The sequence below is a fragment of the Ictalurus furcatus genome, chromosome 1 (genome assembly GCF_023375685.1).
Source record: "Ictalurus furcatus strain D&B chromosome 1, Billie_1.0, whole genome shotgun sequence".
Classification (NCBI taxonomy): Eukaryota; Metazoa; Chordata; class Actinopteri; order Siluriformes; family Ictaluridae; genus Ictalurus; species Ictalurus furcatus.
In genome coordinates, this window is record NC_071255.1 from 19,002,690 (window position 1) to 19,142,689 (window position 140,000).

Below are 140,000 nucleotides of genomic sequence, written 5' to 3' on the forward strand. Positions count from 1 at the left end.
ATTTGTAAACCTTAAACTCTCATACCTGTGGAAGTATTGAATGTGCAGTTGTACAATGACGCAATGTTTTAGATGGATACCGCCCCCCTCTCTCTCTCTCTCTCTCTCTCTCTCTGTGTCTTTGTCTCTTTCTTTCTCTCTCTCTGTCTCTTTCTCTCTCGCGCTCTCTCTCTCTCTCTCTCTCTCTGTCTTTGCCTTTCTCTCTCTCTCTCTCTGTATGCACATGTGTGTTTTTGGTGAATCTTTTTTCAGAGTCTCTGAAGGAGATTGACCTATTGAAATCACTGCACAGCCATGTTGCCAGGGCAACGAAGGCTCACTTCTGCTTTTGATGAGACCATGTGACTGCAGTTTGCGTCACAAGGGGTGGAACTCGGTCCGAGTTTGCGTTTTCATTCGGCTACTTGCTGCTTCGAAGAGTCTTGGAGTTGAGTTTGACGAGGCTGATCTCTGAACTGCTCGCTGCCTACTCAGTCTTGCTGGGTTTGTATAGCTGCCTGTTGCTGTCTGCATTTGTGACTCAGGGAAACTACTACGAGGTTATGGACTTCTAAGTACTCGTTTTGACTAAAAAGAAGAGGTATGTCTCTTCTGTGTTAATATTGCCAAGTATTGCCTGAGCATCTCTCTTGTATGGTTTAGAAATCTTCATTGCAGGAAAAATAGATTTTATTTAATAACGCTTTCTGTATTTTTTTAGACCCACACTCGAACTCGGTTTTCAGTTTTTCTCTTCCCATCTCCACCCACCCTGCTTCTCTCTCTTTTCCTGTATTTACGACAGACTTATTCCATTTCCCTCTTATTTTCTCATTCCTTCATATACTCAGCCCCCTACATTTTTTTTCCTTGTTTCTTTCTCTGTGTATCTCTCTCTCTCTCTCTCTCTCTCTCTCTCTCTCTCTCTCTCTCTCTCTCTCTCTCTATCTCTCTTCCGGATATGAGGTCAGTATATTCCCAACAGGCTTGACCTGGTATTTATGTTTATGTTGATGCTGAGATTTGGGGGAACTTGATGAGTGTAGGGGAGAGGGAAGGAGGGGTAAAGAAAAGATGGAGGGATGGGTTATGCTTATGATTTACAACGATTGTGTGTTGTTGTTTTTTTTAATATATATCTTTGTTTATGCTCGTCATACTAAAGGATCAGGAATCATCTGAAGAAAGTAAGTCATGAGAGAGCGAGAGACATGGAGATAAAGCAACGCTAGCTTGAGCTCTGAATTCCTACAGCTCTTCTATTTTCCCTTATCACTTCCAATTTCCTCAATATTTCCCCTCCTACTTCTTCGACCCTCCCACTCCTCATTTGCGTAAGCGCTGTTCTTATGTGCGGATTCTCAGCATTTAGCTGAGCAGCTACGCCTGTTCCGGTGGCCAGAATAGCTTTGCATTTACCTTGTCTATTAGATATAGCTGAAATATTTTCCAGCCATATTTTCTGCGTGGCTCTGTTGTATTATAGTCTACCGAGGCATGGCATGTGCTATATTAGTCTATATCTTAGGAAATCATATTGTAAAAGCATTATACTATGATCATGTGTCTTCAGATGGTTGTATGGTATAAATCAGTGGTGGAAATAAGGAAGTCTCTCTGCTATGGCTGTAGTGTGCATTCACACACACACTTTCTCTCCTTCTCTTTCTGAAGGCCTGTTGACAGGCACACATGCGCGCACACACACACACGCACACACACACACACGTTAGAAGCTTGTTGGAAATAAGGATAAGATACAGTGCTGGCAGCTACATCAACACAACCCACACGTGTGGGAGGAGATTAGGCTCACAGCAACCGCTGCTATTGTGTGTTATCAGCCTTGTCTGTTATTACAGACCCAGATTGTGTGTGTGTGTGTGTGTGTGTGTGTGTCTGTGCGCACTAGCACATGGGCGTCAGTCCTCAGATGTCGAATTATTCAAATAAGAGTGATAGTCACCCTCAAATTCTGAACAACAATGAAAACGATTATACACCCACCAAAACATAGTAGTTAGTAAGGGTTCTGCCTTGAGTGTGAATTCAATTCAAATATTTGTACCCCCCACTTGGTACATCTATGTCCTGCATGCTAATGTGAAAGTTTGTGTAGTACACTCAGTACATAGTAAGTGAAGAGTGAAACATGTAATATACAAAATTAAATGCATTGAGAGTATCCCTAATGTAATATAACTGGGATTTTGAAATATTAAGATCGACTTCTTTAAAGACACAGACACTTTGATGTGATGTTGTATCATAACTGTTATATTTAGTGTTCGAGGAAGTTATGGTGGTTTGGTGCCAGCCCAGGGTTCTGCCTGCTACGAGCCCCTTATAAAGTTGAAACTTAGTTTCTATAATAACATTTATGACCTGGCTCAGGGGGCAGCCATGGCCAGCATCCATTCTCCAGACCATAATCCAAGGATTAATATTGAGAGAGAGAGAGCGGCCGGAGTTGATGCTTTGTAGATTTTCTTTATTCTTCTCCATCTTGGTGTAATTGGCTGAATAAGTACTGTCATTACTCCTCACTAGAAATCATCTGTGGCAGAGAGAAGCGGCTTGTAAGTAAAGTTAATTCTTGATGTTATTACTAGACGTTTGTTAGTTCTGTGCTGTAAGTTACAGTGTGGTTATTACAGACATGGCTCAAGAAATAGAAACAAGGTCTTAAAATTTAGAGTTTAAATGGGAAGGTAGATGAATGTTGGGACATCAGATAATCCTGATGTGAGGCTTAGCATTGGGGGAAAGTTCAGTGTACATGTGTTGAAGGCCTGTGTGTTGTTGCGGTTTGTGGTACATTTTTCTTTTTAAGAAAAATTCTGCTGAATAACTATAAATAAAAGGTTCTTAATATCAAACCTAATAGGCTTTTATCATTTCTCAAATGCCCAAACCATTTGCGCTAGGCTTTTTTGTGGAGCTGCGAGGCAGTGCTGAGCGGACACTGAGCTGTCAGGGACAGCTGTGTGGGCGTCCCCATTGTAGTGTTCTCAATGGCCCAATTGGAGAAGGTCAGAGGTCACTGAGGCTTGTGTCATTATGGTGTTGGCTTTGAGAAAAGAGTTCTTAAGATGCTGCTTCACTATGAATGCCAGAGGATGTTGTGGAGTTTGCCAGCTTGCTGAGAAATATGTTCAGTTTATTTGATTAATTCTGGCTCTTCTGTGCTTTAACATGTTAACACAGAAACAGGATTTTATACTTTCCTTGGAATACGGATTAGTGAAAGTATGTAAAAACTATTAATACATTATGAATAGACATTTGAAAGCATTCAGTGTACAGTAACATCTTAATATCCTGTACTTTGAATAAGACTAAAGAGATGTGAGAAGTGTTCAAAAGTCTGTTTTTGTTCACTATGTCTCCTCAGCTATAGGACTGCGTGTCAGAATATCCATCAGCACACAGCAAGCCGGACGCAGCTGCTCGTCTTTTCTAATTCTTTAGTGGCACAGAGTCAGTGGGAGGGTGGAAAGGAAAAGCTCATTGCATGTATAGTTTTTCATTGCATATGTATTTTCTGTTTCTATTTCAAAGAATTTGGCAACTGTTATAGCCTCTGCATTTCTTACTTTTTTTTCCCCCCTGACTCGCCGTGTTGGTGCTGATGACTATCTGTGGTTTCATGTGTCCATGTAAGGAATGTTTTATGTGTTACTCCAGTAAGTCCAGCACTCCTCACAGCTCAGTCACTATTAATGAGAAGTAGCTGAAATACTGAAGATCTGCAGATTGCTTGGGATTATCCTGCACAAACAGTTTTAGCCACACTTGTCTTTCAGTTTTCTTTAAAAAATACCTGTAGCACAACAACATGGACATTTTTGTCTGCTGTCTTATCATGTTTATATTGAAAAACATGGACTAATTATTAGAGATGCACCAATACTAAATTTCTCAGCCAATACAGATTATTCGGAGTGATATCGGCTGATACTGATAGTTCTGCCTTTTATGCCTTATTTTAAATGAATAATTATTAATTCCACAATTCTGAAAGAAATGCAAATAAAAATTGTATTCTCTCCATTTCAACAAGTTGTTTCACAGTAACTGGTCTCATAAACAGAAAACACATTTTCAACTCATCTTTATTTAAATCTTTCAACGGTGTACTAGCGCTTTAATTCAGCATGAGCAGCGCGGCAAAAAAATTTACTCTACGCCGAAATTCCCGCTTCACTGCTGCTCACTTCCGGTATAAAATTTTAGTGGTGCAGAGATTACAAACTGCAGTTTTGTCGTCATTCCACACAAGAGACCTCAACTTGACACACAGCACGAAATCGATGTTTTCCCACCCTCTTTTGATTGACAGGATATAATCGACCCCGATCATCAGATGTTTTAAACTATCGGCCGATAGCCCATAGCGTGAAAAATAACCTTTATCGGCCAATAATCGGTATCGGCCGATACCTTGATGAATCTCTACTAATTAGTAATTTACACATGCTGCCAGTATAATTGGGCTTCATTAATTGTGAAGATTTCCATAGTCATAAGTTGCTTCCACCTCCAAACTTCACTGTTGGTATAGTGTTTTTAGGGTAATGTGCAGTGTTATTTCTTCTCCAAACATGGTGTGTGGTATGACAGCCAAAAAGTTAAATTTTGCTCTCGTCTGACCAGACTACACTCTCCCAGTATTTCATAGACTTCTCCAGATGAGTTGTAGCAAACTTTAAACGAGCTTCAACATGCCTTTTCTTTAGTAATGGAGTCTTGGGGGTGAGTGTGAGCAGTGGAGTGCATTGCTATTGTTTTCTCTGTGACGATGTTATCTGCTGCCTCCAAGTGTTTCTGGAGCTCTTTCCGAGTGGTACATGGCTCTTGGGCTACTCTTCTGACTATTCTTCTGACTCCCTGGTCAGAAATCTTGCAAGGAGCTCCTGTACGTGGCTGGTTGATGGAGTGATGTTGCTTCCACTTGCGTATAATGGCCACAGTGTTGCTTACTGGAGGGTTCAGAAGTTTTGAAATACGTCTGTATCCGATTCCATCAATATGTTTTGCAACAATAAGTTTGTGAAGATCTTGGGAGAGCTCTTTGCTTTTACCCATCATGAGATGTTTCCTGTATGCCACCTTGGTAATGAAAAGACTTTTTATAGACCATCAATTTACTAACCCAGCTGATATTAATTTGCACAAATAGAAGGTATAATTACTTACAGATTTTAGCAGGTTCTTTGCCTTGGAGAACTGCTTTTCTTAGCGTGTTCAATACTTTTTTCCTGTGTCATTCCACTTTATTACACATAACTTCTTTTATGGACTTTAATGTTGTGAATTCTTTATATTGCCGGATTTCTTGAGTTAATACTGATGTCGTCTGAAAAGTTCATGTGAAATCACTCAAATGTTGACTCATCCAACACTTCTTTCCCCCACTGTATTAGGGGTGACAGTGCACATGCTTGCACACAATAGTAGAGATCTAAGCAGGGATTCCACTGTGCAAGTGATTTGACTACTTCTCACACTACAGTCTCTCAAATCGACGGCAGAAATCGCTTGATGTCATTGCTCACACTGTACATCCAAATTTTAATTACCCTCACGAATCTTCTCAAGTCCAGAATAATTGTGTGCACTGTACAAACGTCTATTCAAATAAAATTGTGGTGTGTGTGTGTGTGTGTGTGTGTGTGTGTGTGTGTGTGTGTGTGTGTGTGTGTGGAAAAGACCAAAAAACAGACCTGTGGAAAAACAATGGACACTGACATGGTTGGTGAAACTTGGCCAGTACAGCTTGTCCATTTTCAGAAAGCGTTTCCATTAGATTCAAACTTTTATGCGAAACAATGGAGCCAAGCACTTAGACAGCCTGCACCATGTGAGTATGGTTGCGGAGCAACACCACCATGCTGATGATTGAAAAGTCACAGATTGGCTTTAAATCTGTAGATGGAGCTGCTCCAATCTGTCCTCCATGTAAAAACAGGCACCAGGCTGCTAGTCATAGTGAACCACTACACTGCTTTCACTGCTTTACATCTGATCAAATAAAAAAAATTGCTCATGATTTAAAACACCACCTGATTCACACCCAGTTTAGCCATGGTGCAAAAAATTTGCCGGTCATAGAACATTGTGTGTAATGCCCAAATCATATGGTATAAGCCTGGCTTTGGTTAGTGCTGGCTATGTCTGAAAAAATGTTTTGTAGATATGAGGTACTTCTAAATAGGGATGGACACATCAATACTGAAATATAAATACTTTAAATCCTGGCAATAGCTTTTAAAAATCAATTCTAATATAAAAATATTGAACTGTCTGCTTGTTATGGGGTGTTTTTTTAATTTATTTATTTATTTATTTATTTATTTATTTATTAAAAGCCAGAACTACCTGCCACCATTATCTTCCACCCATCAGTCTGCTTCATACACTCAGAGGCTGCTGTCTATTCTGTAGAAATCATGACTGTACCCTACTCCCTGCAAAGGCTCCATCCTTCACAGTGAGACCTCTGTAAGAGTTGAGAGGAATAGCCATTTAGAACACACTGAGTATCATTTTATAAAGCCGACTGCAAATATTTCTATTGTCGCACAATCACTGACACTTGTGTATGTAAAGAAGCACAAACAAATTAATAATGAACACGATGTTGTGGTAGGGCTGTTTTTTAATTTAATTTTTATACCCGTGTGCGTGTTTAATTTTAATTTTTTTTTAGGCTTAAATTAAATAAAAACCTGAATATAAAAAAAACAATTAAATGAGGCTTTATTTTAGTACTTCCATCACTGAAACAGCTCAATACAGCCTTTTTGTGTCGTGTTGATGCAGTGGGGAAAAAGCCTGAGGGCGCTGTGGGATACGGTTTTGTGATTGACCCACACAGGAGAGAAGTGAAACAGGTGTGTTTCTCTGAGGAATACTTTATTTCTTTTACAAGTGTAGTGTACCGCAAGCCTATAAAACTTTGAAAGAAATACCAGTAGGATGATAACCTAAATAATATGTTAAAAAGCTAAATGTTAATAAAATAAAAAACACGGTTGGGTGTCATGCCTGGAGATGGCTCCTAAGATTTGTAGGTTAGTGTTTGCCCATTTAACACTTATTTTTTCCTCCCACAAAACCGACATATGACTTCATCCAAATTTATTGGTTCAGCTCAAATCCAATATGTTCCCAGATCGCCGATGGTAACATTTGGTTTCCTAACAAGATCCATCACAGCATCAGAACCTGAAGTGAAATGGCAGAATTCGCATCACTGGATTTTGCCGCGCTCAAACAAACCCACACCAAACTAACAGACAACACAATATAAGGCGTTTGATTATGATTACATAATTTGTGTATAAATATAAAATCTCCCACTATATGTTAGGCTATAAATACAAATTAATATAGCAACCCGTTGTTGTTGTTGTTGTTGTTGTTATTATTATTATTATTATTGCTACACTTGTATACAAAACGTTGTACTTGTCATAGTGCCCACTCAAGCAGAAACATTAACATGGCATGTGATGTGACACCACCGCAGGTGGCAAACTACGACTGTTGTAGTGCAGTTGTCATGGCCACCATCACAGCCCTATGTTGTGGTCAAATAATAGATCTGATTATGCTGTAACAAATGTTTCAACAATGTTCAGTTATTGTCATATTAAATTAAGTGCAAGCAATAAAAAAATTAAAACAAATTTCCTACATGAAGACAATTATTTTGAATTCAGCTCTCAGCAACACTCCATCTTGGTGCAGCCCACCAAAACTTTGCATCTTACTGACTCAATCACAACAAGAGCACTGTAGTGTAAATTTACCAGCATCTTCATCTGGCATGTTAAAGTTTCCAAAAAAATGACAGCTGCACCAGTGGCAGTGTTGCACTAATTTCTGGAATAATAATAATAGTGGAAATAAGATGTAGATTTAATGTATTACTAGCTTTGTTGTGCGTCTTCTTTTTTTTTTTTAAAACTTGATCAAGCACCTTTCATTTTTGTGTAGGAGCAGTAAGAGCATGCTGTATGGGGTTGAAATGAAAAGAAGGCCTGAATGGTCTGAAAGGCTGGATATGTAATGCTGTGCAGGACAGGTGAGGTTGTGACGTGTCATCTGGGTCAGGTCACCCTCACTGTTTTGAGGAAGCTGTAATGTTGGAAAGTAGGGCTGCACGATTATGGCCAAAATGATAATCACGATTATTTTGATCAATATTGGGATCACAATTATTTACCACGATTATTCATTGATTTTAGGGACATCATATTTTTATTGCACTTTCACATTTAAATAAACAGACCGCTGCTTTCAGCTCCATGTCGTGCTACATTCCTGCTAATGTACAAATCTTTGCATCAAATTAGACTTATCCTTAAAGTGAATCATCTCGTAGAAGCAAAATATAAATAAAATTGTACCCAAAATATAGGATAAATAAAAATGCCATCAACCAAATGAAAATATGCAACCAAATGAAAACAATTCAGGCCTCTGCAGAAACTGCAATAACAGTGTTTACAGGAGGAGAGATGCAGCCAAAACACCCAATAGAGTGACACAGAGAGTTAGCATCACACCAGTTCCCTCGAAAAAACCAATAGGATTTTCACATAGGCTTTTGGACTATTGCAAAAAAAAAAAAGCACTGTGATTAACAAAAGTTTACAATACTAACATGTTTTGTCCATCAAGATAATTTTCACAAATGAACACAACTTTTGTGAAATTTGAAGCCTAAATACAATTCACCAGAAATAAACAGCTAACCGTACGCTATAAACGAACTACACCTCGGTCGCTCGACCTCAACGCCACCATCACCGAGCATACCTGAACCAGTTTCAGGGCTCTACGGTAACAATTTCTAATTACAAAAATTTAGGAGTACAATCAAAAATTTTGGAGCACAGTTGAAGTTTATTTATATATTTTTTTTTAGAGATGGTAACATCTTGAGCTTGTCAATTATGACAGAATTTAGGAACATGGTGTGAGCCATGACACATTAATTTACCTTCTGATGAACTAAATTTTATATTTTCAGTAAATTTTACAGACTGTATGCAAAAAACAACCGTTAACCTGTTCCACCTTGTAAACAAATACAATAAACCTCAATGTTCAGTCTTTGAAGTCTGCTCCTCTTAAATATATTTAAAGCTACACTGAGGCATTTTCCACTGTCATGGTTCTGGGCTGGAGTCAGTTCTCAAACCGCTCTGTGTATACTGTGTATATATCTGAATAATCTCACATAGCATGTGATTGGGTGAGTTCATTTACCCGTCAGATGCAAAGCACTTTAGTTTAATGGTGTTCATAACTGATGCTCCGATCAGGATTTTTACAGCCGATACCGATCTAGATACCAATCTTTTTTTTTTGTTTAAGCCTTAATCAGGAGGTCTGTCATAAACGTGGGCAGTCAAAATCGTAAGTGAGATCGATATTCAATTAATTTTGCAGCCCTATTGTAAAGACAGAATATCTCTAAGCTCTAGTATAATGCAATATGCCAGTTCAGGTCAGGATGTGCCAAGAAGAAGCTATGTTGTTGTCTGTTTGTCTGAACGACTGTGCAAAACATGCGAGTTATAAATATAACATAAATGTAACCTGCACCTCTTATATAATGTTGCCCAGAAAAATCAGGTAGTCATTGAAAATATAGACGTTTGTATAAAACCTGCTGTCAGAATAGATTGTAGTGCAAACTGAAAACTTTTCCTAATTATTACCATTTACCTAATTATTACTCTTAAGAGAACATATTTTTGAGCCTCTAATATGACATAATCATTCGGCAGTGTCCCAAACTCTCATACTTCACATTTTCACAGCAATCGTGAGCAATGTAATGTTTTTTGAAAAATAACACCAAAAAAAAAGTAATTTCCCAGAAGTCCATTCACACTGTATTGTAGTCTTCTTCATGAAAAGATGATGATGATAATATGGGAGTTAAATTAAGAAGCCTATTTTATCAGTAAATTTGCTTTTAGGTTACGTAAGACTTTTAACATTGCCCTCGGGAATAGCATGGTCACACATCCGCAGAATTCATACAGATGTCCATCAATAGTCATCCTTCACTGTGATGTCTGACTTTCTCTGCTGCTGTTTTCTACCCTAGTCTATCTGCCCAGTCTGAGTCATCAGCCCTAAAGTTAGCAAGAAAGATTCCAAGAAGCCGCCTTCTGCATTCTCGTATAAAATAAAACCCTGCTGAGACTTAGAACTGCTGCTTCATGAAGCGCTGCTGTGGATGAAGCAAATCTTTTAGTCTGTGATTTGATGAATGAGCCATATGAAGCCTTAGACCAAGCTCAGTGTGTTTGGGGAAAAAATGTTAGTTGCTAACCTTAGCTCTGTAAGGTCACAAGGGTGTAAGGTGGAAGAGAAGAAAAAGGACACTGCCCTGTACCCTGTCCTCTCTGAGTATTTACCACATTTACACGCATCTTCATATTCCAGTTGCAGTTAACTCGAAACACGCCTACGCACATTTAAAAGCAGTGGTGCAGAACCTCTAGATGGTGATCTTGAGTACTTGGGGGGCGGGGGCGGGGGCGGGGGGGGGGGATTGTAAACATTTTTGGAGAAATTAATTGTGGCTAATTAAAGAACTATAGCTTCTTAGGGAAGCCGTTTGTGACTGAGTTGATTTATTTATTTATTTATTTTTGTTTGTTTTTGGGTAGATGCCTCACCAGCTAATGGAGGGCAAAGATGTATGGTCCAGAAATCTACGTAAGATCAGCATTATGGTGGAGAGCATGACCTTCTACAGGAACAGAAACATGACTTAATGAGAGTTTGTGTAGCCATTTGCAGTTATTCACGTGCACGAAGAACTGCAACGTTGTAAAGAGCTGGGTCAAACCTCAGTAGACAAAGCATGCAATAATAAACTAAACTGCTTTAATTGGGACAATGACCTAAAGTACATGGTTCATGTTGATCATCAATAAAAAAGGAAATGCTAAAACATCTAAAATAAATAAAAAGTTATCACGTAAGCTTTACTCATTTGTAACTGATTCCCACATAGAGTAAGGTTGTGGGTTCATCTATTGTAATTGCTAAATGATTTCTTGTTTTCCTAGTGTTAAGACTTTTTGCTTCCATAGCAACATGACAAAAGTTCAACTTTGGCTAATTAAGCACTAGAATCTCCTGGCTCTGGGTTACTGATTGGAAGGTCGGGGGTTCAAGCCCCAGCACTGCCAAGCTGCCACTGTTGGGCCCTTGAGCAAGGCCCTTAACTCTCTCTGCTCCAGGGGCGCTGTATCATGGCTGACCCTGCGCTCTGACCCCAACTTCCTGACATGCTGGGATATGCGAAAAAAGAATTTCACTGTGCTGTAATGTACATGTGGCCAATAAAGACTCATTATCATAACATTAAACAACACAATAAGCTACACTAATAATAATAATAATAATAATAATAATAATAATTTAATTATGTAGTACATGTGGTACTTTGGGACAGATACTCTGGAGCTGAAGGGAACCTGTTTTATCTTCCAGAACTAATCTTGTTCTTTAAAGGTGCAGTAGGTAAGATTTAAGATTACAGTTGCAATCAAAATTATTCAACCACCATTGCAAATCGGGTTTATTGTCAAAATGTACAGACTTTCAGCAGTTTGCAATGAACAAATGAAACAAAAGCAATTTAAATGGTTCAACACAATGACTGCTTCAAGTGGTTTCCCCAAATTCAACTGAAAATGCAACTTATAATGACCTCTCCAGTTTAAAATTATTCAACTCCTTCATGGCAAGCATCTTTAGTACTCAGTAGAGCACCCTTTTGCTGTTATGACCTGCTGCAAATTTGATGTTTAGCTTCTGGCAGCGTTCCTATTACTCCTTACGTTGATGTACCCAAAGCTCCACCACCAGAACCTACTGAGGCTGAACTAGAGTTAACATTAGCAAGGACCGTCATGACATCACTGCCATGTGCACTTGGCCATTCAACTACTTGAAAGCCAAGTTATAAGACAGTAACCACATAGAATTCGCTAATTCTGCTTCCAGCTTCATCCCTTTCACTGATTAATAATTTAATCAATCATGGAAAAGCACTGCCTGGTTTTACTGTTTTTCTTGACATTAACTTTTTTTTTTCTCAGCGGAGAATGATCTGGCTGCACTGAGAGCTTAATGATTTGAGCTCTATTTTTTCTTACTGAACAGACTGAGGTGGGTGGAGTGAAAGGCCATTGGGGATTGTCTATAAGCCGACTGAAAAGAGCCCCATCCAAACACAAACGAGCAGTCCAGACCGTAATACAGTTTTCCAAGTGGGTTTTCTCAGCCATATAATACACTTGCACTAAGGCCTTGACTTAAATAAAAAAATTAAGTTCTTCATATTTTCCAGGTCATTTGTACATTTAAAAATTACCCTTTTAATTTGTTGAAAACAGTCATTGAACAGCATATGGATTCAAAGGTTATAATTAAGCAATATCGCATGAGTACGAGTGAGGTTATACTGAATATCGGCACTGCTGTGATTCACCACAGGCACGAGCCGGCAGGTAGCCGTGCTGATCTTCAGTATAAGTTCACAATTGCGAGTATGATGTTGTTTATATACAACAGGTCCATAAACAAGAAATGAATATATAGTAAGTGACCTTTCTGACACAATATGGCCAAATGTTCTGTTGAGTGAGAAGCCACACTCACCTCCTTTCTGTTAGTGAGTCACACATTGAGGTGAACTCCGCTTCACTCAGTCTCAATTAAGTAATGAAATGTTCAGAACAGATCACCATGGCAACTGCCTGATGAATCTGACTGGATATATTACCTGTTCTTATGAAGAGACTCCTAGAGCCTGGAGAAGGAGCAGGACACAGAGTTAGCCGTATTCCTGAAGCTTCCAGCTGTATTCATTCATATTTCTGTGCTGAATTGTTGAGCTGAATAATCTATTAGCATCACTGTTGTCCTAAGACAAGTGGATTGTGAGGGAGGGGGATTCAGAAATAATCCACTTGAGGGGAAAATGGGCCAGGTGTGTATGTTAATATTCAACTTGGTATTTTTATTTATAGTTGCATTAAATTTTTTTGAGATTTTTTTTCCTCACACCTTTTAAATGTGGTGTTTATAGTGTGAAGCACTGGATCCACAGAGAGGTATCTTAATAATTTATATTCACCAGTATATGTGGAGAAAGCAGATGTATTATATTATTATATACATATACTCATGAATATATTCGAGTGTATGTGGAGATATGAAAATGCAGCTTATAGTTTGTGCATATATGTGAGCTGTTCAGTGATTTTCAGATTTCAAAAGCAACACATTTTAATGGCTGTGTTCAGATTTTCTTCAGCACAGCATTGTGCACAGTAATTTAATACTTGCTCCTTATACATGTATGCCGTTGTGCAGTGCGTGATTCCCATTCCTCCCGGGAAACATGTATAATAAACAAAAAAAAAAGAGTGGTGCAATTAGGGCTGTGCCTAATTATGTTGTTACCATGGTAACATGCACCCACAGTGGTAAATTTGATATGTTAATTTTTTAAGAAATACCATTCACACACCATATGCATAATTAATAATAATTAATTAGATGACTACCTACCATTTATTGGAAAGTAATTAGCTGATATATAAATGTATCAATATGGGGAAAATAAAAAAACCTTCCCAGTGTGATGCATAGACATAATATTTTACTATTTAGATTGTTGGACTAGAGCAAAAAGTAATAATTTAGTCATCCTAAACCACTCCCTAATTTGCTCAAACAGTAAAGGGCAAGCTTAAGGCAGACATTGTATTGCAACAGTCTGGAGACTAGAATAATACAGGAAGTAACATTCAGAATGACTGATTTTAATCAAAGCTGACTGACATTGTGTCCTGTTGTGTGAATTATTTTTTATTGTGTAAGAATCCTCTTGTAAATAAAATGTGTCTCAAAATGACCTCAGAATTTCAAATGATATAAAACATGTAAGGAATAACACACCGGATGGTGCTGTTGTAGGAGAAAATGATACATGAGATGTGGACCAAAGTGCATGGTCTGGATTGTGTTATTCTGCTTATCACAGCAATTTGCCAACGATTACAATTTTAATTTATTAATGAATGAAATGTCACATTTTAATGGTTTATAGCTATAATTAATGTAATTGAACGTCCGCTAGACAAGTTAGTTCTTGTTGCTTATGTTGTAGCCATGGTCAACAGTCAATATCTCACCAGTATCTCACTTCTTTTTCTTTCTTGAGAAAAATAATTTCTTAATTAGACAAAAAACACCGCTTGCCTGCTTTGGAAAGCGTAAATTTCTCTGTGATTAAGTCTTCAGCCAAGAAACTTTACAAAGCACTGGCACTCAAGACTCCTTTCATAAATGTTACATAAACATCTTTTAAACTTCACTAGATCAACGTTTGTTTTTTGTTTTTGTTTTTCCACAATGTGATGTAAAGACCATGTCGTTTGCTGCTGTAAAATTCATTTGGCATAGTTTATCGGTATGCTTGTTTAAAAAAAAAATAAAGGAAATTAAAAATAAAAAAGAGATGACACAATTGCTTACAGTGAACTTAACATTACTATTATAGTTCTAAATAATTTTTGAATAAGCTGCTTATTGTTCATTCTCATTGTACCCTTAGTTAAACAGTCATGCAGAAGTCATTCATAATGACACATGGTGTCAATGGAGTATATTCCTATGACTCTATCTATAACAAAGTTCATGTGTGTAAGTGTGTGTGCATTGACTAAGAGTGGGTGATAATTTATGGTATGAGATGATATGAGCAAGACTTCATGCCTCTGTCCGTGTAAGTGTGAGCAGTAATTATGTAATGTCTTCTCTTTTAAAGCATGACTGTGTAGCTGTACTCTAGGGAATTGTGTGCTTTTATATTAAGTTTTGGTTTTTTTTTTTTTTTTTTTTTTTTTTTTTTAATAAGTTGTTGTTTGTATTGCCTTCAAAGAGGGTTTGAGGACGGACACTGTAGATCACTTGGAAAGGTAGATGCTTCCTTGGGCTAAGCCAGACACGTTATCTTGGAAGGCGCATTTTTCCAGGTTGAGCTAACTGACGTGAATTGAATTTAGAGTGAGGTGATGTAGTGGTGCAGCGTGTAGCATCACCGCCTCACAGCTCCAGGGTTCCTGGTTCGATCCTGAACTCGGGTTGCTGTCTGTGTGGAGTTTTGCATGTTTCTCTGCGCCTGTGAAGGTTTTCTTCCAGATCCTTGTTGTGGATAAAAAATGTCATAAAATAAACATAAGGGAGACCTAGCATCCAGCAAAGGGGAGAGGATGGACTGACGACGGGCACCTAGACACATAGAAGCGGGATTAGGCGGACATTGACAAATTGGAATTACACTTTAAAGATCTTTAAGAGCAGTAGTAGTCAAAAAAGTCAAAAAGAGATATACGAGCTGAGCTGAGGAGTGCTAATACACACACACGCTCGTACAGTCAAGGGCGGGCAAGTAGACATAACACACACACACACTCTCCCTCTCACACACTTACTACAATAACTTTATAAGAATAATAAAAAGGAATATTAAGATATTTTAAGGGTAATATCTTATAATAATAATAATAATAATATATATACTCTTTATAAAAACCAGAATAATAGGATATGTGGGACAGTAGAAGGGTAATATAATGATATTATGAAGTAGGTAAACCGTGTTTTCAAGCAGTATAACTATATATAAAATAGAGATATAGAGCTAATATGAAAATAAATTATAAACTAGAAATGCAGGCTCGCAAGGAAGGCCTTAAATTTAAGAAAGAACCATGAGGAGCCATTTATAAGGGTGGCTGAGTCAAGCTGCCCCCCCACGAGATAACAATAAGACCAAGGTCACTCTAGATTGTTTAGTCTTGTCCACTTTCTATTTTACGGGTTATTCAAATTCTCTGGTTTCGATTCTCTGGGTAATTCAAAACTCTGGTTTCTGATTCTCTGTGTAATTCAAAACTCTGGTTTCTGATTCTCTGTGTAATTCAAAACTCTGGGTTTTTATTTTCTGGGTTATTAGAAATGCCTGGGTTCTGATTTTATGTGTAAATTAAAACCCCTGGTTTCAATTCTATGTGTAAGTGAAATAGCCCTTTTCTGGAACATAAGAGTAAGGTAAATGAGCTCTTTTTTAACCCTATTGGTAGTGAGATCATAGTCTTCTTGAAACATATGGGTTATTTAGTGTGTAAATACAGTATAAATACTGGAGCTTAAGCTCAGGGTATTGGGATCACTTCTGAGAATTCTCATTGGTGTGGATCTCGTGTGGTGGAATGGAACAATAAAGCTGGACCCTTGCTTCTTCTCACTCACGGCTGGTGTATTTTTTTCTATCTCCAACTGGGCTCAGAGGTAGATGTGAGTATTGGCTTCTAAGTTGAATTTTAAATGTTTTTGGGTAATAGGCTAAATTTGAGCCAACATCCTCCAGCTTTCTAACACACACATGCCAGTGTATGGACTGGTGATACCAAATTGCTTTGTGATGTATTTCCACTTCATTCCCAGTGTTTCAGATCCATTGTGACCTGATCATGATTAAATGGTTAGTGAAGATGAATGAATGAGCTAACATTATCTCCATTTTCTATAAAAAAAAATTTCTGGCAGCATCATATCCAACAAGGAATCACAATCAGTTCTGAAGATGTGTGTTTTCATTTTATGAGACACCTGCAGGAGTTTAGGTCGGTTTACAGCTACTGGTTAGGGTTATTATTCTGAAAAGGACACATTTCCACCCCTTACTTTTTTTTGCTGCAGTTTGATCAATTTATTTAGAAAAGGATCAAATAATTATTACTACGAAAATGTTCAATAGAATTGCCTCGAGGCCCGAGAGAGTGTGTCCCATCATTCAGCAAAATGCGTGAAACCCAAAATAATGAATTTACTTGCTTAGAACAACTGTAGACCAAATCCTCAGACATTTGAATACGGTTCAGTGTTTATCTCACACAGTAGTTTAACTGTAGTACTTTTTTTTTTTAGTAGTTTTTAGAGGCTAACACTGCAACTGCTGTTTTCTTACATCTATGCAGTATCTAGCCAGAGGCAGCACACAGGCAGAGTCTTCAGAGCATCTAATTTATGACGGTAATGACCCACGTAAAAAGCGTAGGCCACTTTCTGATCGTAGATGTTTTTCATGTCACCGAACTAGCCGATTCACTATAGACTGTACCCTCTCGCGCTCTCTCTCTCTCTCTCTCGCTCTCTCTTTCTCTCTTGCTCTCTTTCTCTCTCTGTCACTTTCTCTCACTCTCTATCGTTCTCTCTCGCGCGTTCTGCTTCCACCATGCTATCACTTCAGTAAATCTTGTCATTTTTATTGAACAAATGCAACAGTTTTTCCACCGCAGCATTACATCCAAAGCAAACAAGGTCCAACATGCTGCCCCTCACAAAGCTGCTTACAGTGAGGCAAGAAATACTTTTTGCTGCTATGTTTTATAGAGCAGTAATGTCTAAATAAGGCATCTGTGTTCAGCAGTGTGTGCTCAGCCATGCTGAAGTTTCCTTAAAGTAGGGATGTTGTCTGTCATGGTGAAACCTTGTAGTTCAGAACACATCAGTGCACAGAGTTACATGCTGCCTCTGAGGCAGCATGTTTATTTTTGAGCAACAGTGGTACCGATGTACCCTCCCCCCCCCCCCTTCTTCTTTCATTAAAAAAAATTTTTATTCATTTGATATGCACTGATGTAATGAAATGTGGAAAAAGGCAGATGTGTAAAATATCTCTACATGTAAACAACTTTCCTTTCTGAAATGGTTATTTTCACATTATAAAACAGTGCTTTCGGTGGTCTAAATCTAAAGATTTACATGAAATATTATTGGCCTAAATGTTCAGGTAGTATTAAATAGAATGCAAAATTAGTTAATTCCCCATTATGAGTGAACAAGTTTACAAAAAAAAAAAAAAACTATACCAAAAGAAACTGTTTACCCAAATTGCATGTGTTTTACTATGTGATTCTCTCTGGTCTTCCCAAAGCTATAAAGTGAAACTCAAGCATGGGGAAGCAGAACAGCAAGCTGCGGCCGGAGGTGATGCAGGACCTACTGGAGAGCACAGATTTCACCGAGCACGAGATCCAGGAGTGGTACAAGGGCTTCTTGCGGGACTGCCCCAGTGGCCACCTATCTATGGACGAGTTCAAGAAGATCTATGGCAACTTCTTTCCCTACGGAGATGCCTCCAAATTTGCTGAGCACGTGTTCCGCACCTTCGACGCCAATGGCGACGGCACTATAGACTTTAGGGAGTTTATCATTGCGCTCAGCGTCACGTCACGAGGAAAGCTGGAGCAGAAGTTGAAATGGGCTTTCAGCATGTATGATCTGGATGGGAATGGATACATCAGTAAGGCAGAGATGCTGGAAATCGTGCAGGTGTGTGCTATATATTTTCTTTTTTTATTCTTTTCTTTTTTTTTTTTTTTTTTTTTTTTTTTTTACAAATAACGAAGAGTAGCATATTCTTAAACACAATGTGGTGTTGTCTTACTACTGTTAGAAATATTTGGGGAGGGGAAAGATAGCAAAACATGCTATCATCACCAGTGCTAGATTGTTAGCATACTTTTCCTTCAGATCATGCTCTTTAACCAGTCTGTTGTTGTCTGCTTTTGGACTTGGACCAGCCTGTGGTTCTTCTGATTCTTTAGAAGTAATTTAGCAGCAAGTGGCTGCTCAGATTTTGAGACTCTGCCCAAAATGGGGCCTGTTTGGGGATTTGCACGTACTGACACTTGAGCATGTTGGTGTGAACAGAGAATTGAATGAGGACTTGTTTAACCGCTTAGAGTAATGCAGCATTATAAATATCTAAATGAGTACTAATCAGTTTTCACTCTAGAATAAGCTAAATTTTTGCATATATTTGGTGGTGGATAGTTTTTATTGCGTTTGTGACGATTGCGATTAATGCTAGTTAGTGCATTTCAGTGAAATCATTCTGGATGTAAATTTCCCAGCATGACCTGTACACTAATTGCACACAATTGAACATTTTAAGTACATTTATTTGTAATACATTATGACCGGTAATAAAAATCATGGCTATAATTATTTAGGGAAAGTCATTTGATTTTTTTTTCTTCTTCTTCAGCTCAGGAACACAATGTTTAGTTCTGTACTGCATCATTTTCTACTACAGTATGTCTGCATTTCCATGGAGATGAAACGGTGGTTATTCTAAATCCCACACCAGCAGCAGTGCATAGCCATAAAGCAGTTTAATTAGTGTGTGTGTGTGTGTGTGAGAGAGAGAGAGAGAAACTGAGAGACATGTGCCTTAAAAAGCAGAAGAGATGCTTTTGCGATAGAAAGAGAGGAGAGCCACAGTCACTGCTTCTCTGAAATATCTGTTTGTTTTTTTTTTAGGAGTATTGTGTGTCTATAGTGTTGTAGCCCGTGGTGTGTAATCACTTGAGTGTATAAGGGTGTTGGTGTTTATTCTTGTCATCTTATATTTGTGCTTGTTGTGACTGTGCTTTCTGTCCTCTTCTTAGCCATGTTGCAGCCAAGATAGTCACATATGGTTACTTCCAATGCCGTATTCACAGCTTCACTGTTATTTAGCTCTAAGGGTGTATTTTAATATAAAATCTGAAAGTAATTACAAGCGTGTTAGGCAGTTTTCTGGATGAAAGTAGTCTTGGTGGATTATTACAGTACGCTACCATTTGGGCCAAGGAGATGGTGTTTCCAATGCAAGTATTTTATTCCCTAGCCGGTTACATAACTCCAGAAATGAGATGTGAGGCGTAGTTTTTGCTTTTCTTGCATATGTACAGGCAGTCCAATTACTGTCTTGATATCATCACAGAAGTCACGTAATGCTAAAAATATGTTTGGGCATCCTCTAATATATATATATATATATATATATATATATATATATATATATATATATATATATATATTGTGTGTGTGTGTGTCAGTCCCTATTTTGTTTTGATTTTATGTTGGATAAAATCTTTTGGATCTGAATTCCTCCACACAGCTTTCTACGGCATCATGTTGTCTAACATCAGGCTTTTTATCTCTGTAATAAACTGAAACATGATTAAAGTCCAGAGTTAATGTTGATATTCTACATAATGTGTTTACTCTGTTGTTTTTGACATTGACATCCTTATGTCCCTTTTTTTTTCTCCCTTCTAGGCTATTTATAAAATGGTTTCGTCAGTAATGAAGATGCCAGAGGATGAGTCTACACCAGAGAAAAGAACAGAAAAGATCTTTAGACAGATGGACACCAACCGAGATGGTAATAGTTATGTTTTTGCCTCAGGATACTATCCTAGTGTCTTGTGTTTTGTCTGTTTTAACATAGTTTGACTCAGTGCTTTTGATATCTTTTTGTTTTTTAATTATTTTTTTAATTTTTTATTATTTTTTACAATCAGTGCTGTATAGCTGCAGTGGGGGGTGTGTGTGTGTGTGTGTGTGTGTGTGTGTGTGTGTGTGTGTGTTCTAATTATTTTCTTCTGCATTTATGTGTATCTTCTCTCTTTAACATGCATAGTTTTCATGACTGCAGTACAAAACAAAAAACTGAAATAAACGAGTTAGCGTTATAAATAAATGAGTAGGCTGTAATTTCAGTTCGCGTGAGGAAAAAAAAAGAGGGCAAGAAAACCACTGGAGAAACTAGGGGAAGACAGAGTGGACTGATTCCTTGGTCAGTGAACTGTTGCCTTTCCTGCACACATGATTACAGCCTCAAAAGAGAAAGGGTCTGTATCAGGACCATATTGTGTGTGTCAGTGCTTGAGTAAGCAGAAGCTGTTTATATACTGATCAGCTTTTTCCTGTGCACAAACTACTCTCATTTAGCAGAATGTCTAACGTGTATATATTCTCTGAGCACTTGTGTTGTGGCCATGAAGGGACGTACATGGTCAGCAACAATGCTCTAATGAGCGGTCATTTGTGCGGTTATTAATTGGTTCTAACAGGCCCAAAGTGTGCCTGTAGAAAACATTCCCCTCACCATTATGCCACCTCTACCAGCCTGGACTGTTGACACAAGGCATGTTGGGTCCATCGATTCATGCTGTTGGTGCCAAATTCTGACCCTACCATCTGTGTGCCTCATCAGAAATCGAGGCTACTTTTTTCCAGTCTTCAACTGTCCAGTTTTGATGGGTCTGTGCCCACTGCAGACTCAGTGTTCTGTTCTTGGCTGACAGAAGTGGAACCCAATGTGGTCTTCTGGTGTTGTAATTCAACTTCCTCAAGGTTCGACGTGTTGTGCATTCTGAGATGATTATCTCTTCACCACAAAAAGTACAGCATGGTTGTCTGAGTTACTGCAGCCTTTCTGTCATCTCAGACCAGTCTGACCATTCTCTGTTGACCTCTCGCATCAACAAGGCATTTCTGTGCACAGAACTGCTGCTCATTGGATGTTTTTTTTATTGCACTATTCTGAGTAAACTCTAGAAACTGGGTTGTGTGTGTGAATCCCAATTGTGTGTGAGATCGACAGTTATAGAAATACTCAATCCAGCCTGTCTGGCACCAACAATCATGCCACAGTCAAAATCCCTGAGATCACATTTTCCCCCCATTCTGATGGTTGATGTGAACATTATGGTAAATGGTGCACTTATATAGCGCTTTTATACAAAGCGCTTTACACTGTGTCTCATTCACCCATTCACACACACACTCATACACCAATGGTAGCAGAGCTGCCATGCAAGGTGCTAACTTGCCATCGGGAGCAACTTGGGGTTTAGTGTCTTGACAAAGGACACTTCGGTATGTGGAGTCATGTGGGCCGGAATCGAACCGCCAACCCTGTGATTAGTGGACAACCCGCTCTACCACCTGAGCCACAGCCGCCCCTTAACCAAAGCTGCTGTCCCGTATCTGCATGATTTTATGCACTCTATTGCTGTTACTCGATTGGCTGATGATTGCATGAATCAGGAGGTGTACAGGTATTCCTAATGAAGTGCTCAGTGGGTGTGTAATTAGACTTGCAGGAAGTGTTACTTGATGCCACCTGCTGGCTGTTACATCACACTGCAAGGTATTGGTGATTTATAAGGATTGTAATCGTTAAAAAGAACTTTAGTTATTTCTTCTTGCCTTTCTAGTTTATAGAAATGAAACCAGCCTAGAATGTATTGTTGACAGTTTATTTGTGCTCTTGTTTAGGTAAACTGTCTCTGGAGGAGTTCATTAAGGGAGCGAAGAGTGATCCGTCCATCGTGCGTCTGTTGCAGTGTGACCCCAGCAGTGCAGGACAGTTCTAAAAGCAGCATCCACCACTTTCTCCTCCTCCATTTTATTTATTTATGGTTTTTATTTTCAGTCTTTGATACCATAATACCAGGACATGACAGGGCCTATTTAAACGGGTCTGTATTGCATCAAACTGAGCTTCACCAGATATAGGCAAGAGACACACACGAGAAACCCTCTCTCTCTCTCTCTCTCTCTCTCTCTCTCTCTCTCTTTCTCTCTCTCTCTCTCTCTGTCACACACATCACACACCCTTACGTACTGTGCTCTCTCTGTGAGGCTTTCTGATCTGAATTAGGGGATATATCTGGACTCAGGCATGTAACTTGGACTGCCTGATAGAAGCTCATGTTTTATTCATGCATCAGGAGGAGTTTAGATATTTTGCTCAAATAAAATTTGTACAGGAGATGGCTAGCTTGATGTTGCATAATGGAGAAGTGAAGCACTGGAAGAAGAGGTTTGGGGCCCTACTTGTGTTCTTTATTTTAAAAGGACAGCTTGACTGCACTGTCAAGTGTCCAACAGTATTGCTACGAGAAGACACAGCTATACATTTCTCACCCTTAGTTTTTGACCAGTAGTGATTAACAACACATCCTCACAAGATGCCTTGTTACGTGATTCAGTACTAGCACCAAACAAACCCATGCAGTTATATAGATTGGTAGTGTAGTTAGTTTTTTGCCTTTTTTTTTTGTTTGTTTGTTTTTTAATAGGTCAACTTGTTTGTAACATCATGCAGTACCACACTGCTTTTACTGTCCTGACCTACAACATGGTGTGGGACTTGGAGGTTTTTTGTTTTGTTCCCCCCCGATTTAGTATTGGCTTGCCTGAGATGTTCTGGATCATCACTCTGGATATGCACATATTCTTGGCAGAGCCGTACAATTTGGTTTAGCTTTTTAATATTTCAGAGGAAGTTCATTCCCAGTAGTGACTGTTCCAGTATCTACCCATTTTATTATTAGCGTATCAGTGTTATTAATCCTGACAACCAGTATGTCAACATTATTGTGCAGTATGTACAACACTACACTTTCCCCCAAATCCCAATAAACATATAACGTTTAGAAGTGCACACATTATTCTCCCTTGTGCTGTACTGCCTGAAGGAAATGAAATGAAGAATTGTGGGACTTTTCTCTACTTTAATAGGTCTGTATAGCCTGTGTATTCTTTTTTTTTTTCCAAATAACAAAACAGGCATGCATGCAGAACTGTCACATGACTATTTTAAGACGCAACATCCTCTTGTTTTTAGTGTTTTCAGTGGAGCATGTTAAATAAATTTTTAACTGTATATGGAAGAGAAACTTTGTGTTACGTGTATGCATGCTGGTTTGTGTGTGTATGTGTGTGGCTATAGTGTGTCCTGGTATTGTTTGCTCACACTGTTCTCGGTGGTGTATCGCTTTGTCCCAGAGAGCCTGTGAGCAGCCACAACTCTGATATTTACAATAGAAGACCTGAAGATTTATTGATTTAAAGTTAGTATATGTACATTGTAAATCTAGTATGAACTGTAGGTTGTAGATATGTAGACATTGTCAGGTTACTGCCACACACATACATGTGCAAATAGTTATTTGTTTCAGTGGATAACTGCTTTACCGTTGCCATGTTGCTTTTTTTTCTTTTCTTTTCTTTTTTTTACACTAATGTGAATGCCTGTAATGTTAAAACCTAATTTAGAATTAGCCTCCTACTACTGGAAGAGTGCAGAACAAATTATCAGGGTCCAATTTCCCAAAAGCATAATGGTGTTCAAATCAGTTCATTCATGATGGAAAAGATGTTTTTTGTTTTGTTTTGTTTTTTATTGAACTTGGTACATTAAAATGAATGTGATGTATTAGACAGTGGTTAGACAGCTGCTCTGGAAAAATTTAGTGGCATAACCTGCCTGTATTCCTTAAGGTTTAACAACATAGGATCTGATCTCAATGACTCCATTACTTCACCATTAGACAAATGAGTTGTTATCGTACAGTTTGAAAACGAGATATCCATTTCACTTGTATAGTTCCTGTCGTGCTTTCAGTGTGCATGATAAACACATTGGAGCTCCAGATGCATTCTGTTGCTGCTGCTGTTTATTGTAAGTTTTGAATGTTATCGGATACCACTGCAAATTGTTAAATGCCTTACTGCAGTGATTCTCAATTACAGTCTTGGGAACACCACGTTCTTCACATTTGAGTTTTCCTGCTTTAACACACCTGAATCAGCTTATAAAGGACTTTGATTTGGTTCAGTTGTATTTGAGCTGGTGCTTCACAAATATGTGCAGAATGTGAGGTTGTCCAGAACTGCAGCTGAGATCTACTGCCTTGACTTTAGTACTGCTATATTTTTCATTTGATAAATTTGCTTCCCCCCCCCCCCCCCTTTATAAAACTGCTGTTTTGTAAAGTTGGAAAATGTTCAAACATCACAACTACTGCATCAATTTACTCAATGGTGTATGCTTATGTTTCATTTTGTATTTCTTCTTTTTAAGAATCACGCATTTCTATATCACCGTTTATATCATGTGTTTAGGTGCCAAATATACAGAACCAGTATTGTATAAATTTATACTGTACAATGATTTGTCGAACAGAATGTTTGTATTTGTTGCAGTTTGTTTTTTGTTTGTTAGATTTTGTATGGTAATCTGTATTTGTGGCAACGTCAACTTGAGGTATAGAAATCTGTTTTAGTTATACTATAAAGCAAAAATTAAATTTAGGAAATTAACTCTTGTTGTCTCTGTCTGATTATATTTCTTTTAAATTGTTCCAGTGACATCAACTGACAAATCATCAGTTATTTAGGAAATGTACAAATATGGAATATAGGTAAAGCATCAGTAAATGAATGTATTTGAACGGGGCGGAGGAGGAACAAATCATTCATTAAGCATACATTAACTGATAAAGGCAAACATTAATCCATGCAATTTTACATGGCAAATTTCAGTTAGATTCTTTGTTATTTACTGTGTGATATGCAAGCGGTTGAATCTGCTCTCGGTCAGTCTGCAGATTGTTACAGTAACAGTTCGAGGTCAAGGCTGGCTAAAGTGATTGATCTTAATCTCTAAATTCTCACACTGAATAGTAGTCACTGAGTAAGAGACTGGTGAGAAGTAAACAAACTAATTCCGGTGGTTCTAATGAAGAATACAGTATCTCTACAGCTGAATTTTTTTTTTTTTTTTTTTTTTTTTTTTTTGTGAGGTGCTCACAAATCCACTGCATAACACCTGATCCTGTACTGTTCATATTTTCCTTTTGTTTCTGTGTGTTGGTTTTTCGTTGGAATTCATGTGTGCTTAATAATGTGAGAGAAGTTCAGATGTTTTTGGAATGCTTCTTATACAAATTTATAAAATTATAAAAAATTTAAAATATTTCCTCCATTTATACAGTGCCCTCCACCCTTGGTAAATATGAGCAAAGAAGGCTGTGAAAAATTGTCTATTGTTTAACCTTTAGATCTTTTGTTTAAAAAATTCACAAATATACTCTGCTCTCGTGGATATCAAACAATTGCAAACACAACACAGGTTTGTAAAAAAAATCTTTGTTAAATATAGGTATGCAACAATTATTGTGCTACAATAATTGTACAATAAATTCCCTTAGAGTTCAGTTTTTCCTCAAAACTCTATGCACACTATTTTTACTTCTCGCTGAGCAAATTTGCTAAAATTGTCCAAAGTTAGGGCAACACAGTGGCTAGCGTTACCACCTCATAGCTTTCAGGGTCCAGTCTTGAGTTCAGGTTAATGTCTGTGTGGAGTTTCTGAGAATGTGTTTTTGTGGGTTTCCTCCCAACTCCCAAAAACATGCTTGTAGGTGGATTGGCTAAGCTAAATTGCCACTAGAGTGTGTGTGTGTGTGTGTGTGTGTGTGGGGTGGGGGGGTGGGGGTGTGCCGCCCTTTGATAGGCTGAAGTCCCATCCAGGGTGTATTCCTGCCTTAGCTCTGTGTTCCCGGGATAGACTTGCGTCCACTAATGCTTCATTTTGTCAAGTACTCTGTCAAGTCAAGCTACGGCTTCTCTGAGCAGCTGACACACAGTTGTTGTTTTTATCAGGGCTACTATTTATTGATAAACCTGTGATTGAGAATCTGCAACTTTAGCCAACCATAACCAATAACTGATTACATTTTATTTATTACATTTATATACATTTATTTATCAGTTAATTACTTGTCATAATGAATGGTTTAAATATAAGTAAGTGGCACATGAGCCTCATAGTAAACAAGTCCAAAGCCTTATCATTAAAATAGGGTTTTACACAGAGTACACAGAAAAACCAGTACTAGCTCTATGGCTTTCTACATTAACACTCCCCAGCATGACTGTATTCTCCAAACAGTTGTGTAATTCTGATATATGTGCTAATCTGTTTTTTTGCACAGTGAATCCTACGAGCTTAAGGCTTGAGTGGCTCTCACTGCTTCAGGAAAAACAGGTCTATGCTCAGGTCTAAGATGAATATAAATCAAGTTTCATCTTATGTATGCTTTATCATATCAAAGACAGGTGTGACAGATAAAGATTTATCTATTTATTTGAAAGTTGATTTGGGACTGTGGGTTGTTTTTACTATAAGTGGGATCTTGCAATCTCACTGGTATCCTTTGTAAATAGTATAATGCGACAGTTTGTTAAACATCTTGTGTAATGTAATATCTTTTAACATATGACACTCACTCAAAAGGTGCTTCAATAAGTGTGTGTATATATATTAAATATAGGTGTGCAACAATTATTGGCATCCCTGTGAATTCATATGAGAAAAATATATTTGAAATATATTCCCATTGATATTTTACATTCTTTTAGTACAACTGGATGACTAGGAACAAGAAATTGTTCAACCATGACTTCCTGTTTCACAGGGGTATAAATATGAGGTAACACATAGGCCATATTCCCTTAATCATTCATCACAACGGATAAGACCAAGGAATATAGCTGTGATGTGCAGCAAAAGGTTGTTGAGCTTCACAAAATGGGAAGTGGCTATAAGAAAATAGCACAAGCATTGAAAATGCCCATTTCCACCATCAGGGCAATAATTAAGTTCCAGTCAACTGGAAATGTTATGAATCAATCTGGAATTGGACGTGTGTCTATATTGTCTCAACGCACTGTGAAGAGGATGGTCCGAGTAGCCAAAAAATCTCCAAGGATCACAGCTGGAAAATTGCAGAAGTTAGTTGCGTCTTGGGGTCAGAAAGTCTCAAAAACTACAATCTTAAGTCACCTAAATCACCACAAGCTGTTTGAAGGGTTTCAAGAAAAAAAGGCTCTACTCTCATCCAAAAACAAACTCAAGCGTCTTCAGTTTGCCAGACACTACTGGAACTGCAAATGGGATTTGAAGGATCTGGAGAGATTCTGTATGTAGGAATGGTCTTAGTTCCCTTGCCATGTATTCTCCAACTTCATCAGGCATTATAGGAGAAGAATCAGAGCTGCTATCTTGGCAAAGGGAGGTGGCACAAAGTATTGACTAAAAGGGTGCCAATCAGGGACATCACTAGAGATTTATGTGGTGGGGGTGTCCAAGCTCTGGGCATACTCCCCCCCATTTTTTTTAAAGAGACCAAAACATCTTTCTAGTCATGCATATTTTAGAGCAACAATGGGTGTAAAATCTATGGAAATAAGGTTATTTTGGGTCAGGCTATACTTGTCTAATATGTCTAATCTAATATGACTTACTTAAATTATATATATATATATATATATATATATATATATATATATATATATATATAAAGTTAAAGATCACTTTGTCCCCATCCATCCAGCACCAACAAGAGGCAAAAATGGCTGTACTATGTAGCCAGAATACTTTATGGATTTTGTTTTGAGTGGGTGGGTGAGTGGGTGAGTGAGAGAGTAAGAGTGTGAGTGAGAGTGAATGAGTGAGAGAGTAAGAGTGTGAGTGGGCGAGTGTGTGAATGAGTGCAGTGGGTGAGAGAGTGAGAGAGAGTGTGAGTGGGTGAGAGAGTGAGTGAGTGAGACTGCAATCAACACTAAATTACTGCACATTGTCTTTGTTAATTACATTAACTACGTTTACGTGGGTCGTTATAAACGAGCTACTGTGTAGTCGAGCTACAGTCTTATTTGTCTATCCGAGTATACTGTACATGACGCGTGTGTAATTGGATGATGTGTAATTGGATGATTGATATGGTGTGTGAGTGAACAGCCGAACTGTAACTGTAATGATGCTCAGCATAATTAATAAACCCAACGTAAAATGTTTAAACAGTAAACTATGTCGTGTGTGGATTACTCCTCCCGGTCCTAGTGCCCACACAAGAACAGGTTTAAGATGCGATGGAATCAAAACGATATATATATATATATATATATATATATATATATATATATATATATATATATATATATATATATATACATATAAATCATCATGTATAAATCAATATATCAGCCAATATATATATATATATATATATATATATATATATATATATATATATATATATTTTCCCTTCTTCTTCTTGCGGGGGTGGTTGTTAGGCTGGCAAGACCGCCCCCCCCCCTTTTTTGAAATAAATAAATAAATAAAAATTAGGCCTAGCAACGTCCCTGGTGCCAATAATTGTTACACACCTATATTTAACAAAAAAATTTTTTTTGGATAAACCTGTGTTGTATTTGCAATTGTTACATATCCATGAGAGCAGAGTATATTTGTGAATTTTTTTAACAAACGATCAAAAATTTAAACAAATAAAGACAATTTTCACAACCTTCTTTGTTCATGTTTACCAAGGGTGCCAATATTAGTGGAGGACACTGTAGACAGGAAAGTCGATGACAGAATGGGTGGTTTTGTTGTATCTCTATACTACTAGTATTTACAAAAATATAATTAATTGTCTATAAGATAACATTAGCCTACATGATTATTGGTTTTCTTTATCATAAAATACAGTAGTGAATTGGAGAAATTAGTGATATTAATCCCATTTTAATAAATCATGCCAAATGTGTCACAACACCAGTTTGATTACTCCTGAATTGCCAGTTCATCATCATCATCTAAGAGACCAAAGTGTGAGTTCATTTTAATTATAGACTTAGAAGGTGCTCAGTTTCAGAGATGACAAACAAACTAGACTAAACTGCACTTGATATCATGTGACTCATCACAGTTCTGTGGGATTAGTCTATGATGATGTCGTTTTCCCCCCATTAATGCAATTAAATCAAGGTTTTTACAGAATTATAAGCAGCCAAGATTTCTGGAAGAAATTTAAATTCCCCTGAGGTGGTATGGGTAAGACAAACATGTGCCATTACAACATCACATATCTTAAGTGTTACTGCAAGTTTGAGTCTTCAGCTGATAGGTAAGATAAGAAGAAGTGCCTTTTGTAATCTGTGTGAGAACACGCGTCTGTGCGTACACACACACACCTCTCTCATGCCCGCCCTACACTGCAGCCGTTACCTGTCAGACAGGTAGAAGCACAAGCAGGTTTTTCTTTGCAGACTCTGAAGTGCCGCACCTCTTTTTAACTGTCCCATGAAGAATAATAAAGATCTGGCATAACACTTGGCTGGTGAAGAGCTTTGAACTCAAATCACCGAATCAGTACATCTTAAGATATTTTGAGATTTGAATGTCCTGGCTTTTCTGCTGTAAACTGCATGTAGACAACATTGTACTTAAATAAGGTTTTGGTCAAATACACTAGTAATGGAGCAATACTTTTGTTTAAGGTCATTTTTTTCCCGTTTTTTTTTCATGCTCTCTAGGACATGCTCTCTAAGACAAAGAGCATGCATTAATACTTCTTGAAAGGGAAATATTTTATATCCATCACTCCGTATTCTCACAGTACACTTAATAGATCATGTCGATCCGTGCATTTGTATGGATCCTTACTAAACAGCACTTTCTTCAGTGTCAAAATTTACTATTAAAACCACTAAAAGCAAATGACAAGCTCATTAAATCTCCAATTATTATGCACCTGTGGCTCACACACCCAATCTTACCTAAGGTTATGTGACATCAGGTACTGCATCAAAGAAATACTAGTCTGGCAGTCAACAATAAATCTGCTTATACATACAGAACTGGGTGACAAAACAAACAAACAAACCAAAAAGAACACCCTTATACTTTGTCTTATACATGTCTCTCCAAGTGTGTCCCCCCCCCCCCCAATTCATTACTATTACAAAAGTAATATTCTTAAGTATTTTCAAAATTGCTGATATTGATTTTCAAACCAATTTTTTTTAAAAATATTTATTCAAATAAAAGCCAAATGATATTATATAAGCTATTAAATAATATTAGTCATTAAAATTGGAATAATGTTAAAATAATATTAGTCTCTGTGTCAGTGTCATAATTTTGGAACGCAGTAAGACACCCGATTCCTTTTAGTGCCGTTTTGAGCCATTTACTTGAGCTGCATCCCAAATGGATACTGATTTTATACACAACGCACTACTTAGGGTGTAACTGCTGTTCTTCCATAGCCTCTCTGGTTGACTTTGTAGGAAGTAGAGAGCGGTTTGGGATCGACCCTGAGAGCGCGTCGCGTGCTGTTTGAGCGCGCGCAGGAATCGACTCTGATCCAAACCGACACTAGTGAATCAGACTGAGGTGAACACTTGCCCCGCCCTCTAATTGACCAATTCACAGCCACCTGCACTAAAGTCACCTGGTGGCGTATCGGAGGACGCTGAGTTGGGTTTTTTGTTTGTTTTTTGAGGCAAGTGTTTTCCCGCCCACATACAGTCAATTAGCTTTGTTTATATAAGTGGAACAAGGTTAATGTTAATGTCAGACGGATGTTAGGAGTCAGGAAACGTTTAACGTTTGCGCTGTCGTTCTCCTGAAGGCTTTTTACTGACTGAAAATTTACCGCTTCCTGGACAGAAACAGTGGATTAAGCCGTTATTACTATGGCTCAGGAGGAAAGGTAAGTTCACCTGTTCAAGCTAGAATTCATTTATCTGTAGCAAACTGCAGTGAACACCCTCAGACCTGTCACTGGATTACGTTGTTAGATTTAACAGCCTTAATTTAACGAAGAAAAATGTTTTTAAATCGTGTTTTGTTTATTTTTATTTTTCATAGTGTCTAATATAATGCCCTAGTATGTCTTCTAATGTCCTTTAGCTTTACTGACAGAAATTGAACGGCTGTAGGTAAGATGTTTATTTTCACAGGTCAAAATAGTCTTGATCACTCATGTAAACATTTAACTTAGATTTCTTGATATGCTTTTGTGCACTTCCACTGAGCAGTATCCGTATCCACTGGGATAGTGTATTGTGTGTGGGAATGTAAAGGGAGAGGTCTGGGAATAGCAGGATTTTGGTGAAGCTCATTGTTGACTCCAGAAACGCCTCAGGCAAGAAGAGGTGTTGGTTTTATTTAGCATAAGAGTCCTCTTCGGAGAAAAGATTAACTCCTGTAGAAACATTATGTCTCTTTATTACATCTGACCAAAACTTCAAGCTACAGGGTTAATGCTGAAGTGCCATTGTGTTCCATGATTACACTTAAAATACACACGCGTGTGTATACACACACACACACCAAAACGTTGCTTTTGTAATGTTTCATTCAGTTCAGTGCTGACCAGGTTTAACCTATGAATTATTGAGTACTCCTAATACCTACTCACTCCTGTGCACTTGGAGTTACTGTATAAATTGTACACCTGCCACTGAGAAACATCATGTCTGAGGCTAAATTGAAAATCATCTGCTTCTCCTCAAAATCTATGTTGCTGTGTGGCACAGTAAGCGGCTGGTAGTAGTGGTTCCCAACGAGACATCCTTCCTGTCCCGCCGTGTGTTTACAAATGAGGATGAAGCCTGGAGGGCCTACCTGGAGAACCCTCTCACTGCAGCCACCAAGGCCATGATGAGCATCAACGGAGACGAGGACAGTGTGGCGGCTCTCGGACTCCTGTATGAATACTACAAGGTGAGAATGCTTTGTTGTGTTGAAAAGTCATCCAGGGCTATCCAAACCAGCATTCATGCCTTGTTTTATGGTTAAAGTCCTGTTTTTTCCTGAAAGAAACATTTTCTGTGCTTATGTTTCTCCACAAGAAAGACGAGGTGTTCCGAGGAGTCTGTCTTATGAGATCGATTTAATATCTGTTTGGTAGTGGTTATGAGCTCTTTATTAAAGTGACATCCTGTAACCATATTCTCCTGTGCCTTTCAGGTTCCAAAAGAGAAAAGGCTCCTGTCTGTAGCTAAATTACCAGAGGAAGAAAAAAGGTTTGTTGTGCATTACTTGCATTCAGCTGGACACATGCATATGAAATGTGGTGATGATAGGATTATTCTGACACAGTTATAATTATTCTGTGACCTCTCATGGAATAAATTTCATGATGTATAGTGAAATGTTAATTTTTTGCTTATATGTTTTTATTTTTCATAGAATATGCCATGGTGGTGTGGAATCCATGAATGAGCGTGTTCAGGACACCAGATCTCCCCCAGTCAATCTCTCAGTCCACACAGACTCTCGTAGCACAGAGGTGAAGCGAGACTCATACAGTGCATTACTAGCAGAGGGGGGAGTGGTGGCAACCGTAAAGTCAGAGTCAGTGTATTCTAACCAGCAGCAAGAGAGGCAGCCATACCACCATGTGCCTTACCAGCAGTCCACTCAGGAGGCACATAGGAGTTATAGTAAGGAAGAGCAGAGGAGCATGCCAGATAGCACCTTTGAAGACTCTTACAATGGCGAGACTGTGGTAAGAGATTGTGTTCGCACACCTTTACCTTCGTAATGGATAAAACATACAGCATCTGCTAAAAGCTGTGAATGTACAGGTTGTCTAGGAGACACTGTAATCAAATGAGTCAGTGGTTGTAAACAATTTAAGGTTTTTAATCATTATTAACATGCTAATATCGGATATTCTGTGCTTTTAGCAGAAATTCAGAGTGCCCACCACTCTAGGGGCCCAAGACGCTCTCTTTCAGCAGCCTGGAATGTAAGTTTTATGCTCTAGTATTGATGTCTTGAGTTTAAAACATAGACAGTCATGGAAAATGGAAATGGAGATTTATATCTTCCCTGTCAGGGGGGATGACTAGTAGCACTACTCATCTCCTGTGTTGCAGGAACACGCTCCAGTACAATATAGAAGCAAGCCGCTCAGTTCGGCAGAAGCCTGGCGAGGGTCCAATGATCTATCTGAACAGAGGTCAGTTCTACGGTGTCACGCTGTGTGAGGCGGGCATCAGTAAAGGCTTGCGCCATCCTATCAGCAAAGTGAGGGTGAGTTCTAATACCATTCACATGGTAAGCTTCTGCACTCTGCCTTTGTGTACAGTGAAGCAAAAATGGTGTTGTGGTTTGATGTAGCCATTATTGAATGTTACGAGTGACAATCTAGACTGTATTTCAGATGCATGGTTGTGTTGTGGTGTTTTCTGTGCTTTATGCAGCCTTTGTCTTGTCTTTGTGTTATAGAGTGTGGTGATGGTGGTGTTTGGAGAGGACAAATGTCGCGATGAGCAGTTGAAGCACTGGAACTACTGGCACACCCGACAGCACACCGCCAAGCAGAGAGTCCTGGACATTGGTAAGAATTTGTGTGCATGCTTTTCTTACTACTTGGGAATTCACCTCAATCAACATCCCTCTGTGTCTGTTACATTGCCCTAACCCCCCCTCATTAACTAGCTGTCTGCTTTTCCTTCGTATTGTATCCTGGTAAATGCAACATTAGTAGAAGGCTTGGGGCAATGTAATCCATCACATTTACACACAGATGGAAAATAGGGGTAGACAATAGCTATATGGTCAGACCAGAGACAGGGGTGTGGACGGTTGAGTCTTCAAGACCACTTTGGTGGTCTGATGAACAGCATGTGGACGAAGTCATGTTTTGGAAAGCTTGGAACCTGATATGTCATAATGCATGTTTTGAATAACAGTATCCCAGGATTTTTCATATTGCCCAAAGCTAGAGATCAAGATTTGAATAGATACGTTAATAGCTGTTAGGAGAAATGCACATAAATGAACATAGACTCGAGATACAGGGAAAAAGTTCTGTTGAATATGATTCATATTATAATGCTACTTTATAATTCAGCTTGTAATCTTAGACTGTACTAACAGTTGCTTTTGTTGCCCTTTTTCTTTGTGCTGTCATTCTGCATTGATCATGTCATGTTCTCCTTAGTGTGCATTATATATGCACAGTCTATGTGAATTGTAGATCAATTAAAATACCTTTACTTTTGGAAGGGATTCATTCCTTATCATTAAAACTATAATATTTCCCTTTCAAGACCGAACGAGAATGAATCTAATGCAGAGGGTTTCATTTATTTAATTTTCTTTCTGGTCTACTTATCTCTATAAAGCTGATTACAAAGAGAGCTTCAACACTATTGGGAACCTGGAGGAAATCGCCTACAATGCTGTCTCTTTCACTTGGGACATTAATGAGGAGGCTAAGGTGAGCATGCAGACGTATTTAGAGCTCATTTTATTCAATAGTGTTTTGGACTTGCTGGGAATGCTTTGGATTAACTGATGACATTGTGAATTGAGTATATCTTATAGTATCACTTATAGTATAAGTGATATGCCTACTGTTTTTTTTTTTTTTTTTTTCTTTTCTTTTTAACTGTCTTTCACTATATATGCTAGGTCCATAAATTCAGCCTGCTTTAAGAAAGACCTCTGAATTATGATCCACATGTCAATTATGGATTGATTTTAGAATGATTTTAAACTGAACATTTTATCTCTTAAGTTACACTGTTGTTTAAGGTTGGTTAATTTGATTTGCACAGCAAAAATCACTGCACTAGCACAAGGTTTAAGTGATCTCATTTGCTGCAAAACACAACTGTGTCGAGCAGGGCTAGGTACTAAACCATCACATTTTGAGTACACTGAATCCATTGTTCAAGATATTTTGGCACAAGATCAATAACAGCACGATCATGTATCAAAGAAAGTGTTTTTAAGAAATGATCAATCAAGAAGAGAAAACTTTAGTGGTCATGAGCCTATTTTCTGAATAATAAATAATTCCTTTTAGCATAAACTTACTATACAGGCAGTTTAATATCACAAGATTATACTTTTAATTAGCATTTAACATGTACAGCATCTGTGTGAATAACATATTTATGAATAAAAAAAAAAATCTGGATGATAATTTCTCACAATCCCCATAACTATAATACAACATATGAATGTTGTACGGTCTATTGAATTTCAGGCTTATTTTGAAAGAAAAATACTGTTAATTGTTGGTGTGAGCATGTTTGTAGTTTTTTAACGATGTCTGTTGAAAGTGATCACATGACCATGAGAAAAGAAGTGGTTCTCACAACATTGCACTTCTTATTAAACAAAAGTTACAGGTACAGACATGTAGGGAAACGAGTCCATCAGTGGGAAAGTATTTTCACTCTAGGCAAAAACATTTCCCACATTTCATCTTTCAAAAGTAGTTTTTCCAGTGTATCTTGAAATATTGGCACATGGTGTTTTTGCAGTGGAGCATTTCAAGCAAACGTCTTTCAGTTTATTTGAATAAATGAACTGCTGCAGTAGATGTGAAGATCATCCAACATGAGGCATTGTGCTCTTAATTCATCATTTCATTTATGATTTAGTTTACATTTCATTTCAAAACTTTTTTTTAAACAAAAGTTGGTGTTGAAACAGACATCGGTGCTGAAGTAGCCATTTTGATACATGCACTTTGTGGCTGTTTGTTCTTTTGAATGCCTTTTGTTTATTTACTGGATAGACTTATACAGTTGCAATCAATATTACTCAACCCCCATTGCAAATCAGGTTTGCTGTCAAATTTGACAGACTTTCAGCGGTTTGCAATGAACAAATCAAACAAAAGCAACTGATATAGTTCAACACAACGAATGCTTCAAGTGGTTTCCCCAAATTCAACTGAAAATTCAACTTGATTACCAAGAGCTTACTGAGGTACTAAAGAACCCCCCCAAACATAAACTAACAATATCACAATAAAATAATAAAGGAACGCTCAGATCAGTTTAGTAAGTTTCGCCACCCCCCTGCAGGAAGTACTTTTGTCACACAAGTCTATTGGTCATATAGATCCCATTTGTTCTGTAAATTTGAAAAAACGTAAATAAACTAATAAAGCAACATTGGTTTGTTTGATCCACAAAAATAACATTTGGGGGGTCCTACGTAGGTTATTAATATAACAAACGTCAATATTGAACACTAATCCTAACTAGATTTTACAGTTCAGGGAAATTCTCAAGGCATCTTTTTTGCTCATGATGTGCCATAATGTCCTATTCAGCAATATTCTGCTAATTAACTATACCTACAAAATGTTAGAAATGTACTTCATCATGTTTTCATCTTTTTTCTAGGTGTTTATCACAGTGAACTGTTTGAGCACAGATTTCTCCTCACAGAAAGGCGTGAAAGGGCTTCCGCTTATGATTCAGATTGATACGTACAGCTACAACAACAGGAGCAACAAACCAATTCACAGAGCTTACTGTCAAATCAAGGTCTTCTGTGACAAGGTTAGTAAAAGTTTCTTTAACAGTGCATTTGGTGACTAATATTATTTTATTTACCAAGTAATATTTAATCTGGGCTTGGAAAGTTTCTTAACCAGTACCTTGTACCATTCATGTGTCCAGCTATTTAATTACTGAAACAACTGCATTGAACATTCTACCAATTATTACCTAAATTTGTGATTTAAGTAGTTGCTTCTGCATGTGCCGTTTCTCCACAGGGAGCTGAGAGGAAGATTCGTGATGAGGAGAGAAAGCAGATGCGGAAAAAGACAAAGGGTCATGTGGCTGGAGGGCAAGGTCACAATGGTGAGTTAAAGCAGACACGTGAATAAACTATAGATTATTAGAGGTGTAACAATACACTACAGTTACAATTCGATTCATGATACTGGCTTCACGATTCCATTCTATATGTTTCTTCGAATATTTTGAACAAAATTTGAATGAAAGAAAAATGAAGACTGAAAAAAAATCTTGTTTTATTTCGGAATCATAAACAGTGCAGAACAGTGTGCATTTTTGTCTGTATACAACTAAAATAATAAACCTCTATTCATATCGATTTTTAATATTAACATAAACAAAATGTATTAGTTTCACCATACCAAATAAATAAGTGAATGTATGAATTCTCCCCAAAACCTGCTTTTTCATGTTATAATAATAGCTTACAGTCTTAATTTTGACTGTAAAAATATAATTTCTTAACACAATTTAGCACAAATTTTGTCTCTGCAAAGTTGCCTATTTAAGGAGCACAAAATGATTACTGTAACTGATGAGTTGGGTTTTTTAAATCAGTGTAATCGATTGCAATGGAGAATTGCATGTCTCTGATGAACATTCTATAAGTGTTCACATGTTTGCAAGGACTAGTGATCTGTGCATGGTGTGAAATAAAACAAGTTTAGAAACATGTCTATATTGTGAAATACTGCATTGTTCTTCACTGTATCATTCCTGGCTGTTCATTTTCTTTTAGATCTGGCAGGTAAAAGAGTAGGTCCTGGAGCATTAATGCAGAAGAGGTCAGACATCACATTTTTCAAATCCATAACAGACCTGGAATCTCAGCCAGTGCTATTCATCCCTGATGTCCATTTCAGTAACATGCAGAGAGCTGCACAGGTGAGGGAGTTTGGTTTGTAATCATTAATCCATTTTTATGTGTTAATGCAACAGAGTGCAACCAAGTAAATGCAAAGCTCAAAAGAAGAAATAAAACAGAACAGTCATAATACAAAAAAAAAAGTTATTCATCCCTCCTCTCATACCCCTGCCCTTAATATTACTCCTTAATTGTATTCCTATTCTTATGGAATTAGCTTTATATTTCTTATCAAATGTTCACCTTAACCCTTTTGCCTGTCTGTTTACAGATGTTTGGATGTAGTTCTGAAGAAATGGAGAGTGATTGGTAAGTGCAGTGCAGTTACACCCAGATTAGTGAGTAACAGTGAGTAGATTCACAAACTGTTATTAAACAAACTGGCTGAATATTTTGTTTCTGAATGCATATACTGGTTTGTAGTGCTTCTTGGTCTTTGTAGCAGTATACAGTATGGTTGAAGGTGTTTAAATTTGCTGGATTTCTAAGCCTGTTTTAAGGTTACATTCTATCTAATATGAAATAAATGAGTAATGTTTCTTTTATAATTGACTAAATAACATTCAGTAGAAAACAAAAACATTTCACAGCTTCATGATCGTGCCAGGTGTGCTAATTACTCAGATTTTGACTCGTATGCGCTTGCATATATTTACAGAAGAATTTCTAACTGAGTAAACAAATGAAACTCTGCTATAAAGTCAGTAAAATGCTTTTAATGATCATTTTATTGATGATTATTGAAGAGGTTTTGAGTTCAATTATGTTTGTCATTACAGTGTGGTGATGAAGAGGGTGGTCAAACAGTCTGAGGATGATCCCTGTCTTCCACCAACCAAACAGAGCAAAAGTGATGCACCAAGGAGAGGTGTGTACATGTGCGTGGGAGAGAAAGAGGGAAACAAAGAGCACTGGATGTGTATGATTATTAATGTACATTCAAGCTGATTTCTTACTTGATAATGAGTCAATGAAGTGTAAACGATCCTTGCTGTAATTACAGTTCCTTCTCTGAAAGAATTCACAGCTTATAACCTATGACTCTTTCTTGACAGTTCTACTGTATGTAAGGAAAGAGTCTGATGAGGTCTTTGATGCATTAATGCTCAAGTCGCCAACAGTGAAGAGTTTGATTGAGGCTGTAAGTATAAACTTGCACTTCTTACAGCATATACACATTTCTAAGTATACAGAATTACAGGTTCATTCTTTTTCAGATATCAGGCAAATACTCCCTTCCTCTTGAGAAGATGAGTAAAATCTACAAGAAGAATAAGAAAGGGTAAGTAAAAGCTGAACAATAGAAATGTGGGGTGATCATTTATATTTCTGAATCATTACATCTGTATCTCATCCTTAAGTAATTCTTTGGGGGGTGGAGGTGGAAGCTAGACGCAGTGAGACTAACCACAAGGGACAGACTGTAACAGTAATTAAAGGGTGTGGTCAAAGTGGGGTGTGGACAACCTGACAAATACTTATTTGCAGGCAAATAATCAGAATTGATATCAGTATCATCAATAGCTATAAGTAAGTGTAGTATAGGTTTAGTGCCAACATGTAATTTGGGTTAGTTCATGTGAATCAGAATTCCTTTCTTCGAAACTGAAGTCATCTTCTGTATTTAGCAGCACAGAATCAGGTCCTACATTTAATCAGTGTCTGTATCTTGTTAATATCTTGTTAGTATCAGGTTCAGCAAACAAAAAAAAAAAAGTATGAAACCCTGAAAATGTCCTAAAATCTCATCTCATGTAATGCTTTTGGCTATTTATTTTATTAATTTTTTTTACTTTGATGTCTCAGGGCACATCTTATAGCTAAATGTGACCGTGAACTTCAGTCCTCATATCTCAACCCTGTCCAATATTTTTGTAATGAGGTGGAAAGGGTAGTTTTATAGCAAAACTGCATACTAATCCATGCCTAGGCTAACATGTTTCTTGGATCCCTGCTTACTAAACTTTGTAGTTATATTTTGTGTTTATAGGTAGTCAAGGTGTCTTTTTTTTAAATAGATAGTTGCTCAAGGCTTTTTTTTCCTCTTCCTTGTCATGCTTTATTTTATGTTTTGTCTTCTTTGGTGACTTTCAGGATTCTGGTCAACATGGATGACAACATCATTGAGCACTACTCCAATGAGGATGCATTTGTACTAAACATTGAGCCTCAGGCAGAGTGCTTTCAGGTTACACTCACAGAAATCTAATGGCTGCATTAAGACTAGTAGGTGGACTTATAATGGCCTTCTCGTCAACCAGTTAGAGAAGAACAAATCAAATATGTATAAAGCAGGATAAAACAGAGTACCTAACTAGAGAATACTGTAGATTCTCTACAAATGGGTGACAGACTGTGACAAACACCTGTATACTTTCTTCTTTTTGTTCTCCGTGTTTAAGCTTGCACAAAAACATAGAATTTTCCCTGCGGTTCATGCGTAGTATTGTGTGTTCTGGAAATAACTAGCCCAACAGGTTCTTTTAAGTAGCTTTCAGTATTCTGCTTTTTAATCCACCCTCATGAAATGAGGAGAATAGGAAACATCATCACACAGTTGTACATTCTTAAAGGTTTGCCTACTAGGAACTCTGATGTCATACATTTTAACCTCTCTAAAAGGTGTCCTATTGTCTCTTCTTTAATATATGTTAGGGTATAGTCATGTGAAAAAAATAAGTACATGCCATGGAATTTTTAAAATTTTATTTGGATAAGCAAACATTTATTCCTCTTTGAAACAGTGCCTATTAATGAAGGTGATACACCTATAAAATGCCAATTGTTTGTCATTTTATAGTAATTTTCACTATTTAAATCAACAAAAACAGTTGCATGGAAAAAAGTAAGTACAACTGAACAGTTATCACACCTTCAACTCCAAACAGTTAGAATCAGGTGTTGAAGACTGGGTGCCAGTGATTAGAAGCTGCTTAGGCAGTGCAGGTGGAACCTGCCTTATTTAAACCCCTCTCCTAGCTAAAGTCTCGTGTTCCCTTTGTTATTGAGGTGTGTGGTGTCATCATGCCAAGATCTAAAGAGATCTATAAAGCCTTCAGAAAAAAAGTTGTGGATGCTTGAGTCTGGTAAGGGATTTAAAAAGAGCTCCAAATTATTTGAAATACATCATTCCACTGTAAGGAACATCATCTATAAATGCCGTAGATTTCAAATGACAGCCAATGTGTCGAGGACTGGCTGTCCCAACAAATTCAGCCCAAGAGCAGACTGTCTGATGCAAAAAGAAGTCTCCAAGAACCCCAAAATTTCCTCACAGGATCTGCTAGTAAGTCTTTCACCTGTTGGTGTCTACAATCAGAAAGAGATTGCAGAAATTGGACCTGCATGTGAGGCATGTCAGGAAAAAGCCTTTGCTGTCTAAAAAGAACATTAACACAAGACTGCAGTTTGCCAATGAGCATATAGGCAAAGAACAGGCTTTTTGGAATAATGTGCTCTGCACAGACGAATCAAAGATAGTTGTTTAGCCACAGTAACAGCAGACATGTTTGGCGCAGACCAAAGACAGCTTTTCCGGAGAAGCACTTCATACCAACTGTGATGCACGGTGGTGGAAATGTTAGGGTTTGGGGTTAATTTGCTGCCTCAGGGACTGGACAACTTGCATTCATTGATTCAACTATGAATCCTGCATCATATCAAAGAGTGCTTGAAGATAATGTGAGGCCATCTGTCTGAAAGATGAAGTTGAACCGAAAGTGGACCTTTTAACAGGATAATGATCCTGAACACACTAACAAATCCACCAAGGAATGGCTCAGAAAAAAGAAATGGAAGGTCCGTTTGAATGCTTGTCCAAATATGTCAAGAAAGCCACCAATTTCCATGGGGTGTATGTATTCTTTCACATGACTGTATGTGTAGATTTAGTGCATGTCTTTGCAACCTGTATATATTTAATGTCTTCAGCTTGTGTGTATATTTCTTTGTTAATTAATGTAATAAACAGTATAATTTTTTTTTTCTGCCTTGTTTAAGTGGAGAACTTGTATGAATTGGTGTATACAAAACTGAGTACATGTATGTCATCATTATAAAGGAGAAGAAAATATATAACATTTCAAATCATAAGAGAAGCATACAAGTCATGGGTAGTTTAAGCACAGGCCAGAATCTGAAATGAAATAAGGATAATCAATTTAAAAAGAGGCTTCAAAATTGTATTTTGAAATGGACTTGAACGCTTGCATATTGACAGTTAGTTACATAGATTGGTGTTACTTCACATAACTGTCAGACTCTGAGAGAAGTTGTGGCACAGAGTTTGAAGGCAGAATTGTACATTTCAGTAATTCAGATGACCGTTTCAGTTTGTTTTGAATATTTAATTAAAACACCTTCCTCACTACACAACATTTTAAACCTATTACCTTTCTGGAATTAAGGCTTTCCCATGACCATGAATATAAGTGTTTACAGTTATATAACTGTGTGTGTGTGTGTGTGTGTGTGTGTGTGTATATATATATATATATATATATCATATATCATATCATATCATACCAGGATACCGCTATCTAACACGATGCTACAATATCCAAAATGTTCAGGTGGGTTGAGGTCTGGTGACTGTGAAGGGCATAGCGTATGATTTACATTACTTTTATACTCATTACTTATACTCGCTGTTCAGTGAGCCCTTGTACCCTGAGGATGGGGAAATGTTTTGAAGCTGATCAGTCAGAATGGCTATGTATCAATTTGTAGTGGACTTTTCCTCTAAGAGAATGAGTGGACACAAACCACACCATTAAAATCCCTCCACAACACAGCAGAGCCACCAGAATTTCCTTTAACTGTCACTCACCTGTATAAGTATTCTTTTACCTTGTGGTTACTTCTATTTGTATTAATGTCAAACAGCAGCACTGTGTGGTGTAAATAAGGAATAGACTCTGGCTGTGTCCAAAAGCTGCCCCTTGTTATATGTGTACTGTACATTCTAAATCTGGTGTTTTTGTTGTTGTTTTTTTGTTAATAAATATTTTTGTTTTGTTAAAATAAAGTCCATTTTCTTCTTCTTAACCATGCGTTTGGGTGTGTATTTAGGGTCATTGTCCTGCTGTAGGACCCGTAATCTCTAACTCAGATCTAGTTTTCTAACACTGTGTAGCACATTGTGTACTAAAATGCCCTGGTAATCCTCTGATTTAATGATTCCTTCAATACATTCAAGACCAATCAAAGCAGCACCAGAGTTATGGAACCTCCACCATATTTAACTGTAGGTGTAGTGCTCTTTTCCTTATAAGCTTCATTTGATTGTCTATAAACAAATTGTTGATTTGCATTTCCAAAGATCTCTATTTTTAATTTCATCAGCTCATAGAACATTGTCCCAGAAGGATTATGTTTTTTTTTTTTTTTAAGTATGTTTGAGCAAAGATCAGTCGTGCCTTTTTTTGTTTATCTTTCAACAGCAGGGTCCTCCTTGGTTTTTGCCCATGAAGTCCTCCTCAGTTTAGTGTGCAGCATGCGGTATGAGTTGAAACAATCACTCCAGATCTCTCCAGGTTAGCTTTAAACTCTTTGGATGTTATACGTTTTTTTTTTTTAACAGTTCACTCCAGCCTTCGCAGACTTCTTTGGTCATTTTTTCACTTACTGTCATGCCCTGGAAGGTTCTTGAAGGTTCTATGAGCTGCAAACTTCTGTTTGGCGATGACCTTGTACCCTTTTTGTCTCTTGTCTTCACCAGAGAGAATGACCATTGTATGCAGTAAAGTGGTCATATTGGTTAATTTGTGTCCTGTGCATACTGACTTTCAGTGGCAATTAGAGTCTAGTTTCTCTAATCCAACTGATATGAATTGGTCAGTGGGTGCCAATAATTGTCATGGTCACTTTTTAGTTTTTATACTACTACAAAACATTTACTTTATAAATTGTTATTGTTTGATCATGTGCTGCTCGGCATCAAACAAATTAGTGTATGTAGACTGAAGCAGCTTCACTGCTGACTTCTCTTAAGAAGATATTTATATTGAATTTCAAATCATTCTGACCAGAACTGTATAGTGGGAACCTCTCCTTCAGTGATTCACCTCAAGGAGCACTATTCCAAGGGAAACCTACAAAGAAATGATTGCGAGTGAAACACAAGCCGGCTGCTGCTTTTGGATAGTGGAGAATGTGGAAACTGAATGAATCCCTGAATGCAAAACAAAAATTAAACAAAAAAAAAATGACTCCGCAATGATCCGGTCAATGTAGTGTGTTAGATACAAGTGGTTTGGCTATGGCCCACTAATAAAGAGGTATGCATCCTGCAGGGCTAAACTGATAACAAGAAAAATGGAAGGCAACCTGCTCCTTCTATATGCTTGTTAATGGAACCCACTAAATTCACAAATTTAGCAGGCTGAGTGGGGGATAACCAGGGAAACCCCCTTGACCCCCTTGAGGATATCATATTCCTGCTGTTTCAGATGGCAGATGATGTAAATAAAGATGCTTAGCATGCCAAGGGACCCTCAACAATAATCTGAGAGGTGAGAGCTTTGAGGTCAGGGCTCGGTGGAGGCCACTCGAGTTCTTCCACTCTAACTTTGGTGCACCATGGCTTTATGAACAGGGGCATTATCATGCTGGAACATGTTTGGGCCCCTTAGTTCCAATAAAGGGAAATCTTAATGCTACACCATACAGAGACATCTAATTGTAATAATTGTGTGTTTCCAACTTTGTGGCAGTTTGGGGAAGACTCTCATATGGGTGTGATGGTCAGGTGTCCACATACTTTTGGCAACATAGTGTACTTGAAATACACTGCTGTTATTTACTATTTTGTGTGTGATTTTAGGCCGTATGAATGAGTTGATTCAAGCTCAGACTCTGATCTATTTCAGAACTTCCCCAACACAAGGGATTAATGCTCAACGGCCTGGAATTCAGTGGCTATCCAGTAGCAGCTAATAACTGATGGAAATGCCCAAATCACTGTGAGTACTTTTTTAAATGCTTGTTGTAATGTCCAAGTAAAAAGGAGAAAAAGAGGAGAAGATGCCGTTCTGCTCAACTTGTCTCCTGGTCAGGTTTCAGTCTCCCCAGCTGCTTTTCCTTCCTCTCTCAGTTCCTCCTGTACTTCTTCAATCACTGACCTCTCCACCACCACCCCATCCTGACTTCCCTCTCCTCTGTAACCTCCTCCACTGCATGTCCCCCGCCTCTAACACCTGCTAAACAGCTGCTAAAATGTGATGCAGCTACATGACCAATCCACTCCTTAGAAGTAAGTACAGATGATTGCAGTTCTTAAATTTTCATAACAGCGCCCTTACGCCATCTAGTGACCTAGAAAAGTACCGTCTAATGCTTTCACACTTGGGTTGTTATACTGGTAAAATGTGCTTTAATTAGAGTAAATCCTAGTCCACTAGCAAGACTTGGCTTTTATCATATATCCAAAATAATGGATGCCAAAATGTGTTTTCGAGGAAGATTACACCATTCTCTAATCAGATTTAAAAATCTGATTTACTTAAATAAACAATGACAATGCATTGTACTACCACTTGAATCCATATCACGCTAAACATAGCAAATTACAGTAATATTGCGATATGGACAAACGGTTAATAATGTAATGTTTATATTTTAAACCCTTTTGTGTCCATACCATAGCCTACATTCATTTACATTCGTTCTCATAGTCTTCAGTTTGCACATTTTTCGAACAATGGGCAGGATGTAGGCTAAAGTCCCCCCCACCCCCCCATTATATAGGCTACAGAAAATAACGTGTATTAGTTTGGTAATCCAACTAAGGTAATAGCTGCAGCTATCAAACAGTTGTGTCATTTAGCTTCATTAACCAAAATTAGCAGTCTAGTCTAGGAACCTTCAATAGAATGAAACAATAACAACAGTCTAACAATTTGAAGAATCAGTCAAATTGAGGTTATTTAAATACAAATGATACAATTAAAAATAACAGTAAACATTTTGAGGTAGTTGGTGAATGTGCCAGATTCGAGATGCTAGATGGTCTGTTTTTTTTTTTCCCTTTGACTGTTGAAGTGGTCCACCACCTTGAAAATTTGAGAACCGCTGATTTACATTATTCACATAATGTAATTCCTAATTGTGAATGTGACGAGCGAAGACAGTTTTCAGTGAATTGGGCATAAGCAGTGAACGTGTGCATATTGTGAATTAATTGAATCAATGTGGGTTACCTGGCTCTCCTGCTAGTCTTTCAGTAAATATAAAATGTTCTGCACTTATATAGTGCTTTTATCCAAAGCGCTTTACACTGTGTCTCATTCACACACACACCAATGGTAGCAGAGCTGCCATGCAAGGTGCTAAGTTGCCAACTTGGGGTTCAGTGTCTTGCCCAAGGACACTTCAGTATGTGGAGTCATGTGGGCCGGGAATCAAACCGCCAACCTACGATTAGTGGACAACCTGCTTTACCACCTGAGCCACAGCTGCCCAAAAATGCCTTAGAAAATGATTCATCCTTGTTAGAATCCTCAGACTTGAACTAATACAGGGTTGGGCATCCTTTTGCTCTCAAAACATCCTCTATTCTTCGTGGCATGGATTCCACAATATGATGGAAACATTCCTTTGAGATTCTGGTCCATGTTGACATGATTACATCATGCAATTCCTGCAGATTTTTCAGGTGCACTTTCCTGCTGTGAATCTCCTGTTCTCCCACATCCCAAATTTGTTCTATTAGTGTATAATGCCTTGTTATTATGCGTTGATTCGATGCACTATATGAGCAAAGCTTGCATGTCCACTTTATTGAAACTGTCACAATCCAGGGAAGGGAGGGTCTGGTGGCTGCAATAGATGTAAACAACATTAATTAATATTAATGTCCACGTCATAAAGGACTCATTGGCATATTGTTTCTGTTCTGCAAGCGTTCCCAATATTGGCAATATTTTGTATATGAACCCAGTATCTGCTGAGTCTCACTGTCTCACTCACTCACATGCTAATTCATACCTCTTTCATACATATGTGGCAGAACATGAATTGAGCACTCGGCAACAAATAAATATTACTCTCCTGGTATAGTAAATATATTTTCATTACACCAGCACGGTTAACAGAAATATAAGTACTACATGGTACCAGTGGTTGCCATGTAGCTCCAATGCAAAAGATGATAAATAATAGAACATTTGTGCAAATCTGAATTTTCCATGAATTATTGCTTTAATGGAGCTAACGTATTTGATACAAAGTACAATTAGTGAAGGTGCTGCTGACACTGATCATCATGATAATCATGGGAGGCTAAATTACACAAATTCCAAATGAACATATTGCTTTATTGAGCAAATGGGGTCATTAGGTCAGAGAAAAAAAAAAAGAAGATAGATGACAATATATAAAAATCAATGACATGTAAGCAACATTCTTGGTCCTGCTTCATACAACCCAATCACCCAGAGGCATCCGGACATATCAGCACACAGTGAGGCTGTTTGCTCTGTGTAGCTTGATGCAAAAGCAATATAGACAAACATAAGGGTTTTTGAATCAAATTACTTACATTAACCTAAAGATCCAAATGAGTTTACACTAAGGTATATTCTTTCTAATGAATATGAAATTAACATTACCAGCGTGGGGTAAAGACATTCACTGAGTTTACAGCCATCACTGTGAGGTTTAGTTCTCACACTGAAGGTTTATAGAAATGCATTTATGCATTACATTAATGTATTACATAAATGGAATGTATTTACATCTAGTATGAAAACATTTTGCATTTATATTTTATTTGGTACAAGTGAAATGTTAGAAGGAATCTGTAACATGGTATTTGGGCAAAGTTTTATAACCATATTAAGACATATCTTATGCTGGTGTAACTGAATCCACACTAAACAGCAGAAATAAAATAATAACAAACTTTCAATTCATCTTTCATAAATGAGACCTAAGGCAAGAATATGACCAAAAGAGAAGTAAAGACATGCAAGCTCAATCCAATCCAAAACATAGAATGGCATCAGAAAGTACTGAATATGGCCAAGAAACATTTCTTATAAATAAAAAAGGCATCCAGAACAAAATGTCTGCAAAACAAGCAAATGCAAAAGATTATGACTGGCCTCGTCTTGTAAGTACAGTAATGAAAAGAATCTGAACTGACTACTATACATCATAAGGTAGAGCAAGGATTCAAGTAATTTATTTGATAAAAATAGAACTTTTAATTTTAAAGAGCAAATAATTCCTCTATATCTCATGTCATCTAACGCACATACTTACATAAATACTTTTAAAATTTATAATATTAAAATAATGTGTGGCATCCAGTAATATTATCATTGTAAGTACATGTTCAATCAGATTCAAGACTGTGTATGAATATCCTACATTACAATTCCACATAAAGTGACGATGCATCTCAAGCTGATTTTAATAAGTCTGTGTTGCCGTTGTTATTCTGTATATATCTTTTAAGAGACATCACAAACACCCTTTTTCCATACATAATACAATTCATTTAAAAGAATAAATATACATGTACATGCTGATTCAGTTCTGGTTCAAATAAATAAGGCATTATGGAGAAAAAAAGATGGTGAACATCCAACTACCACTGCTTTAGTGAGTGCACATAAGGAACATAAGCCATAAGGTAATGTTCATGACCAAAGCCTTTTACAAAATATTAGACTGTTTATATTCCATTGTCACTGTACATGAAACTAAAATGAGTACTTGTGCATGTCCATTAATATTCCAATCAACAATGCAAAACAGAGAACCATGCTGTAGCATGCGCTTATCCCTTGTACATATGAAGTCGTGTTGTGGAGAATTTCAAGTGATTGTGTAAACCGTTTCCCAGTAAATCCCAGTTTCAAAATCAAAACTGTCTTGCAGTAATGGCAGAGCAGAGAAACTGTTCAATTATGTTCATTATCTCTAAACCAAATCTAGGTGAAGATGTCCATTCCAGCATAATTATCCAAAAAGCAAAGGACAGAAGTGTGTCCCTCATCACACAAAGACAGTGCACTACTCTTCTCAATCCCAGCAATATCCGTAGAAAATCTTTATGTAAATTTAAAAATTCCGTGCACCTTCCCAGCATCCTTGGCGTAAAGATGTCGTCTTGTTCAGATGTGGTCTGTGATCGTGGGATGAGTCCTGGTGTAAGGTAGTGAAGGTGAGAGCGTAAGATCCTTCACAGTTAGTGCATGAAGTGTAACTTCAGAGTAAACATGGTGGCCGTTCGAGTTTATAGATGGCAGTGACTTTGATGAATAAATTAGAAGGATGTGACACATTCTGTCCTAATAAGTCTTTGTTCAGTTTATCATTTTAAAATAAAAGCCTCACTTTCAGGCAATAAAAATATAAACAGCTCAAACATAATGAAAATAAAAATTCCAGTGCTTTTTGAGCTGACCATTTTTCGTACGTTGGGCCTAAACCACTGAAGTAGATGGAATGAGGGGACATCAGCTGCCATCTTAACCCATCACGAGTGGTCTGCTTGCAGCACAAGCATCACGGAAAACGCTGATCACGTACTGTATTGCTCTGGGGTGGTTTCTCCCATGACCAGCTTCGAACCAAGTAAATCAGTCTAACAGCACAGCTGCTGCTGGCTGTCTCACAATCTGTCACTTCTAAAACACCAGAGTGCACTGGGTGTCTTCCTCAAATTCCCCCACTACAGAATGAACATTCTTCCATGATTAGTTCATTTTTCCATTTTCTTGGGTTTGGAACTTTACATGTTGGCTGGAGCGCAGAACCTTATAGCAGCCACAAGCAATCTTATGCATCCACATGATGTTCATGATGTCCAAACAGAAACTGGAAAAGATCCAGGCACAGCGGCCACCAAACGACACCCAATAGAAGGCCTCCGTGCCATATACAGAGTACATACGGCCGTAGTAAACAGGCATGACTGCGATGCGCACCATGAAAAACACAGCCGCCATGAGCACACCGTTGGCAATGTTGAGTCTGGAGGATTTAGGGTAACCTAACACTTCAAAGAACCAGCTGCAAAACACAGGCAAGCACACCCATATAACATGAACTTATAATTGGTTGTACTTTTACTCATTGTATGATTCATATGAACTGGTTTAATACATAATGAAGTTGTGGCTCGCAAGTTATTCACAGAACATGGACAGAAAGCATTAGAGCACCTACCGCTGGTTCACACACGGGGTGGAAAACTCCGCAAGCAGACGGAAGTTAGCAAAATAAGGCAACATTCCTTGACCCTGGAACAATACAGTGAAGAAGAAACAGACAATGACAGACAAAATAATATAATAAACAGGCAACCGGATTGGCTTGATAACACCATCATGTATAAAAACCGCCTCTAGCTTTGTGGAAAACCCAGAGCGTAACCTTGGTTGGATCAAGCATAGAAGAGCAAACCCAATGACCTTAATTACTGACCCTTCATCGAGCTCCTTTAGCAACACTGGTCACTGTATACTAGGGCTGGGTAAAAAATATCGATTCTCCGATTTTAATCGATCTACAATTTAATGAAACAATATGGATTCTGGAAATCCCCAAATCTATTCTTAATGCGCATGCTTTACTTGAGAGGATGTGAATATTATCTGTAGTTTGCATACACATATTTCACATAGTTCACATATTTATGAGTTCTTCTTACAATGTTTGTTGCTCAAAGTAATTAAACATAATTGTGTGCACCCTATTGTTAATGTAAACGTGTACTTCAGTAATATAGTGAAGTAGGAGGGTTTCAGTTACCAGCATTTATATTAAAATATGGATTCCATGTCTGCAAAACTAACATTTTAAATGTAATGTGATAACTAATCGATATTGAATCGAAACGACTTGAAACCATATAAAAAAGAATCGAATCGAATCACCAAATTGGTCGCAATACCCAGCTCTACTGTATACTGTATGTACCGCCCCAGGGTGGGTCAAACATGGATAAATCCTAACCAAGACAAGTAGTTACAACCAACCGTGCCTGTGAGGGTTTTACAAATTAAACTCACTCTCACTCGCTTGCTGTAACCGCTAATGGATCTAATGCAGGGATACACCTTGGATAAACTTGGAGGCACATTTAATCTCATCTCATTCATACACTAGGAGCTAATTTATCTTAGCCAATCCATCTACTGGCATGTTTTTGGGAGGTGGAAAGAAACCCAGAGGAAACCCACACAGACAGTGAGAGAACATAAACTCCATACAGACAGTAACTCAAGCTCAGGATTGAACCTGGGACCCTGGAGTTGTACAATAGCTAATCTATTAAAGAAAGAAAAATAACTAGCAACATTCAGGTCAAAACTCTGGGTCTACATGAGTTACTCAATAATCAGGTTTGCAGCAGTAAAACTGTTAGTTTAATTATATTTTCCAGTAATGAAGTTTTTTTTCCCCGCTTTGTTTTATACTAGCAAGTTCAAAACACAGACAAAACATGTTATTTATTAAATACACCATGGGGAAAAAAGTGTATATAATTCAAATGTACTAAATTAATATCAAATCAAAATCTGTCTGGTTGGTTGGAAGAAGAACTAACACATTGACAGGATAATGATGTGAATATTTTATGTAATTACATATGTGTCTGTTTTTCTGGGGTTTTTTGGTGCACATAATACTGTCCTTCTTCGAGTGGTCTTTATTTTGTATATAAAAATGAAGAGTTTTTATCCATTTCATTGCGCACACATGGACATGTTGATTTGTTTTTACATGTTGATGTCACAGCCCGGGACTTGAATCTAATTTCAACACAAAACCTTTTTTGGGAGAAATGCTCAAAAAAACACTTCTGCCTAGATTCATCAAAATTAGAGATAAAGTTACAGGTCATGTTTATTTGACATTTTTAACAAATGGTACTGTCCTTAAAAACCTGCAGACATACTTACAAAAAAATCGTAAGGCTACTAGTAGCCCTTAACTGGCTGTTTTATGAAAAGCTCTTTGAAAATTGGTGTGCTAGTGTTAATTGATAGAATTCTAATCGAGAAAGCATTTCATTGCCAAAAGGGGCAGACCTGTGTCCAGACTCCTGTATCACTGAAAATCAAAAAAGGCAGACAGTAATGGCAATCCATGTCGCAATCATGTTCATATGTTTGAAATATTTTAATATAGTGAGCTTTGGTAAAGGCATAGTCTTGATTTTGAGGGTATTGCAGTGACTTGGTCAGGTATGTAGTCACCTGAGCAATATACGTGCCCAATTGGCTTGACTATTGCCTCAAATATCATTGGCTAACTCGTTTTTCCGGAAATCAGTTCTGATTGGCTGCCTGCCACTGTGGCGAACCATTAGCAAAGTTACCTGTTCCTTCATGAGACATGACTTCATTCACAGACTCTCTTCATACGAGTCATTTATTTTTTCATCTGTTGATAGTTTTCGATTGATACCCTTGCACCATACTACATTATGTAATATATTATATGTAAATACAGGGTATATTTACCAGTTATTTATAGACAGAAAAAGTGTTGTACCAGTTTGCATTTTTGGGGACGTTAATAGATAGCAATCCAGCCAGCTTATATCATCATATTAATAATCATTCATGCAGTAAGACTCTTCATAATTAATTGTGAGCCCCCAGATAATAAATTATTTCTGTCTATAAACATACATGTACATGTACAGTTGCAATCAAAATGATTCAACCCCCATTGCAAATCGGGTTTATTGTCAAAATGTACAGACTTTCAGCAGTTTGTAATGAACAAATCAAACAAAAGCAATTGAAATTGTTCAACACAACGAATGCTTCAAGTGGTTTCCCCAAATTCAACTGAAAATGCAACTTATAATGACTTCTCCAGGCTCAAAATTGTTTAACACCTTCATGGCAAGCATCTTTAGTACTCAGTAGAGCACTTTTTTGCTGTTATGACCTGCTGCAAATGAAATGTAAAGCTTCTGGCAGCGTTCCTGAGGAATCTTAGCCCATTCCTCATGAACAATGGCCTCCAGTTCAGTAATATTCTTGGGTTTGTGTGCTGCAAACGCTTTCTTCAAATCCCACCAGATTTTCTATGGGGTTCAAGTCAGGTGACTGTGATGACCCTGTAGAATCTTCCAGGACTTCTTCTGCAACCAAGCCTTGGTGGAATTTGAGGTATGCTTGGGATCATTGTCCTGATGGAAGGTCCGATGATGCCCAAGCTTCAGCTTCCTCACAGATGGCATGAGGTTTTCTCCTAGGATTTCTAGATCCTTCAGTGAATCAATCTTGCCTTCCACACGCTGCAAGTTTCCAGTGCCAGAGGATGCAAAACAGCCCCAGAGACAGCACCATGCTTGACTGTGGACAGAGTGTTCTTTCTTTGTTCTTCTTCCTCCAGACATACCGCTGATCTATTGTGCAGAAAAGTTCCAGTTTTGTTTCATCGCTGCACAGAACAGAATCCCAAAACTTCTGTGGCTTATTTATATGATTTTGAGCTGACTTTTCTTGTGCTTTTGGGTCAGTAGTGAAGTATGTCTTGGAGTTCTGGCATGGAAACCTTCTGAGTTTAGTACGCGCCTTACTGTGCTCACTGAAACCTCAGTGTCTGTTGCCACCAAGTCTTGCTGCAGGTCTTTTGCAGTCACTCGAGGGTTTTTCACAACCTGCCTTCTCAGAAATCTGGTTGCAGCCGTTGAGCGCTTCCTTTTTCTGCCCTGTCCAGGTATTTCATAATTTTCTGCCCCTAGCCAGTTCAGGTATTTCCTGTGTTCCAGCTCAAGCACACCTGGTGTAACTAATGAAGGCCTTGATTAGTTGCACCAGGTATGCTTGAGACAACATCTGTTTTGCATATTTGTGCTGTTGTGAGGGATTCTATTCAGGGGGTTGAATAATTTTGAAACTGGAGAAGTCATTATAAGTTGCATTTTCAGTTGAATTTGGGGAAACCACTTGAAGCATTCATTGTGTTGAACTATTTCAATTGATTATATTTGACTTGTTCATTGCAAACAGCTGAAAGTCCGTCAATAAAATATGATCATTTATGCAACAGTTAGTTCTGGTCTACTAATTTGATTGGTCAATATATTTCTTATAACCACACTGGGAATTTTGCTGTGTGTATCACTCCACTCGTCTGTGTTCTCCACATAAAACTCTACTTCCTAGTTTGAAACAGTTACTACAATAGTATTAGAGACATCATCAGCGGCCATGACAAACAATAATTTCAGGAATATAACTTTTGACTTAAAAGCTTGTCAGATGAAGATGAAAAGGAAGAAGGGACACCAGTTTTACCAGAAGAACCTTCAACAGGAATTTACAAATCATTGTGAACTAACTATCCAGCTAGAAGATGTGTTATAAAGTGAGTGTGGCTTCTTTGGACTCCATTTCCATTAGCAGAGCAAAAACGAATAGAACATTTGGCCATATTGTATCCAAAATGTCACTTACTCTATATTAATTTCTTGTTTATATAACTCTTGTATAAAAGCAATATCGCACTCGCAATCATGCAGTTATACTGAATACTGGCTCAGCTGTGATTAGCTACAGCTATTCATATAACTGCATTCTTAAATATCACTAGACCTCAGGTAGATCCTCTTTGATACTGTACTAATTAAAGACACAATATTTATATTATATTAGGTCTTTGAAGTCCTTCAAACCTGAGACTGCAATGCTCAAATAAAATCATTACATATTTCTTCATCAAAGGGTTTTAAGTAACATTGCATTTACAGTTGTTCTTCTATATATTTGGCCAGTAAGTGATGGCCGTTGGCGTAGCTGTATGCATGTTCACCCTTTTATTCTTAGTCTAACACTACTAAACATGAACAGCACACTTACCTTGGGGGCGGAAATGAATTTCAGTGTTTAAAAATACTTACTCAACAGTGGGCATGGACCACAAAAAAGGAAAAGAGAAAAACACCAGCATTTGCATGCTAGTACCCCTAGGCACTGGTAAGTCCATACTGTAACTGGGCTTCATATCTGCGCAATGTTCCACAACAGCACAACAGCAGACAAGACAGGAAGGAGTCTAGATCTAGATCGGCCAAGCCCTGTCCCTTTTGTTAAGAAAGCATTAACTTTGTTCTGGTAGTTTTTGCATGTTTGTTGGTCAGTAAAAGTGGGACTACATTATTCAAGATGTCATGTTGGGTGTAGACAGAGACAGACAGGACAGGTTCTTTGGAACAAAAGGTGCAGATTGAAAGCAAAAACAACAGAAAAGCTGCAACGCCAACAATAAAGTTTTGTACAACATGCACTATAGATTTAGAAAAAAAAAACCAACAACAAATACGCTAAACATTTTTGTACGTCAGCATTTTATAGACCATATGCACAAGTCCTTCAGTTTTAATCTGGTCTGTATTGAGACATGAATGTCGAATACAAAGTGTGTACTACATCCTCACAAAGTAAACGGACTATTAAAAGCAAATGATCGGTTACCGTCTAACATTATTTATATCCAGCAAATGATTTATGAGAATTATTTGTAAAACTGAAAACCATCAAATAACAGGAAACAGCAGCAACAAATAATGCTTATGACTTTTCAAACAACAACAAACAGGAATAGAACAATGCCGAGAGACTCCAAGCTTCACGATGAATATATTCTGATTTTATATGCATGTATATCATTTAGATTATTTCTGTTAGTTCTACTCGGCTTAATTTAGCAGTTATGAAAGTGTCCAGTAACAGTATGGCCTACAACAACATTCAGTTAATGTTTCTGGAGGAGTTTTAGATTTCATTTTGAGCTTGGTACAGGTCACAACCTGTTTACCTACTAATGTTTACACTGTGCTATTTTTACAAATCGGCCAAAAAAACCTAATGAAAAGCAAAACCACTGTGCCACAGAGCTGAGCAGTCTCACATCCGAATTTGTAGTTGGACGCGTTTTTACTGAACTAATCAGTTCTTGTCATGCGATTTATTGTGGATCAAAACAGAATTGAATAGGTACTCAATATTTTTGGTTGGGTGGCCTGACAATTCTGTAATGTCAAGTCAGCTCTCAGCCATAGTCATATGGGTTTCTCTTAGAAGTGAATTCTGTGGCAAAATGCAAAAAAAATATCAAAGTGAACAAGCAGTGCTTGTAGTGCTTGATGGTCCATTCTCTCCAAAGCCGCACAAGAAAGAACAGATTTCTCCTTGAATCGCATACATTAAAAAAACAAAAAAACAACAACACTAAATCAGTGGCAGCTCATATTAGTTCTGCACCATCATCAGCCCTGATTGGCACTTTATGGCTAGTAGGTTTTGGAAGAGAAATTGTGTGCATGAGAGAGAGAGAGCTCAAAAGAGGGCTAGAGAAATACAGCACAGGGAGAAAGTTCTCTCATTTAAAGGAAAGGAAGATAAGCATGCATTCAGCAGACCCTCCACCAGATGCAGCAGCAGCAATGTGTGAGCTGGTTACTGCATGCACCCAGCCATTGCAAGAGAAAAGCATGGTGGAGGGAGGGCAAGGACATGTGGGACGGCTTCCGCCATTAACGTCACTGAGCATTCCATGCAAAAAGTACCATCATCATCATCATAGCCAGAGTCAACTACAGAACCTGGCAACCTAGAGGGTCACATAACAGAGCCAAAGGTGAACAGCAGTAGCCGCCAATTTGTGTGGTTTGTGTGGTCTAACATAACTAAAGGTAAATAAAAAACTTTGGCTTTGTGCTCACATGAAGAGCCAACAGGTCTGTGACGAGTGAGACTATTTTATCTTAGAACTGTGTGTTCCTTTCAGAATCACACTCTTAATGTGATTTCAACAGTAAACACGGTTTACAGCACTTACTAAAAATAGCTTGTGAATATAATAGTCTAACATTTCTGAAGGATTCCAGTGCAAGCTGCTTTTTCTAATCTGTTCATCGTTAAGAGTAGCAGATCACTGATAGTCCTTTTTCCAGTGAAATGGTGGTTTGGAGCAGGTACACTATCTTAAACCATAACATGCATTTACAAAGCAAAAGAACCAGTTATTGGAAAAATCAGTTCCATTCCAACAACAACAACGGTGGCAACGGTGTCACCTCATCGCTATGACAACAACTTAAGCAATTTACATGTCCAACTATAAGGCATAAACAATGCCGGGGAACTGCATTTATTAACACTTCATTTGAGCAGCTATATTGTAAGAATGAATAAATAATAAAAACAACAATATGCCTCTCCCATCTTGTGCATAATTGTTGACTATGACGTTATCTTTGTGCTGTGAATAATGTTAGTATTACACACTGCATCTGATCAAGCCTGGATGTGTTAGTAGAGAACAGTGAGGTTTTAACAGCCACTTCACACCCCTCAGGCGTCACAACTGTTCACCCTTGGCTGTCTCTTTCCCATCTTGCCTGCACATTCTGCTCTTGGACAATAGGGAACTCACCAGTACAAAGTAGTAAGCATACAATGCGGCCAGGTGGTGAACTACAAAAAACTTGTCCCCTATCGCCCTCCAATAGTAAAATATGAGCAGCAGATCTGAAAAAGACACAAGAATAGGGGAAATATGTCAACTGCAAACAACTCGTCAGACTTCTAAGTCTAGACTTGAAATTTTTGTACTTGAACTTTCTTGAACTTTTGTACTTGAACTTTACTTGAACTTTCATATATTCTAGATTCATTACACATAAAGTGAAATAATTCAAGCCTTTTTTGTTTAATCTTGATGATTACGGCTTACGGCTCATGGACATTAAAAATAAAGTATTTCAAAATATTAGGATAAAGAATTTATAATACAGAAATGTAGACCTGAGAAGAGCTCTAATCAGCGAATTAACTCAAAACACCTCTCAGTCTGGTTGTCACGAATCGTGACAGAGCAGAGACAGGACGGATGCAAGTGCAGTATGAACAGTTGTTTATTTGAAAGAGAGACAGGCAGACAAATCCAAAACGTGATCCAAAATGTAATCCACAAACACGCAAGAGGTCAGGCGATTGGCAAACAGGCATACTCGGGGCAAGGCTGGAATCTAGGTCGTGGTCACGGAAAACAGGGTCGATAAACAAAACGAGAAACGAACTATGACGAGGAACTGGAAGCGGATAATCCAGCGCGAACTAACTCTAAACATGGAACGTGACTATGACTTCTATACGAACTAAACTAATTCTAAACATGGACCGTGACTATGACTGCTATACGAACTAAACTAACTCTATGATAATCTTCCGCGTTGTGTGCTGGGAGGCGCGCGGTATATATGCGGACATGATCAGCGTCTAAACTGCTAGCAGCTGAGGGCAATACAGACACACGTGAAATCCCAGCCAATGACAGAACAGGGAGGAGACATGACAGAAACATAAACAAAACACACGTGTCCAGATGTCACTACGGTCAACAACGGAAAAGTAGGTGCTTGCGCATTCGCGCTTAGAGCACGCTGCTTCAAGGGGGAATCATGACAGAACCCCCCCCGCCAAAGGCACTCCTCCCGGAGTGCCATGAGTCATCCCATTTCATTGGCGGCCCCAGCCCCCTCGGCTGAATATCCCAAGCTGAGCCAGGAAACTGCACGGTGTTCTTGGCGGCGCAGGGAAGCAGAGCGACATTCACAGCAGGGCAGGCAGACTGAGCGAAGTCCTCGGCGGAGCATGAAGGCAGAGAGACATCCACAGCCGGGCAGGCAGGCTGAGCGAAGTCCTCGGCGGAGCATGAAGGTAGAGCAACGACCACAGCAGGGCAGGCGGGCTGAGCGAAGTCCTCGGCGGAGCATGAAGGCAGAGCGACAACCCCTGCTGAACTGGAAGGCAGAGCGAAGTCCCCTGTAAGGCCAGGGAGAGGAGCGTGGGTCTCTGTGCGGCCAGGGAGAGGAGCGTGGGCCTCCTCGAAGCAAAAGGGGGGAATGATGTTTGCCATGGAGCAGGAAGGCTGAGCGACGTCCACAGCTGACCAGGAAGACTGAGCGACGACCTCAGCTGAACAGGGAGGCTGAGCGACGTCCACAGCTGACCAGGGAGGCTGAGCGACGACCACAGCTGACCAGGGAGGCTCAGCGACGACCACAGCTGACCAGGGAGGCTGAGCGACGACCTCAGCTGACCAGGGAGGCTGAGCGACGTCCACAGCTGACCAGGGAGGCTGAGCGACGACCACAGCTGACCAGGGAGGCTGAGCGACGACCTCAGCTGACCAGGGAGGCTGAGCGACGACCTCAGCTGACCAGGGAGGCTGAGGCTCTGAGGTCACCAGGTGAACCTTGGGCATGGGCAGAGCTTGGGTGGCCGTGTCAGTAGACTCGGGCGTGAGCAGAACTTGGCTGTGCGTGTCAGCAGACTGTGGCGTGAACAGAACTTGGCTGTGCGTGTCAGCAGACTGTGGCGTGAACAGAACTTGGCTGTGCATGTCAGCAGACTCGGGCGTGAGCAGAACTTGGCTGTGCGTGTCAGCAGACTCGGGCGTGAGCAGAACTTGGCTGTGCGTGTCAGCAGACTGGGACGTGAGCATAACTTGGTGGGTCAGGTCATCAGATGGGAACATGAGCAGAGCTTGGTTGTTTGTTTCAGCAAACTCTGGCTTTGGCAGAACTTGGGTGGTCGTGTTGGTAGACTTGGGCGTGGACTGAACTTGGGCGACCGGGTCGGTAAACTTGGGCGTGGACAGAATTTGGTCGTTAGGCTTAGATATTAGTGGAGCTTGGTCAACTGGATCAGCAGGCTTGGACGTGACCTCAGGAACTTGAGACTTGACTTGGACCTCAGAGACTGGAGACTTGACTTGGACCTCAGGGACTGGAGACTTGACTTGGACCTCAGGGACTGGAGACTTGACTTGGACCTCAGGGACTGGAGACTTCACTTGGACCTCAGGGACATGAGACTTGACTTGGACTTGGATTTCAGGGACTTGAGACTTGACTTGAATTTCAGAGACTAGAGACTTGACTTGGACTTGGACCTTAGGGACTTGAGACTTGACTTGAATTTCAGGGACTTGAGACTTGACTTGAATTTCAGGGACTTGAGACTTGACTTGGATTTCAGGGACTTGAGACTTGACTTGGATTTCAGGGACTTGAGACTTGACTTGGATTTCAGGGACTTGAGACTTGACTTGGATTTCAGGGACTTGAGACTTGACTTGGATTTCAGGGTTGAGCTCTGGTGCTGGAGCCTCCCTGTTGACCTCTAGCTGGAGCTCTGCATGAGTTTGCCTGTAGTAGTGGGTAAACGGCAGGGCAGGTTTGCCTGCCAGACTTACCCCCCCGAGAAGTTGTTCTAGCTCGGCCCTCGCCTCCGGACTCCCGAACCGCATCATGAATTCCCCCACAAACTGTTCTACACTGTCCAGGTTCCTACAGTGCTTATCCAGTTGGAGCTGCACCCACTGACGGGCCGGTCCAAAGAACCGGGACCACATGAATCGGAGCCATTGCTTCTCCTCTGGCTTAGGGTCTAACAGGCTGGTGAAATAGAATTGACAGTCTACCAGAAAATATTCAGGGGCACCGAAAAATCCGTCAAATGGATCAGGAAGCTCCATAAATGTCCATTGTGGGAAGTGGACTGAGTCCATAGCGGGGACGGTTGGCGTCGATTTCCGGGTTATGCGTTTTCTCCGTTCTCCTGCTGCATCCATGTTTCGGCGGAAGATTCTGTCACGAATCGTGACGGAGCAGAGATAGGACGGATGCAAGTGCAGTATGAACAGTTGTTTATTTGAAAGAGAGACAGGCAGACAAATCCAAAACGTGATCCAAAACGTAATCCACAAACACGCAAGAGGTCAGGCGATTGGCAAACAGGCATACACGGGGCAAGGCTGGAATCTAGGTCGTGGTCACGGAAAACAGGGTCAATAAACAAAACGAGAAACGAACTATGACGAGGAACTGGAAGCGGATAATCCAGCGCGCACTAACTCTAAACATGGACCATGACTATGACTGCTATACGAACTAAACTAACTCTATGATAATCTTCCGTGTTGTGTGCTGGGAAGCGCGCGGTATATATGCGGACATGATCAGCGTCTAAACTGCTAGCAGCTGAGGGCAATACAGACACATGTGGAATCCCAGCCAATGACAGAACAGGGAGGAGTCATGACAGAAACATAAACAAAACACACGTGTCCAGATGTGACTATGGTCAACAACGGAAAAGCAGGTGCTCGCGCGTTCGCGCTTAGAGCACGCTGCTTCAAGGGGGAATCATGACACTGGTTCAGTACACACAACCACAATCATAGGGAAGATGAAAGTAAATTTTGCTTTTGTTTTGGAAATCAAGGTCCCAGAGTCTGGAGGAAGAGTGGAGAGGAACAGAATTCAATTCAATTCAATTTTATTTGTATAGCGCTTTTTACAATAGACATTGTCTCAAAGCAGCTTTACAGAAATATCAACATGGTATACAGATATTAAAGGTGTGAATTAATCCCAACTGAGCAAGCCACTGAGTGGCGATGGTGGCAAGGAAAAACTCCCTAAGATGTTTTAAGAGGAAGAAACCTTGAGAGGAACCCGACTCAGAAGGGAACCCATCCTCATCTGGGTAACAACAGATAGTGTGAAAAAGTTCATTATGGATTTATATGAAGTCTGTATGGCCTTAGGAGCAGCCGTAGTCCCAGCAGTCTGGAATTAGAGAAGATTTGAGCTCCATCCAGAGGCAAAAGGATCTGGATCTCTAGTATCTCCATCTAGAATCCAAGTTGCTTGAAGTCCAGTGTGAAGTTTCCACAGTCAGTGATGATTTGGGGTGCCATGTCATCTGCTGGTGTTGGTTCACTGTGTTTTCTCAAGTCGAGAGTCAATGCAGCGTCTACCAGGAGATTTTAGAGCACTTCATGTTTCCATCTACTGACAAGCTTTATGGAGAGGCTGATTTCCTTTTCCAGCAGGACTTGGCACCTGCCCACAGTGCCAAAACTACCAGTAACTGGTTTGCTGACCATGGTATTACTGTGCATGATTAGCCAGCCAACTCACCTGACCTGAACCCCATAGAGAATCTATGAGAGACATCAGACCCAACAATACAGACGAGCTGAAGGCCGCTATCAAAGCAACCCGGGTTTCCAGAACACCTCAGCAGTGCCACAGGCTGATTGCCTCCATGCCATGCCGCATTGATGCAGTAATTCATGCAAAAGAAGCCCAAGCGCAAAATTAACATACTTTTCAGAAGGCCATCATTTCTGCATTATAAATTCTTTATTCTAATAATTTGAGATACTGGATTTTTGATTTCCATGAGCTGTAAGCCATAATCCTCAAGATTAAAACAAAAAAAAAGGCTTGAAATAATTCACTTTATGTGTAATGAACCTAGAATATATGAAGGTTCCACTTTTCAAATTAAATTACAGAAAACAATGAACTTTTCCACGATATTAAAATTTTTTGACATGCACCTGTACATCTATGATGTACATCTGTGATCTAGAAATAAACTACTTCACATTTTTGCAGAGACAAAGTGAGATTATTTGATGACACCTCGTTGACACCTCGTGTGAACAACTCTTAGCAGTCAGTCAAATCAAAAGTCAAAACACTAACCATGATACAATCCAATTTAAAAATACTCAGCTGAACTAGCAATTATATTTAACATGGAATTCATTCTAAATGAAGGTGTGGAGAAAGAAAGGATCTGCTCATGATCCAAAACATACAAGCTCATCTGTGAAACATGGTGGAGGTAGTGTCATGGCTGCTTCTGGAACGAACTCACTAATCTTTATTGATGATGTAACTCACAATGGTAGCAGCAGAATGAATTCAGAAGTTTACAGAAACAATCTGTTTTCCAATTTACAGAGAAATGCATCCAATCTAATTAGAATGAACTTCATCATGCAACAAGACAATGACCCAAAAAGCACTGCCAACACAACAAAGCACTTCATCAGGGGGGAAAAAGCCTGGGATATGCAGCCAAATATTAAGTGTTGTTTACTTTAATTTGCTTTAGGACTATCTGTTCCTATACTTTTCCTCACCTAAATATTGAATAGTCTGCCACCAAAAGGTGCCATGTTCCAAGTTGTTTAACACATCTACATGCAAATTCTGATCCATCATTTCATATTCATCTTTTGATCTCAAACCCAAATGTCTTCAGTGTATTGCAAAAACAAAATAATTGGACTCCCCATTACTCCCCAATATTTTCGGAGGGGACTTGATCTTCACAAGCAAAGTTGGGTTTTTTTTTTTTATCCCTCATGAACATGTACATTTCCAAAGCTGGCCAACACATTGTAAAATACAACTTGGGCAACTCTGAATCTGCCTAAACATGATTTTGAAGTAACTAATATTGGTTCATAAATAGCAAGCCAACATATCATACAGTGTTGTGACATGTCTCACAGCAGTGTGAGGCAGTTTCACAAGATTTCAGACTTTATATTTAATATCCCAGAAAGCCTTCTGCATGTAATGAGACTGCAGAATTGAACTCTCACCAGATATGAGGTAGCCTGTTGTTATTCCCACGTTTATCTTCACCAATGTTGGATCTCCCCTATAGGGTTAAAGACAGAATAAATAAGTCACTGCTGTTCCCCTGCAGTGAGGAGAACGACTGAGAGTTGGCTCCAGCTGTGTTCATTCCAACAGTGCAACAGTGCCCCATAATTCTCTGCATGCAGTATGATAGTTCTCTTACCACACAGGGTCCTGATTGATGGCTTCATCGAAGAAAAGGATGTAGAGGCAAAAGAGCCCGACTAATATGGCATGGAATGTGGACACTGTCCTAGAAAAACAAAAAGACGTACAGCATAGAAGCAATAACACATCTGAATGGCACAAGTAGTATAAATACCTAGAGTCACATCAATATACAGTGCTACATCAGTATAAAAAGGCGATACTACCACGCATCAGTGGTTCTCTTTTGGAGCATATTTTGCAAACACTCTTCCTCATTGTAGGTTCTTACATACATGTTCACCATTCTATTATGATCTTGCAACAATGAATCACATGATTAAAGGGGTAGTTCACCCAAAAATGAAAATTCTGTCATCAATTACTCACCCTCATGTCGTTCAAAACCCATAAGACCTTCGTTCATCTTCGGAACACAAAAATTTTAATGAAACCTTGGAGATTTCTGTCCCTCCCTTTACAGTCCAAGTAACCAAAACATTCAAGCTGCAAAAAATATCATAAAGGCATCGTAAAAGTAATCCATGTGACTCCAGTGGTTTAATCCCAATTTTGTGAAGCGATACGAATGCTTTTTGTGTGTGCAAAAAAAGAAAAATATAATCTTTATTCGCAAAATATCTTCACTTCTGCATAGATCTCCGACACGCATTCACAACAGAACCACGATGCATGCATGTTGTGTTGACGCATGTTGTGTTGACTTCCTCACGGACTCATATTTTTGTCCGCTCTCGCGTCAACACAACACGCATACGTCGAGGCACTTTCTTGAACGCGCTTCCGCGGTCCATGCGGAAGTGATATTAAAAAAGATATTTTGTGAATAAAGACTTAAATTTCGCTTTTTTGCGCACATAAAGCATTCTTATCGTTTCATAAAATTGGGAACTTTTTTTTAACTTTTTTGGAGCTTGAAAGTTTTGGTTACTTAGACTGTAAACAGAGGGACAGAAATCTCACAGGTTTCATTCAAATGACTTCATCTGAGTTCAGAAGATGAATGAAGGTCTCCTGGATTTGGAATGAGGGTTGAGTAATTGATGACAGAATTTAAATTTTTGGGTGAACTACCCCTTTAATCATGTGATTCATTGTTGAAAGATCATCAGAGAATGGTGAACATGTATGTAAGAACATACAATGAGGAAGAGTGTTGAAAACAGAATTTTCATTTTTAAATGAATTATCACTTTAAGTAAAGGTATAATTGTGTAAAAAAAAACAAAAAAAAACATATTTGGCTAGTCATACATAATCCCTGCCTGTTTCTTAGTGCCTTTCAGGTCCTATGAAGGAAGCATGTCCTCCTACTCCCCAAAGCAAACGAAACTATTTGCACGACATAAACATACTTTATTGCACCACATTATATCACAGCAAAACAACCATAAATCTCATCATTTAATCAATTCAACTTTATCTTTAATCAGAAAATTACATACTTGTAGTGTCAACAGATGATTAGTTCATTAAATCACCCTTTACACTTTTACTGCAACTGAAACACATTAAGAGCTAAGTTGGGCTTGCAAACAATCACAGAAGGTATGGCTTAAAAACAAATTAGAGAATGCCCTCTATTCTTTCAGATTTATCCTGTCATGTATTTTAACCCCAGTAATTATCCTATCCTAGATAACCAATAGAGCAGACAGCAGCAAGCCATTATCAAGTTTACATGGTGGACACACTGAAAGGTGAGAGATATGTGCGTTACCTTGAGTTCCACTCAATTTGCTGCTTGTGGCTGAGTTTCAGGAAGCCTGGGCTGATCCTGCATGACAACCAGGGACTCAAGCTGTGGAAGAGCCACTGGAAGGTGAAAAAACTGAGTGTGGCGATGAGCAAGATCAGCTGGCTGAAGGCATCCATGGCCACCTAAGAGAGGAGTGCAGAGACAGATTGTTTAAAATAAATAAATAACTCAATGAGCAATAGCACCTCTGCCTCAGTTATACCCACACTGATGACTCTTTGTACATACACCTGATGAAGAAGAAGAAGAAAGTAAACAACCTTTGGATTGTACAACCTTTGTGCAGTTGAGACTGAGGTTTCAGAGCAACGGGTCCAAATACAGTACACACGGACACCAGTGGAGTTCAGTGTACTGTAGGCTACAAATACTCTGACAAACTATGGAGTCTTACTTTATTTAAAGCACCATTCAGATGCCTGCTATAGATTAATGTCAAGCATGTCATAGGATATACTGTGGAGCCTTGGGACAGCTCCAACACTTCAACCCTGGAATCTATAAGTAGTCTAGGAGCACAGCAAAACAAGTCTCTATTTAATCTGACATACTGTAGAAGCATAAGGTGGCTGTGTCAGTGAATGGATGATTTTTCAGATATCAACTACTTTACTGCTCTGTTTGTGCCCTTCACTTGTGGGCATCTAGTTCATCCACTCTGATGCAGAGCATAATGGTCCTTACAAAAATCTGCCAAAAATGAAAGAACTAAAAGACTTTGCAAGCTTGACTGCAGTTTTCCGTTCAGACGTTCAAGAAGCTGTCCACTGTTCACTAGTGATGCAGTGATATTTTAAAAAATACGGATGGATACTAATAAACAGATGGTTCCAAAACCATATTTTTTTATTGACACATGCACACATTCATTGCATATGCAACACACAATTATTTTATATCCTACAGGGTACTGAAAATCAACTTTTTACGTATGCTTACATTTTACAACATTCAGCAGAAATCCTAATCCAGAGCGATTTACAGAACTGTTTTATAGTATCTATCAAAAAAAGTATATATATATTCACATGATAGTAAAAATAGCCCATGGTATTAGAATACCATCAAGCAAAAAAAAAAAACGTGCAAGAAACCCGCATGAACAATACTCATCAGCTTAACATTCTTTCTTTTTCTTAGATGTAGAATAACTTTTCTCAGATTCGGATTGAGCCTAAAACAGAAAGCATCCATTTTTAAACTGTACTCTTTATCTAAGCTGACTCCTGTAAGTACTCCTGTACACACATAGCTATAAAAAATTTTTGACTATAATTTTATGCTACATGAGACAGAGTAGATGTTTTTATAAATGTTTGCTTTAGATTGTTACAATACAATAATGACCTCAAGCATACATCTAATTCAACAAAAAATAGCTGCAGGACTAGGGCTGGGCAATAAAACGGTATCGGTATTTATCGACGGTACACCTTTATCGGTAACAATAGAAAAAATCTTCGGTATAACGCTCGATAAAAATGTAAACAGACATGAAGTTTGGTTGCATAAACAGCCCTTAAGCGTGTGCGTTCCCTGGATCATAAACAGCCTATCATATGCCTTGATAAAGGAGTGTGCTACGAGTGACAAGCAAACAGCCAATAACAAGTGTTGTATCTGTGGGGTTAGGTTGCGTCAAAACCATGTGACATCAGAACACAGGAACACATGTGAAAAGGAGTTCAGAGCCTGCTGAGGAGATTGTGAATAAAAAAAGGACATCAGCTCACCAGTGTGACAGTTTTTTTGGTTTCTTTTCATCTGACCAACATCAGAACACTGTAGTGTGCAAGCTTTGCAAAAAAACCTGTCCTACTAAGTACGGAGAAACAAGCTGCGAGAGACTTGTAGTGTGCATGTGCTGTGCTCCGCACATGTACAGTGTATGATAACAGAAATATGACATTTTGCCGCTATCTGTGTTATCTGTTAAAATGTCTGCTCTGGAGAGGACAGCGAGTTTCCTCAGAGCAGGAGTTCGACTCATCAGACACGGACCTCAGCACAGTGTTCTCCGGAAGTAAGTGTTAAAGTGGAAGTTTTATACGAGGCTAAGCTAACTATGCTAAAAGGCTGAGCACAAACCAGAGCACCAGGAGTCCCATTCTGTGCTATAACGTGATGCTGTTCTCCCTTAAGGTTTGCCTTTTACATGGCACACATTTTGTAACATCTTATTTATTAATTTCAGGAGTTTCTTTAACACTTCTATTTAATCTTCATATAAGATATAAGAGAAGATATTTGTTTAAATTCTAGTTTGTTTTTGCCGGTTAAACTAAAATTATTTGTTGTTTGCCTTAATAAAGTGGGTAAATTAAAAATACGGTGGTTAAATTAAAATCTTTTTTCTACTGGTTTTTGTTTAAAAAAAGATTACAATTTAGCAATAATTATCGATACCGAATGATATGAAACATTATATTGTGATACATTTTTTATAGGGCTGCACGATTATGTCCAAAATGATAATCCCGATTATTTTTATCAATATTGAGATCTTGATTATTTATCATGATTATTAATTGATTTTAGTGACAACATATTTTTATTGCACGTTCACATTTATTAAGTTTTCTCATGCCACAATATAACACACAAGTTCCTGTTCCACCTTGTAAACAAAACAATAAACCTCAATGTTCAGTGTTTGAAGTCTGCTCCTCTTAAATATATTTAAAGCTACACTATTAGACATTTTCCACTGTCATGGTTCTGGGCTGGAGTCAGTTCTCGAACCGCTCTGTGTATATTGTGTATATATCTGAATTATCTCATATAGGATGTGATTGGGTGAGTTCATTTACCCGTCAGATGCAAAGCACTTTAGTTTAATGGTGTTCATTACTGATTCTCCGATCAGGATTTTTACAGCCGATACTGATCCAGATACCAATCTTTTTTTTGTTTAAGCTTTAATCAGGAGGTCTGTCATAAACAGTTAAATGTAAGCTCTCTGATCATGGTCATTGTTAATTGAGTTAAAATAATAGCAATGAGAAATACTGTTGGTTATTTGATAAATAAACAAGCATAAAATATTTATTTTTAAATATCTTAAAAACAATAGAGAGTTCTAATTAAAAGTCGACTAACACAAAAATGATCCATATTAGGAAAAAAGGCTAATAGCCTTCTAAGGAAATAGCTTACTAAGCTTAATGTCAAATTGATATTAAATGCAACCCATAGTAATTAAACATTATTTCATTTCTCATTTTATTTATATTTAATGGTTATTATGATATCTATTTTTTATATTAAATTATTTATTTATAACTAAGCACATTTTCTGTCTTTACATTTTAGTAATTTTATTTTTGTTTGTTTATCAGTTTTAGATCGGTTCTCCTAGTACAGTGTCCATGTCTGCTGATATTGTGTTTTGGGGGATTAAATCAAAACATGGAAACTGGAGTTGACTTTTCTAGTGATATCTGGCAACCGTGAGTTTAAATGAAGTGAATTAGAATTAGTGAAGCAGAGAGACAGTGTACTGTATGTTTACAGACGGAACAGTTGCTGCTCTTGCTTATGATTGGTGAGGAATTTTTGAATTAAGCCCACCTTGTAGCGTTAGCATTATTATTAATTTACTACGCGCGAAGCCGCTGTGTCTACACGAGCAGGTGCAAGTTCAGGTCATTTTGTGGGATCAATAAAAGATGGCAGTTTGTGAGATCGGGAAGTTGAGGTAGATGATGTAGAGGGTTACTTGTCATCATAATGGCTTCTTTGCAGTATTTTCACACTTGTTCGGTTGACTGAGGTGATGAAAAGTAGTGTGAAAGTAACTGTTGCACGGTGTAGATGCATTTTGGACTTCCCGTAGTTTTTATTCCGATTGTATTATACAACTCCAAACAAGTCACTCGCATCGGTGAGAATAAATATTTATTCACAGTTGCACAAAATACTTTTCAGTCACAAATCCGACCCTACATCACCAAACAGGCTACACAGGCTACACAGATTCTAGTCCAGGCTCTTGTTATCTCTAAACTGGACTACTGCAACTCACTGCTTTCAGGCCTCCCAGCCAGCTCCATCAAACCCCTTGAGATGATTCAGACACATCGCGCCTCGTCTTCAACCAGTCCAAGAGAACCCATGTCACACCCCTCTTCATCTCCCTCCACTGACTTCCTGTAGCTGCCCGCATCAAGTTCAAGGCCTTGATGCTCACCTACAAGACCTTGTCAGGAACAGCACCCTCCTACCTCAACTCTCTCCTGAAGGCTTACATTCCCTCTCGCAATCTGCGATCGATTAGCGACCGACGTTTAGCAGTTCCAACTCAGCGTGGAGCAAGGTCCCTTTCCAGAACCTTCACACTAACTGTTCCTCAGTGGTGGAATGCACTTCCAATCTCAATCCGGACCGCAGAATCTCTCACCATCTTCAAAAAACAGCTAAAAACCCACCTCTTCTATGAACACTTAACCAACTCATAATAAAAAAAATAAATAAAAAAATAAAAAAATGCACTTACACCTCTACTCTGCACTTTGCTTCTTCTGGAATTCAATTACTAGATCTTGTATGGTAGCACTTCTTGTATTGTTCTCTGCTTGATATCGCTTTGCTTGTATCTTTCTCATTTGTAAGACGCTTTGGATAAAAGTGTCTGCTAAGTGAATAAATGTAAATGTAAGTGTAAATGCGAGTGAAATGGTCGCACTGTAGACCCCTGAGTTTATCTGCAAAGTTTTTTCCCGGTCGGCGTTTAATGTCCCCGACATCCTCTGTTATGCCATTTAGCATCATGTTAATGTCATGATTTCTCCCCGCGCAAAGCGCTGGAGCTTGAAGCGAAGCTGGCAGCTCGAGCGCTAAAATGCTAACTCCATTTCGGGGTTTGGGCACTACAAAATGACGTCATTCCTGCGCCACTTTATGGTGATTGGCTGTAAGTGTAGGAAGCGCTTGATTTGATCTGCAGCGGAGTTTTCTATTAGTGGAGGATGAACTTTAAATGTTAATATCGCAGTCAACCATGTTCATTTAATCGTGGGCAGTCAAAATTGTAATCGCGATCGATATTCGTTTAATTGTGCAGCCCTAATTTTTTAGCTGCACAATTGCTGTTTTGCAATGATCTCAATCTCTGGATTTGGAATTTAAAAAAACAAACAAAAAACCCCCCTGTAGTCTGAGTTGACGGGGAAGTCTATATGCACAAACCAAAAAAATATAAACAAACTTGAAATGTTCTGCATGGAGGAGTGGACCAAGCTCCTTCTATAAGTATCTACAACCTTGTTGACATTACAGGAAGAGATACAGTGCTGTTATTCTCTATAAGACTTTACTAAATATTAATTGGTACCAATAATTTTGAAACCACTGCTGTACCTAAGAAATGTGTTTGTTTGTTTTTTGTTAAAATAAATCTATAGAGTTTCAGCAAGTGATATTTTGGAAAATAATGCTTTTGCCCAGTCTCATGCCCTAGTAATCGCTGTTGATGATAACATCTTTGCTTGGGTGGGTAAGGATAGAAAATTCTATTCTAAAGAACGACGGCTCGGGTTTGTTGTCAACACTGTGAAGAAGGCAACGTTTAAACAAATTCTGTAAGCAGGAAAATGGCAAGGGCGGAGCAGCAAATGTATATATATATTGTGTGTGTGTGTGTGTGTGTGTGTGTCTGTGTGCACGTCACTGCATGCAAACAAGCTGAGTCAGGAACCTGCTTTGCACTTTTTGGGTGATCAACATACATACACACGCAAGTACGAAGAAAATCAGCATTTCCAAAAACTTTCATAAATCACACGGAAAATTCATTCAGTTTTGTTTACGCAAACGTTTACACGACGTTACTATAAGCTTGATAAATGAGGCCCATTGTCTTCATCAACAGATTCACCAATTAACTAAATCTGTTTTCTGTTCAGGCACCATCTAACCTTAAAAATAATGACATCATATCAAAAAGAGAAAAGAAAAATGGTCACAAATTTATTTTTCACCTCAAGGTCTGTTTAAGGGCAAAAAGACAGCTAGGAACCAGGAATTAGATTTAGCATGTCACTATTAGAAAATCAGCAGTTTTGTGTCTGTCAAAATGCCAGATCACAAAGTAACAAATCTGTGCCACCTTTGAAAAATGGATCAATCAATTATCACTGGAGGTGATGTTTATGTCTTTAATGTTATATCCTTCCTGGTCTTTCATTCATATTCAACACAACTTTATCCTGATCATCACTGGGAATTAGGCAGGAATACACCCTGGATGGAATTTAAATTCACTGAGGCATTCGATGTGCGAAGTGGGGAAACAAACATGGACACCTCTATGAAAGTGTATCTTTTGTTTGCTCTATTACAGCATGTAAAGCTAAAAAGCTACTTTAACTGCACTTTTACGGCTACAGGTCCGAGTGGCAAGAACAGCGGGCATTAACGAGTAGCTTAGCAAAAAGCTAACTGCTAATGTCAGTTATATGAGTGATAACTTGAACATTTATGATTTCTCAAACACTGATTAGTATGGTCATTGTTATAGATTTAACCAAGTACTGTGGTTGAATATTAATCGAGTTAAAGCCAATACTGCTATAAGGTCATTTATAAGTAGAGTACTGTTGTTTAAATTAGGAGTACTTTACACTGTTTACAGTGTGAGCGGCCATGTTGATTTGACAGGTAAGGAACTGGTAGTTGAGAAGACTACCCCAAGTTGACGAGTTGAAATTTCAAGTTGAGGAGATATTTTCTGTAGCTTTTATTTTTGCACTGTCAAATTGTTATTGTTATTTACTTGTAATTCATTTTGTGGCTGCTGTGTTTGATTTGGCACTTTAAACTCTTTATTTTTTAATTTTCCGAGCTCCACATGTCAAACTTTGACAACATACTTTTAGAAATCCAACATAAGGACTTTCAAGCCTCTGTACTATAGGTAAAGCACTGTAGGCATAGTGAAACTGTGAAATAGGCTTGCTTATCTAATGCTAGAATAGATAAGCAAGTCAGTTTTACAATTAGGCTAATATACTAACATTTACCATAACTGTCATTTTGCATTATACATCAGTTAGTTCTGATTCACTAATTCATCTAATCCACTCATTCTGATTGGACAAGCAGCATTCCAAGAGTGCTGATATTTACTACAACAGAAACGGTACATTTAACTGTTTGCCTCAATCTACTTTTCTATGTTTGATACATAAATGTCCTATTCTAGCAATAGTCTGTTACACTGAAACTTTTACTACACTTACTATGGGTCATCAGTCAAGCAGAAAGTAGGCTTCACTTTTTTTGCGTATGCTAAGAACAGTGTACAGTACGTGTGACACAAATTTCGTCATCAGCAGAGTACGCGCGTACTGTACGCGTCCCAGCAGATTTTTCTTACCGTGCATAGGTCGCACATGCGCGTTGAACTCTTTTGCACTATTTAGTTGTTCCACAAGGTGGCAACAGTGACCTAGAGCTGTTGATTGTTAAGGTAGTTGAAGAATAAACGGAGTGCAGGTTAGAAAGTGCACGCATTTGTATAATTCTAGCCTTAAAGAGTATAAGGATTTGTATATGGTGCTAATCGTGGTGAGAGACTGCCCAAGCATTGTTCTTCGTGTTGTGATTCTTTTTCGTTGTCGTCCTTCACAGAAGAAGACCTGCTTTACTGCTCTGTACTGACTCTTGTAGGCCAGGAGGGGTAGTGCAAGTTGTCGTAATGCACATGCGTCGACCACCTCTGTACGCGTACATGTCGAATGGAGTATACTTTGAAAGGCTATGCGTATGACTGTGTGCATACGCTAGCCTACGCGTAAAAAAAAAAGTCTACCAGAGGCTCCAGTCTGTGGCTTCTTGGGGAAATATTTTCATTGATGGAGCAAAAATAAACAAAATATGTGGACATACTGTGTCTGAAATGTCAGTTACACAATATTAATTGCGTGTTTATAGAACTGATGTATAAAACACTCGCAGTCATGCTGTTGTAGTAAATATTCAAGGAACAAAAGTAGTGAACGTCTGGAAAACCCCAGTACTGGATTAATCATCTAACATCATGCTAAATAGAAGCTTCTGTCAAGTCTTTATCACAGTCAAAACTGGGATTATGCCTAATCAATAATTAATGGAGCTCCCCATGTATGGAGGAGGCATCTTTTCCGTTAAACAGTTATCTTCAGGCCTTAGATGAACTTCTGACTGATGTGGTTTCCAAACCTGTTTATCACAACCACTTACAGTTAATGCAATGTCCTCAAAAATGTTTTCACCTCAGGCTATAACTGCTTAAATATGTGTGTGTGTGTAGTACACAAGCCTGCACTTGACATTAGAAAAGTAGCAGTACTGATGTAATCACAATAACTAACATATCATTATAAATATTAGCTGGTTACAAAGTAACTTTTTAAAGGCATTTGATTTGATTCATAAGCACATTAAAACATACTCAGTTACACTGTACACCACAGTACATGAAAACATGTAACAGGCCTAACAGTTATAGTAATAAAACAAAAATAAAATAAAACTATAGTAATAAATAAAAGAAAAAAAGGATGTGTGTATACATTAAACTGTAATTACAAAGCTAATATACAGGTGTTATTGCTAAACAGAGTGATGCAAATCACAGACATACAGTGGAGGCAAGTTGTGTCTTTTACCATGCAGGTAAACACAACATGTGCCAGTGCTGCAGTGTGTACAATCAGCACCTGGTCAATCTGTCACACTAGGACATTTCCATGCAGTCAGAGCCCTAGCCTGGGTCAAACCAGTCTTACTGCATGCTTTCTCCATCAATTTTGAACACATAGATACACAGTCTTATCTATATACCTACATGATGCTTGTGACACAGGAACTTGGTGACCACCACATGGTGACCCACGCTCTGTACGTCACAGCTTGCTCAGTGTTCCCAAGTACCCAGGGTTCCCTCACATACACACACACACACACACACACACACACAACTCCCAAGCTATAAGGGCTGCATTTTGCAATTGAAGTACAAAGCTTTAAGTAAGATTTTTATTTTATTTTAGATAGTCACATGTGCACCGCAATTTGCATCGCTGTTGCAAGCATTTAATAAAAATCAGTATAACTGTCTGTCTAACACTGATACTTCAGTGTCATAGAAATGTATTCAAAGTTCTTCCTCATATTGTGACACACGTGCCAGTTGTCAAGGGCAAATGCCTTTACAGGTCACAAAGCAACATATGTAAAGCACAAACAGCAACCTTGTTAGACAGCAAATGTTTCTTTAAACCAGTCATGCAATATGTTCTCATTCATTTTAAACCAAGTGTGTAGATTGAATCCCAGAGCACTGCATTTCCTTATAAAGGCTACAAAGCAATGCCAGACTCATGTTTGTTTAAGATACCACTGCTGCCATGCCTGCAATTCTTCAAGGTCTTGGGCGGGTTAAATGATTACCATTCTCAGATTCAGCTCACTGATAGCTAAGCTTGAATGTGTCTAAAATGCCAAAGATCAAAACGCTTGAATAAAAGGTGTGTGATCGTGTTATTAAAATAAAGAGTAAATGCGGATGGTGTAAAGAGAACTGAGACCATCAGGAGCATTAATGTCCTCTCCATCATGTGCATATCTGCGTTGAGAAAAGTATCGTACACAGATTATTCACTCACTTATCACATTCAACTGCACAGAAATATGAAACACCAGGAAATTGTTGAAAGGTTAACGCTTAACCGAAAACGCTGCTGCTCAGACTTACAAATACTCAACAGCTGTAGCTACAGTCGCTGGTGAACGCTGCATTGCCCACTAACATATTTCCTGTTAAAACTATACGTTTAACCCTATTTCCTGCCTACATTACCAGTATGTAACTAGCTACTAAACCTGACAATCAAAGTAGCAAGCACTGAGCTCGAATGAGCTTCAACAAATCCCAGCTTGTTGTTTCGTTTAGCTGTGTTTCAGTGTGCAAGTTACTTAGCAGAGCTATAGCTATATGTGCATTTTTACGTATTCATACATAAAGTGGACAAATTAAAGATGACGACTAAGCCTGCTACTGTGCTAAACAGTATATAAGAACAGTACGCTAACACAGCTCCATATCCATACCAGAATAGTTTTATATACAGGCTATGTTTTGACTGTAGTGTATAAGGGTGCATATAGTATTTATAAGGAGGGCAAAAACACTCGATTCGGGAAAACATGGTCGTTGGTTGTTGTACTAACATTTTTGTAACCCTAGGCCAGGTCTCGTTACAACCCCCCCCAAAAGAAAATCCAAGAATCCTAATATTAACCACAGGCTGTTTAGTTTATCGGTCATGCTTACCTCTTGTCAAACATGAACCATGTTAGCTTAGCTGGTATATGTAGTTCCGTCGCTGCTGTAATTGTCAGCTACCTGAGCTCGGCGGTTGAACGCATCATGGGCCGAAAAATGTGTCCACTACCAGTGTCTCTGCTCACTCAGCAACACTGTCGGTCCTCCACAACACCACGAAGCATAGCTGTGTCTTCCTTCATCCGCGTTTTAATGCCCAGCGTGGTTAAAAGTTAGTTCGATGAGCAGAGCAGAAATGAGACATGCTAAAGCAGGATGCTGCAAACCTGATGCGCAGAGATGGTGGAGGTTACTGCAGGGCAAAGCGCTCTCTGCCGTGGGTATCAGGTTTCACTCTGGTTCTTAAAGACATACACAACATTCACGCATACATTCATGTACTCAGCAAAAAACAAAAGGAGACTGTATTTCAAAGATAATTTTATAAAATCCAAATAAGTTTTTTTTTTTTTTTAAACAATGTTTTTCATGCTTGTTCAATAAACCATAAACAATTATTGCACATGCACCTGTGGAACAGTCCTTAAGATACTAACAGTTTACAGGTGGTAGACAATTAAGGTCAGAGTTATAAAAACTTAGGACACTAAAGCGACCTTTCTACTGACTCTGAAAAACACCAGAAGAAAGATGTCTAGGGTTCCTGCTCCCCTGCCTGAACATGCCATACGCCTGCCGCAGACTGGAATAAAGTTAGCTTGACTTTGGGCGTTGGATATCCACAGATATGCGGAAATTAAGGGACTGTCTCTAAAGTTATACACGACATTATACACGTTTTTAACTTCAATTTGAAGGGAATGATAGCATTCCCTTCAAATGCTATTGAATTTTATATTATGGTATATTTTGTGTATGAGCTCATTTGGTAGTGAAATGCATGGGAATTTTTACATATGATTTAATAGTATATTTTGTTAAATATCAAAAATCTAAAAGGTGTGCGTTATAGCTGACACCTAGATGAACACTTTACAGTTGGTTGTGTGACAGTAAGTCATTCCCTTCAAATGCTATTGAAGTTAGAAACGTGTATAACAATGTCGTATGTAACTTTAGAGACGGTCCCTTAATTTCCCGCATATCTGCAAATATCGAACGTCCAACGTCAAACCAACTTTATTCCAGTCTGCTGCAGGGAGGCGTGAGGACTGCAGATGTGGTCAGAGCAATAAACGGCAATGTCTGTAATGTAAGACGCCTAAGACAGTGCTACAGGGAGACAGGAAGGACAATTGATCGTCCTTGCAGTTAAAAATTATGTGTAATTATGTGTCCCCCCAGATGTGATCGAGAACTTGAAAATGCCTTGATGGAAGGTTGGAGTAACATCTCACAGCAAGAGCTGCCCAATCTGGTGCAGTCTATGAGGATGAGATGCACTGTAGTATTAAAGCAGCTGGACACCACAACATACTGACTGTTACTTTAGATATTGACACCCCCCCCCCCACGCCCCCCACGCCCCTTGTTCAGGGACTTATTATTCCATTTCTGTTCGTCAAATGTCTGTGAAACTTGTTCAGTTTATATCTCAGTTGTTCAACCTTTTTATGTGAATACAAATATTTACACATGTTAAGAAATCTGCTGGAAATAAAAGCAGTTGAATGTGAGAGGACGTTTCTTTTTTGCTGAGTATAGTATGTTCATATCTTATCACTGGTGTGTGATAAAACTGAAATGCAGTTAAAACTGCATTTAAAAAATTAATTGAAAGAGTCAAAATGTTTCCTTTTGGTTGCTATTAGGGTTAGGGATAAATATATGCATAGGCATAACATTAATTTGCTGCATTAATAATTATGTCAGTGGAAGGTGTTCTTGCATATGCATATTCAGAGAGCAATACAGTGTGAGGACTGTTTTTTTTGTTGTTGTTTTTGTTTACATGTATCCATAGCGACTTCAAGTTGAGTTGATCAGATGAGGCTTAAGGGTCTTTCCGGTTCAAATATCCAGCTTATCCTGGCCAGCTACCTGAGGCTGAACTGCTTTGCCATGTGGTATGTTATGATATTTTCCAGCTTCTCAATAAATGTTTGAGATTTGCTAATTGCCTTACTGTTGTGTTACTTTTTTTTGATTAACTTCTACAATGAGTAGGATTAGTGTTTACCAGCTGGCAAAGGTGGTCCAGTTTAACCAACTGGATTTTTCAGCAGAAGGGCCAAGATTAACAGCAGGGTGGAACTAGGATTCAAACTCACAACCTCCTGTATAGCCCAGTGATCTAACTGCAGAGCTGCCACTTTTATTCTAACAGACTGGATTCAGCTTACAAGTTTATGAAGTTTACGTGGCAGTCTCAGTTTGGATTCTGGGTCTCCACCAGTGCAATTAGGCACTAAATTAAAACATCAACTTCAGCCTTTCTACAAAGTTCATTCAAAGGGTTGAATTAACATCCAGAGTGTTAATTTGTGTCCAATTGGCCATACATAAACACTATATTGTGTTAATTTAACACTGGGGATTTTGCTGTGTACCCCAGGGGTTGAAGTTGTTCTGGACCTGCAGCCCAAGTGGAGCTTCAGTTCCTATTTGTTCAAAAGGTTCTGTGCATTATTAAATATGGCAGGCCTCATTCCCAATGTATATCGGCTGGCAAGGACTCCCTGACCTGCACAGTTTAAAGTTTTCTCCGCTGCCAATACACCTTCGATTTATTAAGCCCTTAGGGGGTGGGCTAGGTGTGTTGGGGTAGGGAGATCTTCAGATGAGGACGGAGGGAAGAAGAGAGAGAAGGAGGGAGAGAAGGAGGGGCTGCACTGCCTAATTACAACAAGGTTGCATTTGTAAAATATCTGATTTGTTCCATGGTGTAAAATGAATTGCTACATAATGAAATTATTATATTTGCTTTACAACTCCAATTCCAAAAACATTGGGACGCTGTGTAAAATGTAAATAAATGTAAATAAAAACAGAATGCAATGATTTGCAAATCTCATAAACCCATATGTTATTCACAATAGAACATAGAAAACATATCAAATGTTTAAACTGAGTAAATGTACCATTTTAGGAAAAAAATTGAGTAATTTTGAATTTGATGGCCGCAACACGGTCTCAAAGAATTTGGGACGGGGACAACAAAAGGCCGGAAAGGTAAGTGTTGCAAAATTTTCTTAAAATGGTACATTTACTCAGTTTAAACATTTGATATGTTTTCTATGTTCTACTGTGAATAAAATATGAGTTTATGAGATTTGCAAATCATTGCATTCTGTTTTTATTTACATTTAACACAGCATCCCAACTTTTTTGGAATTGGGGTTATATACGTGGCATGACTTGTTTGGATGATTGCATAAGTTGGATACCATGCACATGATTTAGGCTAGACTAAAACAGAGCTCACTTCAGTAAGTTCAATGAGTGTTAAGCCTTGGTGGGCAGATGGCAGCAAACAATTAGTCTCTCTGTAGATTTATTTTAATAGTACAAACCCAACAATACTGGTATAGAGACAAACTTTGGTATGAATAATTTTTTTCTATTTAAGGATTTGTTTTAACTGTTTTTATTATTACTATAAAATCCTCTTCCAACACAGATTCAGCTGAATTTTCTCTTTGGTGCCGCGTTTGACCAGGACTCCATTTTTGCAGGTTCTTTTAGTCCACCAGAGGGCAGACAATGTACATTAAAATTCAAGCAAAGCTGGCAGCAGTCAGCTGCCACACACTGTTTTTATTTACAAACACAAGAAAAGCCCAGAATCCGCTGGCCACAGGATAATAAGAATGTTCTTGCATCAGATGCCATCTTTTAACTTTGTCAAACAGAATAGCTTTGTATTCCTCCAGTAGCCAGAAATCAGATTGATTCTTTTCATAAATGGTGATTAGTGAATTTAGGCCAGAAATGTTATCAGGTAGGCCACACTCATGTTGTTGTACCAGTCTGTTTTCAGCTGTCTTTCTGTCTGTAAGAAAAGATGTCTAGAGAGGTACAAGCCTGCACAATGTCTCTAAGAAAGAGCTATTCTGCAGATCCCCAGATAATTACTTTCACATTCTGTAAACAAAGTAATTTCTTTTTTAGACATACATACATATAGCAGACATAATAATGTATTTAAAAGAATTAAGTGACTTTTTATATATATATTTTAAATAAAATTTACACCTCAGTTCTATAAACAAGAAATTAATATCGAGTAACTGACATGGAAGACACCATGCTCTCATTTAAAAGAAAACAAAAACTACTTTACTTTAGTCCACAAAAGATACATATACACATCCCTCTGTTAGCAGTTAGAATGATAACGATCTTTCCAACTCAACCGAACAATCGTTCCAATCTGGACTAAATTGGATCGGATTAGTTTCAGCCACTCTCTGGGAAACTGAGATACTCTGGGAAACACAGACGTCAGTAAATCATTTGTAACTTCAATTGGTCACATGGGTCTTGTATCATCATTATCTTTCCACACCTATGACTTTTCCCATTCCTCTGTTTCCAACACACCCAAATACAGAAGCATCCTTAGGAAACAGACAATGCCCTCGCACAGCAGATACACACTGGTGAAGGCTGTAAGAGACATCGTAGCTGCAATGCAGTGGTCTTAGGCGAGCTGACTTCTTGTTTTAATTTCTTGTGATTACTTGGGATTTCTGTTGTTTCTTTTGTCTGAAAAACGAATAACCAGCTACATGCTGCAGAAACTGTGTGGATACCTGTAAATATGTCTCTACTTTTTAACTTGGAACTTTAAGTTATTTATCTCCCTGTCACATTATTTATCTCAGTCCCAGTATTTCTGTATCTACTGTTAAATTCTTTAGATTTTTAAGGGTTATTGTGTGGTAAGTCACACAAAACTCCATATACGCAAATGCTGTACATTTATTTACAAGAATGGAGGTTGAAAGAATAGAAAATGAAAACTAAGCTTTAAAATATAGTGTGGTGCTGTGGTGAGTCACTGTCTTGGACTGAACTTTACTGGTGCATGCAGTTGATTTAAAAGAAAAGTCTGGTAAATGAATAACAATTCCCCTGTCAGTGGAATGCTCCACTATAAAATGGAAACATTTAGAATTACTTAAATCCTACTGTTTAGTCTAAGATGATTGTTGCACCTCTGTTTAAGGCACAAGAGGCTCAAAAGAATATGTGCGTGTGTGTGTGTGTGTGTGTGTAAAGTGTTACATAATGTTCGTTTGTAATATTATTTTTATTGTTTCTAATTTTGTTTTTAAAGCTGTTTAAAGAACTCTTGTTTTGGGGAAAATATTTTTCTCTGTGGAACGGTGTAAAAACAGTGATGGTTTGCTAGTGTCAGTTACTTTAGCAAGAGAAGACGTTGCTGGCTATTTAAGCATCACTGACTGCATCTCATACTTGCATATACATATGTATGGCTGTGTTTCTGGGCAACCGCCTTGATTTTCCTGTGCACACACTTCTGAAAATTCCTCACCATTTATTGGCTGCTGCTAACACCATTTACAGGAATTGAGTGCTTGAAATAATAGCCAGGTCAAATATTTTTTTTCTTGACTTACAGCAATTGCAACTGTAAATGTTCCAGAACCTCCACCAGATTAGATATATCAATAGACTGCTCCTATGCAATAGTGTGCTCGACTCTTTGCAAACCCAGTTTGCTGCACCCTTAATAAATCATCAATAGATTGCCATTGCTCTGTGTGTTTCATGACTAAAATACAATGACTGAATTCTGACTGAAGAAATATTTATGTCTAAGGGCAGCTCTTTGAAGAAAATGTAATAGTTGACTTATTAACTATTAAAAAAGAGGAAATCTTACCTCTCGTTTCACCATAATATCTGCAGCTTCATTTTTCATTATAGTTACTGACACTAACTTATGGTATGGTGTGCAGAACATACATTCCCTGTTACTTCTCTGCCATGAGACCAGATTGGCCATGAATAAACTTGTCTGGTTGAATGTGAATGACTAAGAAAATTAAGCAAATCAAGCAAAGAAACAAACAGGAAAAGAGAAGGTACACAAAAGGATGATATTGTGAGGTGATTATTATTCCTGTACTACAGTATATGTTTTAATTTTTAGCCTGAATTGAAATTATGCTATTTAGTCATGGCTCTGAAGTACCTTGACCATTATTTGTAGGATTATGATGATCCAAAGCTCAACTGCCATCTTGTGCGCTCCTAGAAAAATGGGTTTCTGAAGGATTCCTTAGATGCCAAAAAGTTTATTATTTCTCCCAAAGCGGTTCTCCTCTGAACTTTTTCAGAAACAGAGACCCTAGGGTTTTAGGCTGCTAGATGGACTTTTTTTAAGTGTAGGAGCAAAGGAAGGAGACATTTAACATTAATAGAGAAAGTATTGACCAGTATGCATGTTGATGAGTGATTGGGTGACCACAGTGGCAAATGTCATGGGTGGTACCTAAAATATATTACCTTTTTAGTAGAAGTGGGTGAGGCATGGTTCAAACATCTGCTCTCAGCAAGAGACTGATGAACAGCAGGCTACAGAATTATTGACATTCCTTCAGGAGATAGTAGGAAAACAAAAAGGAAAAGAGAAATCCTGAAAACCTCGTAACAAGCTATGCATGAATCAGTAGCATTGAGTGTTCAAAAGTAATTTTTTATTTCTTTTTTCCTTTCTCCATTTTCTCTCTTTTTAATCTATCTTGAACAAAGACAGTTTTATCAGTGACTTCCATTCAGCACTCAACTACAATACATATGATTAGCAAGTAAAAGAACACATACACACTTGGCCAACAATAAAAAAAAAAAAGTACAGAATAGCACTCTACTGTACAACTTGCCAAATTAGTTGGGCCACTTCACTCTTGAGCTGTTTTAACCACTTAGAGCTAAAAATAACTGCGATCTGGACTGGTTACAGATAAACTCAGCAAAAAAAAGAAACGTCCCTTTTTCAGGAGACTGTATTTTAAAGATAATTTTATAAAATCCAAATAAGTTTTTTTTTTTTCTTTTCTTTTCTTTTCCTTTATTGGAAAAGGTTCAAACAATGTTTTTCATGCTTGCTCAATGAACCATAAACAATTATTGCACATGCACCTGTGGAACAGTCCTTAAGACATTAACAGTTTACAGGCGGTAGACAATTATGGTCACAGTTACAATAACTTAGGACACTAAAGAGACCTTTCTACTGACTCTCAAAAACACTAGAAGAAAGATGCCTAGGGTTCCTGCTCACCTGCGTGAACATGCCATAGGCCTGCTGCAGGGAGGCGTGAGTACTGCAGATGTGTCCAGAGCAATAAACGGCAATGTCCGTAATGTGAGACGTCTAAGACAGTGCTACAGGGTGTCAGGAAGGACAGCTGATTGTCCTTGCAGTGGAAAATTATGTGTAACCATGTGTCCCCCTGACGTGATTGAGAACGTGCAAATGGCTTGGTGGAAGAGTGGAGTAATATATCACAGCAAGAACTGATCAATCTGGTGCAGTCCATGAGGAAGAGATGCACTGTAGTATTAAAGCAGCTGGAGGCCACAACATACTGACTGTTACTTTTGATAAAAAGTAACCCCACTTGTTCAGGGACTTATAATACCATTTCTGTTAATCAAATGTCTGTGAAACTTGTTCAGTTTATATCTCAGTTATTGAATCTTTTTATGTTAATACAAATATTTACACATGTTAAGAAATCTGCTGGAAATAAAAGCAGTTGTATGTGAGAGGACGTTTCTTTTTTTTTGCTGAGTATATTATATTCAATCTAGCATCCCTTTGTACAGCCTCCTAAAAGCTGTTCTTGTACCAGAAAAAAAGTAATATTTTCTTTGCTTGATATCTAGGTTAGTCTCAGACAGATTGTTGGGTTTAAGTGTTCTGCTGGAAAATGTCTACCCAAATCCAGTGAGGTCCTGGCTGCCAAGGATACTTATTATTTGAAAAAAATAAGTTCTACAACTACATCCAAATCCAACCACATTGAAACATCACTGATAAACAAAAAAAAAAAAAAACTAAATCAATGACTGGAGTTCGAACTGTAAAAGCTGACAAGATTTTAAGAGCTATTTAAAGAATTTTGAACAGGGTGGTGCCTTTAATGCTGCACTTCCCAAGATTAATAAAAGACTCACTGCAAGTGGTTCCACTTACAAAGGCATGACTGGAATTTTATTGCTGATTGTGGAAAGGGGAAACAAAAGAAGGCTAAGACCATAACAATATTAGAGCAGGAGTTAGATCCGCTTTGTGTCAGGACCTGTAGAAGCAGTCTCAGATACACACAGAGACCCCCTCTGGGCATTTCAACTGTTCCTGGATCAGGCCCAGCTCTTGTCAGCAAGGGGGCTGTATCTCACTGTGATCAGCAACCCGTCAACTCCAGGAAATCCCCCCTCCCCCCTCCTTGCTTCCCTCCTTCACACCCCCTCCGCCCTCTGTGCATGTCTGGCTAAAGCTGAATGTATCCTCATTCCTGGTAATCTACTTCTTTCTTCTTTCCTTTCAGCTTCCAAATCTCCCTTTTCAACCTGGGTTGAGGTGAGGTGAGTTACATTCTAAGGTAAAGTGAGCAGAAGCAATCTGCTAATAAAGTCCAGACTGTAGTCCTGAAAACTGTTTTCACAGACACAGTTCGCTCCCACTTGCTATTGTCTTTGGATTCATGACATGCTGCTAGGCTGCTGAAGGCCTCTATCATGTTTCAGTGAGGAGTGATTGAGTCGAGAAACATGAAATGCGGATAAGGAATAGTTAGTCATTTCTGAAATATAACTTCAAACCAGTATCTCTCAAGGTTCAATAGAATTTAGTACTACATTTTTAATAGAACCACATGAATGGCTGTCAGTGGAAAGTGACATTATCTCATAAATCATGAACACTGAGGCATGAGGATAAAGTACCACAATTGCTCAGAGACAGAATATTTTGGCATGTGACTCAGTAAACATATCAATTATCAGGTTTCAGTATAGCTGAGGTTTAAACATGGTTTTGGCTCACTGGTTTTGAAGCAGTAAAGGAAAACTGGAATTGAATGCTTTCAGTCGTGTGCTATGCTGCAGGACTGGTTAGGTTTCTGTCCTGGTGGTTGCTGTGGTAACAGGCTTTTTTTGGGGGGGGCTTCCCTGTAATTGCGCCTGGGTCCTGGATTCCACAGCTAGCACAAAGCACTGATTATTTCTCTGCAGTGGAGTGAAGGGGGAAAGGAGAAGGCGGCAGTGCTCTAGCAAATGCCATAGCTTTCTTGTAAAGGCCGGTTCTCTTTTGGTCAATGTTCTGTCATTCAGATGCTTTACTCATGTGGCTTTATTTTGGGTACTTTTGCAATGGTACATCAAGCAAAGTACATGGCTATCAGGTTCTGAAGTAATAAAATATTTTACACTGACATGGAAGTGAAAAGAATAAGATAATTTTATACAGTGACAGAAGTTATGGGAACAATTAACAATGTTACTTTTCTGGACAATTTACTTAAAGATTTCCTTGGAGTTTTAAGCCTTTCAGTCATTTATAGTAGAAATAAGGAAATACATTCTTCTTGTATATTTACTCATCAGTTTACTTTTCCTTTTGTGTCAATGTGTTGCGCACACAACTGGAGAAAAAAAGCTGGGTAAGCATATCTAAAACCACTAGTTCAGAATATGTTCGAAGATCCAGATCAAGCTGTAGATATTGGCTGAACCCAGATACCCTGTATCTATTTACCAACTTGGATGTGTTGAGCAATCAGTGCAGTAGTTTGAGCACATTACTCTTGATTGAAGGATGATGGTTAAGAACCACAGCACAGAATAGCAAACTATTCTGTTTTACCCCAGAATAAATACATGCAAGCCAAAAGGTTAACTTTTCAGTAATTCACTTTAAACCCCAACCTCTCATGCTGTGGCACATGTATAAGCACAAGATGCAATCTTCTCTCCAGTGACTTTTATGCAGAATTTCTTTACTTCGGAGCCTGCGTTTCCACTCAAAGATTTTATATAACTATTTCCAGAAATCTTGGGCCACTGGCTCATGCAACCACTTCCAAAAGTCTTCTGGAAGTTGTCTGAGGGTAGCCTCAAAACTGAAGATTTATGATTCTATCAAAGAACCAAGACATTCAAAGGATTTATTTATAACATACAATTTATTCATAAAAAGAACCATATGACAGAGGAACAGCCTAAATGACAAAATGACAATAAATACAGTGGGAGTGGAATGTATAAGAACAATTTAAAAGGATTATGGCACAAATAAAACTTTGATAAAAGCAGGAAATGAAAAGAACTCTTGGTTATCCAGTCTAATGAAGCAACTCTCTTAAATGCACTAAAGCCTCGGCAATTTAAAAGATATGAAAGTCATCTTCCAGTGATGTAAAAACACAAATTAAATGATTTAAAGGCTTTTACTCTAAATTTCTGCCCATTATTTGACACAGCTTAGGATCATCCTCACTCCTTTTATGTTACAATAGAGCAGAGATTGGCTGGTGATGCTTAATTGCGAATTCAGACTGATTCGCTCCGAGATGCGTGAAAAGTCAATTAATAAACTTACTAAAGAAATCACAGGGAATAAAAAAGTGGATCTCCACTGAGCAAATTCTGCATAGTGAAAATGTGGAATATTTTCTTCACAGTTCTCCATTCTTCATTAAAAAAAGCAGTTAAAAGTAACATTCTGAATCATAACATAGCAGGTTTTAGGTATCTTTCTGTTTATATTTAAATATGACCATAGTAAAACATGGCCAGCTTAAAAACAGGTCATCTAGAGTAGGGGCAAGGATCACAAGCCAATAACACTCTCTCATCCCTTAATACAAAACAAAGACTACTGATGATAGCAAAAGACTTGCTCTGTTGAGAATATATTGCATTAATACTGTTTCGAGTAATGATGCACCTCTCCCTAGTAGTCGATACCCTGGTCATTGTAGTGGCCACTGTATTCATCATGATAATTGCCCTGGTACTCCTCCTCTTGGTATTCCACATGATAGTCACTGTCGCTGATCTCTGAGCCGTTCGTGCCTGTGCCTTGACTGCCGTTGGCATGGATGATGGGCTCTGTGGCCGGGGCACAGTATTTGGGGTCATAGACCTGCCTGCCAAGCCCGTACACGCTCATGCCTTTCTGAGATGCCACCTTGTTGGTGCCCATCTGCAGGGAGATGGTGGAGTTATCCAGAGGTTGCACAGCGACCTTCTGATCAAAAATGTCTCTTCTGGTGCCTGGGGCAGACATGCCAGCCTAGGGAGACGATAATACATGGGGAGAAACACATTTAAACAAGACAAACAGTACAAAGCATCACAAAACCAAATCAAACACACAATCATGTGATCATCCATCACGATCAACCATCCATCCATATATATTTTGTAATGTAATTTCATTAAGCTTTTTGATTTCATTCATCTATAGCACAGTGCCACTGTGTAAGAAGTACAGTATTACTCATTACACACTTTTACCACAACTGTAAAACTGTCAGCTTGTTTAGTGGGTGTACCTGGCTAGCTCCTTTGTTAGTGCCCATCTGCAGGCTGATGGTTGTCTGGTCATAAGGCTTGTCTGTTTGGGTCTTTGGGTCATAAAGATGTCTCCGCGTGCCATAAGCAGTCATGCCGGCCTGGCTTGCACATTTGTTAGTCCCCATCTGAAAACATCAGCTGTGTATTAATTTGCCCAGTTCTATAATATATAGCAAAATAACATCATTCTGATCACTCAATCAATATTAAAAGCAGCCGAGGAAGAAGCCTGTCTAACCTGAAGTCCGATAACACACTGGCCAGCCTTCATCTTATCGTCATCAAAATGCCTTTCCTGCTTATCTGCGTATTTCACTCCAATGTCAACCTTTGTATCAAGGCCTTTGGTTTTCGCCTGCAAATAAGTAATAAAATTTGTTTTAAAAATCACACATTTAACATGCATGTTGCACAAATTGAGCATAAACACAACACAAGCTGATTCATAAGAAATAAGCTTCACTGTGTTCCCAGTACATGACAGAGGATCAAAATATACCATGCTTGCAAGGGCGAGCAGTGTGGTCTGGACTTGAGTCATGTTCCCATTTTCAAAGAGGTCATTGGCTTCAAAGATGTCATTGGGCTTCAAGCCATAGGTTAGGATGGCTTTGATGAAATTCCCAAGGTTCTCCAGCTACAGGAAACAAAGAGATGAAGTGATAAAGAAAGATGTTTTACACTAACCCCATTAGGACACAATAACAGTTAAAAATCATGAGTTTCGCAATTGCCACAGCACACAGTGGCTATGGAGACTAGTGTTGTGTAAGGGGTTATTCCTTGTATTATATCTCTGCTTTCCAGGACACAGAATGAATTAGTTTGCACAACAAAAGGAGCTCAGTTGGATGGAAAACAGCAGCAGCAATAAGTCTACCTTGTGCCAGTTCAACTGTGAGTGGTTGATTTTCTTTATGGAACCTGGCTGCAGCTTGTTTATTAACCTAAAATGACACAGGGACAAAGATTAATCTTACTAAAGCACATTACACATTCACAGAAACAAAATGATAAACTAAAGGCCTTAAAAAGAATATTGTAAACAAAAGTCCATGAAGATATTTAACTCTAAAGATAGTTAGTTTTATTCAATCTGTCATGCACACTGAGTCAGCACTCTCGAACACAGTAAAGTAATGGCAGATCACACAGGGCTGACAAGGAGATAGCCACCATGTCAGCTCCCTGGAGGAGCGGTATGACAGAGTGCAGAGAGAACTAATCTCTCTCACACACACACACACACACACACACACACACACACACACACTGCAGTATATGAACTTACTCGCATAGAATTACACCATCTTTCAGGCCCTTCTGAAAGTTGTCTCCGATGGGCATGCCAGTCACCTCTTCGATCCAGAAACGGAGCTCCTCTTCCTTCTGCATGTCATATTTCTGTGCAATCTAAATGTGAAAATGGGGCAAAAGGCAAATGCATGTTATATAGACTACTTTCTTTTACTACTACTACTACTACTACTACTACTACACATGCTACAAAGTATGAGTGGTACTGCATTCTGTTTTAATTTGTAAACAAAATACTTTGACTCTCCAAAGGGGATTTATCATGCTTACTTTCCAGCCTCACTGTGTTCAAGCCTGTCAAGTTACATCCACTGATCAGGACCAGATATATCAGTTACTCAGGGTTACAGATGCCTTCAAGAAACATCTTTCAAGATGTACTGAAATATTTTCTGTAGTGTATTTCTGAGGTTCATAATTTTTTGAGGTTCCTGCCATAAGCTCAATTCAAGAAAAAGAATGCTGCCTTGCTTGCATTCTCTTATGTTTTTGTTTCTGTGTAAGCTTTCAGTCATATGATTCATCACAGACACATGGTTACCCAGCACACCATGTAATCAGTGAATCAGAGCGTGCATACTTTTGGCTCACTGGCTCTTTTTCTACACTCACTAAATGGCATGTATGACATGGCATGGTACGCCAACTGCCACAGACAACAATACTAATTGTGAGCCAAGAGATCATCACAAACATATGATGGAAGGTCCAGACTCTAGCACCATTAAATCACCCCATTACTGTTAAATAAATAAAATGCGAGACCAATTTCAACCACAGTTTGCATATTGAATCCCATTTAACATTATTATAGAGTCAGCACAAGACAAAACCCATGACATGATATTTATCTGGTGGGCTTTTGAAAGGACAGCATACAATATCAGACCTCCAACAGTGATGAAGCTGTTCTGTCTTTCACATTGCTGGAGGTCGCAGCATTAAAGACTGAGCCAGTCTCCAGCAAATAAACCATTTAAAAAAAAAAAAAAAAAAAAAAAAAAAAAAAAAAAAAAAAAAAAAAAAAGAGAGAGAGACCAACCATATCACTCCCCACAGGCAAAACAAGATAAACAGGGGCCTTCATTACATATAAAGCAATCCACCTGGCCTTCATCATGCCTTCTGCTGTCACTAGTCTCAATCTGGTGTGTCTACACACAGACGGACCAAGCATGGTTGTATTCCTAGGAGTGTGTTGATAAAACAACAAAAGTACCAAATATACACAATTTAATACAGGCTGCAAAATTTAAATGGAGTCAGTGTGTAAGGAATCAAAACTGAAATACCTCTAGTACTGAATAATTTAAAACTGCCACACATAATCTCAAGACTATTTAGTTCTTAAGAGAGTATAAAGAGACCGATGAGAGAAACATCTGGCCTTCAATTCCCTTAGTTTAATTTCCATCGCTGGTCCTAAGCATAACTTATTCAAGCCAAATGTAGATATTAGCATGTTGCCACTATCATCTATGCCTGGCTGACATTGAGCTAGGACACAGAGGCTAAGACAGTAATACCAAGTAAAAGTCAAAACAAGCATCCAAAAGAATGCTCAAATGTGTCTAAATCATGTGGGTAACTATATAAATGCACAAAGGCCCTCAGGACTTTGTAATGCTAATTTCCCCTCTTTTCAGCAGAGTGAAGTTCAATTTTGACTGGAGTGCAGTGAACTATTGGCCTCTTTCAAAAGCCTCTCAGCTGGAATGTGAGAGCAGCCACCAGGAAGAATGCACCGTAGGCCATGGTCACCTCCTCTGTCCAATTTCAGGACAGGAAAGAGGGCCTTCCTGATGTAATGACACATAATGGCTTCATAAAGTCTCAAAGTTATCATAAAATATATCAAAGTATCATTACTCAAAAGATCAGATTGCTTTTTAAATAAAAAGTTAACAGGATTTAAACTCGGGTACCGTCCACTTACAGGCTAATTAATTTAGAAAGTCTATGGCACATGTAAAGATTGGAGGGCAAGTTTATTTCTTCCATTACTTTCTCCCCAAGAGTTGTCCACCAAGAACACTGGCAACAGTCAAAAAAAGAAGAAAGCAAGAGTTGAATCTTGGCCCAGCTTTTCTATTTACACTTATAAATACTTCCCAATGACAAAGCAACATTGTATGGACAAACAGCATGCAGGTGTATAGAGTCTCATCAGCCAGTATTATCAATTGCTTAAATAGGTCCTTCAAAATAAAATAAATAAATATTAAAAAAAAAAAAATTTGCACAAGCAATGTACTGAGAACATCCCTGTTGCTACAGTTATTAGATCCTTTTCACAGAAAATTTGAAGTAAAATGCATTTCCTAAATACTACACCAGTAGTAAAATACACTTCATAAAAACTTTATAGCAGCAGATCTAGGGAGTATAAAACAGTGGTTGAACCAGAAAGTCTTGAGCAGGTAAATTAGAGGATAAAAGCGGCATTACAAAACCAAAAGCTCTTAAGATCATTTTGTAAAAGGTCGTCAAAAACCCTCTGCTAAAGATATGGGAGACAAAAACAGTACAACAATGGCCTCAGGAAATGGACTTTCCTGTCCTACCCCAAATTGCAATACAGGGTTAACAGCTGCAGCCTTTTACACAGCCTGAACCAATCCAGGAAAATTTTGCTGGTCAGCATACTGCAGGGAATGCAGCAACTCAGACCGCATGGCCTCCCGATCCACATGAGCAGTGAGTGGTTACGTTAAACCTCTCTCTGGAATGTAGCATTGTGGAGGAATGGCCCAAGATCCACGAACTTAACCTGGATTTGGTTACACCAAAACCACACCCAGGTTTTTCTTCAACTCAGTCACCCCTATTCAAGTCCAGCATCTTCATGCTTTCCACAATGATGAGCACAGAGCCATTCAGCTCTTCCCTGGAATTTCTCCAGTAAGCCCTGTTCCTCAGTCTCATGAGAAACACAGGGGACAGTCTAAAAGTGAGCTGGTTTGGCATGCCATATTAATATACTACAGTGAGACCGTTTCCCAGGCCAGAGTAAACCAGTGTTTCAAACCTCCAACAAACTAGTTACACAAACAATGCCCCTGGAAATGTAATGAAAGTGTAAGTGACAATTGAACATTACTGTAATTAAATATACTATACAAGGATGCAACCACTAAACTTTTCATTTTAGAATGATACTACTATCAAAGCTTTGATACACATTACTGACCTGAAATGAACATCCTCTTAGTAACTAATCCAACACATGCTGACAAGTTATGACAGACATTAAAGGAATGATGGTAATATTATGTGTCCTGTGTTTACATGCAAGACATGTCACTCAACAGAATGTGTTTACAGAAAAAGATACGGCTGTGGACCGGACCGTAAAATATGTAAACTCTAATCTCACATGGATCCAGTGCTTCTGACTAGTACCAGTCAAATACTGATACTCAGGACATACTACTACAGAAAAAAAAAATTACAACCCTGAGAAATGATTAGATAGACTAATGAAATGCACTTCCATTCTATCCCCCCCGGATACATTTCGGACAATGGCAATGCATTGTTCTAAATAGTGTCCCATTGACATATCTGCCTTAAACCAATCTTTAATCAAATGATCCAGAGCCAAAACATAACCCTTGTATAAAAATGACATCAATAAGAAACAAGGATGACTGTTTAGGCAAAGTATTAAATCTCCCCTGCTAAAATTAATCAAGCCAGCTATGGTTGTGTAAAAAGATGAATGGTCCATGGTGTATCGGCAATAAGCCTGTACTTGGATGAAACTTATGTTATTTTGTAACCAGGGAGGGTTGATGGTTATCCTGAAAACATCCTTCTCCATTTACGCATCTCAACTCAACCTTGAAACAGGAATAATTACGGTTTAAAAAAGGGGTCAAGTGACTTCTAGCAGTTATATTTGTACTAGATTTGAACAGCTAAAAGATTTAGTAAAAATAAATAATAATAAAAAAAAGTGTTGGATATTGTATGATCATCTGCTTGATTCACAAAAAAAGAGCATGCAAATAGCAACATGCTCAGTTTTCTAAGAAAGCAAGATGGTGAAGTAGAGAAACAGGACCAGCAAGTCTCTGACCCATGACAAACAACCTGAAACTAAATTCTACTGAAAAGGGCTTTATCTTAGGGCTACTGAAACCCTTCCCTTAAATATAAATAACAAGATGCAATCTAATAAAGCAAATCACAACACTGTGTAACAAATTAACAATTTGTATGTGCCACTGTTACAATTTGTTTAAAAAAACAAGACAAAACGCACAACAAAAATAAAATGTCTCAAATGCTGTCTCAAAGTCCTCTTGATTTCTGCAGATGACGTATAATGAAAATACGAAATATACTTTAAAATATGAAAGATTAAAATAAAAAAATCAATCATAATTATAACTGTTGATTACAGCTTTGAGGATTTATAAAACAATGAAAATAATGTGTTTTCTTTCGACTTTTTGCTACCATGAAATAAAAAAATGAAAGAAAGAAATGTGCAGTGAACTGACTCTTATAGTTGTGCAGAAATTGGACCATATGGTTCAAACAAACCCTGGAAGTCTACCAGTGGAGCAACAGCTTAAACAGTTTACAGGTCCGTACAGAAACTTTCCAGAACATACACACTAAAACCAAATGTCTTAAGCTTTGCAGTCATTCCCTTCATTGTAAATGTATTTAAGGAGTAAATGTAGGTGTTCACACTTCTGTTTTGTTATTGAAGACATTCAAACAGTGGCAGAAAAGTCCTACTACTACTGTTGAAGAAATAATAATAATAATAATAATAATAATAATAATAATAATAATAATAATAATAATAACAACAACAACAACAATAATAATAACAGAGTAATCCTAGTGTATTCTAGAATACATTTCAGAAATGTGTAGAATACCTGTGCTTCAAAACACCAATTATTTTCATCATTTATCTACCAGAACAATGACTACTCAGGAAAACGTTCACAATGTTTAAAAAGCCTTACAAAGCTAGCGGAACAATATATTTAAAAGACTTCTATAGAATATAACCTACAACCCATTTGCTTGCAATGCCCTTGGGTAAACGGTGACGTCATCCACGAAAGAATTTGTGAGGCATTTCCGCTGTCTCATTCAACATCCTGCCTGCTCAGACACTTGGATATGGTCCCACCTTGTTTGGTGTGAAATCAAGCATCCTAATGAAAACTTCATTTACACGGCAATATTTAATTTAACTCTTAAACTTTAAAATGATTCATGTCCCGGTCCCAGAACACTGAATCCATATGATCACCCAGATGATGGAACACGTGTGATGAAGAAAGGGAATAATGAACGTGAATGTGAGTTGGATTTCTAATGTGCATGTCCAGCTATTATTAATGTCTGTGGAGAGTGAAGAGGCGCAGGCTCCGCCCACTGAGGCGGACAATAGGATATACAAAGGACTTGGCTTTGCTTCTTATTCCATTCATCCACACTAAAAGTGGCACACATTTTAAGGAATGAGCTGGAATGAAATTAAAGGCGCTTAGAAATGCTCATAAATTATACTTAAAAAAATATATATTTTAGAGAGACCAATATGTTGAGAAAAGCTAATCTATCGTCTCCAAAAGTCTGTCTGGCTGCAGTAAATCAACAAAAACGGTTTATGTAACGAGCTGAATGTTTCTAGAAAACTCAAAAGCTGCTAATGTTTAATTGTGAAAATCCACTTTCAAACTTTAGTACGTTTTAATAACTTTAAAATAACTTTCTAACCTGTAAAGAGCGACCAGTGGACAAATTAGACTTAAAATAAAGGGATTAAGGGTACTTATTTTATCACTGATTTATTTTTAATCCTGTTTAAGGTTTTGACCAGAAGGAGAAAAAACAAACAGAATATTAGTAAAGTTTTATATAGCTACACTAGGTTGTTCCTAGTAAAAGTCGGATGCTCACCTGAAGGTCTCCTGCAGTGTAACAGTCATTACCCGACACTTATTTGCTATCCTTCTATGAAGCATCTTGTCTTTTCCCTTAATATCCTAACCGACGAGAGGGAAAGTCGAGTTAGATTTAGGCCTACCTTGCTTTTAACTTCTGCAGATAATCCGTAGGCTGGTCCCTTGTTGAACTGAGTCATGTTTCTCTGCTTTAAAATGTCTTTGTGTCACTGAAATCTGGCACACAAAAAAGTAGCGAGCGCGTGTTTCACTTGATTTCAGATCACAGAAGATGTAATTCAGAGATCCGCTGCCGCAAAAGCCAAAGTCATAAACTCCGCCCAAGTCTGGCCTCTTTTCGGGACGACAGCAGCGTTACTGAGCTCACTTGGAAAATTCTCGCTCCGGTAGCTGAAGTTGTTTTTATTTGGGGGAGGAAAATGTCGCAAGGCGACTGACGGTTTTTCTTTCAGCCAATCATAGTTGTTTGATTTACATACGTAACCCCGCCCACCCTCACAGCTGTGCTGCTGGCAGCACCTCCAGACCACTGATCTTAACTACTTTTCTATACTTTGTGCTAAGTGATATAAAATGTTTCTCGTAAAGAACCTAAAACAGGATGCAACTATTAAGCTTCCCCCCCCCCATTTAATAATTGTAGACCTGTATGTTATAGTATTTTAGAATTACAAATCAAATAAAATCAACTATACCACAAATCCATCCATCCATCTTCTATGCCGCTTATCCTACAGGGACGTGGGGAATCTGGAGTCTGTTCTAAGGAGCATGGGGAACAAGGTGGGGTACACCCTGGACAAGGTGCCAAACCATCACAGGGCACACTCACATACACATTCACACGCCCATTCATACACTACAGACATACCAATCAACCTACCATACATGTCTTTGGACTCGGGAGGGGGGGGGGGAACCCCGCCGTACGGGGAGAACACGCAAACTCCGCACACACAGGGAATTGAACCCGCAACCATGGAGGTGTGAGGCGAACGGCCAACCACTAAACCACCGTTTGCCCACTATATTACAAATATATTTATATATTGATAAAGGCTGTTTATCAAGCAATCCATTTAACACCATCAGAAACCCATAGTATGTTTAGCATGATAGCCTGTTGACTCATACACCTACTTCAGAATTATTGGCACCCTTTGAAAGAACTGGCAAAAACAATTGTAAAAGCATTATACATATAATGATTCAGAATTTCCACCAAACAGTTGGAGAAACTATTTACTTTTCCTTTAACAACAACACAATTAAATTCAAAATAATATTTTTAAGAATAGCATCCTCCCACACACATTTGTTATACTTAAAATAACTGAATAAAAACAAATTGGCATCTTTGGGGAAAAAATACTTTTTTAAAACAGCTGTGTCCAGGACCTCGGTTGTTGTATTTGAACAAATATGAAGTTGTATGTTTATAAAATTCCTTTATTAAAAATAAATACAAAAGGGCCTGTGAGCTAGGGAGGAAAAGAAGAACCAAAGCAGACTGGAATTGTCAAGTTTCAAAATAAACTATTAGCTGTTAGCCTATTGTTTGGGTGAAAATTAGGAACTGCTTACAAAGATAAAAAAAAAAAACTCTGTTACCCACTGTAAAATACGACACTGTAACTGATTTGCAACTGTGTTCTAATGGCTCTTGTGAAGAGTGACGACTAAATTCTACTAAATACCAGGCTATTTTTATTTTATGCAGGGTATTTTTTTTAAAACAGTGTTGCTTCTACTAAGTAAGACGATTAAGAAGTAAATCAGAACTGTATTAAGATAATGACCCCACTCCTGCAGCACTGTGCATGTAAATAAATTATCTAAAGTGAAGATACCTTCAAAAATAAGAGACAAAACATTTCCAAATTAAAAAAAATATATGAACAAAGAGGCACAAACAGTAAATGACTGAATAATATTTGTGTTACCACCTTTTGCTTTTTAATTTACATCAATTCTTTTAGGTACACAGTCATGCTGGGAGGTTGTTCAAGCTTCCTGGAGAACCTGCCTCTTATTTGCTTTCGATAGTGAAGGTGGAAAAAAAACCCTTAATCTTAACAATGGTCTATTACCTTTCATGAATGACATACAAAATATTTTATTTAATATTTAGTCTTTCAGTAAAGAATCCAGACAGACAAACACAATAAAGAAGACAAAGGTATAATAGTAAACAGGTGCCCAAGACCTAGACTACTGTACATTCAAATCAGCACAGAACTAGTTGCTGGAAAACAATAAATTTTTAGGCATCTCTCACTGCAGGTTAGATTTCTACATTTTTTGTGTCTTTGGATAACCTGCTTTTAAAATCTAGTGTGCTATTTTAATCTCTTTCACTTTTAAAGACTTAGATTTAACACTTTCTATTAAACAGTCCCAGAGTTCAAATGACTGTTGGCAAATTTAATTTTGTGTTGTCTCCGTATAGCTTGCAACATGAGACAGTGCAGATCTCAAATAGCACAGTAATTGAACCACTGGATAGAAAAGTTTTATATATTAAAAAAAAAAACCCAAAAACAAAACAAACACCATCAGTGACAAGCTTTAACATAGAAGATACTAATTTTCAGAGCTATAATAAATAAATGACTCTGTTGAAACCCAGGTGCCAAGTCATTCTTTTCTACTAGTACACCGATTGAAAGTATGCAAAAATTGATCCCTCAGGTGATAATACTTTTAATATAATAATACTTGCAAAATAACACACATACATACAAAACTACTTTCTCTTCATCACCCACAATCTAGACATGTCTGAGTTGGATCACTGAGTTTCAGTCTACTCATCCTTCTGTGATTGACTTAATCACTGCAGCCAGCTGCCAATGATAACAGCCACCCTGCTGTAGGAGAAGTAACAAACACTCACTTCTCTGCATCTTACAAGAATGTACTTATCTTCTAATCACAATCCCAAATGTGTGCAAATCTTTTCATATTTGAAAAGATTTTACATGATCTGACATGGTTAAAACCTGTCATGGCCTACGTTAACCAGTCATCAAGTGCACATGTCTGATCTCTGAAACACCACATAATTTAGCTGTAACTTTTTTAACTCATGCTGTTCAGGGATGTCCCGGTCATGTCCATAGCAAGCTGAGGGAAAAGGCAATCAGACAATTATCGTACCAAGTACAGTTATAATTTTACAATATTTGTATTGGTGCTCCCAAAAATAGCATGAGCACATTTACAATACTAGTGTTCTGAGATTAGGGCTAAAAATGGAAACATTGTTAGCAGAATTTGAGCACTGTCTCACTTCCCCCTATTTTTTATGACGGGGGGTGGGGGGGGCAACCACACCTCAATTATTCATGTCACTTCCTTTGCCCCACAGCAGTGTCTATGGCAGTAGCAGCACTAAGGACAGGAACTTTACAATGCAACTTTAGGATTCTTAAGGTGATCACTATACACAAAGGCAGAGGAAAACACTACCGCAGCTATTTAAAAAAAAAAAAAAAAAAAATCAAGTACCTGGATGACTGATACGGTCCACTCATTCAGGTGGAACCATTAACTGAACTATATAAAAATGTGGCTGTTTTCACATGTAGACACTGACATGGTGTGGTGTTTGGTTTGGCTGCATGACGACAGCACTTAGCAGCCCGTCTTCTTTATATCAAATCTTGGTCTCGGTTTCATTTAAGAAAAAAAAGGAAAAGACTGAACACAGGCCCTCTAATGAGTCAAGACTTTCAAGGGCATGAGGACATACACTGCATAAATCATAGTGCATGTTATTCCTTACATCTTATGTGACATAAAATGGTGCATTCCTGTAACAGCGTCTATAATTAACCAGACAGTCAATATAAAAAATATGTTTTTAAAAAAAGAAAACCCAATGAAAAGTACATACATCTGACCTAACAAAGGTCACTGTACCATATTGTTTACAAAATGATAATGTTCTGTCGATTCAAGTTTTCATTCATACTATCCTCCCAATGTAGATTGATCTGGGATATTTGTTTTGCAGAGGCTTCCACTGCACAAAGAAGTAGTCAGCTAAGTGGTAAAGGATCTTTCCAGACAGGGAGAGGCTCTCCACACGGCAAATACTCTCCACATACACCAGCAAAACCCTCTTGAGCCCCAGGATCCCTAAGAGCAACCCAGCTGCACACAAAGGTATGCATGTCCCAGGCCCATTACACAGCACCTGAAACAAACAAACAAACAAACAAACAAACAAACAAACACACACACAGGACCACTTTAGATTTGATCTGCAAGCATCTACATTTAAATCAGGAACTATAAATTGGTCAATTCATGAGTATGTAGGTCAAAACTGAAAATCAAAATTTTAGACTGGAGAAAAGGAGTAGCACAGGAAAGCGGTCAGACTGCAGTGGAAAGAAGCCATGGGATCTGGAGAATCCATCACCGTGTTGAACAACAAGCTATGAGCCGGGTACACGTTAAGTAAAGATTAATCCAGCCTGAACGCAACTAGCAGAGACTCATAGGAAACAATGGTAGCAGTTACAAAACAGACAAATTAAAGTGACCAGTGAGTATTTAGATGAAATGATCTAATTCAGCATGCAGAATTGTTGGAGCCATCATATACTTCATCATGCTTGAGAGAGGCGGGGGGGGACGGATGGACAGACAAACAGACAGACAGACAGAGAGAGATATTTGCACTTCACATGTTCGCTCAGGTCTACCTTTGGGAATAGTCACCAAACAGTGAGAAGCTGACTCCAGCTCTAAAGTTGCTTTGGCTTATGTGCGGAGATCCTGACCATTTGCAGTGGGTGCCAGCCAAGGTACAAGTCTGTTGCCAGTAAGATGCAAATATGGACATAATGTATGCTTTCAGCACAACATAAATCACAGGCCATGGATATAAAAGAAAAAGTAGTTTTAAAGTAAATATTTCCTTTTTATGAAGGAGGACTCCCCCCCCCACTTTAAAGACTGCTTCAACTGTATTCTCCTGCAGTGTTGCCAAAAATAATGTTCTTGGCATTTACAGACAAACACAAATAAAGACTAAAGGGTTAGAAGTACAACACACTAACACTTCCAATCTAACCCCTGTTTCACATGACATCGTCCTGGAAAATATGTGCCACTTATTGTGTTGGAGTACTACTGAAGTGGATCGGGCTGGTGCATATCTCCAGCACCGGGGAGGACAGGCAGAGATGGTAAAGACTTCCTGCAGCACAACATTTTCTTAAACAAGTGCTGAAAATTCCTCATGAAATGTTCCTCAGAAATGTTCCCATATCTGGACCTTTCTACACCATGTCTCACCCAACAGACAGACAGAGACATGGAAGCATCCAGAATGAACCTGGAGCCAACATTTTATGAAAAATAGTATATAAACTCACACAAACCAGGCTTGCTCACTCACAGAAGTATTAAGAGCAAGCAGGTCCTCATTCGTTTTCATCTGCTAGGTGTCAGAGGAACTGCATATTGGCTGAACTCTTGTGGTTAACCAGTTTAAGGAGGTGAAATTGTTTCCTACTTATTAATGCCAAGACATGCTGGTACATGTGCCTGTGCTTGCATATACACTTCACTGGAACCTGACTTCAGCATCAGTATACAATGACTCAGTCAGAGCTATAGCTCCTAAAACCCAGCTACTAGTTCTCACACAGGTGACGAGGCTCATGATGAGTCTGACAACAATCTGATGAAGTCATCACATCCTACAACAGGTGAGAAACAGTACATCACACAGAGAGTGACATCAGGTGAAAGTGTGCGTCAGTTTGTGTCATTTTCTGACCTGCCCTCTCAGTCTGAGGGGGATATGACTCAGCACACATCCAATTACACAGCAGCTGTGAGGACCATAAAAATGTCAATGCTATCAGTACCTGGGACTAGGAATAGGAATTCCCAGACAGCTATGAGACTGATACTTCATGAAAGGCAGACAGAAAACTGAAAAGATCATATTAATAATAGTGTGGTGAAAGATCTGACATACAGATGGGTGACAAAATAAAAGAAAATACAGGTGGCACTGCTGGTAAGTTGTAGTGAGCATTTAGCTGGCTGGAAACTGCACTCTTCACCACAGTCATCAAACACCAGCTGATGGAATACGTTTTGGAAGAAAGGTGCTCCATCCCTCCAGAATCTATACCAAAGCACAGTGAAGCTGTTCTGGTGGTTCACGGTGGTCCATCACCTTACTAAGACATTTTATGTTGATTTTTCCTTTGTCACCGGTCTGTATATTCACTGTTCATATCAGGATGATACCAACAGACTTCTCAGTTTCAAAGCCTTAGCCGAGTGAGCAGGTGAATAAAACTGAAACTAATTATATTATCATCCCTGATCTGCATCACCAGGAGCGCCCTTCTCTCCAAGGCCCAAACACACTGCCGCAACATCTCCTGCTGTTCTCTGAAACACTGCGTATTTGCATAGCTATTTTACACAGATATCTGTTATTTCTGTGATGTGTCTCATGTCAAGTAGTTTGATACGTTCTGGGTCACAGTAAAGGAGAATTCAATTAAAGAATTTGGGATAGTGTCTAACAAGTGAGTGTCACGTATACAGATTTTTAACACACAGATCTTAATATTTAAGAACGCTTCTTAAAAATCTGAAAATAGGGAATCCTTCAGACATCCCAGGCATCACATGGAAAGTAATGGAACAAACGATCAAATTCCACATTGGAATCTTCCTTTAAACAATCAACAGGCAACTCCATTCCATTCTCCAGCAATTTCCTAATAAGGTTAAAATAAAACATATGGTGCTGAGGCACAGAGATGGATGCTTCATAGAAAAAAAAAGGACCCCTGAAAAAGAGGAGCTCAGCAGAAAGGAGCCACACTGGAACGCCACAAAGCTGGACCGCTCACCATGCAGCTCTCAAGCCACTGTCATTTGTTTTTGGAAAACATACGAACTGGATAACCCCCTCCTCTTCTTGAGCCCCGATTTTCCACCCACACACACACACGAGAAGTTTCTCAAATAGAACAGATGGAATGTAGAAAAAAACCAAAACTTTTTCCTACTTATTCTGTCGGATACCAGTAAAAATATGCAAGAAGTCTCTGGTAACTTACTTCTGATTTAATCTTATATTTAATAAGTCACATTAATTTTCACTAAATGGCATTTTTAATTATCTTAGCACAAGATATGCAATAAGCAAACAGTGATCGATGTAATTTATCTGTTCATTTTCACAGCCCTCATTTTGGAATGACTGTAATCCACAAGTGTCAAACTCAAGGCCTCTGTGCCAGATGTGTTCCACTGCCACGTTTCATTCATCCTGCATGAACAGGCAAATAAATAAATAAATAAATAAATAAATACTGAATAATACATAGTACCTACTACTCAATATTTTTGCACTAGGATTCACACCAGACAATGTTGAAATTACCACTGTGTAGTGTGTGTGGGCTCATCTCATCTTGTGAAAGGCTGGTTAAAATCGACACCTTTATCTAAAAAGAGATTGAGATGTGTCAGGGTTTGGCTTTTACTGCAATTCAATAATTGTCTCCAAATACCAAAATGTATTGCCCAGGATGGCTTTGTATGCAATTTCCCTTCACTGGAACTAAGAAGCCCAAACCCTTTCCAGCATGACAATGCTGCTGTGCACAGAGGTCCATGAAGACATGGTTTGCCAAGGTTGGAGTGGAAGAACTTGAGTGGCCTGCACAGAGCCCTGTCCTCAACCCCACTACACATCATAGAAGTTAAACTAGAACGCTAAATGCACCCCAGGCCTCCTCTCCCGACATCAGTGCCCAACCTCACTAATACTCTTGTAGCTGAAATGGGCGAATCCCCACAGCTATATTCCAAATTCTAGCTGAAAACCTTCCCAGAAGAGTGGAGGTTATTACAACAGCAAAGAGTGACCTATGTCAAGTGATGGGGACGAATTGGAATGCCTTGTGCCATGCCTAAGATGTTCAGTGGAGTTGAGGTCAGAGCTCGGGCCACTTGAGTTCAACCTTGGGCAACCACGTGTTTATGAACCTCACTTTGTGCACAGGGGAATTGTCATGCTGGAACAGGTTTGGGCCACGTAGCTCCAGTAAAGGGAAATTGTAATGCTACAGCATACAAATACAACAGTTTGGGGAATGCCGAAATATAGGTGTGATGGTCAGGTGTCCATATACCTTTGGCAATATAGTGTGTACTGGAGTGCAAAAACAAGAGAGACGGGGGAATATGGACAATATGCATAATCTTCATACATTACAATTTACATACCCCCGATCCATTTCTGTGTAAGTTCTTCTTAAATATCTTCCTTACTGTTATAAATCTGTCATATTCGGAAAATATATAATATTAACACCTAAATCTAATAATGCATACAGTTGAATAATTTGTGTTAGCACTTCATTTCCTTAAAAATATCCAATTCTACATTCAGAGCAAACGTTATTAGTGTTAATACATAGAATAGACATAAGAATTAACAGCGTTAGATCATGGCCTTCACGAAAATACTGATGTAACCCAGGCAGAAATTGAGTTTGACAGCCCTGCTTTAATCCATGATATAACCCCTGAAGCTCCAGGAACCCAAGCATGCTGCCTTAAAGTAGACTGAGCAATTTACAGTATAGATTCCCATGACAGTGTTATTGGCTTTCCAGACAACTGTTAAATAAGCTGCTTTCTCAATGGCTCTAAACTTAGAATGAATGAACCATCCTCCACTGGCTTTAGAGAGACTGCATTACGTTTGGTCTGTTCAGACGCTGTCAGGCTTTTGGATAGTGCTGACACATCTGGTGGGCTGTGCTGAAGGGGTGCTGTAATTCATACATGTCCTTTTATGGCAAACTGAGCTTTGAGACCATCCCCTAATCTCTCCCCGCCTACCTGGACTGACCCCCCCAGTTCCCTGATGCCTCCCGAGAATGCAGCCCCCACGGCCGCCCACCGCTTACACACATGCTCAAGTTTGGTAAAAACAAACAGAGGGGGAGATTTAAGTCATCCTAAGGAATGCAAGCACGCAATACTGACCTGTGCGTCAGACATAAATTCAACCAAAAACACTTCAACCAATGACTCAGAACACTAATAGGGGATAGAAGCCCAAAATATGTCACATCTAAAATCAGGAGCAGCTGAAGATTATAGGACATGAGTTATAACATTCCTGAGATTAAAGGGTCAAGTATTCAGACAGAAACTACAAACATCTAAATAATATTAATATACAAGGTTATGTGACAAAAGTAAAATTGCAAAAAGAAAAGCCTGTTCTTTTATTTTCATAAAAGGTTCTGAATGCTCTTCTACCCATTATGTATGCACTTCACAGAAAACAAAAGTGAAAAAGATGATTTGGAACAAACACCTCTAATTAGAGATTAGAGAAACAGTAGGACTTCTTCCTTTGACATGTTAGGCAGCTACTTCCTCATGCTGAGGTCGGTCTCTTTCTCTCTCGTTCACTCCCACCCTCTGTACTGCTTAATCATGTCCCACCCTGCCCCAGCCAGTACAGAAACCCAACGCTGTTACTCTCCTCTGCCCCCTTCTCTCTCTCTCTCTCTCTGTTTCACAGCTGGAGCTGAGGAGCCAGTCAGGCCCTGCCACAGCTTGAGAGCAAGACTCCCATTCCCAGCTGCAGGAAGACGGGAGAACGAGGCACTGTGTCACTTCTACTCCCGCTCCTTCTGTTTATCGTCCTGTTTCCATACACTTTTCCTCGCTCCTTTCACTCAGTTGGAGACAGGCTGAGGATTGCCAGATGTTTTGATTCTCTGTACCAAAGATATGTCTTCACTGCCTTATCATCAGCTGGGAGGAAAATGGCACAATCAACTGATTTAAAGTTTACACAGTTTGCAAATGGATTGCCCAACCTCAAAGCAACATTGCAGCTATTACTGAACAAAGAATGCTGTGTGACGTTAACAAGTAGGCCTGAAACCACTGGAAAATTTTAACTAGCCCTTTTTGCGAGGCTACAAAGTCCGGAATGACTGAAGTAAAACCGGACAATTCCTCTGTGTAATTGCCCCTTTCCAAATGTTATGTTCTGTGAGATGAAAACAGCAGACATGCTGTGAAGTGTGCAGGATTTGAGATGTCTAGAATTTTCTGTAGCTAATGACTACATTGCTTTTCGGATTCCTATAAAGTGAAAGCTAAGAAGACCGCAGTTACAGAAGCCTTTTGTTGTTTTAAAATATACATGTTTGACTATTTCACCCAATGATTCTCAGGTCAACCTCAGTTGATATAGGACAAAGATTAACTCAATTAACTTTCATTATATAATTCAGACTTGAAGGGGTACAGTATCACAATTGCAGCTTCTCATTCTTTGTCATACTGTAATGCAACTATATGCAAATTAATTTAAAAAAGGTGTGCAATTTCAGCCTTATTTGAAACAATGGCACAGGTCAAGGCTACAACCTATATAACAGACCTACAAAAAAATAAGCAGAAGAGGATAATGACATCTAGTGGTGATAGCATACAAGAGACGTACCTTAAATTGTTTTGTTCTCACTGAGAATTCCTGTAAAATGTAGAATGGCACTACCCCTGTCCTATTTTGTATCACAAAGCTAGCCATCCTCCACATAAGCAAATTACCTAGAACCCAAACACTGCAAGGCCAACTGCAGCATCAGTTTCCCCAATTTCTTTTTTGATTTGTTCACCAATTTGATACACATATCCAGCAATGACGCACTCTTTTGAGCTAAACAATATTGTAAAAATATATTAATATATGTTATAGCAAAAATACACTATATGGCCAGAAGTATGTGGACACCTGACCATCACACGGATATGTGGGTCTTGCCCAAACCGTTGGTACAGTGTTGTTAGCACACAATTTTATTGAATGTCTTTCATGCTTTAACAGTAAGAATTCCCCTTTACTCGAATTAAGGGGCCCAATCCGTCTTCAACATGACAATGCCCCTGTGCACAAAGCGAGGTCCATGAGGACATACTTTGTCAAGGTTGGAGTGGAAGAACTTGAGTGGTCTGCACAGAGCCCTGACCTCAACCCCACTGAACACCTTTGGAATGAACGCCGACTGCACGCCAGGCGTCCTCACCCTGATCTCACCGGGGGCACACTGTGGTCCACATGATGGCCACAAACATTTGGCCATGTAGTGTATGATACAGCACATTCTTCTACTTAAACTTGTTGGCAATCACTTAACAATGCATAACATGGTGGCTATTACTTGGAGATATCGACTTGTGAATTTTGGCCGGCTACTACTATTTTCAAAACAAAGAAAGTCCATTGGGAGCATTTTAGCCTGTGGAGTAAATGTATGCAGAATTGCAGGTTAGATGCATGTCCCCTTAAATAGACATTAAAACATGTTGACTATACTGAAGCTTTTGGCTCAGTCCATTTCTTAAACTTGAAATTCCACATGTCCTCCTGAATTTGCACACTACTTCACCAGTGTACTCCTTTTCCACTAGATGTGTGCTTTTGATGAACAGTTTAAATCAATGTACCCGTATAAGTTTTTGGGGTTTTCTGTGAGGTATACTTGGCTATAAAAAGTGATTTTCAGTCATTTATGCTGTTATCTTATGTTACTTGCTACTACACAGCTATCTACATTTACATTACATTTATGGCATTTGGCAGACGCCCTTATCCAGAGCGACTTACATTTCTATAATTTATACAACTGAGCATTAGAGGGTTAAGGGCCTTGCTTAAGGATGAAGCCACTCAAAGGAAATAAGCATAACCAAGTTGAAGAAAGGAATGCAGTGGAAAGTTACTGAGGCTGTGGGATCTCTTGGTAATGCAGGGGAAACGTACCATATCAGGCCTGAGTCTGAAGACAAGAGGAAGTGAGTAGAGCAGAGCGTTCAGAGTACTGAGCACAGAGGAGCTCCATGACTGACGAACTTCTCGACTGCGTGGGATCCGATGAATGGTGAACTGAGGTGGAACGAAAAGAGAAGCCACATGACACACTGTCAGATACAACTGCTGCAGCCATTACCATGGACAGGTCTATTAACTATGATATAAAGGGGGAATCATTAGCAAAAAGGAAATACCAAAAGGATACATATTGAAAACATTTCTCTGAGCAGGAAAGTCCATAAAATTACTTCCACAAAGAAATCTTGCATACAGAAAATGTCTGTGTTATAATACAAACTATATAGAAGCATTACAAGAATAGAAGCATTAGAAAAGAAGAATGGGTCCATCTGCTGGTCATATGGGAATCTGTAAGCTCTAATGATGCTTCCCAAAACTCTGGGTGCGTCTCAGTCAGCTCCCTAGTTCAGCAGTCAGGGCACTGATCACGGAGTCGGCCATTTTAAGGGCTGTCTCAATCGCAAAATCCTTCCAGTACACTGGAACATTCGCTCTCTTCAAAATCCCACAATGCACTGAAAAACCAGGGAGCATCGATGCATCTGGAAATGTTTTCTGAAGCCTCTCAGCTGGGAAAAAAAAGGTGCACAATCTCTCAGCCAACTTCGTCTACACATGTAAGTAGCTTGTTATCCTTGTTGTGACTCTCAAAGGCGTATGTACGTTAGCGGCATTTCATTTTGACATTCTATATATGGTTAGTTTGAGTTTAACGGCATTTAAGTGGTTTTTTTTTAATCCACTAGCTAGCCAATGATCCTGATTGAAGTACCCTGACAGAAATGCGTGTGATTAAGCGAACAAATTTATATGACATAACGTCAGAAAAATATCTGTCCTGCCTATTGTTGATGAAGGCCAGTGGTGACATTTTACAATGCGAATATGTAGCCATGTCACCGGAAATCAAGTCATCAGTGTCCCAATTTGAATTGAGTCAGGGTCCTTACCAGTTCCCAAACTAGTGTACATGATATACTGATTCACAAACTAGGGAGCTGATTGAGACGCACCTACAAACTGGCACCTCCTTAATGCCTGGATCCTGCCTGCTTCACCCCATGACCCAGAAAACAGTCAAGGTCTGCCACCTCTTAGGATATACCCATTCTTAAAATACGGTCTGAGGAATCAAGGAGAGAGGACATAGAAGGCATCTAAAGTGAGGATACACAGGTGTTTCCTATGCAGGAGTGTTTTTTGTTGTAGTGCATGGCATAAGGACTATGGAATAAAAACTCCACCTCTCCAAGAACACAAACTGCACTTAATTATTGTTTTACTTTATCAGTTATTTTACTTAAATAAACAATGAGTGCAAATAAAATCCTTGGATAACTGTCAGATAAGATGCCTTGATTCTCAGGTGTGAGTGAGTGAGTGAGTGAATTTTCCCCTTGGGAAGATTTTGTCAGGTGAGGAGTAGAATCTTGTTTAAGTTCAAATAAGTATTTTGTAAAGAGTTTTATACAGTGTTGTAAAGCGCCTTTAGGGCTAAAGGAGGAGTTGGACCAGGTCCACTTTGATGGAAGAGTTAAGAAGTTAGGAAGGGAAGTAGGGGACGAAACGAGAAAGAAAACAAAAGAATAAGAAAAGTGAAGCATCTTAATACTGAGCACTACTGTATTACAAGGAGCCCCTGAAGTGACCTGTGCAAAAAAGCTTGAGTAGACGGTGGGCGGAGTCCAATTATTTGTGGATTTGTGTGCACTCTTGATGCTAGAAATGTTTCAAAATCCACAAATGCACAGGACACGATCCACAAATGAAGGCAGGGTTTGACATAAAAAGATATCTGTAAATAATAATAATAATAAATTTATATATATATATATATATATATATATATATATATATATATATATATATATATATATATATATTCGCAGCTCTCATTTTATTTGTCAATTTTATTTATTTATTATGAAACTACTAACATTTGTGGATCTCATTCAATGCATTAGTGAATGTTTAATTTTTGTAAATCTCACTACATTTATTTGTGGATCATAATCTATTTATTTAGAAATATGAATCAATTCTAACCCCATAGAAAAGGTTCTCGTGCGCACGGAAAAGTCTCTGATTATTATTATTACTATTTTTATTTTGCACAGGTCACTTCAGGGGCTCTGTAGTATTATACATATTACCTGTGCTTGAGTGCCGCTTTTCTCTTTTGATGCTTCAAATGTGCGAATCTTATCTTCACTCATCTTATCAGTGTCTGCGATCACATAATGGCGTGGGGTGTAAGTTTGCGACAAACTCCCAGTCAGACGAATGATCTCTGTCGTGTGTCCACCTGTTAATGATTGATATATATCGATTTTTAAATGATATCCGGTGCTGGTGTTGTATAATTCACATCACCATTAAGTTATCCATCTTACCTGATCCGACCACAATAAGAACACACACCGAGCCCTGTTTAGCAGGTTTGCACTCCGCACCAGCCAGCAAAACAGTGATTAAACGCAAAATGAAAAGCATTGCAGCCAGAAAAGCCCCGCACAAAAGCGCACAGAATGCCGAAACAAACATGATGCTAGCTAGCTAACTGCTGCTTGATGGCAGTAGTCTAGAAACGTAGAAATACCGGTTTGGGTAAAAACAGCGTTGAACTTTGGTAACAGCTGAAGAAACTCAACCTAAGGCCGAATCCCAAACGGCTACACGTGTGTGCTGTAGTGCACTACATAGGGTGTCGGATCCATTATTAGAGCTCCTATAGAGTAGAAAGTAGCGACACATTTGAGACTGAGCCACAGGATGGCGCTTCCGAAACAAGAAAACAGTCTGTGGAGACTTCGATTCTTTTTAGAACGAGTTGAAAAGATACGCCATTACTCTATTACAAACGACAGGAAATACAAAGAAAGTTCAACGGATCAAATAACTCCCTTCTAATATAGCTACTCGCCATGTCAGTACGTCATAATGACAACTACAGAATGCAGGCAGGTCGAGATTCGTTTCTTCTTCTTCGGTTTATTGACGGTTGGCAAAGCGGCTTTTTGGTGCATTACCGCCACCAACTGAATAGGAGTGTGGAGCACCGAAAGGAGGTACACGCAAACAAAATGATAACTAGATGGTAAATGGCGCACTTGGCGTTTTATCCAAAGCGCTTTACACTGGTTCTCATTCACACACACTCATGCAGCTCATGCAGAGCTGCCATGCAGGGTGCTAACTTGCCATCGGGAGCAACTTGGGGTTCAGTGTCTTGCCCAAGGACACTTCGGTATGTGGAGTCACGTGGGCCGGGAATCGAACCGCCAACCCTCCGATTACTGTACAAGATATGTTTTCTGTGTTCTATTATGAATAACATATGGGTTTATGAGATTTGCAAATCATTGCATTCTGTTATTATTAACATTTTACACAGCGTCCCAACTTTTTTGGAATTGGGGTTGTATAATATAATGTTAATATTTATATAATATACTTATTACTTGTTAATATACTTTTCCTTGTCTTGGACCACTTCTTAGAAGGTTTTGCCTTGTAATGTTGATTACACCCATATTGAGTAGCTTTTCTTTAAGTTCAGATCTTTCATCTTCATATGCTGTACAGTGAAGAAGCACATGTTCCACTGTCTCTGACATACTGCAATATATGCATTGTCCTGTTTCATGTTTTCCTATTATAAATCGGGAATGATTTAGGTCTGAATGTCCTATTTCAAGACGAGTAATAATTGTATCCTTTTTTGTTTATTATAGACTATCCTCGCTGTATTAACTTGCTTTTGAATACTGTATGGTTGCCTTCCTTTGAGTTCTCTGTCCTGTTTCTCTTGCCACTTCATTTTAATATATGTTTTTTTTTGTTTGTTTGTTTTGTTTTTTTTACCTCATTAGTACTTAATGGGATGTCTGAATATCAATATTTGGGTGTCTTAAAGCATGTTTAGCCTATATATCAACAGTTTCATTGCGCATTGCCTTCCACTCCCACATGTGCTAGTACCCATAAAAATGACAGGATTAACTGCATGTTGTGGATGCTGAATAAGCTTGCAAAAAATTTCATATATTATATCTTGTCTTGATAAATATCATCTACTTGAGAGGCTTGCTAAAGCTGAGATAGAGTCAATACATACTACCACATTCAGTGTCTGAACATCCTCCGCCCAGTCAAGGGATAACAAGATTGCTATCAATTCTGTTGAAAAGATGGATATATGGTTTGTTGTCCTTTTCTTCTTGCTGATGTTAAATTTGTGAATATGTATCACCACAGCTTTGTAACCTAATATAGGACCATTTGTAAAAATGTGAAGTGTTGAAAATATACTTGATCTAAATGTTGCTTAACAACAATTTATTTAAAGACATGCTTTCCTTTCCTCAATTTTTCCTGCAGCTGGATATCAAACTGAGGCATAAGAAATAACCACAGGGGAGTATTTGAGATAACAACAGTAGGACTAACTGTAATATCCATAATGTATCCCTGGAGGCAGTCTACCCAAAGCTTCTAATTCTGTTATCTCCGTGCTCCCAAAATTCTTCCAACACTTTCTGTACTGGGTGTCTCCCGAAATCTAATGATGTCTCCCCCATCTCTACCTGCAGGGCTGGAACTGAGGAAGTTCTTGTTTCTGAACTGCTTCAATCTTTCAAATTATATTTGATTTTGCAAAATCATACACCATTCTCCCATAATCTAAAGAGGACCTAATTAATGCACATTATTTCCATTTTAAAGACTGTCGATTATCATCCCGCTCAGCTCCTGCCAGACATCTTAAATATATTTATGCCTTTTTTGCATTTTATTATCAACTACTTAGCCTGTTGCATCTCAAAGGTCAGCCTAGAGTCCATCCACATTCCCAGATATCTTATCACTGATACTTGTTCCAGTGTCTGGACATACATTTTCAAATTAATTTTTGGGATGATTTTTCTTTTTTGAAACACATCACCTGAGTGTGGCCACAGATAATCTGAAATTCCACTTACTGGCCCACTTCTCCACTTCATCACTTGTTGTCTATATGTTTCTTGTTAAATGTGCGATATTATGCCCTCTTTTTCGTATTGCGCCATCATCAGCATATAATTATCTCTCAATATCTACATTAACTTGATTGAATACATCATTTATTATTATATTGAATAGTACTGGACCACATATACTACCCTATGGGGTACCAATGTCTATTGATTATGTTTCAGAGTATGTTTTTCCCACTCTAACCTTCATTGTACAGCCAAATAAAATCCATATTCATTTCAGAATATAGAAGAGTTTTGAGAAATAGAGTCCCCTGCTGGTGTGTTTTTGTAAATAACGTTTTATAATAATAATAAAAAAAAAAAATCTAAACATAAATAAATATTACCCTACTCAATAGTGTTTATAGAAGACCAGCAAGTATTTTTGTCCCAAAGCTAATTTGTTCAAATAAGCTATGATAAATGGCTTTTGGATTTTGGATCTTCAAACATATTTATAGAGGTTACATAAAACACAGACTAGCTGCCCTAATCCAAATGTACAATGTTTATTTTCCCAGTTCCCTGCGCTGATATTATTATAATTTTTTTTCCAGTTTACTTGTATGCCTTTGGTTCAGCACTGAGATCACTGAGGTGCTCTGGGGCATTTTGCTCAGCAAGCTATGGGGAACTTCCTGTGTGTATATTAAGGAGTAAACAGTAGTGTTCTACATGTGCTGGTCCGATGTTTCAATCTGTTTATGTACCTTATTGATGCATCATGGGATGTTTTTGTGTTTGCTTCAGAGATCCTGTTTATTAAAGTTTTTAAGGCCATCATTTGTTTCATGTAGTTTGTCTCCACATGAGTTTGCTAATGGCATCACATCCAATTGTTGCTGAAACATTTATTGCTCTGTCTGCTTTTTATGGTTTACAGACATTACTCATTTGCCAATCAGCACACCTGTATATGATTCTCACTACCATTAACATGATACCTACTTCCACATTGCAATTTGGCAGTTCTATTTAACTCCATCTGGTTTGCAAATATTCTGACATATGTAAGTATTTTATTTATTTCTAATGGCCATGTGTATTATAACATAACTGCATGCAGAAGAGTGACCAATCAAAGAAAAACTTACATAAAGTTGCCCACACAAGCCGCCAAATCAGCTTCAGTGTGCTTGGCATAGATAGTCTATGAAATTGTAATGTAGGCATGAATATCATTCTTCCAAACGGTGTCTCCTCAATTTGTGTTTTGATGATGGTGTTGGAGAGCACTATCTCACACTTCACTCCAAAATCTACTGCAGATGTTCAACTTGGTTGAGATCTAAATGCCATAGTGTATGATTCGCATTACTTTCATCCTCATTAAACCAGTCAGTGAGCCCTTGTGGCCTTTGGATTAAGATAGAAATGTTTCATCATAGGATAAAGCAGAATGATTTATCCTGATTAACAGTGACTCTTCCCTCTAAGGGGACCAATGGAACTCTGGCCATCTTATCATATGCCTCACCTCTCATAGCCCTAGTTCCAAAGTGCACACAAAGTTACGTGTTTGAATGTGGAAAAGAAATCAGAGTATTATTTCTGTTTTCTGATTAAAGCTGCCATTAAGTTGGACAGCATCAGTGAGTATGTCATTTGGCCTATTTTATTCATTTTATTCAAGATTTTTAAGGGCATTAGAGACAGATTTATGGCACTGTTGTCCCACAGACTTTGCAGGGTCATGTGCGGGGCATGAGACTTCTCATTTATTCCAGACAGAAAACTATTCACAGGATTACCAGAAGGAGGCAGACTGCTTGGCGAAGAGAAAGAACAAAGGTCAGAGAGGAAAAAAAAAGTCATCTTGAGTGCAAGAAGGCCAAATTCTCATTCCATATATCTTTGTATTCTTTGTAGAGCTATACCTTACATAAATGTAACCTCACAAACAGTTTGCATTCAAATGACATATCTTATTGCTTAGGTTTGATTTTTGTTTGTTTTGTTTAAATCCAATCTTTCTGCTTTTGATGGTTCACATTTTTAATATAAGGATCCATACAAACACTAATGTGAGCCAGAATGATTTATCATAGGCAGAAAGATTAGATCTAAACAAAATAAGCAAACAAACAAATCAAACCTAAGCAATAAAGCATGTAATTTGAATGCAAACTGTTGGTGAGGGTGCTTTTTAGTAAGGAATATCTTTACACCTCCAATATGTATGACTTTTTCACATTTTAAAAATCAATCTAAAGTTACTAAAATGAAAATGTCGTATTTGTAAAACCATCATCACAGTAATGACAATCTGAATTTTCATTATAAAGATGATTTCCATGTACATGGCACAAACAAATAAACAAACAAACAAACAAACACATGAATTCTGATCTGACTATTTTTGTTACAGTTACATGGCCACATATTAAATATGCACATATGAAAGCGGTTCAAATCCAATTTAAAAGGATTTTTAACCTGATCTGATCCTAACAAATTCAAACAAGTGAGGGTCCTGTGTTTGGGTTAAATTTCATACCATATGAATAAAGTCATAAAAAAAAACCCTGATAAACCTAACCTTAATATTAATACTCTGAACTTTATAAAAATATATATATACATAAAAAAGATTCAAGAATTTGATACACATCCTCCACTAGTTCAGAAGGAAACTGCATTCACAAGCTCTGAAAAACATCAGAGCTTTGTCTCACTGTGTCTCCAAGTGTTTTAGTGGATATATTTACATCGTTAAGCATTATTTCCTGCATTACGGAGGAATGGCAACCAGAGACAGATAAATGCATCCCGTTTAATGATGTTTGTCATTATTCTGGGCATCTAATCGTGCTGGAATTTTCATAATCATGTGAACTTTATGTCGTGTTGAAATTCCCAGCTAGTCTTTGCCTACAATTCCATACATTTTCTTTAGACATTATATAGGCTTCCACATGTCTGCGTATCAAGCTCATGTCAGCTGCTTTTCATCATCATATCTTTATTTCTTGGTTTGACAGTGCTTCTTTTTGCATGTAAGAGGATCTTTAAATTAAATAAGTCACACATTCTTCATCATTTACTGTGTTTTACCTTATTCATCACATGTTCATTGTGCAGGCAGATATTTTGGTCAAAATTTACACAAACAATTAATCAAATTCGTACTATTGTTATTTATTACAAAGTTGAAACATTTGCTGGAAGTCAAAGTACAGCTATGTGGCAGAGCCAGTTTTGTGACAATATCCTGTGTGAAGAGAGACTTGTGTATCCTTGTTATTTCTTCTCTGTGGACACAAAGCCTTTATTGTCACTGACACTTGGCAAATATATGCTGTCAGTGTTCACCTGACATTCTGGGACTTTAGTTAATCTGAAAAACAAACATGGCCACCTTACACACACACTTACATAAAACATGATCATAAAATGCATATAGGGCATTTTGGCAGGTGTACAGTACCCTTCTGGAACAAGGTACAGTTTGTGTACACTCACCCTTTGTATGTGTAATACTCAGGTTACTAACAGAGTAGTCACACTTTTATTATAGTTAATTATTACCAATAAGGAATGAATAGAATAACCCGTTACTCCAACAGTGTCCTTCTAAAATATAGGAAAAATCTCATGTCTCATGGTCATACTTAGGAATGTCTGTAATATGAGAGACTCATGACACAGACACTTACCAAGTCCATGAGCTCAGTAGTGTGTGAGAGCTGGAAGAGATTGTGGGCAGAGGTATGTCAAATGCAATTCTTCTAGCTGATGACACACATGTTGCTATGATTAGAAATCTGTGAGCTAACAAGGACACTGATGCATCACATCATGTTACTTATTATATGTTGGTATATGCCAACTAATTTTTCTTAATTCCTTGATCAACTGGGCAGTGAAATTCAAAAGGTTTGGATGAGAAAAATATTAGGACAGATAAGAAATTATTCCAGAGGAAATAATATTGTCCATCCATCTTCTATACCACTTATCCTTCCTTCAGGGTCACGGGGAAACCTGGAGCCTATCCCAGGGAGCATCGGGCAGAAGGCAGGGTACACCCTGGACAGGGTCTCAATCCATCGCAGGGCACACTCACACATGCATTCACACACCCATTCATACACTAAGGACACTTTAAACATGCCAATCAGCCTACCATGCATGTCTTTGGACTGGGGGAGGAAACCGGAGTACCGGGAGGAAACTCCCGCAGCACAGGGAGAACATGCAAACTCTGCACACACGGTGGGTATCAAACCCCCAACCCTGCACGTGTGAGGTGAACGTACGAACGTGCTAACCACTAAGCCACCGTGCACCCGGAAATTATATCGTGTATTTTAAAAACCGAACCAATTTGACTTGTTTTGGTGATGTGTAGAAGATAATGCGAAATGAGATTGACTCCTGGGCCAGACCTTCTCATGAAGTCTCTTGTTTAACTACATAGATACAACATTAATAAAGACATCAAATATTAAAATGCTTTCACTCAGACAGGATGACTTCTGCTTTCGTGGAATTCCTTAAAAAAAAAAAAGCAAATATTAAACTTTTATACATAATGAGTGTTTTTATACATCGTTCTTTTAAACAAATATGCTGACTGCATGCTCAAAATATCTTTGGTAAAGTAAAGCTTTGATAAGTAAGGTTTACAGCGTTTGGCTCTGTGTCTCTCCAGCAAACTTTCCTTTCATCAGCTCAGCCCGTGGAATGCTCTGGCCATGCCAGCCTCTCATCATACCAGCTGATAAAGGCCACTCTGTATTATCCACAGTTTTCTGCATTGCCAGCTGTGATATTGTCACTATGTGACGAAAGAGACTCATTTAATGAGTTCATCTTTCCCCTGAGTCAACTTCCTGATCCTGGGATTGCCAAAGGATAAATATTCTGCATATCTATATACTTGTTCTGCAGAAACAAGCTCAAGTGGTTTTAAAGCTGCTGTTTCATGTGGTGTGAGAAAATAAAAAGGCTAAACTCTGGGAATTTATAATTTTGTAGGATAAATGGCATGGCATCTGTGGAATGTCAGATCATTAGTAGTCATTTGACAACAAACACTTTGTCTTTAATTTTTCAAGCGTGAAGTAAAAAAAATGGTCTCCTCCACCAGCTGAAATCACATTCAGAAACATTTGGAGGAAAGGAAGTGTAATATAGAGTCCATTTAAAGTCTCCGGGAAAAGTAATTTAACTAATAATGATCTTAAATACATGTCTGCTAAAGATATTTATCGGTTGAACCAGAGGCTGAATTAGAAAAACAAACAGCTCTCTGGAGATTAAGGTTCTCTAAGTGCATCTTTTGAAGGGCTAACATAACTTTATAATGCATACAGGCTTATTTGACATTCCACAACAATGAGTCAACCACCCTGTCACCATCTGCATCGAGTATCCAGTCACACGCTGCTCATATGATCAATACCTCAGTTAACAAATGTTGTGTTGGGTTTCTGAGAATCAAGCAGTATTGATACTGTTGTTTAGCATTATCATTTAATATTATTAGAATCCTTTCTTAAATTCTTGAAAGGCTGTTATTCAGCCAGAGTGGAATGGTATGAATGGTTTTCCATAGGACTTGTAAAGATCGTCCCAGGAGGCCGTTTAATTCCAACCACTAAGCTGGAGTTAGCTTAAAATTTGTTTTCCCAGATGATGGAGATCAGATCAAAGGGCACTCTCCTCCTCAGCGTCTGCTCTTTAAAAAAAAAAAACAGACAAACTTTATATGGGGGTTGTTTTCTTGTTCTTGTTTTTCATTCTAATCCTGGAATTTATTTTTTTTCTGCACCTTTTTTTTTTTTTTTTTTTTTTTTTTTTACAAATTGTTTCCAGTTTTTCTTTAACAGTAGTGAAAACTATTAAGGTAAAAATATGTCATCTAAAAATCTCTAAATCATTATTCTTGCTAAGTGACTTTGTGACTGTGAATTTCCCTAAATTCAACAGAACTAGACAAACTCATAGTATTGTGGCTTTATGAGAGGGAACTGCAACTGATACCATGAATAGGTTCTCATTATACAGACACAATAGTTTCCTGCAAACATGGTTGCGCAAAGAAATACACAACCTCTTATCGAATTTTCAGATATATGCTATAGATACATACTTTGTCATGTAAGCACATGATTATTTGGGCATTGAACATCTAACCACAATCATTAAATGGTCAAGCTTAAACTCTGGCCATTCACGTCAACCCAAGAGTGCCAGGTGACCTGCTGGTCCTCCACTCAGTCATAGAACCCTCGTTACAGACATGACCTCAATTCTACTCCCTTCATTCTGCACTGCCAGGGCACTTTCCTTCTGAACTAGTGGAGGCTGTGTATCAAAGTTGTCACAAGGGTTTATAACATGTCCTGATGGTAGACCTCACCAGACAACAACAGATATCACTAATAAACAGTGCAAATAGTATATTTTTATGGAGACTTAGGATCACGTAAATATTAATATTATTTCCTATGGGTGAACAGAATCACTCAAGGTATTGATACTGGACCCTACTGAGGATAAAATACACAAGAGTTTGGGAAAACTGACAAAGTTTCAACAATTCACACAACCCATAAATTTATGGACTGTTTTAGGATTAGTTATTCTGCATCTGCAGCACCCTCACATCAACATGCCAACTGAAACAGTATACCACTGTCTTATTCCTCAACATAGTCAACCTAATATTGCAGATTTAAACATAACACAATAAGCAAAAATGAAAGGATTAGAGCGCTACACTCAGCATCTCTGAATTGCTCAGAGAAGACAAGATTGGAATAGAGGACAAGTGTGGCCCTTTTATAGGCTGTAGACATGGGGTTACGGTAGGTCAAAATGTGAAGACTGTGCTATTGGCAAGCGATCAAGCAAACAGGAAAACTTCAATGGTTCAGAAGGAAACCACCCTGGTGGTCCTGGACAAAAGGAAGTAGAACCTAAAGATTATTTAAAAATAGATGTGCATTCTGTATTTGAGCAACACCAGGCAAGTGAATGAAAACATTAAAGCAACCTTTAAAAAAAACCACACAGTCGTGTCAGAGCTTCTGCCAAACAATTTACGGTTGAAACAGCAAATGGCAGTAATTTCAGCATCAGATATCACGATCTAGACATGCGTCATATGTACAGATTTCCTAAAACAATTTCCACTTTCAAAGGCATAATACAGACTACAGGCTAAGTCTTTTTGTCTACTAATTCCAAAAAGGTCTAATAAAAAACACTGAATCTAATCACAGAGAGAGAGAGAGAGAGAGAGAGAGAGAGAGAGAGAGAGCATAAATCAAATCAATATTATAAAAGCTTTTCCGTATACTATTGCTAAATGCAATAGCAAATGCAATGTCCATATAAAAACAAAGTGAATTCATGGAAGTGCCTCAATTTCTACAGAAAACAAAAACAGTCAGAAGGCAGATTAAAACTTGTGAGTGAGTTCTTCCTGACCTGAGGTAGCAATTAGAAATCTCTAAAATGGATTAACAAAACAATCATGAGACCCAATCACAGAGTTTAAATCAAGCACGTAACCATATAAACACATAATACATCTTAGAAATATGTTGTTAGTATTAGAGGAAAATGTGGCTTTCTTTTGTCCATTAATCCCTTAAAATCCCAAATTATGATGATGATTAATATTATTTTCCATCTTGTAGTATTTTATTTAGTAACTACAGTGATAGTAACTACTAATAGGAAAGTATGTAATATGTGTCTGGACTTGCTCATAGGCTCTAGGAGATTAGGGGGTTAAATGAGTGATAAGCAGTTGGCTTGATTCACTCATAAAGTGTCTTTTCTCTCACTTCAGCCCATGTACTTCATGTGTCAATGTCACGTCCATATAAGAGCAAAAGGTGAATAAGATTTATAGAGGTGTTCTTTACAAGGCAGACTGATTACAGACATAACAGCAGCAATCTAAGGACAAGAACTCTATGCGGGTTGTATAACATCTGAGCAACAAGAGCCAGAAGGCAGGTTAAAACTATGAGTGTGTTTGTCCTGACTTGATCTATCCATTACTCCTGCAGTGTAGACACTTTAACACACACAAAGTTAGAGACAGTTATGATAAGAACATCCGTGTTGGCTTGAATCCCTGAGTACGAATGTTGCCTGTAAAAGCATGCTCAGGTGTTACATATTGTTTTGAGTTTTGTTTTGTATAGTACAAGGATCATGTCTGTACTCTTTAGACAGTTTTATCAGATATGGCTTTTGCAATCAAAGCAGTCTAATTCACTTCAAGCCTCCATAACAAAATTCAACCAGGGTAAGAGTATCTCTGGACTGCATGCCTTTACAAGTTGAAAAGTGTAGTCAGAAGGGATGTATCCCTTGCCAATTCATGTTCACTTTATAAACTATTTCTCATACAATATAGTATGCATAGGTCCACTTTTAGGATTATGACTTCTATTATGATTTCCTTACAGTATGTAATGTAACCCAGTATAACATTTATAAACCATTCCTACATGCACACACTTCCTTTTTTTGTTTTGTATAGACGCATCTTGCATGCTGTACACAGTTTATTTGTAACTCACTTGTAACAATACACATTGTCACAACAGCTTTACAGGAATCTGGATGTAGGCGTATATCCTTAATGAGCAAGCCAGAGGTAACGGTGGTGAAGAAAAACTCCCTGCCACGACATGATTAAGAAATGTTAAGAGGAACCAGACTGAAAAAGGAACCAATTTCTTTTTGAATTACACTGGATAGCAGTATTATAAATTGTTACTTTTCTACAGTTTTATACTCTGTCGATAAACAACACTAAGTGTTTTGAAAGAATGTACAGTTTGAGAATAGTTTTATTATTACAACAGCAGTTCTTAAGTACTTGTCTACAAAAAATTGCATTTATAAACTGTACATAAACAAAAAATATAAACATTTGGACATTGACAAAGTTATTGTTATTTTAGCTGTTATTAAATTAAGTACTTTTTATCAGATTCCAAATGCAAATGGCTCACTTGACCATGACCTAGACCTTTTATCTGATTATTGTAAGTGAAATAATGAGGGAATAACACACACTTGATCATGGAATAGCTGAACAGCCAAGCAGACAATTGTCCAATTACATGGTCCCTTAAAAAAAAGGAGGGGGGGAGGGGGACTACATATAGATAGAGTTGTAATTTCTACACCGTTCACCTGATTTGGATGTAAATACCCTCACAATAAAGCTGAATTCGCTCATTATTTAATTCATTCTTTATCTTCAACTCCTGGTAGAAGTTAAATAACAATTACTTTGTCATTATCCAAATATTTCATGTCATGTCATGTCACTTTTCATGTGGCGCTTTACATGATAATTGGTGCTCATTGCTTAATTCTTTTGGATTTCTGGATTCTATTAAGATAAGATAAGATAATCTTTATTAATCCCCAGATGAAGAAATTAGGGTCTTAAGAACAGCCTCAAGTAGGAGTAGAACATCACATGCACTGTCAAGGCACACCAGAGGATATTATTTCTGGGCAGTTGACGATACTCAATGAAACTCAATCTTATCCAATAATGGTTCAGTTTTCCTTCATTACTGTGTGGAATGCCCTCATCTCCTTCTCAGTCCAGTAAACTATTACAAGTAATGCATACTGCTAAGAAGATCATAGGATGCCTGCTCACTCCCATCAATAAACTATTCACTGCCAGAGAGTCAGACCATTGCTAATGACCCCACACATCCAGGAAACCAACTTTTTCAGAAGCTACTGTCAGGCAGGTGCTACTATATGCACCAAGAAAACTTCTTCCTGTGTGCTATCAGAATTAGCAACCAAAACCTATGAGGTTTTTCTGGGTTCTGGACCCATACTTACTCAATCCATGCAGTTTATCATCTACTATTTATTAATACTATATTTACTAGACACATCAATATCAATATACTTTATCTAGACCACAAAAACTCATACAATCATGATGTCCTGCACTGAACAAACAAATACATAATCTACCTCAGAGGAATGTACTGTACCTAGCATGATAACAATTCAAATTATGCACCTTATATGTATATGTGTATTTTCAATGCATCTTGTAAATTCTTTGTATTTGTATGTTCACGTGTGACACTGTTCAATGTGTGTATTTTACTTTGTGACACTTATATTGCATACTAGATGTTCAAGGCACCAATTACACCAAGAGAAACACCTATGCATGTCAGTGCTCTCTGATCACATAATATATTGTCAAATAAAGTTTCTGGACATATGATCATATGAGCTATTATTTTGGTTTAAATGTATCTGTTTCTTTTACTTAATGTAACTCATACTATATGTATCAGTCTTAGTGTAGGGAGAAGTTGCTGAAGGTGGGGCATTGAGCAATAAATGAATTGTCACCCCCGAGCGGTTTACTCCTTTAGGGCGTAAATGACTAGCTAATACTCCCGCACAAAATAGTGCTTGAACAAGCAGTTGACTTTTTTGTTCCGACAAACATTTTAGGTAAACATTCTAGTGAGAGGAGGCTGAAGACTAAATTCCTGAGCTTTAAAACTTAATTTAATTTTATATTCCAGAGGAGGGAAGGAAGTATCAAAAGTAAACAAGTGCAATTGTATCTGCCATTGTTCAGAATGTGTCATATGGATATGGACATACAAAGCCTAACACCCAAATAGGCCTTTTGGTTTCGTTCTTTCAGTGTTTAGATAGCATTCTATTTTATTTTCTATTGTATAACACATAATCCTTCATTTATTTATGATATATTTAAAAGAGATAACTTGGGTATGGGAAAGTTTTTTCTTTTCTTAAATAGCATTCCTCAATACCTTACAAGAACTTGGATACTGCTGCAAATGGTGTGATAAGAAAAAGTCCCCTGAGTACACAAATTCCAAATTGGAACCACATGTGAATGGACACAGCTGGGTATGGACATTTCTTCCCTACAGAGTCGCTGAAAAACTTTTGAAAATAACAATGTATAAGGCTGAGTGATGTGGTTTTAATCTGTCACCGATTGAGGGGGGAAAAAACTTAAATGCTTCTTTGTAATAATGGCCATATTATGGGCATGGGAACATGTAATACATCTACACTGTTTTCTTCTGTATATTTGGGTCGTTCAATGTCTCAATGTTTTTTATTTTTTATTTTATATTTGATAGGCTTCATTGTGGTGAATGCAGAACATTCACAGAATGTTCGGTCTCCAGAACAAGAGACTGATCATAAATAAGAATCATTATAAAAGGTAACATTTTTCCTGTTATACATAAAGCCTAAGTCACTGGCTAGCTTACTGCACAAGGCTGAAAACAGTACTGCACTTAGAAGTTAGCACTGAGGAATGCTTTTACCTGAATGGAAGGAATGTACTCTGCTTATCAGACATCTGTTCCCAACTCAGCGATAAGAGCACCTTTAAGTCCACAGCATGTTATGCGACTCTGTGGCTTCAGAGGTGTCTGTCTGTGTTGGCCAAGTAAATTCCTGTAATGCCAGCTCTCCTAAAGGAAAGTGTGTTAACTGAAAAGGAATGCCATGGTTACACTTTGCAGGTGGCACTGAAGTGCTTCCAGGCCTGTTCATGTGAAAGTTTGGAAAACATGTGTATAGTGTGAACATTTGGATACCAGGAAGAATCAAACCTTAAAATTACTAGGCATTACACTCACCTATTCCCTTTCAAAAGGTAATCACAAAACTTGAGCCAAAATTTCAAAGCTGTAAACATGTTTCCACCTGTAATGCTGACAGGAAGAGCCCTGCCCATTCTATAGTTCCCAAGAAATGACACATTAAAATACCACAAACCCTATTTCCAAACACAAAGAACAAAGATTTTGACATGTACAGCCAATTACAGCAGACCAGTAGGTAGAGATGGTATTGATGATGTCACCAGTGGTGTTTACTTAGAATACTTAGACAGCTCTGCATAACAGGATGTCTGTTTCGCCTGACCCATCCAGATCATATCATGTAATGTCTTCAGACAAGTTTGGGAGATTTCACTCACAGAGGTTTCAGAATGAGGCAGTAGTTTCGAAAAGAATTTGTGTAGAAGACAACAATGGAGCAAACAAAGAGGCCCTTGTTTTTCTGCATGTTTTTCTTCAACATCAAGACTACAGAACACATGTGTGGGCACTTTTCAGACCCATTGTTAATAATAATAATAATAATAATAATAATAATAATAATAAATGCTAATCCTGGAAATGGAAATTATGCCAATTAAAATATAGACAACATTAGAAATTCAATTCGGTAATTTTTATGTAGAATACCCTCCACTAATATTGGCACCCTTGGTAAAAATGAGCAAAGAAGGCTGTGAAAAATTGTCTTTGTTGTTTAAACTTTCGATCTACAGTTAAAAAAATTCACAAACATACTCTGCTCTCATGGATATCAAACAATTGCAAACACAACACAAGCTTATCCAAAAAAATATCATTGTTAAATATAGGTGTGCAACAATTATTGGCACCCTTTTAGTCAATAATTTGTGCTATCTCCCTTTGCCAAGATAACAGCTCTGAGTCTTCTCCTATAATGCCTGCTGAGGTTGGAGAATACATGGCAAGGGATCTGAGACCATTCCTCCATACAGAATCTCTCCAGATCCTTCAAATTTCGAGGTCCACGCTGGTGGACTCTCCTCTTCAATTCACCCCACAGGTTTTCTATTGGTTTCAAGTCAGGGGACTGGGATGGCCATGGCAGGAGATTGATTTTGTGGTCAGTAAACCATTTTTGTGTTGATTTTGATGTATGTTTTAGATCATTGTCCTGCTGAAAGAGCCAACCATGGCCCATTTTAAGCATTCTGGCAGAGGCAGTCAGGTTTTCATTTAATATCTCTTGATATTTGGTAGAGTCCATGATGCCATGTATCCTAACAAAATGTCCAGGTCCTCTGGCAGAAAAACAGCTCCAAAACATTAAAAAGCCACCACCATATTTAACCATGGGCATGAGGTACTTTGCCATATGGCTACCTCTCTGTGTGAGTCATAACCACCTCTGGTGTTTATTGCCAAAAAGCTCTATTTTGGTTTCATCTGACCATAGAACCCGATCCCATTTGCAGTTCCAGTAGTGTCTGGCAAACTGAAGACGCTTGAGTTTGTTTTTGGATGAGAGTAGAGGCTTTTTTTCTTGAAACCCTTCCAAACAGCTTGTGGTGATGTATGTGAATTCAGATTGTGGTTTTGGAGACTTTCTGACCAAAAGACACAACCAATTTCTGCAATTCTCCAGCTGTGATCCTTGGAGATTTTTGGGCACTTGAACCATCCTCTTCACAGTGCGTTGAGCCAATATAGACGCACGTTCAATACCAGGATGATTCATAACATTTCCAGTTGACTGGAACTTCTTAATTATTGCCCTGATGGTGGAAATAGACATTTTCAATGTTTGTGCTATTTTCTTATAGCCACTTCCCATTTTGTGAAGCTCAACAACCTTTTGCTGCACATCACAGCTATATTCGTTGGTTTTACCCATTGTTATGAGTGACTAATGGAATTTGGCCTATGTGTTACCTTATATTTATACCCCTATGAAACAGGAAGTCATGGTTTAACAATTTCCTGAACATAGTCACCAGGTGTACTAAAAAATGTAAAATATCAATGGAAATACACTTCAAATATATTTTTCTCATATGAATTCATAGGGGTGCCAATAATTGTTGCACACCTATATTTAACAAAGATTTTTTTTTGATAAACCTGTGTTGTGTTTGCAATTATTTGATATCCATGAGAGCGGAGTATTTTTCTGAGTTTTTTAATAACGAAAGGTTAAACAATGAAGACAATTTTTCACAGCCTTCTTTGCCCATATTTACCAAGGGTGTCAATATTAGTGGAGGGCACTCTATACTACGAACGAGCTGATATGCAAATTTAACATTCTAATAATTGTAATAAAACACTGTATGAGGTAATATGGGCAAGGGAAATCATCATTTAGTTACTGGAACAAATCTAGAAATGTAAAGAGTGATTTTTCCCCAGAATGAAGTCCATCAAGCCTATTAACAGTGCTATAAAGTGTACAATACACACTGACCTGAGTTAAAGTACTGGTACTCTAATAATCATTTACTTGAGTAAAATAAAAGTAGCGATTATGAACATGACTCAAGGAAGAATAAATAAGTTGTCTGGTGAAAAACTACTTGAGTATTTACTTTACCGTTTACTTTTTACATGTCTACAATTGACACCACTAATCCAAAAATGTCAAATATCTGAGAAAAGCATTTTTTAAACAATTATTTAGCCAAGTGAGCTATCATGATGTGAACATCACTTTGATTATCAACAGTATGTGAATAAAGATAATGTTAGCTGGTTCAATGCTGTGTGGGTTATAACAGTTTGCTAGGTTCCTTAGCTAGCTAGCTCATATTAACTCATACATATTCCTAGCTACATAGTTAGCTATCTAGTGAACATGCCCCTTACACATTGTCCTGAGCATCACCTATAGGCTGTAGCACCACATATACAGATACAGAGCGTTCACACTGTAAAGCATCAAAAGATCTGGCTAGTCTAGCTCACTCAGCGAGCTAATGGCTTATCTGGATATTTAGATGTTGAGCTGTGAAATGACAATATCGGTTTTGGTTCACATAATGAGCAGATTATGATTATCAGGGCTGAATGTGTGTGTGATTGTGTGCCCTGCGATGGACTGGCACCCTGTCCAGGGTGTACCCCACCTTGTGCCCGATGCTCCCTGGGATAGGCTCCAGGCTCCCCCGCGACCCTGAAAAGGAGTAAGCGGTTGAAGATGGATGGATGGATGGATGGATGGATTATCAGGGCTTTTCCTTTAAATCATTTAAGATTGAAGGTACCTGATAAATGGTTCCAGGTATGCTCAACTGTCTCCTCTGTCTCAGACTCTGCTGCTGCTGGCTAAGCATTTGGTTTAGTGTAGATTTCAGGCAGGAAACTGTTTTATTTCGATTAATTCTCAAAGTTCTCAAATTACTAAATAATTTCAAATTTGCACATATTGTCTTTTATTAAGCTTACTGTCTTCTGGGGTTAAGTTCTGTAACTGTAATCAAATCAAATCCAGTGAATTTGAAGATTTTATTTAAAATTGATTTAATTACAAAAAAACAAACAAACAACTACCATTACAGTGAACCATGTACTCAGGTACTGTAAGTGTACATTGAGTATGTTAGTTTCCACCTCTGCCTATTAATGAAAGGATAACTTTATTGTATCTTTATCTGAAAAGATATTACTTCCCAGCACATGTGACTACTGCAAAGTAAGCAACCAACACAGAAACTACTGTTGATCACTCATAAAAATGTTTCTTCTTTATTATTCATGTGAAAGTGCTTAGTGTTTATTTTTTTCAAAACCTTTATAAATATATGTTGTTGTTTTTTTTAATTCAACACTACATACTCTTATTTATTGACCATTGCTATGTTATATAGTATTATGTTATATCAATTATATCTATTGACTGGCAAACCATTTGACATGCAAAGATATTACAAATAATAACAATGCATTTATAAATTATGCATTGCACTTACTATTCTCACATGCTGGGCTGCTAAAACATGTATAGCACACCACATGGGAATGTGTAATGGAACAGTGAATGGCTAATACATTAAGGAGGGGGCTGAGTCACTGTACTCTATATTTAGACAGGATCAGAATTAATTGGAAATATATGACACAGTTTGAATGTCAGCTAAGGTTTAAGTTAAACATAGTAATGTGGTATGTAAAGTGTATTGTCTGAGATAGAGAGTTCAGATTCAATGTAGGACATGAAATACTTCTGTTGATCCATTAATAGTCTGCTCAGCCTAACATGTTTCATCTAAGAAGTAGCTTCATGAGTAGTGCAGATCTACAAAGGCTTTAATATTATAATGGATCAGAGACATCCTTTGAATTATTACATTGCTACATATAATCATTAGAAAGAAACAGAAATATTGTTTACAATTATACACAGAAATAGGTAAGATATCTAAAAAGCTTCTCTTTTCTGTTCACTCAGCACACTTCACTCGAGTGTGTTCACTGGGCTTCTGTGTAGAGGAAGGACTTTAGCATGCAAAACAACAAGCAAGAAGCATCCAGCCTCTAATTTGCATAAGCTTCTGAATAGGCAAAGGCATTTATTGGCACAAAGAGCTGTGCACACTGCCAGTCACATTCTCTTCTGAAAGTTTTTACAGGAAAGAATGAGTAAAAATGAGCATTGTGTAAATAAAATGAAACCCTAATGTAGTTAATTACTACATGGAATGGCATGCTCAGAATAGACATAATTTAAATTGATATATCTGCATGACTGCACTTTTAAGAGGATAACCATATAGTTTTTTTTTCCTGCTGGTTCAACTTTTAAATTCTTTATGTATACATGAAGGAATGAGACAATACTGTATATGATGGAAAAGGATAAGTGGTTCAGAGAGATGTTGTTTCAACTATAATCCAGCATTGTGCCAGAGTGCTGGAACTGAATCTGGCATAACCTGTACTACAAGCAAATAATGGTACATGACATGCACATCAATGTGGTGACTCCCAAACACCAATCTATCTTTTCCCCACAGCATTTATAGACTATTTGAAAGTATAATAAAACTGTGTAGGCAGTTAATCATGTAACAATGCAGATATAAGCACTGCTTTATGGGACTTACATGTGTCTCGGGTTCTTGTGATTAATGTAAACTAGACAGGTAAACTAGACTTGCACGGTATTGCAAGTCTAGTTTACACTACAGTCTGGTGTAGTCTACACATGAGAATAAACATTTCTCATTTCAGTTCAAATACATTGTGGAGCTATGCTGGGAAATGTTTGTTTGGTCTTCATTGTACCAGACAGTAAATTAATACTTCACACATCACTGATTCTTTGTGAAGGCAAGCTAAAATTAATTAAATAAATAAATAAAAATCACCACAAATAATCCAAGAACCAACTTGTTTGATGATATAATGAATTAATACCAAAATAGACTTTTAAAAAAGCTATTTATTTCAGAAAAGAAACCTCAAAATGTTTTTGTTCTGGTATTCAAATTGGATAGAAGTCATACCCAGGAATACTGGTGGTGATGATGATAATAATGAAGATGCAACACAGTTTCTCACTGTTTTATGTATTTAAAAAGTTTACAGTACAGAGAATAATTAAGTGTCCTCCACATTAAAGGCTTTACTGCATCACATATCTTTGTCAAATAATATTCAGAGGATATTTAGGGGTTTTTTGATGCCACAACTGACAAACAAGGAATACTTAGAAAACCAATCATTTTATAAAATATATAATATTATATCAAACTATATCTATCTATCTATCTATCTATCTATCTATATATATATATATATATATATATATATATATATATATATATATATATATATATATATATAGTTGTGCATATCATGTAGAGTATTATTAATCATTGGGTTTTAGTCTAATTATATGGAAAATCCCTGGATAAAGTCTGACAGCGCTGAAAGCGGATGACCTTATATGGTCAACATGTACGTGCTTTAATGCAGCCTATGACAGAGCTTCACACCCGGATTTATATCCAGCGACTGTGACTACCGCATTTATTACTTACCGCATGTATAATCTCCGGGACAGTGTAAATCCCACGACAGGAGTTTCATCTGTTTACAGAAGTTTGACTTGATTTACAGTATCATTATTATAACTTTAACCTTGCTGGACTACAATGAAGAACACGCGAGCGGAGAAACACTGGAGCTTTGTGAGTGTGTTGCTGCTCTGCTTTCTGAGCGCTTCAGTTTCAGGTGAGTTCCAGTTAGATGGGCTTTATAAGTGGACAGTACGGCGGTTTCGTTCCTTCTTTTAATTCATATCATTACGGAATATTTCCTAGATGTCTGATTTGACATTTTCACTCGGTCAGTCATGTCTGGTTTTGTTTAGAATCATTTTTGTTTCTGTTTCCAGGCTCTTTCCCTAAGGCTCAGAACGTCACTTGGCTTTCTTTCAATTTCAAGACGTTATTAACGTGGAGCCCGAAACCCACAAACTATTCCTACACTGTGGAATTCTCAAAGTAAGAAAGACACACACACTATAAGTTTTAGGAGCTGCCTACCTACTGATTTATTTGTAAAAAAAAAAAACAAAAAAAACCCCCAAAAAACAAAACTATTCTTCATATTCTGACTGTGTGTATGTCTAACATAGCCTATAGATCACATCAATTTTATCAATACATTCATATATATGACTGAAGGTAGGCCTAAATAATTTTATTAAATGGACCTTATTAATTATTAAGGACCGAGAAAGCACATAGATGTTCATTACTGGATCAGTCGCTCTTGGCTTAAATTGGCCCATTTTAAAACACTGATAGTAGTTTATTCATTGGAAGTTGGTCCTGGTGCACTTTGTTTTGGTCCTTAAATTCAGGGCATCCCACAAGAATCCATACCTAGGGGACTACGTATTCCAGCGTGGACGTCCGCTTCTCGGTTGGTCCACAACACTTCCAGCCTTTTTGGATTTGTTAATCATTTTCAATGGTCGTCTGTGATGTGCTTGCCATGTTTCCTGTTAAAGTCCATCTTTCTCAAATTCTATTTGAAAAAGAAAAAACATAATATAAATTATGCATGAACAATTGAGGAAAACATTTTGCTAAAAAGTGTTGATTTCCCCTATATATGGAGACTTTTGGGACACTTCTTTGGTTTTTTAAATTTTGATGGCTTGTATGTATTACAAATGAATATTAAGATGATGAATTAATGAATTAAGGCGTTGGTTGTACAGCTGGTTGTGTTGTTGCCTCTCAGCTCCAGGGTCCCCGGTTTGATCCTGAGCTCAGGTTACACTCTGTGTGGGCTTGCTGTGCATGTTCTCCTCATGTTTACGGGGTTTTGTCCCACATGCCAAAAACATGCCAGTACTGTAGGTGGACTTGCTGTGCTTAATTGCCCCTAGACAAAGTGCATGAATGGTGTCCTGTGATGGACTGGCTTCTCATTCAGGGTGCGTCCAAAAATTATGCCCAGTGTTCCTGGGATGGCCCCAGATCCACCAAAACCCTGACCAGGATAAAGTGGCTAGCCAAGATGAATTATTGAAGATTAAGTTTTGAAACCTTTTTATTCTGGCAGAAATGTAGTCATACCGTTAACAATGTCAAAGGTGCCATTTTCACGTCTTTGTAAAGCCTCTGTGCTTACTGGGGACAGGCAAACCTGTTACTGCTATATAAATAGTCTTTTTAAGAGGGACCTTCTATACATGTTATAAATATAATTTTAGGGTACTATTGATTTATGTGTTAATTTCACCTCATACACTTCCAAGAATCAGTGATATCTTTCCAGTCTTTTAATCAATTTTCCTTCCTATAGGTTTTACTGTAGTTTCTGCATTATGCATAGTAGTTACTGAATAATATGATTTATAATGAATAACTAAATAATAACTGAGACCTTAATTAAAAGGGTAATTAGCAACCTATAAGCTGAGGGTGAAAATTAAGCTACATACATACTGTTAGCACTTTTGATCAGTGTTTTAGCATTAGTGCATGGTGTATAGGTATTGCAAAAATCCACACCCTTTGCATGTTTCAGCATGTTTCAGTTACTTGAAAGCTTTTGTGTGATGGCTTTATAACTTGGCTCAATGTAATGCTTCCAGACTTGGTGAGGACAATCAAAGGACCCCTCATTGCATTCAGATGAGTGAAACCGAATGCGATCTCACAGCTGAACTCACAGATCTGAAAAGCAAGTACGGAGCAGACGTTCTGTCAGAACCTTTGCGTAACATGTCCTCTGAGCTCGTTGAGTTCCCCCGCACAGCATCTGATCAGTTCTGCCCCTATCAAGACAGTAAGTTTATGTAAAATCTGTGCTTCATTCAATATAGTTTATGTTGTTTATTAGTGAAAAAGGATGAGCCATTGTTGAATTCTCATTTGTGGCCTATTTTTGTCTAGCCGTCATCGGCAGTCCTAAATTTAAGATTGAGGTAAGCAAGGACGAACGGAAGACAACCCTCTACGTAGAAGATATCCCAACAGCGGTCCTTGATGCACAGAAGCAGACGCGAACAATTCAGGATATCTTTAAAAATGATTTGCACTACAGGATCACTTACAATAAAGCCAAGAGCTCTGGAAAGGTAAGGGATGACTATTATACCTTAGATACCTGTAAATACAGTAATCTATGTGTATAAGTATATGGTGTGTCTTTAAAGCTGCCCCTAGTTATCAGTATCAAAATTGTACCGTTTAAATTTCTGATATCTGATAATGTTACTGTGGTGTGCAAGAGCAGTGAAGCAACTCTGGCACACGTATGAGTTTATTTCAAACTTACATACTAAATTTATGCCACATTATGTTAAATTGTCAGCAGATTCTTATGGACAATTGTTGTTAAAACTGGACCAGTTATGACTCCATAAGTGCTATAATATACACATTACACATCAGTTAAAGTAAAACCCTCTTTATAACTATAACATAGTGATAGGGTAGTTCATATAATTAACTTATCTTAACACAGGGTAATTTGCTTTATAATACACGTTCAAATGGTGCAACAAATCAATATGATTGCATACATATGTCTATGCATAACATGTTTGAATTGTTGGGGGGAGGGAGCATTTTCTGTATTAATAAGAGGGGTTTTTTTTACACTGGGTGTGGTTTTTGACTGATAAGAGGAAAGAAAGATTTGCTGTGTTTTCCCATATCTGTTTGCAAGCTGCATATTTAACATGGGAAATAGTTGTATTAAACTTCTGGAACCTGGTTATTTTTGCCTGGTTTATGTCAAACTTGCAGTTGTGTTGGAATCTCATATATGAACCTATTTTGACCTTTATCTGTTTAGTTATTGCAATGTAATTTGAAAATGAGCCAGAAAGTGTTATCTGCTATGTCTGTAGATTAAAATTAAAATAAGATATACATTATAGTGCATAAAAAATGCAATGTGTTTTTCTGCTCAGAAAGTGAAGATAAGTACGAGCAGTCAGATAGAGCTGACTGATCTGGACAGAGGAGAGAGTTACTGCTTCACTGTGCAAGTCGTCATTCCCTCCCGGAGCACTAACAAACAGCTTGGAGAGTCTAGTCAGGTTCAGTGCTCTCCAGCAGGGGACGTGTCTTTTTTTAATGGTAAGCTTTTAACAGTGGTACAATATGTACCTCTCTAAATATTTGGTGGCAGTTAACATGCATCCTGGAATGTAAACCTTTTCACAGAGTTGAAGACATATTCATTACACTACTCTATTGTAGCAAAGAAATATTTCTCAGAATGTTTCCATCACATTTTTAAAGGCTGGCATAAGCTGAGCATAAGTCTTATGCTCTGTTTGTGGATTTAAATTTTTTTTATATATATATACTATTATTATTATTAATAATAATAATAATAATAATAATAATAATAATAATAATAACAATAAATATTTTTATTTAATTTATTTTAAAAAATCATTTATATCACAGGCATGTTAAAATAAATGTTACAGCTATATTACTACAAAGTTGAAAGTCTGGTTTTATATTCTGGTTTTTATGCTTCCCATTGCTAAGTAGTGAACAGAACGGGAGGGGTAACTTTAAAATGCCGGCATTAACCCAAGCGACAACAATATTGATCTAAGCAGCACAGCATACAGTTGCAATCAAAATTATTCAACCCCCATTGCAAATCAGGTTTACTGTCAAAATTTACAGACTTTCAGCTGTTTGCAATGAACAAATCAAACAAAATCAATTGAAATAGTTCAACACAATGAATGCTTCAAGTGGTTTCCCCAAATTCAACTGAAAATGCAACTTATAATGACTTCTCCAGTTTCAAAATTATTCAACCCCCTGAATAGAATCCCTCACAACAGCACAAATATGCAAAACAAGTGTTGTCTCAAGCATACCTGATGCAACCAATCAAGGCCTTCATTAGTTGCACCAGATGTGCTTGAGCTGGAACACATGAAATACCTGAACCGGCTAGGGATTTGTTGAGTGTACACTATCTGGACGGGGCAGAAAAAGGAAACTATCAACGGGTACAACTAGACTTCTGAGAAGGCAGGATGTGAAAAACCCTCGAGTGACAGCAAAAGACTTGCAGCAAGACTTGGTGGCAACAGACACTGAGGTTTCAGTGAGCACAGTAAGGCACGTACTAAACTCAGAAGGTTTCCATGCCAGAACTCCAAGATGTACACCACTACTGACCCAAAAGCACAAGAAAAGTCGGCTCAAAATCATATAAATAAGCCACAGAAGTTTTGGGATTCTGTTCTGTGGAGCGATGAAACAAAACTGGAACTTTTCTGCATGATGTATCAGTGGTATGTCTGGAGGAAGAAGAATGAAGAAAGAACACGGAAGAAAGCGGTTGCAGCACGCAAACCCAAGAATATTACTGAACTGGCCATTGCTCATGAGGAATGGGCTAAGATTCATCAGGAACGCTGCCAGAAGCTATGCATCTTGTTTGCAGCAGGTCATACCAGCAAAAGGGTACTCTACTAAGTACTAAAGATGTTTGCCATGAAGGGGTTGAATAATTTTGAAACTGGAGAAGTCATTATAAGTTGCATTTTCAGCTGAATTTGGGGAAACCACTTGAAGCATTCATTGTGTTGAACTATTTCAATTGCTTTTGTTTGATTTGTTCATTGCAAACAGCTGAAAATCTGTACATTTTGACAATAAACCTGATTTGCAATGGGGGTTGAATCATTTTGATTGCACCTGTATGTTGAATAGGGTTGCTGGTGGTCTGTCAGGTAGATAGCCAAACCAATCCAAGATTTAAGAATTTTTTTGTACGAAAATACAACATTTATATGTATGTTATTATCAGTAGTCTCTAAATACAGGATACAGTGGTAATGGTAGGTGGTAAATGGTTTGTACTTTTAAAAAAGAAAAAAAAAGAAAACTACAATTAGTGGACAACCCACTCTACCACCTGAGCCACAGCCACCTTTAATTGGTGTCTCAACTGTTAAGGCTCTGGGTTACTGATCAGAAAGCTTCCACTGTTGGGCCCTTGAGCAAGGCCCTTAACCCTCTCTGCTCCAGGGGCGCTGTATCATGGCTGACCCTGCGCTCTGACCCCAACTTCCTAACAAGCTGGTAAATGCGAAGAAAAGAAATTCACTCTGCTGTTATATATATTTGACAAATAAGGGCTTCTTCTACTAAATAGACATTTCACCAATCCTCTTCATTTCCTTTCTTTTAGATTATAGCACTGCAGTGATTGCTGGAGGTATCCTGACCATCATTGTCATAATATCAGCGGTGACTGCTGTCATAGTTATTTGCTGCAAACGACAACAGGAAGCAAAGAATAGAGGAAAAGAGGGAGTACCTTTAAAGAGTGTGTGATAACTTTTCTGAACACAGAAACTCACACTCATGGGAGCACATGGTACAAAACTGGACTCACCCTTTCAAAGCATCCTTGTTGCAACATTACAGTGTAAACTACTGTAATTAATTTAGTTTCTGTGAAACTAAGCAAGGTAGACATTGCACATAGGATTTACTATCTAACAGATGTCTGAAGATGTTCTGGCTATTTTTTCCATCTGTACGTTCAACACTGGGATTTTCTAATGTTTTTTTATGTTTCATAAACACTACCTTTTTGTAACAACAGTACTACTTTTATGATAGATATTTTATTTTTCTAGTTTTATAAAAGTTATATGTATATTAGTTTATAGTAAAATCATATTTATTGTTTTGCAATTTGCTGATTTAATAGATGAAAAACTTAACATACAATTTTAAAAATGGAGAGCACTACATTACATTACATACATACATACATACATACATGTTTAGCTAGACACCTGGAGAAAATATCCATGGACACAAAACAGCCACAAGTTTATAGAAATGTGAATTCTATGGAAAAAGGTACAAAACTTCAAATACATTCTCTAAGTTCATGTAGATCTCTGTGTTTGTTGTTCTTTTTACTGCTTCAGCTATACATACCAGCATACAAACACTGAGATTCTGACCAGTGAACAATTTCATCATTATTGTCTTTTATTGTGGACATCACTGTGATGAATGTCAAAAAACATGAAGGTGTCTCACAATGATGTGACAGGAAAAACTTAATTTTGAAATGAAACGTGGATAGAAAATCAATTGAGAAAACAGACCCTTGCAATATATTTTTAGATCATGTGCAATGAGGCTAGTTAAAATAAAATAAACTCAGTTTTGCTCAGTTCATTCAGAGCAACTTCATTATTAATCTTCCTTTAGTCTGTCATATGGTGCGTTTAAGAAAAGAGGTCTGATACACACACTTCCCATCTAACTGCAGGTAACTAATTGACATCTTGCTTTCTGTCACCTCAAAGTATACAAAACCACCTAAAGTGTGATTCACTGGACTAGAAAACAGTTGCCAAGATGATGGGAAGCTCTTCCTGTGGTGAGTGGAGTTGTTCAGGACATCCCCGCTCCCACTGACAACAAATGAGCTTCCATCCACTTCTCTAATAAACTAATGAAAGATGAAAGAAAGATATTATAAATAGTGCTCTATTCTGATGTGAATTACATGTGATTAAAAAGGTGTTCACCTGTAAATTATGGTCATGACCACTCAGATATAAAGTGACGTTGTACTTCTTCAGCAGTGGTCTCAGCTTCTCTACCAGACAGCGAGTAGGACCATGGTGACCGATGGACCACACAGGGTAATGGCCAGCCACCACCACATATTCAGACCTAAGAATAACAGATCAGAAAGAAGTCCCCCCCGTCCCCCCGCCCCCCAAAGTTCTGAGTCATACAGGTATTTGAATTATCTGGCACTAGCAGGTCAGGGTAACAGAACATGTTTAACCCTCCTATTATGTTATGGGTCAATTTGACCCATTCCACATCTGTCTTTTTCTCTTTTAAATTTTTTGACTTTCCTCATTTAGGGTCATGAACTTATTTATTTATTTTTTTGTGTCATTATAACGAGTTTATTTTTCTCCATGTAGTAGACAGTTCAGTTCTCACATCCACTTCTTTGCCTTAGGCAGCTAATACAAGTAAACAAACACAATGACAGCTTAGTGCATGCAACTGCTTACGTTTCACTTCATTTAATGCAGCAAGACATGCATGACACTACTCCTAATGTTTTTCAGGGTTGTTTGAACTTTATAAACTCTCCGTCGGGATCCGTAGCGTGCCCGAACAATTAATACCTTTAACCGTAAGAGGTGACTTTAGCCGAAGGACTTTGTTGTTGTTGTTGTTTTAGTCCTGTGGTTAAAGTTTAAGCAAAACCTCTCATATTTTGACAGGAAGCATGCAACTGACACTCAATACAATACAACACAACACAGCAGTGTAACTGAATAAATAATGAGTATGATGGTCAGTTTATCTGATGAAGTGACTAATGGTTAGTCGATGTGTTTAATTATAGCCCACGATTACCGGTGTTATTCTAGTAGATGGCCTGAGTGCTCATGTTCACCTTGGCCAAGTTAAAGTTTTCAAAAAGAGTGTTGGAACTTTCATTTGGTTGGCGTGGACGGTTTCCCTGCTGGGCGTTGGTGTTGTTGTTGAGGGTGTTGTTGCTGGGAGTGCGGTTGAGGTTATAACTTCTAGATGAAGGCCAGCTTTCTTCAGGGCTACTGGCCAGGAGGCTGCACTGGTCTTCGGACCAAATCGACATGCGTGCAATTGTCGGATCCTAGAGGCCACTCAGACTATTAGGCAGGCCTCTCTTGCGGGCTAGGCTCTCCTCATCTAGCTCTATAAGGTTGGACCTCTCCAACTGAGACAGGTCAGCCTCCTCATCCTGCAGAGTATGATTTGGTGAGCTTTCGTTAGAGCGAACACCTGAATCAGACGAGTCCTTCTTATCAGAGAGGTACTCTTTTCCCTTTGCTAAGGATGAATCGTCATTCTCACTGCGCTTGGGTTCTACTTTCTTGCCATCCTTGATCAGGGGGGTGTTTTCAGACTCTTCAGACTCTTCGTCATCACTGGTCAGTTTCTGGTAGCGCAGTCCTCCTGCAGCCTTCAGCTTCAGGTCAGCACTCTGGAAGAGGCCCAGCTTTTCTGCAGAGGACTTGCATCCAAGCAGGGACTTGGACGAGCCATGGTCAAACTTCTCGTCCTCCTCGCTGATGGGGTCTAGAGTGGCAGCTTCAGTGGAAGCATAGTCAGTTGCATCTACCGCTGGCTTTCCACCAGCTCGCTTAGAGTTCAACTTGCGTCCATCTTGATCGCATCCATCTTTATTCTTATCATCAGAGCTGGAGTGCATAAACTGGCCTGGATGGGGCTGCACAGGCTTCTCCGCCCCACTACCGGTTGCCTCAAGCCCCGCCATTGAGGCAATGTACTCCTGGTAGGCATTGCGGTACTCAGCCTGTTGCTTGGTCATGAATTATAAGCAAATATTTCTTCTTATGGCTTGTCTCAGACAAGACATAATAAAGGTTTACTGTTTTAAGCTGTTCTTTGCTGTTTTTGTGTGCATTTAATCTGTAGAAGTCATTTTGACCCATAACATAATGGATGTAACTTTTTCCCCAAACATATTGCAGGGTTAAGCTTACACCTGAGGTCAAACTGTTGAAGTCTTCAAGATTTGCTTTGAGTTACGCAAGTTTCTGATTCTTTTTTCCAAAGTATTCATTCACAACTATTCAAGCATGACTAAGGATTTGTTGGGAGTGACTGTAATGTTGAGTACTAAACATTTTTGGGAAATCAGATACGGTTGCTTGTCTGGACACTGTGCTATTCAGTCACAATTTGTCCTCAGGTATGCTTGTGTGGATGTGGGTATGGAGAGGAGTGTCAGATTAGGACTTCTAAAAACATGCTTCAAAGTCCTCACATTCCTCCTAAAGGATTCATACGATTTTTGTTAAAGAAAAAGAAAAACACTTTCAGCTCAGTCATCACATTTCCCACCAGACTGCGGTTTACCCTCGGATACTTAATCTGGGTTGATTATGTGTCCTGAGCTGTGCTTTAACTTGTGTTTGTTCAGTTAAATGTGAGTGTCTGGTTTCTTTCAGAACTTGCCAATCTTACTTGGTGTTTTGCAGTGTCTTCTCGATCCATTCAAATTGTTGTTCTGCAAGGGTGAGGTCTTCTGGTCTTTTGGGCTGGTCTCCTTCATAAGTGTTCCCACACAGAACCACCGTGTCTATCATCAGGACGGTCATGGAGACGTTGGTGTGAGGAACCTTAAATTGCAGCTCATAATAGAGCTCAGGGAAATGCCTATGGATTGAACAACCGTCACATTAAAGTAGAAATTTGGTGGGGCATCTCTTATGAGAAAAGCAGACAAAGTGTAACATGTTGTAATACCATAGCTGAGAATGTTTAATCGTTGGCACTCACTCACCACCTCTCTGATCTGGTTGAATAGGCAATCTGAGCGGACATGTTTCCCAAGTGATCATGATTTCCTCCCACCAAATACCATGGAACAGCAATCAGAGCTGGATGAGAGAACACACGTTCAAATGTAGCCTGAAAGCAGAAAGACTGAAATTCAAACCCAAGACTCTGGAAGTGCTTGCCTTGCTATTGTACTGAACAACTGTGGAAAAACTAAATAGTGACTTTGAAATAGTTAAATTGTTGCATGTAACACTACTTCCACCAGATGGCAGGTTTAACATACTTTTGTTAGCAGCATGTCACGAGTGTGTTTATTAGCCACCATTTAACTGCTGTCCTGACTATAGAAACTCTTAATAAATCATACCATTTTGACTACATCTTTCAAAATATGAAAAACAGAATCCAACTGTTACAGCAAAAAATCTGAAATAATTTCTGTTCATAATCAATCTACAATTACATCTTTGGAGCTCTAGAGCTCTGGACTACTGATAGGAAGATTGTTATTTCAAATCCTAGCACCACCAAGCTGTCACTGTTGGTCCTTGAGGAAGACCCTTAACTCTCATCTGCCCAGTTGTAATTCACTTTGGATAAAAGGGTTTGCCAACAGAATACATATAAATGCAAGGATATAACTGAGAGTAAAGGGGCCTTGCTCAAGCATCAACACCTGCCAAATGGTCTAAGGATTTGACCATTCAACCTTCCAGTCATTATCACAGAAGCTTAATCACTGAGCTACAACTGCAACTGCATTTAACAAACTACATTCACAATCAAAGTCACAAAATGGTACACGTTTCCACTATATATCCAGTCATAAACGATGACAACAGACCTTGAAACGTATATCATCAATGTCCTTGACTCCATTGTAATAAAAGTGATCTCCCAAACTCAAGACAAAGTCCAAGCCCACACTTTCAGCAACTCTACCCAATTCCTGAGCTATCCCCTGCTCATGAGCTGTGTAGAAAGGAGAGAAGGGAATGCCACCCCAGTCTCCGATACCAACAAAACGCAGAGAACCTTAAGAGACACAACAGGCAAAAAGACATGGAGAAGCGCTGCTACACAG

At 38.3% G+C, this 140,000-nt stretch overlaps 7 protein-coding genes and 1 long non-coding RNA gene across 17 annotated transcripts in view; 4 read left to right on the top strand and 4 right to left on the bottom strand.

Moving 5' to 3' along the window:
• ncalda (neurocalcin delta a) overlaps positions 1-25,048 on the top strand; it is a 44,033-nt gene extending 18,985 nt beyond the window's left edge. For 3 of the 4 annotated variants that reach the window (XM_053631046.1, XM_053631029.1, XM_053631020.1), the window contains 3 exons: positions 18,035-18,432; positions 20,209-20,314; positions 22,216-25,048. In XM_053631046.1, the coding sequence (XP_053487021.1) occupies positions 18,055-18,432; positions 20,209-20,314; positions 22,216-22,313 (582 nt within the window). In that variant the 5' untranslated portion in view covers positions 18,035-18,054 and the 3' untranslated portion in view covers positions 22,314-25,048. Of the gene's footprint in view, positions 1-364; positions 581-18,034; positions 18,433-20,208; positions 20,315-22,215 lie in introns of those variants that run through there. The other variant, XM_053631037.1, reaches the window with a different exon arrangement.
• Positions 25,049-30,842: 5,794 nt separating this feature from the next.
• On the top strand, positions 30,843-41,997 carry grhl2a (grainyhead-like transcription factor 2a). Of its 2 annotated transcripts, none has more exons than XM_053631067.1 (16): positions 30,843-31,292; positions 32,122-32,308; positions 32,555-32,610; positions 32,777-33,095; positions 33,280-33,338; positions 33,469-33,625; positions 33,821-33,932; positions 34,723-34,817; positions 36,745-36,903; positions 37,122-37,209; positions 37,886-38,031; positions 38,283-38,320; positions 38,791-38,879; positions 39,067-39,152; positions 39,229-39,293; positions 40,106-41,997. In XM_053631067.1, the coding sequence occupies exons 1-16, from the start codon at positions 31,276-31,278 to the stop codon at positions 40,218-40,220; spliced, it is 1,788 nt and encodes a 595-aa protein (XP_053487042.1). In that variant the 5' UTR covers positions 30,843-31,275; the 3' UTR covers positions 40,221-41,997. The 2 variants fall into 2 exon arrangements, with proteins under 2 accessions (XP_053487042.1, XP_053487034.1); XM_053631059.1 differs by having other exon boundaries at positions 30,845-31,292; positions 33,277-33,338.
• A 5,189-nt stretch (positions 41,998-47,186) lies between these two features.
• On the bottom strand, positions 47,187-76,500 carry tlcd4a (TLC domain containing 4a). The gene is made up of 8 exons (XM_053631079.1): positions 76,369-76,500; positions 75,749-76,101; positions 65,395-65,555; positions 63,670-63,759; positions 63,467-63,525; positions 57,425-57,519; positions 50,189-50,262; positions 47,187-50,032 (listed from the first exon to the last, which is right to left on the bottom strand). The coding sequence occupies exons 3-8, from the start codon at positions 65,547-65,549 to the stop codon at positions 49,717-49,719; spliced, it is 789 nt and encodes a 262-aa protein (XP_053487054.1). The 5' UTR covers positions 65,550-65,555; positions 75,749-76,101; positions 76,369-76,500; the 3' UTR covers positions 47,187-49,716.
• A 309-nt stretch (positions 76,501-76,809) lies between these two features.
• On the top strand, positions 76,810-82,499 carry LOC128611520 (uncharacterized). Of its 4 annotated transcripts, none has more exons than XR_008386576.1 (6): positions 76,810-76,952; positions 77,045-77,766; positions 77,867-78,549; positions 79,320-79,374; positions 79,704-80,142; positions 80,253-82,499. It is a non-coding gene; the product is annotated as an uncharacterized LOC128611520 (long non-coding RNA). The 4 variants fall into 4 exon arrangements; XR_008386574.1 differs by having other exon boundaries at positions 76,811-76,952; positions 79,320-79,794; positions 80,023-80,142; XR_008386570.1 differs by having other exon boundaries at positions 79,320-80,142.
• Positions 82,500-85,832: 3,333 nt separating this feature from the next.
• cnn3a (calponin 3, acidic a) lies at positions 85,833-94,897 on the bottom strand. 2 transcript variants are annotated; one of them, XM_053631117.1, is made up of 7 exons: positions 94,638-94,894; positions 88,551-88,672; positions 88,140-88,206; positions 87,759-87,896; positions 87,498-87,614; positions 87,238-87,384; positions 85,834-86,975 (listed from the first exon to the last, which is right to left on the bottom strand). In XM_053631117.1, exons 1-7 carry the CDS (start codon positions 94,692-94,694, stop codon positions 86,634-86,636), a joined length of 990 nt encoding a protein of 329 aa, XP_053487092.1. In that variant the 5' UTR covers positions 94,695-94,894; the 3' UTR covers positions 85,834-86,633. The 2 variants fall into 2 exon arrangements, with proteins under 2 accessions (XP_053487083.1, XP_053487092.1); XM_053631108.1 differs by having other exon boundaries at positions 85,833-86,975; positions 87,498-87,896; positions 94,638-94,897.
• A 593-nt stretch (positions 94,898-95,490) lies between these two features.
• On the bottom strand, positions 95,491-109,416 carry alg14 (ALG14 UDP-N-acetylglucosaminyltransferase subunit). 2 transcript variants are annotated; one of them, XM_053631130.1, is made up of 4 exons: positions 108,832-109,416; positions 108,592-108,743; positions 106,367-106,489; positions 95,491-98,716 (listed from the first exon to the last, which is right to left on the bottom strand). In XM_053631130.1, exons 1-4 carry the CDS (start codon positions 108,980-108,982, stop codon positions 98,486-98,488), a joined length of 657 nt encoding a protein of 218 aa, XP_053487105.1. In that variant the 5' UTR covers positions 108,983-109,416; the 3' UTR covers positions 95,491-98,485. The 2 variants fall into 2 exon arrangements, with proteins under 2 accessions (XP_053487105.1, XP_053487115.1); XM_053631140.1 differs by lacking the exon at positions 95,491-98,716 and adding an exon at positions 104,353-105,842.
• Positions 109,417-129,083: 19,667 nt separating this feature from the next.
• On the top strand, positions 129,084-135,478 carry f3a (coagulation factor IIIa). Its single transcript, XM_053631186.1, has 6 exons — positions 129,084-129,293; positions 129,457-129,565; positions 131,173-131,366; positions 131,474-131,658; positions 132,499-132,667; positions 134,760-135,478. The coding sequence occupies exons 1-6, from the start codon at positions 129,215-129,217 to the stop codon at positions 134,903-134,905; spliced, it is 882 nt and encodes a 293-aa protein (XP_053487161.1). The 5' UTR covers positions 129,084-129,214; the 3' UTR covers positions 134,906-135,478.
• acp5b (acid phosphatase 5b, tartrate resistant) overlaps positions 135,257-140,000 on the bottom strand; it is a 5,064-nt gene continuing 320 nt past the window's right edge. The window contains exons 2-6 of the mRNA XM_053631173.1: positions 139,761-139,951; positions 138,918-139,045; positions 138,599-138,790; positions 136,126-136,273; positions 135,257-136,046 (exon numbers count right to left, since the gene is read on the bottom strand). Of these exons, the coding sequence (XP_053487148.1) occupies positions 135,807-136,046; positions 136,126-136,273; positions 138,599-138,790; positions 138,918-139,045; positions 139,761-139,951 (899 nt within the window). The 3' untranslated portion in view covers positions 135,257-135,806. The remainder of the gene's footprint in view (positions 136,047-136,125; positions 136,274-138,598; positions 138,791-138,917; positions 139,046-139,760; positions 139,952-140,000) is intronic.

Coding starts and splice junctions, on each gene's coding strand:
- cnn3a (XM_053631108.1), bottom strand. CDS start 94,694: ATGACTCAGTTCAACAAGGGACCAGCCTACGGATTATCTGCAGAAGTT. Junction 88,207..88,550: donor GATGGTGTAATTCTATGCGA/GTAAGTTCATAT, acceptor GTGTCATTTTAG/GTTAATAAACAAGCTGCAGC. Junction 87,897..88,139: donor CACAGTTGAACTGGCACAAG/GTAGACTTATTG, acceptor TGTTTCCTGTAG/CTGGAGAACCTTGGGAATTT.
- grhl2a (XM_053631059.1), top strand. Junction 32,309..32,554: donor TCCTGTATGAATACTACAAG/GTGAGAATGCTT, acceptor TGTGCCTTTCAG/GTTCCAAAAGAGAAAAGGCT. Junction 38,880..39,066: donor AAGTGATGCACCAAGGAGAG/GTGTGTACATGT, acceptor CTTTCTTGACAG/TTCTACTGTATGTAAGGAAA.
- alg14 (XM_053631130.1), bottom strand. CDS start 108,982: ATGTTTGTTTCGGCATTCTGTGCGCTTTTGTGCGGGGCTTTTCTGGCT. Junction 108,744..108,831: donor TCTTATTGTGGTCGGATCAG/GTAAGATGGATA, acceptor AATCATTAACAG/GTGGACACACGACAGAGATC. Junction 106,490..108,591: donor AAAGCGGCACTCAAGCACAG/GTAATATGTATA, acceptor GTTCCACCTCAG/TTCACCATTCATCGGATCCC.
- tlcd4a (XM_053631079.1), bottom strand. CDS start 65,549: ATGGATGCCTTCAGCCAGCTGATCTTGCTCATCGCCACACTCAGTTTT. Junction 63,760..65,394: donor CAAATTGAGTGGAACTCAAG/GTAACGCACATA, acceptor TTGTTTTTCTAG/GACAGTGTCCACATTCCATG. Junction 63,526..63,669: donor ATCAATCAGGACCCTGTGTG/GTAAGAGAACTA, acceptor TTAACCCTATAG/GGGAGATCCAACATTGGTGA.
- f3a (XM_053631186.1), top strand. CDS start 129,215: ATGAAGAACACGCGAGCGGAGAAACACTGGAGCTTTGTGAGTGTGTTG. Junction 129,294..129,456: donor TCTGAGCGCTTCAGTTTCAG/GTGAGTTCCAGT, acceptor TTCTGTTTCCAG/GCTCTTTCCCTAAGGCTCAG. Junction 131,659..132,498: donor AAGCCAAGAGCTCTGGAAAG/GTAAGGGATGAC, acceptor TTTTCTGCTCAG/AAAGTGAAGATAAGTACGAG.